This window comes from Brachyistius frenatus, unplaced genomic scaffold (assembly GCF_029030835.1).
Source record: "Brachyistius frenatus isolate BFR_SWC_R1_liver_20210118 unplaced genomic scaffold, ASM2903083v1 Contig_171, whole genome shotgun sequence".
Taxonomy (NCBI): Eukaryota; Metazoa; Chordata; class Actinopteri; family Embiotocidae; genus Brachyistius; species Brachyistius frenatus.
This window is the reverse complement of record NW_027210770.1, coordinates 70,972-215,150: the sequence shown is the minus strand read 5'-3', so window position 1 is coordinate 215,150 and position 144,179 is coordinate 70,972. Positions and strand designations below refer to the sequence as shown.

General features: G+C 41.9%; 1 protein-coding gene and 2 long non-coding RNA genes across 3 annotated transcripts; 2 read left to right on the top strand and 1 right to left on the bottom strand.

Annotated features, from left to right (window-relative positions):
* Positions 1-55,639: 55,639 nt before the first annotated feature.
* LOC138632021 (uncharacterized) lies at positions 55,640-59,958 on the bottom strand. Its single transcript, XR_011311785.1, has 4 exons — positions 59,770-59,958; positions 57,304-57,480; positions 56,538-56,711; positions 55,640-55,825 (listed from the first exon to the last, which is right to left on the bottom strand). It is a non-coding gene; the product is annotated as an uncharacterized lncRNA (long non-coding RNA).
* Positions 59,959-67,122: 7,164 nt separating this feature from the next.
* Positions 67,123-68,349, top strand: LOC138631992 (uncharacterized). Its single transcript, XR_011311774.1, has 3 exons — positions 67,123-67,212; positions 67,779-67,861; positions 68,240-68,349. It is a non-coding gene; the product is annotated as an uncharacterized lncRNA (long non-coding RNA).
* A 7,044-nt stretch (positions 68,350-75,393) lies between these two features.
* On the top strand, positions 75,394-117,158 carry cndp1 (carnosine dipeptidase 1). Its single transcript, XM_069717244.1, has 12 exons — positions 75,394-75,443; positions 76,606-76,716; positions 90,744-90,887; positions 92,511-92,673; positions 94,349-94,437; positions 95,000-95,197; positions 95,317-95,401; positions 110,507-110,667; positions 110,769-110,933; positions 111,027-111,168; positions 115,815-115,962; positions 116,940-117,158. The coding sequence occupies exons 2-12, from the start codon at positions 76,606-76,608 to the stop codon at positions 117,016-117,018; spliced, it is 1,485 nt and encodes a 494-aa protein (XP_069573345.1). The 5' UTR covers positions 75,394-75,443; the 3' UTR covers positions 117,019-117,158.
* Positions 117,159-144,179: the final 27,021 nt, after the last annotated feature.

The window sequence follows — 144,179 nt, the reverse complement described above, 5'->3', positions numbered from 1 at the left end:
ACTCAAAACGTTCCTTTTTGATAAAGCCTATAGTTAGGGCTGGCTCAGGTAGACCTGAACCAACCCTTAGTTATGCTGTTATAGGCCGAGGCTGCTGGGGGACCTCGTTACATGCTGAGCTTCTTTTCTTTCCTCCTACTCTTTAACTGACTCATACCTCACCATCCTCCCATAGCATGTTCTTATTGTCTGTTGTCTCCATTCAGTTCCCTCGCTCGCATAGTTTCTCTTCTTTCTTTTGCAGATGTCCCGCCATGGAGGTGCATGTCTCTGCCCTGCGCTTGTTGTCTCCACCAACAGTTCTTCTCTTCTATCTCTATGCTGTCCTTTTCTCTCTATGCTTGGAGGGTTCTTCCTGTTAAAAGGGAGTTTTTCTTCCCTCTGTTGGAGGTTTTTCTCCCCTTAAAGAGGAGTTTTTTTTCCCTCCGAGCTTATGTGGGAATTGTTGAATTGTTGGGTTTCTCTGTATAATATTATAAAGTCTTGCTGTAAGGACTTTAATGTGTTAAGTTCCATGAAATAACCTATGTTGTGATTTGGCGCTATATAAATAAAATTGAATTGAATATATATACTATATAAACTATATATATATACTATATAAACTATATACACTATATTTACACATATTATATAAACTATATATACATATATACTATATCAACTATATATGCATGTACACTATATATACATATGTGCTATATAAACTATATATACTACATATATACCATATATACTATATACACTATATATATATACACACATATATACTATATAAACCACATATGCATATACGCTATATACATATGTACTATATATACACTACATATACATGTATACTATATAAACTATATGTACATAGTATAGTTCCCTGGCTGCAACAGGAAGAGGATGTCAGGCTCCATCTGCAGCCCAAAGAGGTGATGTTACAGAAATCTGTCACCCAAGCTTATCAATCAACCTGAAACCTAAACTTTGTTATAACTCTTTAAAAAGCTTTACTCAAATCCCAACTGGAAAACAAAACCAAACCTATTGTATTTGCTGTAGCTCTGCCTCATTCAGAGGTTTTATCTGAAACCTTTGACTTTTTGTCTGAATTAGTTCAGAATAAGGAGAAGATGAGAAGATTCCGTCAGTTAGACACACAACCATCGACATGTCCGGCTCCTGGGAACTCAGTGATGATAGCTGCAGCATGTTGTCTACATATGCAGGGCAGAAGCTTTCTTTTGATTCTCTGATTATTTCCGTGATCTGTGGTTCGATGGTGTGAATGTGCTTGTGAGTATGTGTGTGCAGCTCTGCCTGCCAGATGATCAACATTATATTGTTACCAAACTCAGGCAATTATGTAATTTCCAAGATTTACTGCAGATAAATTACGAGTCCATTTTCCCAGAGCTGTATTTATTCATCCTTCAGGATGGAGTTCTGTCTCTTTGGTTCACAGGGAGGAGAAAAATGTTTCCCACAGTGGTTCAACGAGATTTACTGTTGTTCAAAATACACTCACAGGATGTTGTACTGTGTATAATCCTTCAAATAGATCACATTCTGCACATATTTGAACAATTGAAGGCAAAGACCTGATGGTTTGATGCAGAGAGAGTCATCAAGATTAAAGTCATTGTGATTTCACTGTTGTTGAAGACGCTTCAGTTTTATGTGAACAAGTTTTTCAGTTTGAACTCACTGGTGAGGAATCTCAGACTTTTACCCTCTTATATAAATATATATATAAACATCCAACAAAAAGTTCAGAAATTTGTGTTTGGTAAATTATTTCTCTGTTGTAACAATGCTTCTTGGTAATTACCGTTGGAAAGCCTGTTTATTTCCCTTTTAAATGGTGCCCCATTTGTAAGGAACAGGCATTTCTGGAATGAGCAGCACAGCTGAGTATGGGGGTTGCGCCCATTAAAAATTTGCCAAGAGAGTAACACCTTTTCGTGGAGGCAGTGTGATGGTGTGGGGCGGCATCTCCATCACTGGAAAAACGAGGCTTGTCTTCATTGGAGGCAATCTCAATGTAGAGAGATATCGAGATGAGATTCTGCAACCAGTGGCAATCCCATTTCTCCACAGTCTGGGACCAAGCTCCATCCTCCAAGATGACAACGCTCGCCCCCACAGAGCGGGGTTTATCAGAGACTACCTCCAGAATTTGGGAGTAGAGAGAATGGAATGGGCTGCCAACAGTCCTGACCTCAACCCAACTGAACACTTGTGGGATCAGCTTGGGTGTGCTGTTCGTGCTCGAGTGACCAACACAACTACGTTGGCTGACTTGCGACAAATCCTGCTTGAGGAGTGGAATGCCATCCCACAGCAGTGTGTGATCATATACATACATATATATATATATATATATATATATATATACATATGTGTATATATATACATATGTATATACGTATATACATATGTATATATATATATATATATAGAGAGAGAGAGAGTCAGGGTTCAGGGTTTAAGATTCAGGGTTCAAGGTTTAGGGTTCAAGCTATAGGTAGGTAGGTAGGTAGGTAGGTAGGTAGGTAGGTAGGTAGGTATGTACTTTATTAATCCCCGAGGGGAAAATTTTTAAGGGTTAGGGTTTAGGGTTCAGGGTTCAAGCTATAGGATTCAGGGTTGACGTGGGGACAAGGCCAAAGTGAGAATAGTTGTTCAGCTTCCATTGTAAGCGTCAGATAAGTGGTGCCATTGACCACCTCCGGTTTCCTGTTTTCAGGCTCCTCCCCGGTCCACTCATCCTGGCACGGCTGCGGCTCATTCCACTAATCACCTCCTCATTGTAAATGTACCCTGTTTCTTCTTCACTCCACCGGCGTCGGATCAATTGGTCAGTTCAACCCTAACCCTAACATGACTTCTCAGACCTTTACCTTGAACTTAAGTCCTAAAACTTTTGTTGACCCTGTCCTGTCTTCAGCCTGAGCCCGGTCTGCCCTCTACTGCCTGCTAACCCTCCCAGGAGATGAACCCTTCGAGCTAGCCTGTTAGCGGCTAAACCCGGAAGCCTCAACCTGAACTCAACCACTGAGTGTCACAGCTCTGCTCTGAATTCTATGGATACTCACCTGCTGCTATCTATCTGTAGCCGGCTGATCTCCGCCTCAGCGATGTGGAGTTAATCCTTGGGCACTGGTACCTCACCTACTCACCTGTCCACCTGCTGTTACCTCGCAGCTGTCCTCCTCTTTGGGAGCCACCGCTTTTTCTGCACCTGCGACGCCAGATACCCGGTCTGGCTAGAAGTAGCTAGCGCCTCGGGTTACCGCCACCTCCTGTCTCCGGTCCAAAGTCCGCTCCTTGCTCCACGTGAGCTGAACTCTGGTTAAACTCACCTGACTATGTTCTGGGCCTCAACTCCCATCCAGCTAGACTTTAGTCCCCCACCCGGACTTTGTTCAACAACCTGAACATACTGCAAGCTTGTAATAAAGACTGTTCTAACTGAATCTGTGTCCTTTGTTGGGTCGGTTATCACGATATTATAACAGTCGAAGGTCTTTGTTTGGTTCTGCCTGCCTCTGGGTCGTGTTTGGTACCTTGCTGTGTTGAACTGTGACAGATGTTGCTCTGACACAATTGTCTTCCTCCACTTTAAGGTATTTAGACTGATGTGTTCACGTTTGGTGTCATTTATGGTCTTACTGCTCTGTGAGGTGCACAGACCTCACAGAGACTGACTGTTAACTAAATTCATATAATGTGAACCGTTTCCCTATATATCATGTAAATGTGAAAAGAATAATTTGGATTTAGGTTGCAGAAATACTTGTAGGGTTATCATGTGTGTACATAGTGGAGCCAGTCTCAGCCAAAGCCTCCTCTCTTGTCATAATTAGATGAATGCTGATCAACTTTCCAATTAATCCAGGTTTCCTTGTTAATTTTAAGTGAAAACATTTATAAGAAGTTAAATATTTCCGTTAACATACAACTTTGAAACTACTGCTGGACTTTGGCTGGTTTCATGACATAAGGGAAATAACTGTCCTTAAAAGTAGGGCTTGGACTCGATTACTTGAGAACTTTGTTTTTTAGTCCATGAGTAAGTTTGTAGCGCCACCATGAGTTCACCTCAGTGAGCCTCCCCTTCATAACCCTTTCTTAAAATCGAAATAGTTCCTATTGTCTAGTTATAGCTAAACCGACCTCTCCAACAGGAACCCCTTCAAAGTCAGTGGGTGTGTTTCCTCAATAATAGGGTGGTCCAATCTGTTCCTCAGCCAAATGCATTCAAAAATCTCCACGTGCACACATTAAATTTTACAGCTCAACCGGTAAGCTTGTGGTAAGAGCTTTGACACCAAAAAGTCTATCCCTAATTTCAATGATCCAAAATTCGACTTACTTTTTAACATTTAATGTAAATACAGGTGAAATTTTAAATGAATATATAAATATCACCATTTAATTTGATCCATTCTATACTCTAAAAGCTCTAAACCTCCGTAATAAATGTTGAGACTAAACAGTAATAAAAGAAGCAATGAGCCAGCAGTGTCTCCTTTTAATGCAGCGCTGCCTGATGGCCCAAAGATCACCACCATCCAATATTGGTTTTCAGCCTTGTCCTTTGTGTACAGAGATTTCTCCAGATTCAATATTATGAACCGTAGATGATGAAACCATAATTTTTTTTATTGAGGAACATTCTTTTTTTCAATTTCAACATTTTGTTATGGTTTTATTTTTAATTAAATATGGGTTTACATGATCTCACATCACATTCTGTTTTTATTTACATTTTACACAGCGTCCCAACTTTTAGGAAACGGGGTTGTATTATTATTATCATCATTTTAGAGGTGGAGGACACCGACAGGTCAGATGTCAGATGCCCAACTGGAGCTGATTATGGCATACCTTATCTGAAAAGAAACCTATTTATAAACCAGTAAACTGTCAGTGAAGATGGAGCCAGAGTGTGTGTGGCCTCTTTTTAGAGTCAGTAGGGACATGTGTGATTTCACACCTTTCACATAGACAGGGTGTCCTTTGACCCTGCTACCCCTGGACCATGCACAGCAGCACCGCCAATAAAAGGCTAGAGTCAAAAGGTCAGGGGTCACCCACGGTCATGTAGTAAAGAAGCAGCCGGTGACATCGTAGTTCTCCGAAAGACTCTGCGTTTGATCTTGACTTTAAGATAACAAGGAAAATGAAAGAAGTGTGTGTGTGTGTGAAAATATTTTTCACACACACACACACACACACAAAAGAATAACAGCAGTGACAACTGTTAACACAGGACAGTCAATCTATGAAGACATCACTCAGTACAGACACAGCTGACCATGATTACATAAATCATGAATTAGTGCTCAATAAATCACTATGGTGACTCTAAACAGCAACAACAGAAGCAAGACTTTGCTTGGACTGCAGGGATTTCAGCTGCCTGCTAACCTGCTATATTTTCTTGAGCTCTGAATTAAACTGCAGTCAAACATCCTGAAATACAGCTTTAAAGTGTTATTTAACCAAAAGCACAAAAATCTCTCTCCCTCTTTTAGTGGTATCTCACCAAGCAGATAATATTGGTGTCATTCCTCCAGATTCTGACACATCAACTTCTGAGATTTATTTTTCCTCCTAATTGATACAAAACAATTAAATTTTGTGAAAAGGCACTAAAAAATACACTGCTCAAAAAAATAAAGGGAACACTTAAACAACACATCCTAGATCTCAATGAATGAAATATTCCAGTTGAAAATCTTTATTCATTACATAGTGGAATGTGTTGAGAACAAAATAACATAAGAATGATCAATGGAAATCAAAATCCTTATCCCATGGAGGTTTGGATTCAGAATCATACTCAAAATAAAAATGGAAAAATCAGATCACAGGCTGATCCAACTTCTGTGGAAATTCCTCAAGACAAGTCAAAATGAGTCTCAGTAGTGTGTGTGTCCTCCACGTGCCTGTATCACTCCCTACAACGCCTGGGCATGATCCTGATGAGACGACGGATGTTCTCCTGAGGGATCTCCTCCCAGACCTGGATCAAAGCATCAGTCAACTCCTGGACAGTCTGTGGTGCGACGTGGCGTCGGTGGATGGAACGAGACATGATGTCCCAGATGTGCTGGATTGGATTCAGGTCTGGGGGACGGGCAGGCCGGTCCATAGCATCAATGCCTTCATCGTGCAGGAACTGCTGACACACTCCAGCCACATGAGGCCTAGCATTGTCCTGCATCAGAAGGAACCCAGGGCCCACTGCACCAGCATATGGTCTTCAACGGGTCTGAGGATCTCATCCCGGGACCTAATGGCAGTCAGGGTACCTCTGGTTAGCACATGGAGGGCTGTGCGGCCCTCCAAAGAAATGCCTCCCCAGACCATCGCTGACACACCGCCAAATCGGTCACGCTGGAGGATGTTGCAGGCAGCAGAACGTTCTCCACGGCGTCTCCAGACTCTGTCACATGTGCTCAGTGTGAACCTGCTCTCATCCGTGAAGAGCACAGGGCGCCAATGGCGAAGCTGCCAATCTTGGTGTTCTCTGGCAAATGCCAATCGCCCTGCATGGTGTTGGGCTGTAAGCACAGGCCCCACTTGTGGATGTCGGGCCCTCATACCACCCTCATGTAGTCTGTTTCTGACAGTTTGAGCAGAAACATGCACATTAGTGGCCTGCTGGAGGTCATTTTGTAGGGCTCTGGCAGTGCTCCTCCTGTTCCTCCTTGCACAAAGGAGCAGATAGCGGTCCCGCTGCTGGGTTGTTGTCCTCCTACGGCCCCCCTCCACGTCTCCTGATGTACTGGCCTGTCTCCCGGTATCTCCTCCATGCTCTTGACACTGTGCTGACAGACACAGCAAACCTTCTTGCCACAGTGTGCATTGATGTGCCATCCTGGATGAGCTGCACTACCTGAGCAACGTCTGTGGGTTGGAGACACCTCATGCTACCTCTAGTGGTGAGGACACTGGCAAAATGCAAAAGTGACCAAAAATCAGCCAGAAAGGACGAGGACAGAGAAATGGTCTGTGGTCACCACCTGCAGAACCGTTCCTTTATAGCAGGGGTGGCCAACCCGCGGCTCCCGAGCCGCATGCGGCTCTTTGCCTGGTTTCATGCGGCTCTTTTACGTTCATATCAACATTTGTGTTTGTGTTTTTTTTTTTGTTCGCTTCGCTTGAGTTCAATATGGTATTTTCGTCAAACGCGCATGAGGTGAAATTCCGCAAAGCAGGAGGGGCAAACCCATCGGAGTAAACAATTAGTGTCAATTTCGCTCTCAAAATGGCAGGAAAAAATGCACAGCTAAACGAAAGTATGAAGATGAACACAGGACGTTTTTAACAGAGTGGGAGAGTTTCTATTTTTTTGTTGAACGTAATGGCGAGCCATTCTGCCTGATATGTCAGGCGTCATTAGTGCATTTCAAAGCTTCAAATCTTCAGCGCCACTACAGCTCACTCCATGCTAACATCGACCAGGGATTTCCAAAAGGGACTGAACTTCGCAAGCACAAGTTGGACACTTTGAAAAGTCAGGCAGAAAAGCAGGTACAGTTTTTCCAAAAAATTACGAAGCACTCAGAGACTGTCACGCTTGCATCGTATCAACTGGCTTGGAGCATTGCACGGGCTAAAAAGCCATTTAATGAAGGGGAGTTCGTTAAAAAATGCCTCAGTGACGTTGTTGAAATCTTGTCTCCTGAAAACAACAAACTAAAATGAATGGTATCAGACATCCAACTGTCCCGCCACACTGTTGGACACAGAATATCGGACATTAACACGGCTATTGAATCACAGTTGCACTCTGACCTTCAAGCATGTGAGTATTTTAGTGTCGCATTGGATGAGAGTTGTGACGTACAAGACGAGCCTCAGCTGGCAATATTTGCACGGTCTGTGTCAAAAGATTGTGTGATCAAAGAAGAACTCCTTGATGTTGTGCCATTAAAAGACAGAACCCGTGGCATAGATGTGAAAGAAACAGTGATGGCTGCATTTGCGAAAGCAAATCTGCCCACACCGAAGCTAACTGCAATAGCCACGGATGGAGCGCCAGCCATGATGGGATCTGTGAACGGACTTGTGGGGCTGTGCAAAGCTGACCAAACATTTCCCGAGTTTTGGAATTTCCACTGCATCATCCACAGGGAGCAACTCGTGTCTAAATCATTGAATTTAGACAACGTCATGAAGCCTGTGATGGAAATCGTCAACTACATCCGCACGCATGCGCTTAACCACAAGCAATTCAAGAATCTCATCGCTGAGCTGGACCAAGGACCTCCAGGTGACCTGCCGCTGCACTGCACTGTGAGGTGGCTGTCCAAAGGCAAGGTGCTCGCTCGCTTCTTTGAGCTTTTGGATGCCGTGAAACTGTTCATGGAAGAGAAGGACAAGGACTATCCCGAGCTCTCGGACGTCGAGTGGATTATGGATCTGGCCTTTTTGGTCGACATGCTGTGTCACTTGGACAGACTGAACCTGACCCTGCAGGGTAAGTTAAAAATGCTGCCTGACCTGCTGCAAAGTGTGTTTGCGTTTGTCAACAAACTGAAGCTGTTCAAGGCGCATATTCAAAAGGGAGATTTAACGCATTTTCCCACTCTGCTAAAAGCCAGCGGACAAGTCACCAGCGCCGCCCTGAATAAGCAAAGAGCCAGATATGCAACACTGGTTGAAAACCTGCACGAAAGCTTTGTCATCCGGTTCCGTGATCTACAACTGAAAAGGCCACAGATTACGTTCCTCGTCGACCCATTTAATGCGGAGACGGACTGTTTGAAAGCCCCGCTAGTCACAGATGAGGCTGCGGCCGAGTTGGAGATGATCGATCTTTGTGAGGAGGACCAACTGAAACCTGCTTTAAGGGAAGGGACCATTGAGTTCTGGAAAAGTGTGCCAATGGAAAAATACCCCAATGTCAAACGGGCTGCGCTTAAGATACTGTCAATGTTTGGGTCAACATACGTCTGCGAGTCTGTGTTTTCTACCCTGAAACACGTGAAATCAAAGCATCGATCTGTGCTGACTGACACCTGTGTGAAAGAATTGCTTCGAGTGGCAACAACAGAATACAAGCCAGATTTGAAGAGGATTGTTCAAGGCAAGGAATGCCAGAAGTCGCACTAAGCAACATGCATAGTAAGTGAAAAACGCTATTGTAAATTATTATGTTTTTGTTTGTGGACTTGGTTGAACTGAGAGTTTGTGTGTGTGAGACAGTGCACACAATGTTCATTGTTGAAAATGACTGGCCTGTGGTCTTAGTACTGTAGGAGTCCATTTCTGTCATTATCATGTTGGTGTGACATGATAATGTCACACAATAAATTTGGCTGAGCAGAGGTGTGTGTGTGTGTGTGTGTGTGTGTGTGTGTGAGGAAGGGATGGGGTGATGTTCATGTGTGCCCATGTGTATGATGTGGCTCTTTGCGGTAACACAGTAAAAAATGTGGCTCTTAGTCTCTGACTGGTTGGCCACCCCTGCTTTATAGGGTTGTCTTGATAATTGCCTCATTTCCACCTGTTGTCTGTTCCATTTGCACAACAGCAGGTGAAACTGATTCACAATCAGTGTTGCTTCCTAACTGGACAGGTTGATTTCCCAGAAGTGTGATTGACTTGGAGTTACATTGTGTTGTTTAAGTGTTCCCTTTATTTTTTTTGAGCAGTGTACTTCTACTCACATTGCGCCTCACTAATATGTGCGTAGAAACGTTCTGACTTTGCGCACAAAGTGAGTGCACACGCAAAATCACCGTGGGATTCATGACACGTGCGTACCGGTCAATTTTGTTCTCACCATCTTGCATATGTTAGTGAATCAGAATCATTCTAAATTCTGCTCTGGCATATTGACACACCCCCTTTTCTCCATATAAGGTATTCTGCCCTCAGAGTAGGCATCAGACCACACTTCGACAGATAGCGAACATACTCTTGTATAAAGAGTGAGATGAAGAAGTAAAGTTGAATGAACCTTTACTGTTTTTTCTTCTTCTCATGTACAAGAACCTTTTTTGTAAAACTGAAATAAGAGACTGTGACAGACATCTTGCTATCACCTGTGGGTTCTCTCAGCACGAATGACAACAGCCAGCTGAAGTACAGTTTCCAAGGTGTTTATTCCAACACACACACAATATATATATAAATTACTCTGCTCTCCTGCCAAGCACTCAAGCACTTGGCGCACATCAGTCCTGCAGCCAATCTGCTGCTCAGCCTCCCCAGTAGTGAGAGATGTCTACTGTCCTACTACTGGGTTTTATGGGGGAAGAGAGAGACAATCAGTGATTGACTGCAGCTGGGCTAATTAAGCCTCTTCCCGGCACCGTTCCCTGAACCACTCCCCCAATCAGTCCCTCCTGCAGCTGAGCCAAACCACGCCCCACCACCACAGAGACTAAATAAATCAATCAATCAACAAAGTATGTTGAAATAAACTTACATATCTTTCTCTGTTGTACAATACAGAATGAAACACTGTGCTAAATCACCTTCCGTTTCAACAAACAAGGCATAGCTTAATAATTAACATTTTGCGAGTCATCACAATGACACACCCTAACTTAGATGCTAAAATACTAGCTCCATAAAAACATCCCTCTTTGTTATTTTTGTTATTCTTTTTTTGGTACTCACAAGCATTGCTTTTCAAGGCACTCAACGTAGGAAAGGCAGAAGATTAGCTGCCCACATGTGATCCCTCACTTCTGGCTGGGTTGGAATCATTACTCTGGTCACATCATGTGACCCTATTTGGCCAATTAAAATGAAAAGAAGACTTCTACGACTGAAACTAACTGCAATAATACATGCAACCACCAAGGGGGATAAATTAAAAATAATCTAAACGTTGTGCTGAGGCTGATGCATCCCCTGAACTCTGCACTGTCGCAGGTTGATCCTCAGAACCCGATGAACGTAACATTGCAGCGAGTATTCATCATGGAGAGATGTAGCGGATGTCCCCGGAAACTGTGCAACTTCAGCTTTCCAAAAATGGCGGTCCCTCGAAGCGTTGTGGAGATAATCAAAGTTGAAGTTGCGTTGACAGTTACACTCTGCGCTACGTCCATCTCGCTGCTCTTAATTGAATAATTCCCAAATTCCCGATCCTTCACAACGTACTGTAGATCCAAATAAACAGCAGAGTTTCTCCTTTCTGATGATTTCTCTGTATGCCAAAGTGTTTACAGCAAGTCCAGTTTGATCGCATCTGACCTCTGTACTGAATATGTCCTAGAAATGAGGGTGAACGTGATGACATCCAGCAAAAGTAAGTTCGTATGCACGGTTTAACCATAGATTTGTGCGTATGCACTGTTAGTGAATGAGGCCCAGTGAGAGTTTTTTTTCAATGTGGTCCACTTGCATGCTCTCCTTCATTCTTTTACTCAACTATGAAATGTTGTGCAACTGTCGAGTCACCCTCTGTGTGTCAGCCTTCTACATAAAAGGTAAAAGTGAAAAAACTCATCATATCCTGTTTAAACCAAGCTCACGTGGAGATGAGTCATAGATCTGTTTCTCCAGCCAGCAGCTGCAGTGAGAATCCCTCATCTGCCAAGAACTACAAGTCCAGGAATCAGTCTCTTCTGTAGGATAATGTCCGTAATGAAATAAAACCTGTAACTGTAAATCACAGGAAGAAGCCAAAGAGGTTCGTGGGTCTCTGAACACTCTGATCCCTGCAGAGGACTGTTTCACTGTCTCACGCCACATAAGAGGATCAAAGCACATTATGACTTTAAAAGGTCCACATGTGACTTATGAAGATTTATGTAATGTTAATGAAGAATTAGCTCTCCTAGCTGTGCGCTGACTTGGCTAACAAGAAGCCTTCATTTGGGAATTAACTAAACCCAAACGGTATTTAATTGCACATTTACACATTTTAAGTTAAGAGTGTGATGGATAGAAAATAGAATTAATAATGTTCAGTGTCTGTTGAATTTTCCTTGTGGATGGTTAAAGGCTTTTTTTGAGAAACATATTACAAAGACATGTATTGACCATGTACGTGTCTTTAAAAAAGTACTAAATTCTAAAGTTTCCAGCCACCTTCCATCCTCCCCAGTCAGAGTCCCGCCTCTGTCAGACGTCATTCCCACGAGGCGGAACCAGTAACGCAGCTTACGCCCAAATGTTCTCGGCAATGCTCTGAATTCTTTTGTATTCTCACGCGCCGGTTACGGTCCTCAGCTGCGATCGTAGCGGCAGAGAACCACTGCGTTTTCAGAAGAATGTAGTCGAGCACTGACAAACAGGAAACTAGAGCGGCGTGTTTTTTGATCCGCCTGCCAGTGGAGCAGTGGATGGCTGAAGGTCTAAAAAGAAGCCGGCTACATTCACACACAATTAAACCATATGTGTTGCATGTTATCCTGTAACTGTGAAGGGTTTCTAGTGACAGCAGAATTCAGCTGTAATTCTGCTTCTGGAATAACATTAACAGCAATGAGCTGTCAGACTAGACACAGAATTCACAGAATGGAGGCCAGACAACACGTTTCTGCTCTTTAGACTCTGAGTTATAGTACATTCACTTCGAAATGAACAAGTTAGTCCTACTTGTTGTCAGCGTCGTATCATTAATGTGAGCAGGTTTCAGGTATGTGTCGTATCAGGAAGAACTGAGTGGGATTTCTTGACCTTTTTAAGACACACAAAGGGAACTTTATTGTCATTATTTTCTGTGATCAATATATGATAAAGATAAGGGGGTAGAACTGGAAAAGATGTTGAACATCTTCCTACTCCTTCTGGACATGATCTATATCCTTTTGGTTTGATTATTGAAGTATCATGTTTGTTTTTTGTTTGTTTGTTTTTATGGTCTAGACCTTTAATTTTGTTTTTCCTTTTTCATTGTGAATAAAGTGATAAAAAAAGGAAGTCAAGCAGGCGTGGTATATAACGATTGTAATAATTTCTGCTGTTACTATGACGATCTGGACACAGCCATCCTAAGGATAATGTTTACTGTGTTACAATGAAGTTTCTACCACCAATCTGCTTCAGTTGAAGGGTTAAAGTTTGCTTCAGTGTTAAAGAGGGGGGAGGTGCTCTGAGTGGCCTCCCAACACATTCAAACACCACAAATCAAAGACAGATGTTTCCTCTCACCAACGTTTTACTGCCTTATCGGTTTAGTCTGTGGTGGTTCATCACGATGACCCACCATTGTCAAATGATCATTTATGTCATCATCTGCTCTGGAATTAAACATATTACAATTGCTACGATCTATAAATCTTTAAATCTGTAAATCTGTAAATCTGTAAATCTATAAATCTGCTCAGTTTGTTCAATGGTGAAGCTGTCTTCAGTACTTTGTCCAGTTTCCTTTTCCCACACTCCCCTCCATAATACATCTGATCACAAGCACATGGAGGTAAATACATACATATGTATGTAAACATATGCTAAAAGACACACACACACACACACACACACACACACACACACACACACACACACACACACACACACACACACACACACACACACACACACACACACACAAACACACACTTGAGATGGCTTTTGACACTTCCTCAGCAGGCTCCATAAATTCCCCAGGTGTGAAAACAGTTTGGGCTCCAGCTGTCCCGAGGGATGTGGGGGGATGTTGGGGGACATGGGGCCACGCAGCACAGATGGATGCACCGAGACAAACCCTCGTCTTTCTCCTCCACCTCCTCTACCCCCCATCCACGGTGCAGATGGTTGGCCCATCACCCCGTCCCGTCAACCTGAACGACATGCAACACTGTGACTGTCGACCAAAACGCCGCTCAGAAATCCACCTCATCATGTAAATGGAAGGACAAGCTTACAACTTGATTTCATGTTGGACAGCTCGGTCACAGCTTGAGGTTGTCATCACGCAGTGAACAAAGTATTCAAAGCTACGTCTCTTTTAGATCTTTGAAAAAGTCTCACTGGGGGACATATGCAGAAGACTCGAAAAGTTTATTCAGAACTACTGACGCTCTGCTCTTGTTTACCAATGAAGATAATTCATCAGTTAGCGATGTCGACGTGTTAAGAGGTTCATATGTTCAGGCTTCATATCAGCGAAATGCAGCCACACTTTCCAGAATGTTCCACCTGACACACCCCGGCATCCTCCTTCATTTCACCGGCTGCAGTCTTACTCAAGTGAACAAATTCAAGTGCAGTTCTCCTCAAGTGAACACAGTCGGCCCAGTCCTCCTCGACTGAACACAGTCGGTCCAGTCCTCCTCAACTGAACACAGTCGGTCCAGTCCTCCTTGACTGAACACAGTCCTCCTCATGAATGTGATGGTGAGACATGAAATATTGAGCAGAACTTGAGTTGGCTTATTGGGTTTCTTTAACAGTTGAAAAGTGCTTATGGAATTTGCTCCGTACAGATTACAGTGCCGATGTGAATATTAAGTGGACATATAGAGATAACGTGATATGAAGTCAAATGAAATGTGTGAGGCATCATTAAACATATAAAGATGACTCAGATTAGGCTCAGAGTTTGCTCACATACTCCAGTCAAGTCTGTTTTTATAAATCACGACCTTTGGGCAGGAAGCAGTGAACGCATCTTTCAGGCCTCATTTTTTTGTTGCAACATAAATGAGGCCCTGATCTGTGGTATGGGGGGATTCACACTGCTGCAATCCAACCACTCACAGTTTCCTTCCACAAAGTCCTTTCACCTCGCACGAAATCTCCGTCTGACCTAAATGTTCTATATGCGTAATGACTTCAACATGAGACCCAGGTTTCCTCAGACATTCCTCACATGCAGCATCTCTGAAATGAACCTTTCATTTCATATTTTACATTAGATTTACACATGAAGTGAGCGTGTGTGTGATTGTGCGTTTATGAACTGTTGACACAACCAATTAAGTACTATTGTTCTTTTCAATATTGGCCAACCTGATAAAAAACATTAAAACAGTAACTATCCAGTTCCCCAGAGGATGAGGAGCAGAACCCTTTGAAACAAAATGAAAACTTGGTGTGAAATTTGAAAACTTCCAGTCAACTAGTTCATTATCATTAATTCCTCATGTCAAGTCTTCATTGTAGGTCTCTTTGCTGGGAGTGTAAACCCAGTTTCTTTGGACTTGTGTTTTTTAGTGTTGAGAGTTTTGTCTGTTTTCTATCTATGATTGTAGTGAGAGCCCTAATGTTGAATATTTGAGGTACTTGCTGGCATAGATGGAAAATAAAATATGTCTGTCACCAGCAGAAAGAAACAAAAAGCCCACTGTTTTGCAAGAGGAGTCTGACGAGTCTGTCTGTCTCTCTGTGTGTCTCTCTCTCTCTCTCTCTCTCTCTCTCCCCAGCTCTCTCTCCATCACTGGCTGCAGTTTGATTTCAGCCATCAGGTAGTGAACTTGAAGCAGCGAGGCCGCTGAGCGCCGGCCCAGCGCTGCTGTAACACGGATACAGGTTGATCTGAAGGTGAAGCTGTGTCTTCGACTGCTAATGTGCCTGCTCTGCTACCACACACACACACACACACACACACACACACACACACACACACACACACACACACACACACACACACACACACACACACACACACACACACACACACACACACACACACACACACACACACACACACACACACACACGCGCACGAACGAATGATTAAAAAGCAGCAAGTCTTCTGTCATATCAGAAGACACTTCGTTCCTCCTCCAAAAAGTTTTAAATGCTGCATTTCTGTCCTTTGTTTGTTTTTTTTCACTGTCTTGCTGTCAGTTTGAATCTCTGATTCCCTTTTGAAAATGATGGTTTTATGATGAGATTTCCTTTAATGTTCATAATGTGCATTGTATTATACATTTTATTTTTATACTCATGTTCCTCAAGCTTTTGATGAAGCAATACCCGCTGTTTGTAGGCGAAAAGGTTAAACTGCAGGTGTAATCCCCCACCATTGTTTTTTTACTGTGCATATACACTATGCCTACACTTCAGGGTTTTAAGTTTTCTTTTATACGTTATTTTAGAGAAGCTTTATTCTGGAGAACTTTTTCCAGCATTTTTCTTGACTGAGCCACCTAAAAATATGCCTCTTTGACAGCTTTACCAACACATTCAGACAAGATTTGATTAATGTATCAGTGAAAACAATGCGTTCTCTATTCAAAAAGATTAGTACTGATTTTAGTGAATTCACTGAGTCAGGATTTTTAAATATTTTCATTGCTTAAATCTTTGCATTGTTAAGAGTTTGGCTTTACAATGGTCATTGTATCAAGTTTAGGGTCCAAAAGTGTAAATTGTTGTTGGATTTCTGAGCTGTAACCAGTTTGTCTCTTCACTTTTAATGGTCTTGTTATCCGATCACTGATCATACACCAATATTCCAATGCCCACAAGCTTTATGTGCACAGAATATTTTTTATTATTTTATACTGTATTAGTTTTAAAGTTGCACTATGAAATTCTCTTCAGATGAATAAATGTGGTAGAGGTTGAAAGGCTGTTGGCTACCTTCTATAATGCATCTGTCTTCAAAGGAAAATGGTTTTTTTGAATGGCTTCAACACTGAGATCCATCAGTTTGGTTCTTTAAAGGGTAAGGCTGGCTTTATAATTCACTTTTCTATGTTTCAGAGCTGATGCTGCTAGTGGGCAGCGTTTGAAAGAACAATCTCCTGGCTGAGCCATTTGATCGAGATTGAAGTGAGTTGTTAACCATCATTTTGAATGAGTTTTTTTTTAACCTGACAAGTCTTAACCTCTTGGTTGTTCTTTAACTGTCTCTTTTAACTGCTTAGTGGATTTTAGTTACTTGAATTTTAATGTAGGCTATTGGGACGAAGCGGCACAGGCCATGTGTCCAAGGCCTTGATCTGAGACTCTGCTGCCACCCTCCCGTGGTTGGCCTCACTCAGCGCTGGTACCGATGGGGCTGGTCAGTCCGCTTGCTGGGGGGAAGGTACGAGGGGATGTGAACCGGAGGGGATTATGGAACGTGGTAACATTACCTGATGACTGAGGGCCTGGTGGCACTCTCAATGGTGGACCATGAGGCGACTCAGGTTCCTGGAGCAGAACTTTTACACTCATGTTGGGTTTGCCACCAAAATCGTCTTTCATCAGCTAAAGGACATCAGAAAAGTGCGACCATTTCTCTCTCCGAGTAATACGGAGAAACTGATGCAGCCTGTTCTATCAAGCAGGCTGTAATGCTCTCTGTTCTGGTTTTCCCCAAAAAGCTATATATCAGCTGCAACTTATTCAGAACTCTGCGGCCCGTGTGCTGACCAGAACCAGGATTAGAGAACATATTACACCTATCTTAAAGAGGCTTTATATTGGTTGCCTGTGAGTTTCTGTATTGATTTTAATATTCTTCTGCTTGTTTTTAAAGCAGAAGAATGGTCTGGCACCATCCTATACATTGCGCATGCTGACGGTGTGTGAACCAGTACAGGTCCTCTGGAACAACTCTTTTAGTCGTTACACCATGCAGGAATAAAACTTTTGGAGAGTCCGCTTTCAGCTGTTCTACTCAGCGTTGCTGGAACAGGCTTTCAGAGCTTCGGAGAGCTCCTGGAAATGTTATCAATAAAGTTGGTGCTAGAATAATGGCAAAACTAAGGACACTCATTGAGGAACTCATGCTGTTCCTGTCTGAGGCCTGCAACAGGAAGCAGAGTGGGAGATTCCTGAATGTCTGTATTTAGAAAGACACCGTTTGCTCACAGTGACAGTCGTGTTAGTCGACACGCACGCAGTCAGACACCTCCGATTATTCACTCTGACTTCTTACTGGTTAGAGATGCTCATTTTCCAACACACCTGCGTGCGAACACATTCATGGCTGAGCTTTGGTTTGAGAATGTTCCGTATTGCTCACGTAAAACATGTCCTCCTCCTTTAATCTTCCACTCGTATGTCAGAGCAGACTGTTTCTGTTTATATAATCTTACACAGAGATTCTGACTCCCTCTCATGTTGATTTTCCAGACCTCTCACAGATGACTCCACTCTTTACATTCTCTTTAGTTCATGTAACTAATGTAGATTTCATTGCCACTACAGGCCGGTCAAACCTTGATTGATCCACATTGTCTCACCACTCTTGCCCAACCCTTCCTTTAGATTTACTCAGCCCTCAAACCACTGACCAGCAGCCTCCTTGTGATCTAACCCCAAACAATGTGCCGTGCTGCAAAACAGCCTCAAATTAATTTCCTACTTAGCATGATGTCTCCAAATGCTCCTGGCTAACCTGATGGTGTGGCTCCTGGGCAGGATATTGTGTGTTTTCACTGGATCAGGCTTTTGAAAGTTTCATGTTTGTTGGCTTAAGTGTTACTTTTCACTAACCCAGATCTCTAAAGTGACAACAAAAATGTTCAAAGATATTTAAATGGAGCACCACTTTACTCAATAATCTCTCACTACTGTGCCTTCTTTAATCCCTGAATTTATCTAACATACAAGAGTGATATTGCCATTAAGATGACTGGCTGTAAGGAGAAGGCATTGTATCTGGAGGAGTCTTGAGTTAAAAACATTAACAGGAGAGTTGAACATAAACAAAAAGAATGACACAAAGTTCAGTTCAACTTTGGATTCATTTCCAGCCGGACTGAAAAGCAAATATTCTTCTTCTTTATCAGGAACTGTTTAGAGGGAGCCTGATTCTCTGCTCTGTGTAAGACACTATGTACATATCCTACTTTCACACAATCACTTCAGTGGGATTTGGGTTACTGAAATCCAGCATGATAGTTCCCCATATTAATCTTAAATCTCCACATACTTTGATTAGGACTTCACCATTAAAAGGCAGTGTCAGGAAGGTTAGATCTGTTTGGTTTGAGGTTCATAACAAACCTAAAATAATATCGACAAGGAATGAAGATAGAACTTAAAGTCATGTTTCTGCAATTGGTTGGCACTGTTAGTTTCGGGGTAATGTCATGACAGTATGTGTTCATAGTAACACTCTTTCCTGTTATCCCAGAAACAGCAGAAGTGGATAAATGTGTTAACTTCACTTTAAGTAATGTAGTGACCAGCTGGGATATAAAATATATATCCATCTAGTATCTTCACTGTTTGTAAGACTGAACTCTTCTGGAGAGACCTTAGATGTTGTGCCTGGAATTTGCTGGAGCCATTCTCCCAGTTTGGGGGGTTGAATTCTCACTTACTTCCAACGTCAGGTCAAACTTTAATTTTTTTCCCAAAACCTGCAAAAATAGACCACAACTAAAAAGCATTAGAGTTAGGTTGACGCGCTCCTACAAACCAGTGAGTCCAAACTCAGGTTGTTATTGTTGTGAGGAGCAAAAAGGTCCATATTTATCTTGTTGTAACTCCTGCAGCCTCCAGGTGCTGCGAGGAGAGTTTAAACTCTGGACCAACTGACATCACAACATGACAACATGACAACAAAACTGTTATAAAATGTCATGACAATAAAACGTATGTCATGATATGACAACATGACATGCAAAACTGTTATGACATTACAACGAAACTGTTATGACATTACAACAAAACTGTTATGGCATGACAATATGACAACAAAACTGTTATGACATGACAACAAAACTGTTATGAAATGTCATGACAACAAAACTGTTATTACATGACAACATGACAATAAAACCATTATGTCATGACATGTTTGTTTTCTGGATCACAAAATGTATTGATGGAAAACTACAACTGCAGCCTTCAAATACCATTTTATAAGCTGCGGCTTAGCTCTGAGGGCTCAACTGCCACTAATTATTTAAATCGGGTTTTATTGTGTTGACTTTGTGCTGCAGTTAGTCTGCCAGACGCACGGCAGTGACTAACAGGACTCAAGACATACAAAGGAACACACCCCCAGGCCTCTAAACTCAGCGAGGAAACAAGCAGTCAAACACAGGCTCACACACGTGGGTCTTTACACAAACACAGCAAACAGCACTTCATCTTTACTGGACACTGAGTCACAGGTTTTCCTCTCTTCTGCTCACGCATGCTCTATCTCAACCACACACTCTTCCATTGGGCCGTTTATTGCATGACTCCCTGAGCTGAAAGCCAGATGAGGCTACTTACTATTTTTTCAACTGGGCTTTATTACGTGCACATTTGCCAGTGATACAGTGGAAGTTTTTAAGGTCAGATGTTTCGGATGTTATATCAAGCTTAGTCAATACCCAGAATTCCCTCTCAGACGTCATCAATGTTGTCAGAGATCTGCTCCTCCCTCACTAGCAAATAATAGCTAAAACATATGTTGTGTACACACGTTTGTACTTCTGAGACAATTCCTTGTTGTTTACTGAATCCTTAACCTAAACCTAGTTCTAACCTTAATTCTTAACCCAAACTCAATTCTAATCTTAACCCTAATATCAGTGTTTGCCCTCAAACAGACCTTTAAGGTGAATAAAACAAGATTTAGTCTCTCTTAATGTACAGTGGGTACGGAAAGTATTCAGACCCCTTTACATTTTTCACTCTTTGTTTCATTGCAGCCATTTGCTAAAATCAAAAAAGTTCATTTTATTTCTCATTAATGTACACTCAGCACCCCATCTTGACAGAAAAAAACAGAAATGTAGAAATTTGTGCAAATTTATTAAAAAAGAAAACCTGAAATATCACATGGTCATAAGTATTCAGACCCTTTGCTGTGACACTCATATTTAACTCACATGCTGTCCATTTCTTCTGATCCTCCTTGAGATGGTTCTACTCCTTCATTGGAGTCCAGCTGTGTTTAATTAAACTGATTGGACTTGATTAGGAAAGGCACACACCTGTCTATATAAGACCTTACAGCTCACAGTGCATGTCAGAGCAAATGAGAATCATGAGGTCGAAGGAACTGTCCAAGGAGCTCAGAGACAGAATTGTGGCAAGGCACAGATCTGGCCAAGGTTACAAAATAATTTCTGCAGCACTCAAGGTTCCTAAGAGCACAGTGGCCTCCATAATCCTTAAATGGAAGAAGTTCGGGACGACCAGAACTCTTCCTAGACCTGGCCGTCCAGCCAAACTGAGCAATCGTGGGAGAAGAGCCTTGGTGAGAGAGGTAAAGAAGAACCCAAAGATCACTGTGGCTGAGCTCCAGAGATGCAGTAGGGAGATGGGAGAAAGTTCCACAAAGTCAACTATCACTGCAGCCCTCCACCAGTCGGGGCTTTATGGCAGAGTGGCCCGACGGAAGTCTCTCCTCAGTGCAAGACATATGAAAGCCCGCATAGAGTTTGACAAAAAACACATGAAGGACTCCCAGACTATGAGAAATAAGATTCTCTGGTCTGATGAGACCAAGATTGAACTTTTTGGCGTTAATTCTAAGCGGTATGTGTGGAGAAAACCAGGCACTGCTCATCACCTGCCCAATACAATCCCAACAGTGAAACATGGTGGTGGCAGCATCATGCTATGGGGGTGTTTTTCAGCTGCAGGGACAGGACGACCGGTTGCAATTGAAGGAAAGATGAATGCGGCCAAGTACAGAGATATCCTGGAAGAAAACCTCTTCCAGAGTGCTCTGGACCTCAGACTGGGCCGAAGGTTCACCTTCCAACAAGACAATGACCCTAAGCACACAGCTAAAATAACAAAGGAGTGGCTTCGGAACAACTCTGTGACCATTCTTGACTGGCCCAGCCAGAGCCCTGACCTAAACCCAATTGAGCATCTCTGGAGAGACCTGAAAATGTCTGTCCACCAACGTTCACCATCCAACCTGACGGAACTGGAGAGGATCTGCAAGGAAGAATGGCAGAGGATCCCCAAATCCAGGTGTGAAAAGCTTGTTGCATCATTCCCAAGAAGACTCATGGCTGTACGAGCTCAAAAGGGTGCTTCTACTCAATACTGAGCAAAGGGTCTGAATACTTATGACCATGTGATATTTCAGTTTTTCTTTAATAAATTTGCACAAATTTCTACATTTCTGTTTTTTTCTGTCAAGATGGGGTGCTGAGTGTGTTATGAGGTGGAGTTTATCTTTTTCCAGGACCCAAATGCAAGCACACAGACTCGAGGTATCAGTTCCAAAAATACTGTCTTTATTGTCCCAAAAAATAAACAAACAAAAACTACAAACCAAAAGGGTGGCACCGAGCGTGTCCACCTTACGTCCAGTCGGGAGGGCAACTCAACCGACAGCTCCTGCGGGGACACGGGAAACAGGGCAGCCGGCAGACCAGCGGAAGGGACGGCGTCAACAATCCTCCTAGCCGGGAGGGCAACTCCACCGACTAGTGATTTTGACCGGGAATATCCGCAGGAAACACAGAGGCCGGAGGAACGGGAACAGGAACAGGACTGACAGGGAGCTGACGGGGAGCAGACGGAAGACGGACGGGCAGCAGACGGAAGACGGACGGGTGGCTAACAAAAACACACAATGAACCGACAACCAGAGTTGTGCAGGGGCAGGTTACATATAGTCTGGGGAGGTGATCAGGGAGATGCAGCACACCTGCAGGTGGTGATCAGGGATGAGTGGCTGCATCTGCTGGGACTGGTGAGGGGGCGTGGCCACGGGAGGTGAGTGGCGTGGCCACAGACAAAGACAGGGGACACAGGAGGAGAGGTGATCGGGGCAAAATGGAGGACAAAACTGAACTCCTGACAGAGTGTACATTAATGAGAAATAAAATGAACTTTTTTGATTTTAGCAAATGGCTGCAATGAAACAAAGAGTGAAAAATTTAAAGGGGTCTGAATACTTTCTGTACCCACTGTATAAACCTCAAACTGGTCCTCATGAAGATCCCCCCCCTGCCCCACCCCCCTGCAGCTGACTCACATTGTGTAGGTTTTTTGCCTACCTGTTTCTCTCATTGGCATTTCATCCTTCAAGTCTGAACTTGTTCCTCAAAAGTCTCTGTCTTTTCCCTCTTTCTGTTTTTCGTCAGTCTTGCCCTCTCAGCCCTCTGTCGAAAACCGTCTGAGCCTCGGACACACTGGACGTGTGGTGCGATTTCATTTTGGCGTCCATATCAACACATTAGAGCAGCCGCACTGCCTCAGAGGTGTGTGTGTGTCTGTGCATCTCGCTCTGAACGAAGGTAAACAAAAATCACATGCTTGCTTTCAGTTAACAAACTCATCGCTCGTCAGACCTCAAACATTCAACACTGATGGCATTTATCAAAGAGAAACTCATTGAATTATTGGTTGGACATGCAGCCGCAGCACTGCAGCTGACACACAGCAGGTAACACACACACACACACACACACACACACACACACACACACACACACACACACACACACACACACACACACACACACACACACACACACACACACCAGGCGGGCAGTGTGTCCCAGGTCTTACACTGCAATGTGTTATAATAGCGAGCGTTCCTCATGTTTCCCTTTTGTTTCCTGTCTGTTTCTGTTTGTTTACATCTTGTCTGTTTCATGTGGGCCGAGCCAAACCTCTCCAGACACCTACCTCCACTTGTTCCTGATCACCAGCAATGCACCTGCAGTCAATCTTCTCATGAGCCTAAAGCTTAAACACTCCGGTGTTTCAGTTGCTTAGTGGCAGATTGTTGGATCACCCAGCGCGGTGTAACTCATCTCTCTTCTAAGTTCTTGCTCTTCGTGTTCCTGCTTTCACTCGTCTTCTTCCTGTTGTTCACATTTCCAATCTGTCCAGTCGTCAGCTCCAGTCTGCCTTCCTCCCGACTCTCTCTACTCTCCACACCGGCCTCCTCCCTCAGCCTTCTCCGGTCATTCACTCCGGCAGCTCATTTGGGCCTATCTATAATCTAACAAACATTATTACTACAACTGTAACAGAACACATACAGCTAAATATGGACTATTAAATATGAAATGTCTCTGGTCTAAAACTCTGTTTGTAAATTTGATAGCTGATCATCAGATGGATCTGTCTCACAGAAACCTGGTTTCAGCAGGAAGAGTATGAGTGTCAGCGAATCAACTCCACCCAGTCATTGATTATCACATTTCTCAAAACTATACAGAAATATCATTCAGTTTCTGAGGACAAGTCTCATTTATTTATATAGCACCAATTACGATTAATAATGTAATTATTTTACGATATATGATTACATGTATGACACATGTTAACACAGGTTGCAACATGTGATAACATGGTAAAAAATATGGAGACGTTTTCCACATGTTGTAATATGTGGTAGCACAAATACGGCAAATCTTTACCAACACATTTTCATCAGGTCGGTAGTGTGAGCACAAAGAAAAGGTTCAACAATATTGATAATTGAAATCAATTCATACATACAGACATTAAGTACACACACATCATCATTAGAGGAAATAAAGGGATTGTCAAGGAGAGAAGACAAACACAAAGACAAGCTGGTGATTGGGAAGCAGGATGGACGTTTTCAGTCACTTAATTTCATTTTTGTGGCCTTTTGGTCCTTTTTGTTGACAGTTTTGTCAAAACATTTGCATGTTTGAAAATAGACACTTGATTTGTATCACACATGTTGTACCTTTGATTTTATCTTGGTTTGATGGTTTTCACATGTAATCCCATGGATTTCACATGTTAAATATATGGGTTTCACATGGGAATATACATGATTTTTATATGGAATCCCATCGTTTTTCACATTGCTGCCTTTACATGTTTCACATGGGAATTTACATGGGTTTCACAAATTACACCATGAAAATTAAAACTGCAAGCAGTGATGTATGGGCCCTCACACTCCCGCCCGCTGCCTCCCCGAAGCCGTCTCCCCGACATGCAGCGCGCGAGGGACCACGTATCCCCGCTTAAAGTTGCTATTTTTGTCTCATTTCCTGTCTCCAGCTGGCGAGGCGTTTGGCCACGCCCACTCACAAAACACATGTCAGATGTATCGTTTCACCACGCTGGATGTATGTCACACGTTTCGTGAGGTTTCAAGCATCCCTTGACCTTAAACATCAACTTCCTGTATCACGGCGAGCGAGCCGTTTGGCCAAACCCACTCACAAAACACATCAGATGTATCGTCTCACCAAGCCGGATGTATGTGACACGTTTCGTGAGGTTTCAAGCATCCTTTGACCTTAAACATCAACTTCCTGTGTCACGGCGAGACATCCAACTTTGCCACATCATCACGGCGATGCCCATTGACAAAGTCGAACGAACGTCTCAATATATCATCAACTACATGTTTAGGTTATTGTGACCCGACTTTACATTCATGTGATCAACCAGCTCGACGTAGAATGTGAAAGTATGAAAAGTGTAATTTCCAGTGGCCAACAGGGGACGCTATGACTATGAGTGAAAATTACCATACAGGGGTCTTCAGGGCGGGGCTGTTATCATACTTGTGATGTTTAGAGAAGGTCGGTCCATGTACACAAGATTTAAAGCAACTCGTAGTTTCATGGCGAGACGCTCAAAATGGCCGCCTCTTACGGGCACACACATCGACGAAAACAAATTATTTTAAGAAGATTTAATCCCAAACATGTTATCTATCCATAGAACCTAAATTCAAGTCGGTGGGACAAAATCCCTAGGACAAGTTCGACAAATTACAACATGTCAGAATCGCCCATAATGGCGACTAAATTCAAAATGGTGGACTTCCTGTCGAGTTGACGTAATGGTGCAATGTAACTTTATTGTGCGTCTCGGTGTGATACACGTGTCCACCGGATTTCGTGAATTTAGGTAAATGTGGCTGCCGAGGCATCTCTTTAGGGGGTGCTCTCGAGCCATTTGGCCGCACCCACTTGCGACTCCACTAGAATACAAAAATTTTCACCGGGAGACATATGTGTATCCACTTTCATGAGTTTTTGAATATGATGAAGCCTCCAAAAAGGTGAATCACTTTACGTAAGGATAAGAACGTCCAAGAAGAAAATTTTTACGATGCTCGGGCCCTAATGAAACCATGTTTTCAAGAGGCAAAGTCCATATTTCACATGTGCAAGCACATTTTGCATAAATATTTTCAAAATGTTTTCACAATTGAAGTTTTACGTACAAAATCAAGTGTAGCTGATGTGGTCACGTGATCATGATTGTTTTTGCACATGTGAAATTCATGAGGTTTTTCTGTAGGAGTCTTGACGGGCCATAAATGATGCACTGGGCTCCTCTCCTCTCTCTTTCCAAGTATTTAGATTCCTCCATTTCATGCCATGAACTTTGTGTCTTCTCTCTCCTGTTGTTCGTCCTCTCTGTCTTCTCTCTGCACCTCTCTGCAGGTATCTCTGCAGCGTCGGCTTTCTAACTTTTCTGGCCCCGCCAGATGCTCATTGTTTGTGGTCTCTCACTGCTGTTCTTTTCTCTCGCTGCTCTCCTCTCACCTCACCTAACCATCCACCTTTGAGTCTGTTTCTGGTTTTCTCCGTTAAAAGGGAGTTTTTTTTTACTTCCCACTGTCACCAAGTGCTTTCCTTTGGAGGATTTTTTTGGTTCCTCTCTGGAATACTTTACAATCTCCATATCATTATGTAAATTGCCTCGAGTGTTATGAGGTGTGGTTGGAATGGAACCAAACGCAGACTCGAGTAAAAGTTCAGAAAAGTCTTTATTTTTACAGGTGGCCAGGAGCCTAATATCTCTTTTCTCCTCCTCCCAAGTTGGGAGGGAAACTCGACCAAACTCTCACCAGGGGGGGCGGGGCCAGCTGGTGATGCCACGCACTCAGCTCTAGTCTGGGCAGGATGAGGTGGGCCATAGACATGGCAGGCAGGCACCAGGAGTCCTAACGAGGACTAGGAGCAGGTTCTCTGTGTGGTTTCCCGAGGTCCGACACAAGAGGGCAGCAGACTGGATCCACTAGCATGGTTTCCCGAGGTCCAACACCAGAGGGCATCAGACTGGATACTTGTGTGGTCTCCCGAGGTCCAACACCAGAGGGGAGCAGACTGGATACTTGTGTGGTCTCCCGAGGTCTGACACAAGAGGGCAGAAGACTGGATACATGCCACAGCTAGCAGGCAGGATGAAGTGTGTGGTAGTAAGTAAGTAAGCACATGGCAAAACAATAACAAACACACCGGGGAATGACAGGACACAAGAGGAAAGGAGGTCTTGGGGAACAAAGGTCAAAACACACAGGGTCAGACAGTGATCCTGACATCGAGATGACTAATATTGTGATTATGATGCTATATAAAACTATTTAATTCAAATTAACATGTGCTCGTATTTAAAACATGTAATTATCACAACACAAGACCATGTCTGACAGCTTTGGACTGAATAACTTCATTGATCATCATTTATTATCAGTTCACATGGCAAAATGTGGTCAGAGCTCTTTGGACTGCATAAACAGGAGAATATAGAACAATCCAAACACCTACTGTAGCTGCACATGCACACAGTAAGAAACCTGCCACCAATATATATATATATACAGTGAAGGAAAGAATAATTTGATCCCTTGCCAATTTTGTAAGTTTGCCAACTGACAAAGAAATGAATGGTCTATAATTGTAATGAAGGTTTATTCTAACAGTGAGACAGAATATTTTTTTAAAAAATCCCGAAAATCCCATCATATAAAAGTTATAAATTGATTTGCATTTGATTGTGTGAAATAAGTATTTGATCCCATAGCAAAACATGACTCAGTACTTGGTGGAGAAAGCATTGTTGGTGAGCACAGAGGTCAGACGTTTCTTGTAGTTGGTCTCCAGGTTTGAACATCTCAGGAGGGATTTTGGTCCACTCCTCTTTGCAGATCCTCCAAATCCTTCAGGTTTCCAGGCTGTCGCTTGGTAACTCAAAGCTTCAGCTCCTTCCACAGATGTTGTATGGGATGAAGGTCCGGAGACTGGCTCGGCCACTCCGTGACCTTCATGTGCTTCTTCTTGAGCCACTCCTTTGTTGCCTCGGCTGTATGTTTTGGGTCATTGTCATGCTGGAAGACCTCCCTGGACTATATCAACCTGGTTCCTGCAGTCATTAGTTGTAGGTCCATACTGCCAGTCACCCACAATCTGTCGCCAGTCCGTCCGTCCGGGTTCCTGGTCCTGGTCCTGGTCCCGGTCCTGTTCCTGTTCTCGTACCAGTCAGTGCTACCCAGTCGCACCAGTACCCAGTCTGCAGCTGCTTGCTGTGGAGGACCTCTGGGATTCCCCCAGCGAAGCCTCGCTCCCAAAGCTACAGTCAGCCTGCTGCTCACTGTGGAGGACCTCGGGATTCCTCCAGTGGAGCCACGCCCCCACTGCATTCAGCCTGCCTGTCTGTCTGCCTACCTTCCTGCCAGCCGGACTGACCTGTCTACAGTTCTAAGACTTTGCCTGGACCAGAGCTGGTGCTTGTTCTCAGGGAGTTTCCCTCCCTACTCAAGGAAGAGGAAGGTGACCTGGTGGAAAAGACTTTAGGCTCCTGACCACCACTTGTACTAATAAATCCTGTTTTTGAATTTTATTTATATAGTGCCAAATCACAACATAGGTTATTTCATGGCACTTAACACATTAAAGTCCTTACAGCAAGACTTTACAATATTATAGAGAAACCCAGCAATTCATCAATTCCAACATAAGCTACGAGGGAAAAAAACCTCCTCTTTAAGGGAGGAAAACCTCCAACAGAGGGAAGGAAAAACTCCCTCTTAACAGGAAGAAACCTTCGACAGAATCAGACTCAGGGGTGGGCGGCGGCCGTCTGCCTCGACTGGTTGGGGTGAGAGGAGAGCATAGAGAGAAAAGGACAGCATAGAGACAGAAGAGAAGAACTGTTGGTGGAGACGACAAGCGCAGGGCAGAGACATGCAGCTCAATGGCAGGACATCTGCAAAAGAAAGAACAGAAACTACACTAGCGAGGGAACTGAATGGAGACAAGAGACAATAAGAAAAAGATATGGGAGAGAAAAATATGGTGAGGTATAAGTCAGTTAAACAGTAGGAGGAAAGAAAAGAAGTTCAGCATGTAACAAGGTCCCCCAGCAGTGTCGGCCTATAACAGCATAACTAAGGGTTGGTTCAGGTCTACCCAAGCCAGCCCTAACTATAGGCTTTATCAAAAAGGAACATTTTGAGTCTAATCTTAAAGCTAGAGAGGGTTTCTGCCCCTCAAACACAAACTGGGATCTGGTTCCACAGGAGAGGAGCCTGAAAACTGAAGCTCCGCCTTCCATTCTACTTCTGGAAAATCTTGGAACCACAAGCAGACCTGTGTACTGAGAGAGAAGTGCTCTGCTAGGATTATATGGTTCTATAAGATCTCTAAGATACGATGGAGCCTGGTCATGTAGGGCTTTGTAAGTCATCAAGAGAATTTTAAATTATATTCTTGATTACACAGGAATCCAGTGAAGAGAAGCTAAAACTGGAGAAATATGATCTCTCTTGCTAAATCCCATCAGTAGTCTTTCTGCAGCATTTTGGATCAACTGCAGGGTTTTAATGAGTAATTTGGACATCCTAACAACAAGGAATTACAATAATCCAGCCTACAAGTAACAAATACATGAATGAGTTTTTCTGCGTCACGCTGAGGAAGGATTTTCCTGATTTTATTAATATTACATAGATGAAAGAAGGCAGTTCTGGACATTTGCTTTATGTGGTGGCACGGTGGTGCAGTGGTTAGCACTGTCACCTCACAGCAAAAAAGGTTCCGGGTTCGAATCCGGTCCTGGGCCTTTCTGTGCTGATTTTGCATGTTCTCCCTGTGCTTGCGTGGGTTCTCTCACTCATGAAGAGGGTCATGAGTGGAGTCTATCCCAGCTCACTTTGGGCAAAGGCAGGGTCGCCAGTCCATCACAGGGCCAACACATAGAGACAGATGGAAACAAAGACAATTCACGCTCTCATTCACACCTGAAGGGCAATTTGTAGAATCACCAATTAACCTGAGACGCATGTTTTTGGATGGTGGGAGCCCCATGCAGGCACAGGGAAAACATGCAAAATCCACATAGAAAGGCCCAGGCGCAGATTCGAACCCTGAACCAATGCTAACCATTCCACCACTGTGCCGCTAGGTTTTGATCATTGGACTGTTTTTGACCTTGGTTCTGGATATTCCTTTTGGGGATTTTTGCCAGTTCTTCACCGGTCAGTTTTTTCCTGCGTGTCTTTAGTCGTGCTTTTGGGTTCAAACCTTGAGTCATAACAGCTGATTGGATGAATGTGATCAGTGGGCGGCAGGAGGAGAGAAGAGGTGCGACGAGGAAGAAAAGACAGTGAATCGTCCCGGCTCAGTGGTATCGTTGGACTCAAGTAAACTTCCAATAGTCTCAGAACTTATTAACAGAAACGCAGGGGTCTCTGATGTTTGTACAAAAGAACATAGGAGTGACCAACTATGTAGAAATTGTCACAAAAAACCCCCAAAAGAAAGTAGTAATAACAAAAAGCGAGTGGATGAACACAGTCCCATGGAAACTCAAAGACAAAGCACCAGTGAGATGACAAAAAAAAGCTTGTCGCAAGAGTCCAGAAAAACCAAAAGTTTGTTTCCACCCTCCAGTGATGGAGTGCCACTCAGTGTGGAGACACACTCACTGCCAAGGAGACCGTCTTCATGAAGGATCTGAAAACATCAACAAGCGATGGGATACCTCACCTGTCTTCAGTAGAAACAGGAGGCTGCAGGGCGAGATGCAGCAGAAGATGATGACACACCTGTCACTTAATTACTGTCATAAAAATATCGCAATTAAATAAATACAGTATATTAACTGTCTATATACTCCCCAAACATCAATATATGAAAAAAATCATACAGCATTTACACATTGCCGAGGTTTATGGTACGAGAAAAAAACCTCTCTGCCACACTTCATTGACTGTGTTTCTTTCTCTTTTTTTAAACATATTGTTTTAGCCATTATTAATGTGATTATTTCTTTGTTGTTTTTTCCACAGTTCCTGAAATTGTACAACAGTTAAATGTGGCATTTCCTCAGGCACAACGGCACAGTAATTTCACAATATCCACTAAATGGTGAACGATGTTGTAAACAAGTCGCCAACCTGAATGGATCTTGTCCACCATATAAACGAGTGGACAATCCCAGCACAGTAAGAGACTGAGGACCTCTGGTGGGTAGAAGAATTGGAACAGGGACTAAAAACCGAACTAAACTGACCAAAACAACAGATATAACATTATAAATGGAAATTCTCTAGATTTACCAGATTACTAAGAGTTTCTTTCTCTGAGCTGATCAGTCTGAGACGATTCTCAAACTCAAAAGAGCAGATTTGCTCTTCTTACATGAAGTAACTTCTCCTAGCTGCATCTATTAAACACAGTTTGATGCATCCAAAACTTTTTAATCTTGGTGCGAGCTTCCAGTCTGGTCAAGAGACAAAATTTAATAAATAAATAAATTTCATGTTGTATGCTGCACATGTTTCAATCCTGCATGTTTGCCTTGATTGATTGATCTGTTATCAACGTGGGATGATTATTACTCAATTCTTTTCTACGATAGGTTATCCAAGGAACTTCAGATAAATTGTGTCCCATCAGGATGTTATTTGGTTGTGAGTGCTCATCAATAACTTCTATTGGAGTATATTCATTTGCTCATTTGCTCATTTTCTGAAATAGGGACTTTCTCCTGTTCACATTTTGCATACTTGTGTTTATGCTGGTGATTTAATTTGACTATATGTGAATGCTCCTTCTGGGTTCGTTATATTTTAATTAATAAAAAGAGTTTAATAAAAAAAAGATAAGCGCTGAAAGAATAAAGCAAGGGAACTATGACAATCTGGTCTTCTTGAGCTGATAATGTTCAGCTTGAAGACATTTGGCAGAAACAGGGCTGAGCTGACAGCTGTGGAGCTGTGGAGCCTGACATCAGTGTAAACTTCTGCTGCTTTGAAAGAACCCTGCTGCACTTTAATGACCGAGGGGCTTTGCTTCTGCCCTTAGGCTGCAAAGGTCGAGATTAATTAAAACAAAAGTTCACCACACAACAGGAAGTAATGATATTATTTTGCCTTAAGACATAATGTTGCACAGCTGCGCAGAGCTGGAGACAAGATGGGAGGATGAAGGTGCGGTGTGGGAAAGGAACTCAGAGCATGGGAGTAGAGGAACAGAAAGAGTGAGAGAGACGACTGCTGACACAAACAGATGTTGAAGCTTTTGGCAAAAGTGTTCCTCTTTTTTTTGTCCTTTAGACAATCTTTTTTCTAAGACTGCGCTTTAAATTCAAAATAAATTAGAAATAAAAATGTTTTTTTTAAGTTCTTTACATCATAGACAAATGTGTTCTTAACCAACCAACCAAAATATAAATGAAAAAAAAAGATGTATAGAAATTAGATTTCAAAATCGTGAGAAAATAAGCCGTCCTCTCTGCTCTCAAACACTGGGGGTGTGTCAACATCATGTCCAGAGGTGGGGACGCTGTTCTCTGTCCCACAACTGTAGACTTTTTGTATAAAAAGCTAACCTGGAATTCAACAGTTTTATAGAACTTGTCACCCCTTGATAGTGACAAAAACCAGCTAAAAAACCAGGAGTTAAAAGCTCCAGACACATTTATGGTAATTCCATTCAGGCTGAATCTCTGGCAGCACACGTCTCCAAGGCCCTTCAAATGTATTTGAAAACACTGCAGAGTCCCCTGATTATTAAGCAAATATCTCTTATTCTATACATTTGTTTTCTGTTAAAGTCCAACCACATTTTATTTTCAATTTAGCAGCATTTTAAAAAATAAATCTGAGGTTCCCTGTATTATTGGTTCTATTACTGTAATCAACATTTCCTTTGGCTTCACAATATGTTGATTATAACAGTAGCAGTAATTATTTTGGTTCTGATGTGAGAATCTTAAGCTGTTGTTTTTTTGTTTTTGTTTTTTTTAAATCAATATAGCGCCTTTCTTTTTTATTTGAGTGTCTTTTCTTCATGTGAAAGAACCATTCTTTCTCCAAAACAGATTCTTGGCGACAAGCTGCATGACCTAAATAACCTTGACAAATACCAGGGCAAAAGTATTAAAGGAGTGGGAAAAGGCAGAATCCAGGAAACCAAACCTCAGGTCTGGAAAACACAATGACAAATTGGAACGGTTGGACACGGGTCGAGACAATCGGCGGTGGGGAAGACAATCACAATGGACATGTGAAGAGACCTGGAACAAAACAAGAGGTGAGTACATGAAACACAAAAGGAAATGGACAGTGAAAAACTGAAAAGATAAGAAAGTTAACAGACAGGACGAGATGTGAGAGCATGTTTGAGCCCCCAGAACCAGAACCTACTGCTTTTCTTTATTCTTTTTATTGTCTTTTCAAATTTTAAGGAACTAGTGAAATGGCCTTTATTGCAGCTTTGTTTTTACCCCTAACTCCAAAGACCCCACACTGTCAGGATCTCACCACCATTGCTATTTAATATGACAGAAATAGATTTAGTACGTCCCAATACTTAGTATGTTAAACGTAGGATGGCAAAAGTACCAGGATGTTCAACTACATCCGGTCGTATTTTTGCAGTCTGTAGGCCAGCACGCCACTCGAGCTGTTCTGACCCGCAATCCTTTGCGCAGCAGAAGAAACGTCACATCGACTGAGCCGCCGAGACGGTTGGTAGCACTGATGCTCCGCCCATAAAAGGAAAAAGAAGAAGAGGCATTGAAAGGAAGTGTACTCGTTCCTTTTTACTCCAAACAAACCACGACGGATGTGACAAAGTCAAAGTTCAAGATGCATTTCTATGATGAAGTAGTATGTCCCAATTGTACACATACTACATGCAAACAGTACATACTTTTTAAGGGAAGCTGAAGTCCGTGCTAAAAGTAAAAAGAAATAGTATGCGATTGGAAACGCAGGGACAGTTTCTGGCTCAGATCCCTTCAGGCTCCCTTCCTCTTTTTCCTCGTGTTTCCTGTCTGTCTGTCCGCTCGGCACTGAGCTCCTCCCTCTGCAGATCGCTCACCCGATCCACCTGTCATCGATCACCTGCCACACACCTGGGCTCAATCATCTCATCTACGTCCTCCTGGTTAAATACCGGACCAGCTCAGCTCAGCACCATGTAGCCAACTCTGCTGCTGTGGTAACACTGAGCGGCGCCTTAGTTTTACAAAGTGATTCTGATTCCTGACTCCTTTACCTTTGTGTTTAGTTATCCTGCCTAATGTCGGTCTCCTGTCAGTCTGCTTCGGTGCCTCCTCGAGCTCGGCAGTCCAGCCCCGCTGAACCTCCTGCTCTTCACCCTGACGGCACTGCTGTGCTCTCGCTGTTAGGATTCGTGTTTTTCTCTGTTTTACCCCCGATCATCTCTCCTCCTGTGTCCTGTCATTCCCCTGTCTGCTTGTTTTTGTCCCCTCCCATGTGTTCTGTGTCCTCCTCTCCTCACTTCCCATGGCCACAACCCTCACCGGTCCCAGCAGCTGCTTTCACTCTCCCCAGATCCCCACCTGCAGGTGGCTCGTTTACCTGATCACATCCCGGATCTATATGTACCCTGCCCCTGCACTCTTCTGGTTGTCGGTGCATACTTCTGGACACTGCAAGTTTCTGCTAAACACCACAAGGACCACCAGTCACCCGTCCATCACCCGTCCGTCACCCGTCCGTCATCCATCTGTCCTTCGTCTGTCTTTCGTCCGTTTGTTCCCGTTCCTCCTGCTCCTGCTCCTGTTCCTGCTGCATAGCTACCAGTCGGAGCCACCAGTCAGTTGAGTTGCCTTCCCGACTTGGAGGAAAATAAACGCTGTAGGTACCACCTTTTATTCCACCAGTCGGTTGAGTTGCCCTCCCGACTTGAAAGGAAATAGACACTGTAGGTGCCACCTTTTGTTTGTTTGTTTTAATAAAGACTGTATTTAAAACTGATACCCGAGTCTGTGTGCCTGCATTTGGGTCCTGTTATCCACATCCTAACAGAATGCACCGACCAACTATGGACCCAGCGGCCACAGGCTCGGGTCCGAAATACATGACTTTATTTCAATATTTTGCCAGTCAGGCCCACCCGAGCCTGTTCCCGTTGAACCCAGGACAGGGTTTGAGGAAACCACCTGGCCTTCTGGGAGGAGGCGACGCCGGGGTCACCGGTCCTCCGGTCCTGCTACACCCCTGGTCTCTGGACTTGTAGCCGTCAGTCGCCATGAGCGAGCCTGCAGCCCCGTCAGTCGCCACGACCGAGGCCGCAGCCCCGTCAATCGCCACGACCAAGGACGCAGCCCCGTCAGTCGCCATTACTGGCTCTCTCACCCCCGCAACTCTGGCAAGCGATCCAGACGCCATTCGGGCCAGGGAGTTGGCCCACTGGGTCCTGCAGTGTGGCCTACTCGGCGGTAGCGCCGCTCCTCGGTTTCCTATTGCTGGACGAGTCGTTGACGCCCCGCCTCCAGCTCCGGCCTCCAGCACTGGATGACTCACCGCCTCCCGTTCAGGTCTCCGGGTGGGTCGACGCCCTGCCTCCAGCTCCTGCCTCCGGGTGGGTCGACGCCCTGCCTCCAGCTCCAGCCTCCGGCTGGGACGATTCACCGCCTCCCGTTCAGGTCTCTGGCGCGGTCGACGCCCCGCCTCCAGCTCCTACCCCCGAGTGGGTCGACGCCCCGTCCCCAGCTCCTGCCTCCAGCTGGGATGACTCATCGCCTCCTATTCAGGTCTCCGGCTGGGTGAACGCCCCGCCTCCAGCTCTGGCCTGTGGCTGGGTCGACGCCCTGCCTCCAGCTCCTGCCTCCGGGTGGGTCGACGCCCCGTCCCCAGCTCCTGCCTCCGGGTGGGTCGACGCCCCGTCCCCAGCTCCTGCCTCCGGGTGGGTCGACGCCCTGCCTCCAGCTCCGGCCTCCGGCTGGGACGGCTCACCACCTCCCGTTCAGGTCTCCAGCACGGTTGACGCCCCGCCTCCAGCTCCTGCCTCTGGCTGGGTCGACGCCCCACCTCCAGCTCAGGCCTCCGGCTGGGTCGACGCCCTGCCTCCAGCTCAGGCCTCAGGGTGGGTCAATGCCCTGCCTCCAGCTCCGGCCTCCAGCTGGGACAACACCCTGCCTCCTCCGTCCACCTAGGTTTCCCTACTCGTGTCTTGTGTTGTCCTCCATCCCTCCTCTGGTCCCCCTCCTCCCACCCGGTCCAGTCCAGTCCAGTCTGGTTACCAAGAGGCTCCCTTTGAGGGGGGGTACTGTCAGGATTCCTGTTTTTCTCTGTCTTAACCCCGATCACCTCTCCTCCTGTGTCCTGTCATTCCCCTGTCTGCTTGTTATTGTCCTCCCATGTGTTCTGTGTCCTCCTCTCCTCACTTCCCATGGCCCCTCACCCCAGCAGCTGCTTTCACTCTCCCCAGATCACCACCTGCAGGTGGCTCGTTTACCTGATCACCTCCCCGGACTATATGTACCCTGCCCCTGCACTCTTCTGGTTGTTGGTGCATACTTCTGGACACTGCGAGTTTCTGCTAAACACCGCAAGGACTGCCAGTCACCCGTTCATCACCCGTCCGTCACCCGTCTGTCCTTCGTCCGTCTGTTCCCGTTCCTCCTTCTCCTGCTCCTGTTCCTGCTGCAGAGCTACCAGTCGGAGCCACCAGTCGGTTGAGTTGCCCTCCTAACTTGGAAGGAAATAGACACTGTAGGTACCATCTTTTGTTTGTTTGTTTTAATAAAGACTGTATTTTGAACTGATACCCGAGTATGTGTGCCTGCATTTGGGTCCTGTTATCCACATCCTAACACTCGCCACCTTGGCTGGACAAGTAATCTGAATTCAGTCTGGATTCTTTCATCTCTGCAACCTCTTCTCTGTCATCAGTCTGGAGTCTCACATTTGGGTCCAGTTCTGCCTGCTCATCGTAACATACACACAATATACATTTCTCATTAAAAGGATCAAAACAAAAGTGTGTGCTTGCTGTGTAGAGGTTCCCTGCTCTGAGTTTGTGGCAACAAGTTGCTGAGTCAGCATTGGTTTGGTTTCATTTCATGAGTCCGCCCGCAGCCTGAGGACACGAAAGAACAAAGAAGTCACCCTCTTAGCTACTGAATATTCTCACAAATAATGGCATGTTAAGAGCATGCACTTTGTTTTACTTAACAAACACCCTCTTGGAATACAAAGCTGACCATTACAAGGCAGAATTTGAGAGACAAAAAAAGAAGCACTGCAAAGGTTCTGCTAGTGTCTCTCAGAAGATGTTCGGAGACATGAAGCTACCACAAAAACAAGTGTTTCCAATCCCTTTAATTTATGCACGGGATAAATAATGTCAGGCATCGACGTCTAAAGGAAGTTCACCTCGCTTCGCACAGTCATTCTCCCGTGGCAGAAAAAACAGCCTGTTGTTACAGAGAGGAAACAAAGAGGGAAAGTCTCCAAAACAAATTGAAAAAACCTGCAGCATCTGGTCGTGATTCTCCCCGAACAGCCGGTTTCACTGGACCTGTATACTTTCCCAAGGTTAAGTTACTTAAGATTCCTGTTCCTCCCTACTCCAAAATATATAGGTTGGGATAATGATGCTGAAGGCCATCCAGACACCAGACATTTGGGCAAATAGATAAAAAATCAAAGGCAGAACATGGACCTTTAGAAGCTCTTACCCAAAAACATAATTTGTCTTTGTATCTGTGAAAAAATACTTTTACCTCCAGTTCATCTGAAGTCTTCACCTTCGGTCTAATGATAATGTTCACATCGGATGTGAGCATCCTCCTTAATCTTTCTCTGGTCATCCACTGATTCCTGGTCTATGACCTCTGACCTCTTCCCAGTAATTATCACTGTTCTTTCCTTTTGTTCTTTGTATAGCTTCTATTTTGTACTGCTGTAACGGCTGGTATCCCCACTCAGGTCCGGACAGATTACACTATAAAACTGCTGATATTCTATTTTTTTTTTTTTTGTCGAATTCCATGAAAAGTCCAAAGCAACAATTCATGTATCTTATTGAATACATCAAAACCCTATAGCTCATAAGCCTTAAAAAAAAAAAAAAAAAAAAACAACAACAAAAAAATGTAAAACACTCTAGTGAGTCACAGTCTTATTTTGCAATACAATACAAGTGGAGTTTAAACAGTAGAACAGGAGGCACAGCCTTCATCTTTCAGAATCCCCTCCTGTGGAACCAGCTCCCAGTTCTGGTTCTCCTCTGGAGCCGGCTCCTAGTTCTGGTTCTCCTGTGGAACCAGCTCCCAGTTCTGGTTCTCCTATGGAACCGGCTCCCACTTCTGGTTCAGGAGGGAGACATCCTCTCTACTTCTGACATCAAACCTTCGTGTTTGATAACGCTTATAGTTAGAACTGCTAATGTGACCCTGTTAAACCCTGTTAAAGGCTGCTGAAGGACCTCCCACGATGCACTGGTCCTCTCCTTTGTCTTTCAATTCCATGCATTTATATCCCACATTACATCTCATGAACTTCTCCAACAGTTTTGTTTATTGTTTGTTATCTCTGTACAGTTCTGCTTACTTGGGTAGTTTTGTGTTTTTTTTTTCCCAGCCTTGAGTGTCAAGTTTCTTCCGTGTTTTGAACGAATGCAGATCAACTTCAAAACTAGACATAGTCTAAGTAAAGATACAAACGTAATATTTGTTTTTTGTTTATATCACATTTAATTATGTATCGACAAGGCACATTTCTTTTCCTATTCCTTGTTTAAAATGGCACAATGCATGTGAAAAGCACACTGGACCAACAGAGATCACAATCCTTGACCAGAAAAGAGCCTTTTTTTTTTATCAGCAGCTCAAATTGAAGACAACATGAATGATCATATTCATTGTATCCCACAATAAGCTTTCATGGATGGCTGTGACGTCATCCGCCGAGGTCGATGTGTGCCAGCGACTGACGTGAGGCACCCCATCAGATTTCTGCCAACCAGAGTCCGGGCTGCGTTACCCCCTCCCCCCGTCTACCATCTCCCCACCCGCCTCCTCCTCTCCCTCTCCGGTGGCCTACGTGCAGACTGGCAGCATCTCAGCCGCGTCCTCTTTCTCCTCTCTGTTTCATTCTGCACCACAACCATGGCCTGTCACCATCACAGTGTTTCATACACACACGGGCTCAATAGCATTACAAATTCACACGCTCACACACCAATGTTGGGATTATGTCCACACACTTTCGCATTGTTAGAGCTCCAGACACATTTATGGTAATTTCATTCAGGCTGAATCCCTGGCAGCACACGTCTCCAAAGCCATTCAAATGTATTTGAAAACACTGCAGCTTCCCCTGATTATTAAGCAAAGATCTCTTATTCTATACATTTATTTTTCTGTTAAAGTCCACCGAATTCTATTTTCAATTGAGCAGCATTTACAAAAATTAATCTGAGGTTCCCTGTATTATCGGTTCTATTACTGTAATCAACATTTCCTTTGGCTTCACAATATGTTGATAATAACAATAGTAGTAATTCATTTGGTTCTGATGTGAGGATCTTAAGCTGTTGTCTTTAAAAAAATTTTTTTTTTTAAATCAATATAGCTCCTTTCTTCTTTATTTGAGTGTCTTTTCTTCACATAAAAGAACCATTCTTTCTCAAAAACAGATAGTTGGCAACAAGCTGCATGACCTAAATAATGTTCTGGTTAGGGTCAAGTGAGGGAAACATTTGAGATTTGTAATACATTTTGTGGTTCTGGTGCGCTGACCAACGGGCTCGCAGAATATTGCTTTCTCCTTGACCAATTAGAAATGTATTCTGTTTAATTCCCTGGGAGAGTCAATGTAAGACCACAGCGAGGGATGGATGGACTCCTATAAGTGCCAGAAAAAAATTATTAAGGATGCAGGCCCAAAATTCAAACATAAAATAATCCCACATGCACAATACCTTTTTGGGGATAATTTCTAAATCTAAAACCCTCTGTTGTACAATAATCACTGCACTAAAATGCCCAACTGTATTCACCTAATAAACAGAACTTTTTCTCTCTCTTGATTAACAAATGTATTGAAGATCATAAACCAGAAAGAACTTTTCTAAATAGCACAATTCTCTTGGTTCATAAACTAGAGGTACAGAGCCACCTGGATGGAAAACACTCCCCTTTCAGCAAAGTGACATTTGTGTACTGAGATCTACCTGTTTTTTTTTCGTGCCCAGCTGATCATTAAGTAAAAAGGAAAACATTTATTTTTGTGGAAAAGTGTGTTATTGAAAACTTTCAAAAACACATTCAACAACACCAAATGTCAACATAAAACTATGTTTCTGTTCTAATCCATATTCAATAATGTCTTTCTAAATTTCATGGGGATCCTGTGTGCCCAATTCACTTAAACATAAGCTGTCCATCTTCCTCTGTTGGCTCCAGGTCCAGCTGGGACAAACTTTCACTGCAGTTATTGTGAGATGTGGTGACAGGAAATATTGAATCAGTAAATTATTTGTTTGACAACTCCCAGTGCAGTAAAGTGAGCTTTAGCCTCATGTGCAGATTGTTAACAACTATAATGAGCGACAGATGCTGCAAGATATCCAATGTTGGTATCCAGGGTGAAGTCTCGTTTTGTGAGTACTAAACTTGAGGACTTTGAAGTATCCCCATTATGCATCTGAGGCCGCTGTCTCGCAAAACAAGAGAATAAGTCTTTGAAACATGTTTTTTCTTCTGTAGAGCAGAAAATATGTTTGACCTTCTAACTTTGGATGCTGATGTGTTTGTTGGAAGTTATTATTAATTTGTGTATTGTAGTTGGAAATTTCACTGACTATGTGGTTATCAGATGAATTATTAAATGCATTTTCCATCTCGTCCCACCCTGAATTTGGTTTGCCTGTCATTTAGACCTCTTGGATTGGTAGTATCTAGATTGCGAATCCTTTGAAGCCACTGTTAATCGAGGATTATTCATGGGCCATCCCGGTAATAGAAAGGACTAATGCAGTTTGTGCCTCTATTGGTCTCTAAATATGATATTATTGTTCAGTGAATCTACTCATATAGTGGTAGTTTCACCCACATATCGTAGCCAGCATAGGTTTGTTCTGCTAAAAGTCATCTCCTCGGAAAAGACTGAGGGTACCCTCTAGTGGCAAAAATGGAGAATAATGTGAATTCTTCTGAATTCTGCAGAGGACGCATGTTTGAGAGGTTTAGGTGAAATGAAAATGTGTTTTAAGTCCCAGTTTGCTTTCATTTGCACGGGCAGCAAGGAAGAGTGGACCTCCTTTTCTTCCCCACTACCCATCTTTCAATTATTGTACATGATTCTCACACTCAATGGGCCTCATTCACCAACCGTTCTCAAGAAGAAATGTCTTCTTAAACCCCATTTACGCAGATTTGACAAAGATTCTGGCATTTACCAATGTTTTCTTATTTGGAATTTTTTTCATAGATAACAATAAAATCTGCATTCAAGAGCACGCATCTGAGCGCTGAAATGTTTGTGCCAAATCATTGTTTTTTGCGTTTTCTTCAATTCTACACTTGTATAATATCATAGTATTTAATCTACAATGACATTTTTTATTTTAATAATTATTTTCATTACTTTACAAAACATCATGGTTTTGAATAAACACTACAATAACACCCTGACAACCGGACAACAGCTTCGCCTTCCAGGTTTGACAACAATTAATTGTTTGTTAATAAATTCTATTTAATTGGACTTTTACAGTGTGTTTCTTTATATATTACAATTATTCTCAAGAAGGAAACACATCACTAAAAGAACAAAGACGTTCCAGTGTATTTTTAGTTGAACAGGATCAGGGTGCAAGTGAACAGGATCTGGGTTCAGATCTGGAGGTTTTGCTGCAAGAGGGTACAGTCTGCGCGCTGCTGATTATTTTTACATAATTGGTTTTGCGCAGTTCTCCTGATACAGTGTTCACTGAACGAGCAATCCCATCACAAGTATCTTTCTTTTTGTATTTTACATTTAATATTTACACTACGCTATTAAATATGACAGCTCTTTATCTGTTCACTTCCTGCAGCAGTATCTCCGCTTCAGAACTACTGTAGTTGTTCTTCCTCTTGAAGTCTGCTGCTCCACCATCTGTCAGCATTATTTATGTTTCTGTCAACTTCTCTCTTCTCCCTTGCTGTCTGTGACTCTGTGTGCACGCGGCACTGCAGTCTCATGCCCTTTTATGGGCATTGGCAGGGCATTTACTTATGCTAATTAGGGTAATTAAGATATTTTATTGATTTTAATTAACCTGAACACTCCCGATCCCATCAGATCTCGTTTGTCAAACAGGCTCTGGCCTACTTGGATGGGAGAACACCTGAGAATACCAGGTGCTGTAAGCTTTTACCCTCCTTCTCTTTACAAACAGCAGAGGGCGGAGCTGCGTCTGTTTGTGTGGGGAGACCTGGATCTTTCTATGTAGTTTGTCTCTGACCCTTCCTGTGAGACAGCACATACAGTTTTTCGATACATATTTTGCATGTCGGTCAACAATTTGGGGTTAATTACAGGATGATTTTCAGTGCTAAAATACAGCGTGAGACAAGCACAAGTAGAAAGTAGTTGTGAAACTCGTGACATTATTTTGTGAGTGCATCTTGGTCATCCAGGAGCTTTCAGACAGACGGAGTCCTCCTAACCTGAGACTCTGCAGTAAAATACAATCATAAAGAAACAGGGGCTTAAAGGAGGTGCAATGGTTTTGGTAGTTTTAGTTTTGGGGACAAAAACATTTAAAAAGTATCAATTTTAAAAGTGTTATTTTTCTGTTTCCTGAAGCTGTGTCCATCGAATGAGCAGCCGCTCCCTCTACAGATTGCAAAAGCATTCAGCACCTGGTATTTCCAGGCAGTCTCCCATCCAAGTACTAACCAGGCCAGACCCTGTTTTGCATTGGATATCGGATGACATCGTCGATATACAGTATGTAATATCTTACCCCCCTGGCACAAACACCACTGGCCACTAAACAGCCCCACTTCAACAACAAGAAAGAAAACTGGTCCCTCCAACCAACCAGACCAATCCTAATCATAGGTGACTCCAACCTGGACAGACTACCAACAATCCAGAACTCATTGGTCCAAATAGACTGCTATCTGGGAGCCAAAATCAAAGATGCAAAATACCTTCTAAACAAAAAAAAAAACACTCAAGCCGAGAAACCACAAGAGTTCTACTTTGTTTCAGGCTCAACAACAAGGACACCCGACTCCACGTTCACCTCTAAAAACACTCCTTAACATGATCAAAACAGCAAAGGCAACCTTCCCCTATGCCAAAATCCTCATCCCACATCCAATGGACCCCGGACAGAGCCAAAGCCATGTGGCAACACTGGGAGCCGTTTTTATTCTTCTAAATCCTCCTCCGGCCGCCAAAATCCCCAACGGGATCCCAGAGAAGGACCCCACCATCACATCCTAACCTCAATCACCGGGAAACAATCAACCTGTCCACCCACTTCAAATTGTCCCCTCAACAATTAAGCCTCCTATCAAAAGGTCTGTCTCTCCAAAAGAACTTCTTCAAAGACTACCTGGCAGACGTATAACACTGCTCTGGTATTTCGGCATCACTGACTCCAAAGAAACCAAACCCTTCCAACCCAAATCCTCCTAGGAACCTGAATGGGCCTCACTACCTCAGGAAATCCAAACTCTCATCCGAGACCATTCCCAAATTCTGGAAAACTAGGCCTGGACACAAGAACAAGAAAACCTAATACCAGCAGAGGAAGTAAAAACAGAACCAACCATCATCCTAAAACCAGTGGACAAAGGAAGTGTCACAGTCATCATGGATAAAAAAGACGACATCCAGGAAGCCCGTAGACAACTAAACAACCCCACCTACTACAACCCACTGTAACAACCCATTTCCCCAGAAACCTGACAACTGGTCAGAAAAACCCAACAAGAACTTTACCAGAAAAAGTTCATCAGCCATAAACAAATCCCTTATCTCCTAGGGGATGTCCCCACGTCTTCTACCTTTTCACCCAAAATACACAAACCTAGCCTGTCCCCTCAAAAATCCCTCCAGGAAGACCAATCATATCAGACTGTGGCAGTGAGGCCTACCAACTTGCAAAGTACCTGGAATCATTCCTCAACCCCCTCTTCATCAAACACCCCAGGTACCTCAATGACACCTTTGACTTTGTCAACAAAGTCTCCAAACTACAACCCCCACCTTCAGTAATCCTTTTCACTCTGGACATGGACAATCTATACACAAACATTGAATCCTCCCTGGGACTACAAGCTGTGACGAAAAAACTCTTACAACACCCAAACCCATCAAGACCAGATGAAACCCTAACAAAACTCCTGGACATCAGTCTTTCAAGGAATGACTTTCAGTTCAACGGACACTACTTCCCACAAACCAAGGGAGTGGCCAAGGGGAAACGCTCCGCCCCCTCCTACGCAAACATTTACATGGCAGACTGGGAAGAATCCATTTTCACCAAATGCCCCAAACTCCCCTCAGCCAAACTTCACTTCCTGGATGACATCTGAGGCATTTGGCCCCACTCCTGGGAAGAATTCAACATTCATACAAACCCTCAACCAGCATCACCCGCTCATCAGAATCAAACCGAACCTGCATGAAACGGAAGTAGACTTCCTGAACACCACCACCTACAAACGACCTAACTTCCAAAGAACAGGAATCCCTAAAGGAACTACAAAATAATCCCAACATAATCATGAAACCGGCAGATTAAAGGCTCAAAAATAGTTATCATGGACAAGCAGCAGTACATTTTGGAGGCAAACAGACAACTTTCAAAATATTACAAACCCATCCCAGAATCCATCCAAATCAAAACACAAAGTAAAATTAGAGAAATAGTACATGCATTATATAATCAGAAATACATCAAAGCAAAGCAGAGGGATTTTCTGCACGGCCCCGGTGACCCACGTCCCATATATTTTTACCTGCTCTCCAACACAAAGAGCCTCACCCTGAACGGTGCCTTCGGAAGTTCCTCCTGGCTGACCAATAGTGTCAGATTGTAACAGCGAGGCTGTGGCTCAGACAGTAGAGTGGGTTGCACACTAATCGGAAGGTTGGTGGTTCCATCCCCAGCTCCTCCTGTTCACATGCCTAACAAGTGTTGTTTCAATCTTGCTCGTATGTCGTTACCATTTTCTCTGATGTACAGCATATGACAAAACTTATGGAGGATGCAATAAACTACATTTGTTGTATCCAGAGTGATGTGAGCAGAAATAGGAGTAGATTTATGACCGTGTGGGTTAGTTATAAATTTAAGAACCATAAAATGTCCCCGCTGTGCACCCTGGGCCACCACCCGATTTCTTGTAAAACAAGCCCACACCAGAAGGTCTTTCAAATTGCGATTTTTCCTGAGTGGTGATATAATTATATATTCATCGAGTTTTCAATACTGTGATTGTGTTTGCTGGAAGTTAATTTTAATACAACTCTGCAAAGGCAGATATCTGGTGGAATAATTGGTGACTAGGAGTAGCAGCCTCTTCTGCATGTGTCAGTGGGTTTGAAATAGATTTTAGACAGCTTTTTTTTGTGTGAATGGTTGACCTGTTCAAAGTATATTGTTGTCTCTAGAAAGTTGATCTAATGTTCGTCCAAAGTGTATTCAACCTTTATGGATGGATGGTGACTATTCATGATATTAATGAAAGCTTTGAACTCTTCTACACTGTACACCCAAGCTCCGACAATGTCATCTAGAAAGCGAGATAAAAGATGGGTTTCAGAGGATGCTTGGCCAAGACCTCCCGCTCCCACTCACTCATTTGTACGTTTTCATAGGTAGGAGCGTATTTCTGTCCCATGGTGGTCCCCCACATCTGTAAATAATGCCTGTCTTCAAAACCAAAGTTGTTATTGGCTAGGCATATTTCTAACAACTGGAGCAGCTGTCTGTCCGGTCTGCTGCCATCCTTGTACCTATTCCTAATGGTATCCACTAGGAATAGACCGGCCTGGCCGATTGTCGGTGCCGATACTTAGCTTTTATACGATTATCGGTATCGGTATTATTTTTTTTCAATTGCCGTTAAAATGAATGAATTAAAAATGTGCTGCTTTGACACTGATGCAGAGTCTCTCTCAGTCTGCAGTCACCACTCTGTGGTGTTGCGCTATGTCCCGCCTACAACTTTATCTGATGGTTACACGTAACCAGTAATGGCCAATCAATGCTGAGAACTGAAGCGAAGCGAGCTTCTTCTGTGGCAGAGAAGGACCACCAAGGGACGGATCCTCTCCAGGAAGTCATACGTGTCCTTCAGATAACTAGGATGCCTGGTAGAGAAAGGACCCAGATAAACATCAATGTACTGAGTGATGTTGTAACTGGCTCTGTTGCAGTCCAACACTATACGACCTATAGTGTCGGCTCCTCGTGTTGGGGAGCAGGTAAAAGTATCTGGGATGTGGGTCCGTGCAGAAAATCCCTCTGCTTTGCTTTGATGTATTTCTGATTATATAATGCATGTACTATTTCTCTAATTTTACTTTGTGTTTTGATTTGGATGAATTCTGGGATGGGTTTGTAATATTTTGAAAGTTGTCTGTTTGCCTCCAAAATGTACTGCTGCTTGTCCATGATAACTATTTTTTAGCCTTTATTTTTTTTTTTTTAATTTTATACACTTTATTAATCCCCGAGGGGAAATGTCTTCACTACAGCAGGGGGGCTCTCAGGGGGGAGCTGCTGCAACAGGCTGCCACTAGCGCGGCGCCAGGTAACCTGACGTGCATGTTTTTGGATGATGGGAGGAAGCCGGAGAACCCGGAGAGAACCCACGCAAGCACAGGGAGAACATGTAAACTCCGCACAGAAAGGCCCAGGACCGGATTCGAACCCTAACCCTTTTTTGCTGTGAGGTGACAGTGCTAACCACTGCACCACCGTGCTGCCCAATAAGTACTTTTTTTTTAATAATTTTTTTTGATTTTTTTGATTTTTTTTGATTTTATACATATCTGCCGGTTTTATGATTATGTTGGGATTATTTTGTAGTTCCTTAAGGGATTCCTGTTCTGGTATGGAGAGGTTACCTGCACGGCCCCACGTCCCGCTCCAGGCTCCCCAGATCCCGCTTGATTAAACAGTTAAGGGGGCCACCACCCTGCTCCCAGCACAGTTCCCAATTAGACTGTTCTGTAAATGGGATTGGGTCTATGCAGTCTCCCTGAAAGTAATCAATCAATTTCAGTCTCCGATGATAGGCATGGAGGTCCCTGCAGAGCTCCAGGTGGTCAAATTGGGTGGGTCTGGGAATAAAGTCCCCTCTCCAACAGACATAGTTGAGCTGTTCTGGGTGTGAATAATTCCCTCCTGTGAAGGCAGAGCTGCAAGAGAGTGTAATTGTCTTTTGATGAAAATGTTGATCCTCTGCAAGTTGTGCTGCTGCTCCTCTGGAAGGAAGGGAGAGTAGACCACTCGAGAAGACCACCACCTTTGTGTCAGGATGAACAGGAGTTTTCTCACAGATTTTGAGGAAGTGATAGATGTTGGGTACTTGGAGCACCAGGGGATTCTATTAAGGTTGGAGTCCCCCAGTAGAAACAGCGTCCTATGCCACTCAAAACACCAGTCTTGTATTTTATGAGATGGTCTGGCTGTGTTGTAACGGACCAGCAACGCCCCCACATTTTTTGTTTTGTTTATCAATGGTCGCCTGATAGTGATGTAAGGCCAAGCCGTTTTGATTTGGCAAGGATAAGTTGCGAGATGATGAGGAGAAGGAAAGGTGCTGGCAGACCACAGGTAAAGGAGGAAGTACGGAGAAAAAAAAGAGCTGGCGAAACGGTCCTCCTTATCGGCGATGGAGGTTTAAGAAGTGAAGCTGAGGTAGTTAATCCCTCGGGACTACTACAGTCAAAGGGACGATGCAACCGGACCTCGTAGCGACATTTACCAACTGAAAAAAAGTAAGCGCTTGACAGTCAGCTGACTGCCAGTATCGCTGCCGGTAGAGCTGACTCTCACACTGAATGACTGACTGACCGACTGACTGTATTGGGCGAACATTATTTCCCTTTTTGAGTGGATTACATGTTTTTTTCAATATTTAGTTTTTCCTTGGAAACATCCTGAAGTGGACTCTTTGTTGGCGTTTCTCCTTTTTATTTTTTACTTTCATTGAACTCATTTTGTTTCGTCTCTTTTCAGGAAAATAAAAGGGTCTCATTGACAAGAACTGTGCATCTCCTGTGGTGTTTTGTCATCGATAAGGACAAGGATAAGACATCTATGTTTGTTGTTGGTACTTTTCTATTGAAAGGTCTTTCAGGTTGTGTGGAAGTAACTTGTGTTATTGTTCATAACTCCTTTGTGTTGGCTTAGTTTTAATCAATTTAGATACATTATTGTCAGTGTTCTCCCTGGCTGGCACCCCAGGACCAAGAATACACGAAGTTTAACATGAAACTGTCACAGTGTGATAGGTGGGGGTTTGAGGTAAAGCCAGCTCTCCTGCCCCCTGCCACCCAGTGGTCACAGGCTCGCTCCCCTCCCCTCCCTCCTAAGCTCCATTTATTTTATAATCATGAGTGGAGGAATGTTGTCAAAGGTCACTTTAACTTGTCTTTCAGCCGAAATCGTAATTTTTCTCCACCATTTAGTTTTGGAGCCATTTTGTGGCCCTTTAGGTTTGGGGAGAGCTGCCTTGTGGTGCCACCTGTACGAGGGGAGATGGGAGAGGCGACAATGTCATCCACCATATGCACACTGATATTACTGTAGACTACGTTTTTGGACTTGCAAGGTTCAACTGGTTCAATTTTTGTTTGTAGCTCTCTGTGTAGACTTTGTCGAACCTAGACTATTTCAAAATCCTGTTGAGAGCCACCCGAGGCCATCCGGTCCCTTCTTGTGGGATTGTTAGTGGTGTGGGGAGGGATCCTGTACAGGTGTTTGATTTGGGGGTTTTGGATTGTGTGCCGTGGTTTGGTCTGGTATGATTGTTTGGTTTGGAGGTTTTTGATAGTTTTATATGAATTACGAGGTCCCTCAGGTTGGCGTTCAGGATGATCAGGGATAGTAGGGGGCGTGTTTTGGAGGGATTTGTGTTGGGTTTTGGGGCCTCCTTGGGGAAGGCTTTTTTGTAGGCCATTCTGAGTTTGTGTCTGGACCTTGTCCTGAGGGCTTTGAATAGTGTTTTGGTGGCCTGCATGACATCTTCCTTGCTTCAACTGATCCTAATGAGTGGTGGTGTTCTACTTTCATTTCATGCAGGTTCGGTTTGATTCTGATGAGCGGGTGATGCTGGTTGAGAGTTTGTATGAATATGTAAAATTCTTCCCAGGAGTGGGGCCAAATGCCCCAGATGTCATTCAGGAAATGAAGGGTGGCATTTGGTGAAGATGGATTCTTCCCAGTCTGCCATGTAAATGTTTGCATAGAAGGGGGCGGAGCGTTTCCCCATGGCCACTCCCTTGGTTTGTAGGAAGTGGTGTCCGTTGAACTGAAAGTCATTCCTTGAAAGACTGATTTCCAGAAGCTTCAGTAGGGTTTCATCTGGTCTTGATGGGTTTGGGTGTCGGAGGAGTTTTTTCCTCACAGCTTGTAGTCCCAGGGAGGATTCAATGTTTGTATATAGATTATCCACATCCAGAGTGAAAAGGATTACTGAAGGTGGGAGTTGTAGTTTGGAGACTTTGTTGACAAAGTCAAAGGTGTCATTGAGGTACCTGGGGTGTTTGATGAAGAGGGGGTTGAGGAATGATTTCAGGTACTTTGCAAGTTGGTAGGCCTCACTGCCACAGTCTGATATGATTGGTCTTCCTGGAGGGATTTTTGAGGGGACAGGCTAGGTTTGTGTATTTTGGGTGAAAAGGTAGAAGACGTGGGGACATCCCCTAGGAGATAAGGGATTTGTTTATGGCTGATGAACTTTTTCTGGTAAAGTTCTTGTTGGGTTTTTCTGACCAGTTGTCAGGTTTCTGGGGAAATGGGTTGTTACAGTGGGTTGTAGTAGGTGGGGTTGTTTAGTTGTCTACGGGCTTCCTGGATGTCGTCTTTTTTATCCATGATGACTGTGACACTTCCTTTGTCCACTGGTTTTAGGATGATGGTTTGTTCTGTTTTTACTTCCTCCAGGGCCTTTCTCTCTGCTGGAGTTGGGTTGTCTTGTTCTTGTGTCCAGGCCTAGTTTTCCAGAATTTGGGAATGGTCTCAGATGAGGGTTTGGATTTCCTGAGGTAGTGAGGCCCATTTTGGTTCCCAGGAGGATTTGGATTGGAAGGGTTGGGTTTCTTTGGAGTCAGTGATGCCAACATGCCAGAGCAGTTCTATACATCTGCCAGGTGGCCTTTGAAGAAGTTCTTTTGGAATGTGGTGTTAGTGGTTGGGGGAATGAAAGATAGACCTTTTGATAGCAGGCTTGATTTTTGAGGGGACAATTTGAAGACGGTGCACAGGTTGACTGTTGGCTCCCAGATAGCAGCTTATTTGGACCAATGAGTTCTGGATTGTTGGTGGTCTGTCCAGGTTGGAGTCACCTATGATTAGGCTGGTCTGGTTGGTTGGAGGGACCAGTTTTCTTTCTTGTTGTTGAAGTGGGGATGTTTAGTGGCCACTGGTGTTTGTGCTGGGGGTGTAAGATATTGTTTAAGGCTGCCCAGATCCATTTCTGAGTAGTCAGATTGTAGGGTCAGGTCAAAACTGTGTTTTTTCAGGTAGTTTGGCACTAGGTTGACGGGGGTCCAGTTGTTTGCGCATAGTGGTTGTGGTGTTGGTGGTATCGGTGAGGTAGGTGACATGGTTTCTGCGAGGAAGTTTAGTGCTTTTTGGGAGTATAGAGGGAGCAAGTTAAAGGGTTCTGCCAGGTGGACACAGCTGTATCCGTTCATTCAGTGGACACAGCTTCAGCAAATAGAAAAATTGCGATTATAAAGTTGATACTTTTAAAAAAAAAATTTGCCCCCAAAACTCAAACAACAAAACGATTGCACCTCCTTTAAGCCCATGTTCCTTTATGACTGCATTTTACTGCAGTCTCAGGTTGGGAGGACTCGTTCTTTCTGAAAGTTCATGGATGACCAAGAAACACTCACAAAATCATCTCACGAGTTTCATGACTATTTTCTACTTGTGCTTGTCTCACGCCGTATTTTAGCACTTACAATCACCCTGTAATTAAACCCAAATAGTTGACTGACATGCAAAATATGTATTTAAAATCTTCACCTGCTGTCTCACAGCAGACATAAAGTACATAGAAAGACACAATCCCATCCAGGTCTCCCCACACAAACAGATGCAGCTCCGCCCTCTACTGTTTGTAAAGAGAAGGAGGGCAAAATCTTTCAGCACCTGGTATTCCCAGGTGTTCTCCTATCCAAGTACTAACTAGGCTAGAGCCTGTTTGGCTTCTGAGATCTGACGGGATCGGGCTTGTTCAGGTTGGTATAGCCGTAAACTCCACCTGTGTGAACAAAAAGGCCTTCACTAAATGACATGTCCAGAGTTGCGTGCAACTTTTCCCTGAGTTCAGACTTGGCGCACCCTTCATGTTTCTGTGCACTGAAACACATTCAGGCGTCCATGATTATGTCTGACATATACAAAAGGCCTGAGATTTTCATAGGCAATAGCTTACGGCCATACCACCTTGATCAAGCCAGATCCAGTCTGATCTTGGAAACTAAGAAGGGTTAGGCTTGGTTAGTTGTTGGATGGGAGACTGCCTGCTGTGAGCTTTTGCCCTCCTTCCCTTTCCAGTTGGTGAGCTTACAACCATGTTAGTGTCTTGTATTAAACTTGATGAAGATAAGCTAAAGTTGAAATGAGCCATTAAATCCTTACAACTCTTAATTACCTGGCTAATGAAACCTCCGGTCTCGAGGGTGAGTACTGTGATGGGAGACTGCCTGGGAATACCAGGTGCTGAAAGCTTTTCCCCTCCTTCTCTTTACAAACAGCAGATGGCAGAGTTGTGTCTGTTTGTGTGGGGAGACCTGGATGGGATTGTGTATTTCTCTGTATTTTATGTCTCTGACACTTCCTGTGAAACAGCACGTGCAGATTTTCAATATATATTTTGCTTGTGGGGCAACAATTTGGGGTTAATTACAGAATGATTGTAAGTGCAAAAATACAGCGTGAGACAAGCACAAGTAGAAAGTACTCGTGAAACTCGTGAGATTATTTTGTGAGTGCATCTTGATCATCCAGGAACTTTCAGCCAGACCAAGTCCTCCTAACCTGAGACTGCAGTAAAATACAATCATAAAGTAACAGTGGCTTAAAGGAGGTCCAATTGTTTTGGTAGTTTGAGTTTTGGGGGCAAATGTTTTTAAAAAGTATCAACTTTAAAAGCGCTATTTTTCTATTTCCTGAAGCTGTGTCCTCTTAATGAGCAGCAGCTCCCTCTGCAGATTGCAAAAGTTTACAGCACCTGGTAGTCCCAGAGGTTCTCCCATCCAAGTAGTAAAGAGGCCCGACTCTGCATTGCTTCTGAGACCGGATGAGATCAGGCGTGCCCAGGGAGGTACGGAAATAAACTATTGCCCAGGCAACTGTCGGGCCTTTTATATATGTCAGACATCCACATCATGAACACCTGAGTTATTTTTAAGACCACAGAAACATGAAGGGGGCGCCAAGTCTGAACTGAGAGACAAGTTGTCAAAAAGGAAAGTTTTGAGGGTGTCTGCCCCTGGAAGCCAAACTGAGAGCTGGTTCCACAGGAGAGGATCCTGAAAACTGAAGGCTCTGCCTCTCATTCTACTTTTGGAAACTTGGGAACCAGAAGCAGGCGGAGAGAGAAGATCTCTGTCATGGTGATGTGGTTCTGTAAGATCTATCAGTTTGATGTGGTTCTATACGAACTCTGAGATAAGATAGAGCCTGGTCATGTAGAGCTTTGTAAGTCAGCAGGAGGATTTTAAATTATATTCTTGATTTAACAGGAAGCCAATGATGAGAAGCTAAAACTGGAGAAATATGATTTCTCTTGCTAAATCCCGTCAATACTCTTGCTGCAGCATTGTGGATCAACTGCAGGGTTTTTAATGAGTAATTTGGACGTCCTAACAACAAGGAATTACAACAATCTAGCCTAGAAGTAACACATGCATGAATGAGCTTTTCTGCGTCATAGTGAGGAAGGATCTTCCTGATTTTATTAATATTACGTAGATGAAAGAAGGCAGTTCTGGAGACTTGCTTTAAATGGTGGCTAAAGGACAATTCCTCATCAAAGATGACTCCAGGATTTCTCACAGTGGTGCTGGAGGCAAAGACGATGTCATCAAGAGTACCAAGTGATTAGAGAAAGAGTTTCTGAGGTGTTTTGAACCAAGTACAATAAATTCCGTTTTGTCTGAATTTAGAAGCAGGACATTTTTTGGTCATCCAGACCTTTATGTCTTTTAGACATTCTTCAAGGTTTACTAGCTGATTTGTTTCATCTGGTTTTATAGAAAGATATAGCTGAGTGTCATCTGCATAACAATGGAAGTTTAAGCAACGCTTCCTGATGATATCTCCTAATGGAAGCATGTACAAAGTGAAGTCTGGAAGACTCGTTGTTGACATGAACAAATTAAAATCTATCTGATAAGTATGATTTGAACCAGTCTAATGCCGTTCCTTTGACCCTCGTAACATCTTCCAATCTCTGTAATAAAATCGTGTGATCAATCGTATCAAAAGTTATAAAACTACACACTTTTTCAAGGATTTTAGAAATAAACATCAGGTTGGAAATTGGTCTGTAGTTTTGTAAAACAGCTGGATCAAGAGTCGGCTTTTTAAGTAAAGGTTTAATTACAGCCACTTTAAAAGCCTGTGGTACATAGCCAGTTAAAAGAGATAGGTTGATCTGATCTACTATGGAAACACTAATTAAAGGGAAGACTTCCTTGTGGAGTTTAGTTGGGATGGGATCCAAGAGACAGGTAGATGATCCAGATGAGGAAATACTTGCAGTTAGCTCAGAGGGCTTCCTGATAGTGGCAGGAAGGGACTTCCCGATTCTCAAACCATAATCTTAACCCCTAACCCTAATCCTCTAAACCCTTTAACCTAACCCTAACAGCAGACAGATCCGTGCTTGATTAGTGCTGTCTGCCCTTCTTCTTTTCTGATCAGGTGTTCACATTTTAAATGTACTGGTTATAAAAACGGAGGCACAACGAGCGATTCAACCACATTAGAAAACGTAGCAGTGAAGCCACAGAGAGAGGGAGGTGTACATTTCACTCTATTGAAGAGGAAGGCCGTTCTTCTGTCTTTCATGGTGGTGAAGTGGTTAATAACCATGTTATTAAATGGCCTTTAGGTCCTCCACAACAACAAAGTCCATGGATATTTGGACTATGTTGACAAGTCTGTTTTGTTCACACGTGTTCCTCAGAACTGTTTTTATCCAGGAGAAGGAGCTCTGCTGAGGAGCTGCTGGCTGGTATCGTGAGCATCAACTGCAGCAGTGTGTCAACCTCGGAGAGTGTGTCCTGGAGGTCATCCTCAATAAGAAGCTTCACCATCTCCTGCTGGTTTGTGAAACAACTTGTTGTTGTAGAGGGAGTACAACTCATTCCTTAACTTCTGCTCATCAAAAAATGGGGACATCTTGATCAGCTGAGTCAACTCACTGCTGGGAAATGCAGCGGGTTTACAGAAAGATGGAAATTATGTATGATCCAGTACCGAAAATAGCTGAGTTGCTCCATGTCTGCAGATCCCTGGGTCATGTGCAATACTATGCTGTCAACAATCTGGAAGTAAAGACGTCTGAAAGATACGTCTGTTTCCTCGTCTCCTTCTTGGTGCTGGTTAACCCTCCACTCCAGGTCCTCCCAGCCACAGCCACCATGTTTACGTCAGGGCGCAGGTTCTCCGACTGCCTGGACTGTTTCATCATAAATGACATTGAACATCTCATCTGTTCTCGTGGCTTTGAGAGCGCTGATAGTGCTGTTGATCCGATCCTGGTTATTTTTTATGTCCACCGTCTGACTCTGCAGAACTTGAAAAAGTGGTTCTAAGGCTTAAAATGGACTGAAAGATGAAGAGCAAGAAGATAAAGTCAAAATCCTCCACTTTTTTCTTCAAGGTTGCACTCTGTGCAATGGAGTCTTTGTCCCATCCTGACTGTCATTATTGAGTTGAAGGCGATTCGTCCTTCATGGATGGGTTGTACCGCGCAGCTTTTGAAGTTCCACCTCACAGCAGACACCCTTTCAATTCCTTCAATTCAATTCATTTTGTGTGATGTTTGACGTTCCGCTGAAAACTGTTGATGACTCCAAGTGCTCTGCAAGTGTCGTATCAAAGATCATAGATGCATCTATTGGAGCTGTCAGCGGCCTCATTGTGTCTCCTGAATGCTTGTTGTTGGCGCTCAAGGTCCAAAGCTGCAACAATGAGTCTCATCACAATCTCATGGTTCTTCATCTGTCCATTGTGCTTCAGTGTGTTGATGCTTTTTGCCGAGTCTGATGCCTCCTCAATCATGATGAGTCCAAACAGGTTTAATTTAATTTCCTTTTTGATTTACTGTGCCTCTCAATTGCACGACAGGTTGGCCAAGTCCATAAATCCTGTTGTGGCCCACGGATGGTTCAGTGAACAGAAATCCTTGTTGAACAGACATGGTGCTGAAGCTCAGCGCTACCAGCCACTCCATACGGACATCATTTTCCACGTTGAAAGTCCAACGTTGAAAGTCCTTGTTCCTCTCCGTTTATACTGCAATACCATGTTTCACCACTAATTTATCCCACAAAGCATTTAGAGAGGCGCTGTTTCACTAACTGTAAAATACTTAATGAGAAGTACTGTCATTTTATCACAATATGTTACTAAACACAAAAACCATCACAGATTTAACAACGAACATCATGAGATCATCATCATCATCATCATCCTCCCGGCCCAGTCAGAGTCTCTGTACACCTGCTGCTGCTTCAACCTCTCTGATCATCAGGACACACACCGTCCTGTTCTCCTTCACACATCATCACCTCCATCTGTAGAGAAGCAGAGAGATCAGAGGTGAGAACTGAGTGTCTGCAGAGACTCCCTCCATCAGCTGTCAGTCAGTGATGCAGCACATCAGAATAAAGAGCAGCAGGACTTCAGTCCTGTTCAGAGCAGCCGTGCAGCAGCCTGCTTCCTTACAGCTCTCATGTTAACGTGTTGGAGAGAACACGCTAAGCTCCAAGCTCACAAACAGTTTGAGGAAACAAACTGCTGAGTCTGGACAACAACTGGACTCCAGCAGGTCCGTTGAACCACCATGGTTACTAATGTAATGCTGGTTCTGTGATGTGCAGGCTGCAGTCAGACTGATCTCAGAGCTGTTCAGGGTTGAAATGAGAGAACAAACAGTCTGAGATCAGATGTGATGGACGAGGACAACCGTCTCTCTACTTCCTGTCAGCTGGAATCAGCTTTACTTCCTGCACACATGAACTCATCAACAACAGTCGTCTCCATAGCAACTCAAACTGATCTGATTGGCTGACTGTCGTCTCTCTGTCTCCTCTCACAGCTGCACTGAGAAGGTTTTCATGAAACACTGGATCTTTGATACCAGCTGGGTTTGTTACATCACTGAAAGCAGCACGGAGCGACTGCAACCCTCTACTGACCTCCCAGTCTGCAGTCATGAACATGAGACATGAACGAGCTGCTGATTAAACAGAGAAGATCTACAACAGTAACAGACAGTGAACTTACTCCAGAGTCTCCAGTCTACAGTGTGGACTCTCCAGAAAACCACACAGCTGCTTCACTCCTGAATCCTGCAGCTTGTTGTCACTCAGGTCCAGATGTTTCAGATGGGAGGGGTTGGACTTCAGAGCTGAGACCAGAGAATCACAGCTGATCTCTGACAAACTGCAGCTCCTCAATCTGAATAAAGAATAAAAGATGGAGATAAAATCATGTGATCAGTTTGAATGACTTTGTCCTTCTGTTATTGAGGATCTTCATCATGTCAGCCTTCTACTGACATCATCCAAATGTCAGCACAACATTCATCCACCTCTTCATGTCAACACAGATCAATAAGATGCTGCTCACCTCCGTCAGGTCTCTCATTACACCATCACTACTCTACTGATACTTTAAACAGCTGCAGCTGATGATGATGTGCTTTCATCTGAGTGTGTTGTGAAGGATCAATATCAGTGATCAGACTTTATCTGTGAGGTCACACTGAAAGAAATCGTTGAGTTTCAACAGATCAGAGTTCAGAGGATCTTCTGTTTCCAGCTGAGACTCTTTAACACACATTACAAACATTCATTTAACAACCATCAGAGAACATTTTCTACACTTTCTGCAACAAACACTCGTCTGTTGGGACGACTCACTGAGTTCAGGACCAGAGAACAGAAAATCATTCACAGCTTTAAGGATGGAGGTTCTGTTTGTACATGAATGAGCTGCAGCTGCTGATTAAACAGAGAAGATCTACAACAGTAACAGACAGTGAACTTACTCCAGAGTCTCCAGTCTACAGTGTGGACTCTCCAGAAAACCACACAGCTGATTCACTCCTGAATCCTGCAGCTTGTAGTTGTCACTCAGGTCCAGATGTTTCAGATGGGAGGGGTTGGACTTCAGAGCTGAGACCAGAGAATCACAGCTGATCTCTGACAAACTGCAGCTCCTCAATCTGAATAAAGAATAAAAGCTGTGAGTTTAGAATCATTCAGTGTTTCATGGTGTGTTCAGAGCTGAAGAAGGTTCACAATGTACAAGTTCAGAAAATGGAAACTCCAAACAGCTGCAGGTTGAAACAGTGAAACAGAAGCAGTGAAGAAGAGCTCTCATTAATATGAATGACAACATGCTGCTGCTTCAATAAAGACGGAGTGACTTCAGCTCTTAAACTCTGCCAGCTCTACCAGTGGCTCCATCTATACAAACTCATGTTGTCCAACAAACTGATCCCAGATTCCAAGATCCTCAAGTTTACAAAGAAAACAAACATGTCTGACTGAATGTGGAAGAAAAGTCCATCAGATGATCCAAACTACATCTACAACATTTGATCTGATGTGATGCTGTTTGAATATTTCAGTCAAATATCATTGAGGAGTGTGGACAAGCACATACTGACCATTTATTTGTTGCAGTCTGATGTTGTGGAAAAGATTTTGATTTCAATGTCAGACTTTAAAAGGTCAAAATCCAGAGTTTCACAGTCGATCATCCAGTGAAGGATTTTTCTTCTATGAAGGTTTTAAATGTGGATGTTTCTCTGCCAAAGTCAGTGGACTAAACCACTGTATTTTTCACAGTTTCTTATTTTATTCAAAGGTGAGGTGTTTATTGTGCTCCAAGGAGTTGGGGTACAATAACAACACCTCATCCATGCTGAGGCGTTACCGTGCCTTGCATGAGAATAAGGAGGAAACAGGAGCTTCACCCAACCAAGGTAAGTCATTACAATATTACAAATGCACCATCACAATTTATCCCTGTTCACTTTTGTTTATTGTGCAAATAAAGACAGGTAACAGACACTGTGTTTATTCTCTTTCAACCAGCCACCAGAAAACAAGAGCTGGATGAAGCCCTCGTCTCCATGATAGTGAAGGACACACAGCCCTTCAGTATTGTGGATGATGTTGGATTCAGGGCATTTGTGTCCAAACTGGATCCTAATTATGTTCTCCCTACAAGGCAGGTATGTATGGGTGCATGCATGAAACAAATGAGTACTTTATTGTGTCTCACAGTTCAGCACTATATATTTTTTCCTTTAGGCTCTGAAGGCCATGGTGGAGGCCAAGTATGAGTCAGCTAAGGAGAAGGAGAAGGCTAAAGTGGAAAAGGTGGCTGCTGTTAGCCTTACTTCTGACATGTGGACATCCATAAAACCAAAAACTGTTGAGAAACTGTTATTTCTGAATAAAAATGAATAAAATGTCCCCTGTCCTGTACATCATTGTCCAAGTTACACAAGCATATTCAGTCCCCTCTTCCTAGTTCCACAAGCACTTCCACTGTCCTCTGCCTGCTTAAGCCCATGACATTTTCCTAAAGTGACAGAAAAACATGATTACACAACCTACCATATCACATGATACTACCATTTTGGGAACATTTACACACACAGAATACATTCAAAAAATATTTTATTATGCACATATGTGATAATTTATGTACAGAAATTATTTGGTCATACATTTTTGTAATTCAGTCATTCCCAACAGCCATAACAGACACAAACATTCAATGCATCACATGTGGTTCAGATCCAGCTGCCTGTGATTATACACTTGGCCAGTAGGTGGTTCGTGTGCACATGAAGCTTCGAGAAATGAACCCTTTCTAGAACCAACTGGCTGAAGTGGTTCGATGCCTCATGAGGCTTCATCTCACCATCACTAGTGGCACCTATCGTGTCCACTTGCTTCCAGTCGGGAGGGCAACTCGACCGACAGATCCGGGGAGACACGGCTGGCAGGGCAGCCGGCAGACCAGCGGACAGGACCGCTGGAAGGAACAGAGTCAATAATCCTCTGAGTCGGGAGGGCAACTCCACCGACTGGTGACTCCGACAGGGAGCTCTGCAGGAGGAACAGAAGCCGGAGAAACGGGACGGACGGGTGACTGACAAATGAACCGACAACCAGAGGAGTGCAGGGGCAGAGTACATATAGTCCGGGGAGGTGATCAGGGAGATGCAGCACACCTGCAGGTGGTGATCCGGGGTGAGTGGCTGGATCTGCTGGGACTGGTGAGGGGCGTGGCCACAGACAAGCAGACAGGGGACTGAGGGGACACAGGAGGAGAGGTGACAAAACAAAGGAAAACCGGACTCCTGACAAAACCAGTGAAGAAGAAAACAGACTTTCCAATGTGTATCAGTAGAATATCAGCCTGATGTCTGCAGTTTAGTGTCACAACTTTCACATCATGTTCATCTCAGCACAATTAAAACATGGTGTCTTACTTCAGAGTCTTCAGACTACAGTGTGGACTCTCCAGAACACCACACAGCTGCTTCACTCCTGAATCCTTCAGCTTGTTGTTACTCAGGTCCAGATGTTTCAGATGGGAGGGGTTGGACTTCAGAGTTGAGACCAGAGAATCACAGCTGATCTCTGACAAACTGCAGTATATCAATCTGAATAAAGAATAAAAGATGGAGATAAAATTGTGTGATCAGTTTGAATGACTTTGTCCTTCTGTTATTGAGGAACTTCATCATGTCAGCCTTCCACTGACATCATCCAAATGTCAGAACAACATTCATCCACCTCTTCATGTCAACACAGATCAGTGTCTATTGATCTGTTTGAATAGAGGCCACTCACAGAGCACAACTGAGACCTTTTCCTGACTGAACACTAGTGATGGTGAGATGAAGCCTCATGAGGCATCGAACCACTTCAGCCAATTGGTTCGAGAAAGGGTTCATTTCCACCTACTGGCCAAGTGTATAATCACAGGCAGCTGTATCTGAACCACATGTGATGCATTTAATTTTTGTGTCTGTTATGGCTGTTGGGAATGACTATGAATTACAAAAATGTATGACCAAATAATTTCTGTACATAAATTATCACATATGTGCATAATAAAATATTTTTTGAATGTATTCTGTGTGTGTAAATTTTCCCAAAATGGTAGTATCATATGATATGGCAGGTTGTGTAATCATGTTTTTCTGTCACTTTAGGAAAATGTCATGGGCTTAAGCAGGCAGAGGACAGTGGAAGTGCTTGTGGAACTAGGAAGAGGGGACTGAATATGCTTGTGTAACTTGGACAATGATGTACAGGACAGGGGACATTTTATTCATTTTTATTCAGAAATAACAGTTTCTCAACAGTTTTTGGTTTTGTGGATGTCCACATGTCAGAAGTAAGGCTAACAGCAGCCACCTTTTCCACTTTAGCCTTCTCCTTCTCCTTAGCTGACTCATACTTGGCCTCCACCATGGCCTTCAGAGCCTCAAGGAAAAAATATATAGTGCTGAACTGTGAGACACAATAAAGTACTCATTTGTTTCATGCATGCACCCATACATACCTGCCTTGTAGGGAGGACATAATTAGGATCCAGTTTGGACACAAATGCCCTGAATTTTTTTTTTTTTTTAGATTTAGATTTTATACACTTTATTAATCCCCGAGGGGAATCATCCACAATACTGAAGGGCTGTGTGTCCTTCACTATCATGGAGATGAGGGCTTCATCCAGCTCTGGTTTTCTGGTGGCTGGTTGAAAGAGAATAAATACAGTGTTTGTTACCTGTCTTTATTTGCACAATAAACAAAAGTGAACAGGGAAAAATTGTGATGGTGCATTTGTAATATTGTAATGACTTACCTTGTCTGGGTGAAGCTCCAGTTTCCTCCTTATTCTCATGCAAGGCACGGTAACGCCTCAGCATGGATGAGGTGTTGTTATTGTACCCCAACTCCTTGGAGCACAATAAACACCTCACCTTTGAATAAAATAAGAATCTGTGAAAAATACAGTTCTTGATAAGCAAACCTAATGTGTCTGAAATAGAGTTAGATTTAGCTTACCTTATTAGGAGTTATTAAATCAAAGTGTTCCCACAGGGGAAATCCTCCTCTTCCTGGCTGGCTCCATCTTATCACCTCCTTCTCTCCTCACTCTCCTAAATCTCCAAACTATCTCTCTCTCTCTAACTTCTCCAAACTATCTCTCTCTCTCTAACTTCTCCAAACTATCCAAACTCTCAACTGACCTCAACTCTCCACCAACAACCCACATTTTGAATGGAGCCTGAGAGGTTTATATTGCTGTCAAACCTCCCGGCAACACCTGAACCACTTCCCGAAGCAGTCACGTGGTACAGCCGGCAGCGAGGCTTCGGACGTCATCATTTTTGGCTCCTCCCCTAAATGAAGCAAGCCTTGACACACGCTTCGAGGAAACGCCCCCTCCATTACTCCACACACGCTTCGAAGCGTCGGCACACCTCGTAACATCACTACTATACAATGTACTATAAAATACAGGAGCCAGGGACAGACAGTCAGTCAGACTTCGCGAACTGACACACTCTGTTGTCGTCAGGGACACATAGTCTGGGCTCCTAGCTAGAGATCTGATACTCTGTTGCTTTTATAATAAATGCTTTTGAGACCAGCCAGTTCTCTCCTATTGCCTCATTAAAGAACGTGCAGAGCTGAAGCCGTCTAACACGCACACACATATATCGGCAGCTCAACACCATCTATATATCTATCCAGCCATGACATGTTTAGCTGCGTGTCGTCACTTCACCGCTGGTTGTCGAGGTGGTGTCCCGCTAACAATGTGGGCTTCATAGAGAAATGGAATCGTTTCTGGTGAAAACCTGGTCTGATCCGGAGAGATGGCATCCATCCCACTTTGGATGGTGCAGCTCTTCTTTCCAGAAACATGGCCATGTCTCTTAACAGCCCTAAAATCTGACATCCCAAGGTTGAGGCCAGGACGCAGAGTTGCAGTCTTACACGCTCCTCGTCACCCAAAACATTCAACATCCTACAGAGGTCGTGTCTGTGCCCAGACCACCCACGTTTAACAAATACACAAAATTCAACAAAAGATGTATTAATAAAATGTTATAAAAATGTATCTTCTCAATTTAATGGATCAAACAAATATGACAATTAAATGTGAACTACTAAATATCAGATCTCTCTCATCTAAATCTCTGTTAGTAAATGATTTGATAACCGATCATTAAATTGATTTATTCTGTCTCACAAAGACCTGGCTGCAGCAGGAAGAATGTGTCAGTATTAATGAAGCAACTCCTCCCAGTCATATTAATTATCATATTCCAAGAGATTCTAGGAAATGACAGAACCACTCACCATTTGTCTGACAATGCTGTGTTCAAGTTTAAGGAAGCAGTTACATGTTTATCTTCTTCAATGCCATGTGCCAAAGCAATGGAAGACAGCTACGTTGACTTTAGTCCCACACAAGTAGATAATCTTGTAGAAAACACTGCAGCCTCTCTGCTACAACTCTAGATGATATCGCCCCTCTGAAGTAGAGAGTATTAAACCAGAGGAGGTGTCTCCTTGGTACAATTCACAATTAGGCTCTGCTAAGCAGGCAACTCGAAAGCTGGAAAGGAAGTGGTGTAAAATTTATAAAATGATAAAAACAAAAAAGTACAACTATTGAAAAAAATGGAAATGGATATTATTTTTTTGACAACATTTCCACCAACCCATTCATCTGCGGGTGTTAAGGCACACAGACTTCTTTGGATGTTTAGGATTTTGCAGACATTCTTTTTTATCTGTATTGAGAAAATAGGAAACACTGATTTGAAAACTCAGAGATAAAGGATTGAACTGTGCTCGACCATGAGTTTTATTTAGCCTCATGTGGGAGTGGACGACGCCATCATCTACCTGCTGCAACGAGCTCAGTCTCACCTGGACGGAACCGGTGACTCTGTGAGAATCACTTTCTTTGATTTCTCCAGTGCATTCAACACCATCCAACCACTGCTGCTGAGTGAGAAGCTGCGGGTGGTGGGGGTGGACACGTCCACCGTCTCCTGGATCAATGACTACCTGACAGGCAGACCACAGTTTGTCCGTCTGGGCAGTGTGCTGTCTGATACGGTGGTCAGTGGTACTGGAGCTCCTCAGGGAACTGTTCTGTCTCCCTTCCTGTTCACCTTCTACACCACTGACTTCCAGAACAACTCAGAGTCCTGCCATCTGCAGAAGTTCTCTGTTGACTCTGCAGTGGTGGGATGTATAAGGGATGGACGGGAGGATGAGTACAGGGCAGTAGTGGAGGACTTTGTGGAGTGGGCGGGAAGGAATCAGCTGCTCCTGAACGTGGCCAAGACCAGAGAGATGGTGGTCGACTTCAGGAGGAAGGCGACGGCTCCACAACCGCTGAGAGTTCTGGGAGAGGAGGTGGACATGGTTGAGGAGTACAAGTACCTGGGTGTGTCCATCGACAACAGACTGAACTGGAAGACCAACATCAACGCTGTCTACAAGAAGGGGATGAGTCGACTATTTTTCTTGAGGAAATTCTGATCCTTCAATGTGTGCAGCAAGATGTTGGAGATGTTCTACCAGTCTGTTGTGGCCAGTGCTTTGTACTTCGCTGTGGTCTGCTGGGGGAGCAGGATTGGAGCCGGAGACACCAACAGACTTAACAAGCTGGTTAAGAAGGCCGGCTCCATCATCGGCTACAAACTGGACAGCCTGGAAAAGGTGGCGGGGAGGAGGACGCTGAACAAACTATTATCCATATTGGATAATCCTGTCCACCCTCTCAACCACCTGCTGCAGGGACAGAGGAGGACTTTCTCTAAAAGATTCCTCCAGCTCCGCTGTCACAAGGACAGATACCTGATACAGGACATCATTCCTGCCAGGAGATCACTGCCATAAGACTTTACAATAACTCACCTCTGGCAAAATCCATCACACAACAATAACACTGTTGTCTGTGTTCTTGGTTGTTTGTATATAATATATATATAGATATATACTGTACTGTATGTACTGTATATACTGTGCATTTTATATTTTATATTTCATATTTTTACTGCTATTTTACTGCTAATTTATTGCTTTCTATTATTATCTATTGCTTCCTGTATGCTGCTGTAGCGAAAAAATTCCCCTCGGGGATTAACAAAGTAACTACCTAACCTAACCTACCATGGAGATTCCTGGCTCCTTCTTCCCCTACCCTCCAACCATCCGATGCTCTCTTTTCTGGCTCTGCGCCGCCGCCCCCACCCCTCCCTCCCCATTCTTCCAACCCAGCAGTCCCACGGCCACACTACCGGCACCGAGATTCCAGCCCCCCTCCACCCCTTTCCCCTGCTCCAACCACACGCCCAGCACTTCTCCTTGGCATCAGCGATTCCTCCACCCAACATAGCTGCCAAAAAAAACAAAAAAACTTCTCCTGTCTCCGCGAACTTCCGACAACAGATAATCTCAGGTACATTATGGTTCCTTGTCATATATTATATTTACATTGACACATAAAAATATAGATATATAGAACTAACGTTATTCTACACAGTATAAAATCACTTTAGGGGACCAAACATGGCAGCTATCTTAACTTATCAGTTATCTCAGTGAAAAAAGTTATCACTATAATTATAACACAAGCAAACAGAAGTTCCACTGAGGGGTGAACTGCTGGCGGCAGCGGAAGGTGCCGGTGCGACCGGAGGATGAAGGGCCGGGAGGGCAATGCTCGGTTCTGCTCCGCTCTCCAGGAGAAGCTGTGAGTCCGTGAACTCCATCTGTGTCCGGTGGATGGTGGTGAAACAACCCGTGGTGAAATGGTCACTGCAGAGGTAGCTGTTGGTGTTGATCCTAAACTCTCCATCAGCGAGGCTCTTCATGAACTCAATCCACCTCGTTTTCCTTTCTTCATCAGTTGGAAATTTAAATAACGATGTCGAGATGTTTTGCAGGTGGCGGGAGACAAACTGTAGCTTTTTATACCGTTTGACCATGTGAGGGGAGGAGCCATGCAGAGGCCTTTAAAAACTCTGTGACATCATGGGGAAAAGTTTTAGCCCCACCTAGAAAATCCTGAGCTGAAAACAGATGAGAAACAGTTTCATGGTTCGATTCCATAATTCAGGGCGACAAAGGTTTCAAACTTTGCACATGTTTTCTGCAACTCATTACATATACATATACAATATAACGTATTTAGAAGCAAATATCGGAATTTACTTTACACGGTCTTTAATTGTTAAGTTTTAGTCGACGCACCTCTTTATCTGGAGGGAGAAGCTACACGTTCAGGAGTGTTCGTCATCCCTTATTTAGGGAGGTACATATAATATACATATGTATGTGTATGTATATATATATAATAATAATAACACTAGAGAAATATTAGAGAAATAATAGAGAAATACTATAAATACTAGAGAAATATTAGAGAAATATTGGAGAAATAATAGATACTTCAGACATTTTAGAGAAATACTACAGACATATTAGAGACAAATTAGAGAGATATCAGAGAAATACTGGAGAAATACTAGATACATACGAGAAAAATAATAGAGAAATACTAGAGAAATATTGGAGAAATATTAGAGAAATACCAGAGACATTATGAGAGAAATAATAGAGAAATATTAGAGAAATATTGGGGACATATTAGAGAAATACTCAAGACATACGAGAGAAATACTGGAGAAATAATAGAGAAATACTGGAGAAATAATAGAGAAATACTAGAGAAATATTGGAGAAATATTAGAGAAATACCAGAGACATTATGAGAGAAATAATAGAGAAATATTAGAGAAATATTGGCGACATATTAGAGAAATACTCAAGACATATGAGAGAAATACTGGAGAAATAATAGAGAAATATTAGAGAAATATGACAGACATAGGAGAGAAATATTAGAGAAATGTTAGAGAAATATTAGAGAAATATTAGAGAAATGTTAGAGAAATACTAGAGAAATATTAGAGAAATACTAGAGAAATATTAGAGAAATACTAGAGACATGAGAGAAATAATAGAAAAATACTAGAGAAATACAGAGAAATATGAGAGAAATATTTGTGAAATACAAAAGAAATATTTTAGAAATATTTTAGAATTATGAGAGGTTCTTCAGGAGGTTCTGTGTGTCAGTATTTGTCCTGTTGAAGTGGTCGTTCTGACCTGACGGAGGTTGCTGTGGTTCACCGGAGTCATTTTGTCCTGAGTTTGGTACTGCAGGCTCACAAACACTGTACGCCTCCTCCTCGGGTACAGATACACCCCATGACTGCGACCTACCAATCAGGCACTGTGCTGCCAGAGGTGCGGAGCCTGAACCCCACAGTACTGAACAAGGGGAGTCATTTTCAAGTTTTACATGTTCTCATAGAAAAACAGACAAACAGCAAACTTTGGATGTCTGAACTCAGTTTTCTGTTTATTCCAAATGATTTTGGTTTAGAAACTGAACTGGTCGGTGACACGTGGATGCGTAGAGGGAAGTGATCTTTAAGCATTTCAGTGAAAATCACTCAATCTCTTCGTTAAATGTCTTTCATTAAATGTTTGAAGAAAGTCCCACATCTGTGCTCCCCCTGTGAAAATACAGAGTTGGAAGTTTTGGATATTCAACTCAACCCTCCACCTGGTGTCATGGTGAGAGCATGCAGCTCTGCAGAGAGGAAGAACCGGATCTGTGGCCCAGATGATACTCAGCAGGAGTATCACCTGACCTGTTCAGTGCAGCCAATCAAGGGGCTGCTCCAGCCAGCCCGACAGGTTGTGTAGATAAAGACAGCCTGACGTGTGAAACACACACCTGCTGCTCACAGTTCCACGTCCCCCTTGTGAAGCCATGAAGCGGACCATCCTGCTCTGCTCTGTCCTGCTGCTCTCCGTCTCTGGTGAGTTCACTCACAGCACAAAAACATCTTCTCAACAACACGTCTCACGTGTCCTCTGAAAAGGAGCGGAGAGATGTTAGGGTTCGGGGTTCTGTTGGTAAACAGGATGTTGTAGAGATAAGGCAGCGTATGTGGGTCAGAAGACAGCAGGACGGTGTGTTACTGTCTCGACAAGCAGGACACGATAGAAAGAGGAAACGTAACTCCACTGTTTATGATGAGTCTCCCTGGCACAGCACGAGTGTTGAGTGTCAGTGGTGGTTTGGTGGTGACAGCAGCTGTGATTTCAGACCTGAGGGCAGGCGGCAGCGCTGACAGTCAGAAGGAAGGATGTTGTTTCAAGTTGTGTGTTACGCTGAAGCCCGGCAGGTCTGAAACAAGTTTTTCAGACGAAAGTAACTCCGTGAGTTTCAGACAACAGGAGCAGAAGGATAGAGAGACCGAGCGGGGGGACATTCCTCCGGACAAAAGGCCACTCACACATAAAGGGCTTGTTTTGTGTGTGTGTGTGTGTGTGTGTGTGTGTGTGTGTGTGTGTGTGTGTGTGTGTGTGTGTGTGTGTGTAGTCCTGACACAGGAGGATGACACTGGGACTCCAGGCGGCACTGAGACGACAATGTTTTCAGCAACTCCACCTGATCTGATGGAGGTGAGATGATGAAAATACTCATGAAAGGAAAAAATCTCCGTCTGCACGTCCTGTTGCTTTAGATATTGTTGATGCGGATGCTGTTGGACTTTAACCTGCTGACCTCCCCGGCCTTGCTACACGCTTACATGGTCATTTACATGTTTATTTACATGACGTACGTGTTTATGTGCACATAGAGCAGGGAGGTGGTCATGCCAGCCACACACGTGTTATTATTATCACCTGTGATTGGATCACCAGGACAGGTTGTTAATGCCAGGTGGACCTTTTCCCAAACACCCGACTCAGCATCACATGACACTCTGACAACACTCCTTAAAAACCCTGACTCAGCATCACATGACTGATACACTCTGGTCCACATCACTCCAACAGAACCACTGTGAACAGTACGAAGGAGAACTCTGCAGCAGGGAGTACGACCCTGTCTGTGGTACTGATGGAACCACCTACAGCACCGAGTGTGTCCTCTGTCAGAACAACAGGCATGTAAACACACACACACACACACACACACACACACACACACACACACACACACACACACACACACACACACACACACACACATAGTACCTAACCCATGTTGTTTTTTTCCTGCAGAAAAGAGAAGAAGAATGTGAGAGTGGCGAGCAAAGGACCATGTCCTGTTTAACTGTGTTGTACAGCGACACACACACACACACACGCGCGCACACACACACACACACACACACACACACACACACATACATACACACTGTGTAATAAGCAGGTCATATATCTATACTTCTACTCTGAATAAAGTTCCCTGCTGCATCGAAAGTCCGTCTCATTCTTCACACGTCTGCCTGATGAACTCCGATCAGTTAGCGTCATTACCTCAGGATGACCTCACTCATACCTGCCGTTTGTGTTCCTCCAGTACAGACAACACATCTCAAACTCTTCCTCATTATCCTCACTTTATCTAAATCAGAGGTGCCGTGAGAAGACGACACATACAGCCTCTCCTGAACACCTCGAACATGCTGACATCGCTCAGCTCACACACACCAGATCATAACATGCAGGAAAGTCACATGGTGGGGTCACCTGGTACTCATGGACGTGGTCTCATGACAGGATAAACATGACAGAAATGACAGAGATATATGCCCCACTGTCTGTCAAAAAGTGTTTTATGATTTGATTGAATGATTTATGACCCTTAAGCCCCGCCCCCATTTTTTTACTTCCTCCAATCAGGTACCCCCTTTGATCTTGGCAGGCGTACTTTGATGAATGATTCATGATGTGTAGTAAACTATATAATTACCCTGGGAAAGGAAGGAAGGATTTTTATGATCCATAGATTTTAATGAATTAAGCAGTGTAATAAAAAATAGTTAATTACCGTGGGAAAGGAAGGAAGAAGGAAGGACCCTTTGATCTTAGCTGACCTTAGCCCCCATACACGCTCACCACCGGTTACGTGACCCTGAGGTAGACTTTTAAATGAACCAATGAGATTAAAGAGGTGGAGTTTTAGACACGCTTCCCCCCGATCACGTGGCCCAGAGGTAGAGTTTTTAAACGAACCAATGAGACGGGTGGAGTAGGTCAGCTTTATACGGAGCGAATAGATTCATGCGGTCAAAATTAAGTCGCCAATCTAAGCACCGCAATGACAACAGGTAACTAAAAACTTAAACCATCCAAGTCTCCGATTATGTAATCCATTGGCCCAGAATCAAACAATGTCCATGCAAGCACTGTTTAGCAAACATTTAGTGTATTGTGTCAGACAGTCAGCCTTCAACCACAGAGCACACAGATCTTTGTAAGTCACCAAGTTAATGACAGCAGTCAAATCACAACTAGAACATATTAAGCTAGCAACTACAGTGCTATTCAATTTTCCAGCCTTTTTCCAGTTCAGCTTCACTGTTCCCTCAAGGCTCCTGCTTTTCTTATCTTACCTTGAAACCCTTACCACAGAGATACTGCTGCAGACCGTCTTGGACTCTCCCAGACCCATGAGCTGATCCCTATAACCCTCCACCTCCTTCCCCCTATCCCCGATCCCCACAGTGCTGTCCCCACAGGGGCTCTGCCGGTGGCTCAATTCCCCACAGGGGCTCCACCGGTGGCTCATGTCCCCACAGGGGCTCCACCGGTGGCTCATGTCCCCACAGGGGCTCTGCCGGTGGCTCATGTCCCTGGCCATCTGAACCAATAAACTTGCTGGTGGTCACTTATCAAATGTTTTAGCTTAGTGTGATCACTTTTAGTACTATAGGTTTACACAGTTTAAAAAAACAACAACACACACATCTGTACTTTCCAGTGTGCGATTCATTGCCCTTTTGTAGAACAGTTTTTATTGGACAGAAAAAGATTAATAAACGTTATTAATACAACACAGCTAATGATCTATGTATCTTCTCCCAGATTATGTAGCTTTGTTTTAATAGCTTCCTGTTTTCTTTTTACAGCAAGACCGTCTGCAATTTTATTTGATTGTCAGAATTCTCGGTGTGTAATTTTGTTCAATGTATTCAAAAATTCAGCTTAACAGCCGTTGGTTTTGATGCAAAATTATGTTGATTAAGTGTACAAAATCTACTGATCGCTATTTAGTAAACCATGGTATGTACTTTATGTAGAGAGTAGTGAATGAGTCCGAAATCTGTAGAAGGCAGGCGGTCAGAGTTCGACAAAAAAAAGTCGAACTCAGTCAGTTACATTTGTGCAGATTTACTTTCCCTCGGCAAGCAAATCCCCTGTTGTAGCAGTTCCACTGGAATGATTTCAATGTGCCTGGGTCTTATGAGAATCCAGTGTTCTGCTGCAGGTACAGACCTGGACTGAGCCAGCAGGGTAAAAAAAAACAAGATACAATTATTTTACTTTTTATATTAGTGTTACTCACCTATTCATATTATATCTTCAGGATCCCTCTGCAGGTCACGCACATGGGTTAAGAGAATATTTTTTCAATAAGTGACCTTTTTGAATGACAAAAGAAAACATGAACCTCATCCATCTTTATATAATCAGATCAAACGTAGTAATGCCTGAAAAAGGCTCCTTAAATGTAAAATGAAGATGTTTCCAGTGAGCACAGAAACAGAAGTGAACCATTCAACCCTGCTTCTCGTCTTGCTCATCATGTCTCCACTTCTCAACAACGTTTGATTCTGTTCTTCTTCCAACCCTCGTTTGCTTGTTGCAGGTCACCACATTCTGTTTCCAGTTTACTGTTTTAGCTCGCTTTGGGACAGACAGGCTAAAAAACACATAGTGGGTGGTGAGGATGTCCTATTTAATTTTATTTACAATATTTCTAATCAAAATGAAAAACAAGCACCAGCCGGCCACGCAGCATGTGTTTGCTTCCCATGTTAGCAGTGACAGAGTGCTGCACCTGTTACCTGTTCTTCTGGTCTTTTCACTTTTGGATAAAGAGGTTTACTTCTTTGTGATCATTGTACATAGTGGAAGGATGAACAGCTGAGCAACAGCAATATTTAAAGAGACAGAGATACAAAACATAGTGTTTTGTGTCTGGAGTGACCACAAAGTGATAAAAGAAGGCTTGTTTAGAAAAACAAAAGGGAATTTTTTTATTAGTGACATATAGAGATTGGTGGATTTGATACTATTTACTCCAAGCTAATCAACAAGGTCATATGTTATTGTGACATTGCAAATTGTGTAGATTGTCACAAAATTTTCACATGTAAAATGATTTAAGTCTTTGTAAGTAGTTATTTGAACTATTTTAGCGCCCACACCTGAGGCAGCTTTCTCCCGTATCCAAGTGAAATTTGAACAAATATATGGCCTTTATTGTGCGAATGCTGATTCAGCATTTACACTATTGAGATCCTGTTTCTGACTTCTTCCACACGTTTTTTCTTTTTTTGTCACTAACTACTTCTGCATAGTCACTGATTTCAACCATTCAAAGTTTAAATTGTTCAACTCTTTCATGACATTTATGCTAACATTCAACTTTTTTCAAACATTAATCTTTTTCAAAATATTAAGCATTTTTTAACTTATTTCTAACATTTGAGTGAATACAGACATTTAAGTATAGACGGTAGACGTTTGATTATTGTATTTAAGAGGCCTGTATTGAAAATGTAATATATGAGCTTGTGGATTGTTGTGGAACACTTAAACCTTTTTAGAAGGACATTTAGAAAGACTCTCAAACTTTCTGTCATTGTCACAACAGCAGCCAGACATCATCTCGCTCAGATTGCCAATGTTTCCCTGTGTTGGTTTGTCTGACTCTGAGTATCTGTTTAATGTGGCCGAGCCGTCCTCTGCTGAGTCGCAGCTCCGCCTCACCTGCTCCTTATCACAAGTGACAAAACTGCACTAAGTATACTCATCAGCTTCTCCTGCTGAAATTATCTGGTCCTTCAACTACTCTGTGCCAAATCAAGTCACGTTAGGTGTTAGTTTTAGTCTTTGTGTACCTTGCATAACTTGTTTTATTGTTGTGCCCTGGATTGGAACCTGTTCAGTCATCAGCTCCTGTCTGCCTCGCCCCATATGCGTCTTTTGTTATAGTGTACAAAACTGCAACAGGTCTGTACCTGTAGCAGAACTCTGGATTCCCATATCCTGACTAATTTTCTCTCTCCTCATCATCTAAACCTTGGTGCTTAAAAATTTGAGTAGAGCTGAAAAAAGAAGTCTGATTGTGTTGTGCATGAAAATGCAATTGGATATTCACATCAAAAAAGATGGTTGGGATCAAAAGCTAGTTTTTAGCATTATTTGAGGTCATACTGCTCCATTTATATGGATGGTTTGGTAATACATAAAATCAAGTAGGAGGGAGGGTACGTACCATACAAATTCAATCTGTATTAAAGTATTAAAAGTACCAGTAGACTTGAAAAATCCGTGGCCGTGTAGTTTATCCCATGCTGCTGCTGAAATCATTTGCTATTAGTTACTTAGTTTAAGCCGTGGCGCTGTGATGCAGTTTTTCATTAGGCTGAGAAAGTGAGATTTTAAATACTATTTTCTGAGAAATTGTAGACATAAAATGACTTGAAGCCACGTTGGCCATGTAGTTTATCCCATTTGCCATAGTTCTGAGTATGAAACTTTGTTTCATACTGAGTATGAAAGTTTGTAAAGACTTAGTTTAAGCCGTGGCGCTGTGATTTAGTTTTACATTAGGCTGAAAAAGTGAGACTTGAAAAGCTGGTTTCTGTGAAATTGCAGACGCAAAGTGACTTGAAACCACTTTGGCCATGTAGTTTATCCCATTTGCCATAGTACTGATGAAGAAATTTGTTCGTAAACACTTAACTTAAGCCGTGGCATTGTAATGTAGTTTTAAGGTGTATTTGAGCTTCTCTCGCTGAGATAAGGCTGTTTTTGAAACGTTGTGTTTCCTGTGAAATTGTCCACACAAAGTGACTTGAAGCCACTTTGGCCATGTAGTTTATCCCATTTGCCATAGTTCTGAGTAGGAAACTTGTTTGTAAACACTTAGAGAAATAAACGCTTTAAAAGAGAGGTAAAAGTTGTACTACTTCTGAATTTTGAGGAAAACTGACCGTACCGTGTCTGGTATAATAGTACCATGCATAAATTATACAGGAAATAAAAATGATAATGGCCGATTCCCTGACACGTACAGCAACAATGCAGTGTCGTGTTAAAAACATATAATAAAATAGGTAAGAGTGCCAAAATAGCACTGATGAAGAAATTTGTTTGTCAACACTTAGTTTATGCCGTGGCGCTGTGATGCAGTTTTACATTAGGCTGAGAAATTGAGACTTGAAATGCTGGTTTCTGTGAAATTGCAGACACAAAGTGACTTGAAGTCACTTTATTTGTCCATGTAGTTTTTCCCATCGGTAGTTTTTATTTCCTGTATATTCTAACTAAAAAGTTTTTTGTAAACTCTTATTTTAATCAGGAGAATGCTTATTTTTTTTAAGTGTTGCTGCTTATACTAAGAGTTTATAAACAAGTTTCTTAGATAGAACTCTCAGAATTAGTATAAATTACAAGGCAAGAGAGGTTTCACGGCACTTTTTATGGGGAATTTAAAGGACACTTTTTTCAAATCTCGGTATATCGGCGAGACAGAAAACTGCATTAGAGTTGCTGCTTAAACTAAGATTTTACAAACAAGTTTCCTGGTCAGAATTATAGCAATTAGGATAACTTACATGGCAAAAGCTGTTTCAAGTCCTTTTCTGTGGATTGTTATGTTACAATCATCATCCTAATCTACTGTTTTTTTCTCATACAGGTTACGAAGAGTCTCTGAGAGCATTCAGTGGTAGGACTATTAGAAAAGAAAAGATCGCTTCAAGATGGTGGTCGTCGCGCTAGACAGAAGATCCAAGCAGTCTGTCCTTTTATTCAGCTGAATTCTGTGACTCATCAGATTCTGTTACCGACAGTATTTTCATAAGCAGGGAGGGGAAGAACATCAGGGCAATTCACAGAATCTGACTGGGGACAGATTTCAGTGAAACAACAGCAGAGTTTGTGCACTTTGATTGAATTTACATATATTTAATGTCTTAGTTATTAGTTTTTGTTTTTCTATAAGCGGTAGAAAGGTAGAATGTTTGCACTCAAACGTGGATTGACAAAAAATGGTAATGCATTCAGCCTGTGTTTTACATTTTATCCTGGTTGTTACTAATATTTAATTGTCTGGGTCCAGTATTTGATTTTGAATTGTCCTGAGGTGTTTTCTTGTTCCATTTCTCTGTTCAGCTGGTTTTCCTGGTTTGCTGGCTCTTGTAAACTTATAGGGTGTGAAAGTGTAATGCAATGCAATCACATTCAATCATGCCCTCAACTCTTCATTCACGTGATTGGCTGGATACAGAGAGACACCTACAGGTATACCCTTCTTGAAAAAAATGCATTTGTGTATTTGGTCACATCAGGGGACTCTGCACACATATGCAGGGATGTTCGGAAAATAAAACATTGTGTAAATGTAACAACATACAAAAATGTCATAGTTGTCAGCTAAGGGCTTTTTTGACGTCCCTTTGCCTTTGTTTTCATGAGGGTGTGACAAATCTCCAGGCTCTTGTCCTGTCACATGCGGGGTTGAACAATTTATCTAATGAATATGAAGAGGTGATGGGATTAAATGTTTTCAGAACAACCTTGCATGGGGTAATTCTTTAATAGGGCTGAATGTCACCTGGGAATGCTTACAAGTAACTCAACCTTAAGTTCAGCGCAATGGGACACCTACCTAATTTGGAACAAGAAAAGCCACTCAGCTTTTGTGTAACTGCCTGTGTTTGCTTGAAAATTCAATAACACAAACAAAAGGAATTTCACATGCTCCTTTGCGCCTGCTGAAACACCCACTGTGCATTGTTGGAACGAGATCAATAGATTAGAGTATAATTATTCTGGCTATTAAATATTTAATTTGTCAGCTGTCTTGGCACTGTGTCAGGAAATGTTTGACTGAATGACCCCTGGGCTCAGCAGGAGAGTGATTTGAAGGGAGGGTGTATAAATGTCCAGCCAACAACATGGGGCCACAGTCCACTAGCCTGAGGAGACTGTCACATACTACTCTTGCAGAGAAAAGGTAAGACGAAGGTACTTTAAGTACATATTCGTGGGAGATGGGAGACGTTACACAGCAAATTTCTGGAGTGAAATATCCTGGAGTTAAACAAAGAGTTTGATTTGGGGAGTTTATTTTCTAAGTCCAGCTTGTGTTCAGTGTTACTCTCTGGTGGGGTAATATTTTAGGGTTCATTCGCTGAGTGTTGAGGAGCATGATTCAACACTACTCCGGGTGTTGCTTTGTTGCTGTATTAGCATTTCCCAGCATGCCTTAGTTATTTCTTCATAACTTTTGAGAATAAAGCAACCAAATTAAATCTAAGTGATGGGCAGAAATTACATTTAGTTTTGTTAAAACATGCTGTTTATCAATATTTCAATGAAGACATAATAACAAATAAAAAGCGGGATATCATTCAAAACTATAAGTGTACGAGGTAGGAACGTAACATATCTTCCAATCACAGTCACATGACATTAGTCAGTTTGCAACTTCTTACACAGTTTTCATGCAACATTAATTGTGCAGACTACATATAATCACACTGTATAATTGTTAAGTATACATTTGTGATGATTATGTCATCCTGTAGTCAGTATTACCTGAAACCTTTATAGCGTGATGAAATTTTAACCCCATGAATGTCAAATAATTCACTCTTCTAAATGTTGACTGTAAAAAAGTTCACATTCAAGCAACTCAAGGTTAAAGTAAAATGTACTCTTCATGAGAGTTGAGTTTTAACTCCCAAAGAGTTCAGGTTCAACTCCTGAAAAGTGTTAAAATTCAACTCCAAGAAAAGAGTTACTTTCACTCTGCTTGAGAGTGTATCCGATGGTCTCATATGTACAAGCAAAAATAGTTGATTTGAACTCAAGAGAGTTTATTCCAAAGATGTGAATTTACTGTGTAAATTGATGGGGAGGTCAGGATTACAGAAAACTTACTTCCCCAGACTAAATAAGACAACATATTCACAAGTTTATATATATATATTCCATTTTATTTTTGTTTTTATTGTGTTTGGGGTACTCTGCACCCAACCACTGGACTCTTGTCATTTCATGTCATGGCCCTGGATGTGTTACTATGGGAACATTCTGAGTAGTCAGATATACTAATGACCTATTTATACAAATATCTGCAGTATCACCCATTCAGTTTCTGACTCTCTTAACAGATGAATCCTGAAGTACTGCCTTCCATCCTGCTGGTCATTTGTACTGCCCATGCTTTCAAGTACACGGAGCTGGCTCAATACGTCAACAGCCACCAAGAAGAATATGTGGAGGTACAAAACATTCTACTCCTTACTTTAACAACCCTTAGCCCTGGAACTCACTCTCCTGTGCTGCGCAGGTGCCGCTCGGTTTCTTGTGTGTCCACACCGTCTACATGTCACCAGAGGTGCTGCGGCTGTAAATCCTATCATTCAATCAATAAGTATTATCTTGATAATGGCCATCAGTATTGAATTTTTGAGGTTTGACAAGTGATGAGTTGCAACCAAAAAGGAAGCATGTGATTTCTGTTTACCCCTTGGGGATTAATAAAGTATCCATCCATCCATCCATCCATCCATCCATCCATCCAGAATGAGACAAACAGACACACATAGGCTCACACCAACACAAAAGAGAGAGAGGAGAGAGAGAGCACCAGGAAAACCCCACCCTTAATCTGGTTAAATATCAACATAATACAATCATAATGATAATATAGTGCACATGTGATCATAAATCATTTCCCTGTCTATTTTGCTGGGAACCTGCAACCCTAAAAAATTGACGTTGGGTCTATTCTCTAGATGAAAACACGTGAGGAATGACTTGCATGTGATATATGCGGTGTGGCTGGTCTTTTAACATTTACTCCAAAACACACCACACAGCAACAGGTAAGGCCTGGGACATACTAGATGAGGAACGCATTCATTAAATTGTGCAGAAAAACTCATTGATTCAATAGGAACTGCTGCCCGTGTGGACATACACATGCAAGTGAACCCCAGCTGTGCAGTCGGGGAGGGTTGATGCACATGTCATGCAGGCAGTGTGTTCCAGGTCTTGTAAAGCAACCAAAAATGCTGTGAAATGCTATCAATTAACTTTATGTTTTAGCTACTAACTCAATAGATATTATTCATAACAGTCTCCATAGTCATAGCTCTCAATTCTTGAAGATTGTTGAGCCAGGGGAAATAAGCACACTATGTCACCTTTGAATAATTTCCTTTCACTTTGCATCAACACGGAAACACAGGACTGTCAGATTGTCCGTGTTTTCAAACTTGGTCCCTTTCAGTCTTGCAAATGAACTCGGACTGATTAGTCAGTGACAGTCCAACTGAACAAAGATCCCTCAGAAGTGAACCACTTATCGGGGTGTTTTCACATTTGGTCCTCTTTAAATGAACGAAACTCAGTGCCCTTACACTGGACCAAAAAGTGGACAAACAGAAAAGGGACTCTGAGAGGACTCACCTCTCTTTCTGGTCCACTTCAGCTCTGATAGGGCTTCAGTCCTCTTTCTGTTCACTCTCTACACCAATCAGCCATCCCAGGGAGTTTTTTTGTTTCATAAATGTTCTGAAAATATTGTGCCTTAGTTATGCTATGATCAGGAAGTATGTTTTATTTTTTGTTCCAGAAATGTTCTTCTTAAAAGTAGAATCATGTTCTCTATGAACATTCCAAAAATATTGTGTGTAAACATTCCTGAAATGTTTTTCATGACATTGTCACAACATAGGTGACATTGTGCCCCAAGTCAAATTTTTTGGGGGAAATTTTTATTTCACTGCCACATTTTCAATGTACCCAAAATGTTATTATTTAATAGTAGGATAACATGCCATAAAAACGATAAACAAATGTTTTTGCTAACATTTTATTTATATGCTTAGGATGTTTTTAAAGACGTTAGAACATATTAAGGATGAGACAGCTGAAACAATTATCTGGTATGGAGCACGACCTTCATACGAGTAAAAGTGTCAATTTAGTGTCAATACTAGCTGTGTCCACACATCGAAAACAGCTAAAGATAGAGTCCCGCCTCTTCATTTACACAGACTTCTGCAGCTCTCGTCACAGGCACACACAGAGCTAGAGCTGTCAGTGTCCAAAGGGATTAACAACAACTTGCGACTCTTCTGGTTAATTTCTGGCACTGGCTCGTTTCAATTCGATTTGTATATAATACCACTTGGAGAAGTTTGCTCATAGCAGACGTATCGCAAGTTACCGCTTGTGACGTACCACTGACCGGTTATTTACCTCCATTGGCTCACTCCTACCTCGTTAAACTATCTTCACTCAGCTGAGCGCTTTCAGCAGGAATATAGTGCAAGACCGAATGCATATTTCAGCCTTGCTGGGTCATATGGACCAATATTCATATCCCAATATATTTTTTCTCTGAATTTTGATGTCAAAATAGCGAGATATATACAGTGGTGTGAAAAAGTGTTTGCCCCCTTCCTGATTTCTTATTTTTTTGCATGTTTGTCACACTTAAATGTTTCAGATAATTAAACAAATTTAAATATTAGTCAAAGACAACAAGTAAACACAAAATGCAGTTTTTAAATGAAGGTTTTTATTATTAAGGGAGAAAAAAAGTCAAACCCACATGGCCCTGTGTGAAAAAGTGTTTGCCCCCTAAACCTAATAACTGGTTGGGCCACCCTTAGCAGCAACAACTGCAATCAAGCGTTTGCGATAACTTGCAATGAGTCTTTTACAGCGCTGTGGAAGAATTTTGGCCGACTCATCTTTACAGAGTTGTTGTAATTCAGCCACATTGGAGGGTTTTCCAGCACCAACCGCCTTTTTAAGGTCATGCCACAGCATCTCAATAGGATTCAAGTCAGGACTTTGACTAGGCCACTCCAAAGTCTTCATTTAGTTTTTCTTCATCCATTCAGAGGTAGACTTGCTGGTGTGTTTTGGATCATCGTCCTGCTGCAGAACCCAAGTTGGCTTCAGCTTGAGGTCATGAACAGATGGCAGGACATTCTCCTTCAGGATGTTTTGGTAGACGGTAGAATTCATAGTTCCATTTATCACAGCAAGTCTTCCAGGTCCTGAAGCAGCAAAACAGCCCCAAACCATCACACTACCACCACCATATTTTACTGTTGGTATGATGTTCTTTTTCTGAAATGCGGTGTTGCTTTTACACCAGATGTAACGGGACACACACCTTCCAAAAAGTTCAACTTTGGTCTCGTCAGTCCACAGAGTATTTTCCCAAAAGTCTTGGGGATCATCAAGATGTTTTCTGGCAAAAATGAGACGAGCCTTAATGTTCTTTTTGCTCAGCGGTGGTTTTGGTCTTGGAACTCTGCCATGCAGCCATTTTTGCCCAGTTTCTTTCTTATGGTGGAGTCATGAACACTGACCTGAACTGAGGCAAGTGAGGCCTGCAGTTCTTTGGATGTTGTTGTGGGGTCTTTTGTGACCTCTCGGATGCGTCGTCGCTGCGCTCTTGGGGTAATTTTGATCGGCTGGCCACTCCTGGGAAGGTTCACCGCTGTTCCATGTTTTCTCCATTTGTGGATAATGGCTCTCACTGTGGTTCGCTGGAGTCCCAAAGCTTTAGAAATGGCTTTAGAACCTTTTCCAGACTGATAGATCGCAATTACTTTCTTTCTCATTTGTTCCTAAATTTCTTTGGATCTCAGCATGATGTCTATCTTTTGAGGATCTTCTGGTCTACTTCACTTTGTCAGGCAGGTCCTATTGAAGTGATTTCTTGATTGAGAACAGGTGTGGCAGTAATCAGGCCTGGGTGTGGCAAGAGAAATTGAACTCAGGTGTGATAAACCACAGTTATGTTTTAACAGGAGGGGGCAAACACTTTTTCACACAGGGCCATGTGGGTTTGGATTTTCTTTCTCCCTTAATAATAAAAACCTTCATTTAAAATCTGCATTTTGTGTTTACTTGTGTTATCTTTGACTAATATTTACATTTGTTTGATGATCTGAAACATTTAAGTGTGACAGACATGCAAAAAAATTGGAAATCAGGAAGGGGGCAAACACTTTTTCACACCACTGTATATCTCAATATTTTCGGCTGGATTGTTTGCTTATAGCGCAAAGCCCCATGTGAGACGTGTAGCACTTTGAAACAGATTTTGATCAAAATTAAATCCAAGGGCACGGTTTCCTTCCTGTTTGAAAATATACAGCTGCAAAACATGTAAATGAAAGATTATATAAATAATTACCTTATATTTTATAAAATAGAGCCATCTCTGAGATGCTCCTTCAGTTTTTTCACCATCAAAAAGACGGACGTGGTTGATATAATTTCTATGTTGATTTTAGTTTGAGGAGCTGTTGAACAGTACTGAGAGGTGTTCCTAATATTTTCTCCTGCATTAGGTTGACAAAACATTGGGAAGCAGCAACACAGATTACAGTCTCAAATTAAATCTGCAAGCAGTGATATGTGGGCCCTCGCATGTTGCATGTTGGGGAACCAGCGGGTCGGGGATGGAAGCGGCCACGGAGTTTACCACGCCTGATGCTTGTGCACAGTTTTGTGAGGTTTGGAGCATCCCTGGACCTTAAACATCAACTCCGTGTCATGGCGCAACATCAAATGTTGCCGCATCGCCCTGGTGACGCACTTTCACAAAAAAATTCCTGTTGCTAGCAGGGGGCGCTATGACTATTCAATTCAATTCAATTTTATTTATATAGCACCAAATCACAACACACGTTATTTCATGGCACTTAACACATTAAAGTCCTTACAGCAGAACTTTACAATATTAGACAGAGAAACCCAACAATTCCCACATAAGCTAGGAGGGAAAAACTCCTCTTTAACTAGCAAGGACCTCCACCTCAATTGGGTATGAACATAATTTATCGATTATGGTACGGTGGTATTCGTTGGAGCTGAGCAGGACATGCAGTTTGGGGAAGGCTCAGCTGAGAATTCACTGCGGCTCTTGGGCCTTGCAGATCCCCAAAAAGCCTTGATGAAGCAGTGAAGACCAATCCATGCACAGCTCCTGGAGCCATGATGAGTGAGGAGCAGCTTGGAAGCCAATCTGAACATGGCCCAGGATGACCCAGAATGAATTGATTGACGAGAGTTGATTCAGCCTTTCACAGGACATGGAAGAAGGAGCAAGAGCATTGGTTCCTGGGCACGCAGAAAGTAGTTTAAAGGAAGGGTGGCAATGCAGCAGTGGAATACATCGAAGGCGTGAAAAAGGTCGAGAACATGTTCGACTCGGGCATGAAAAGTGAGCAGGTAACGGCCGTGCGAGACAACGCACGGAGGATGTGAAGGCGAGGGAGGCGCCTCTTCTCTGCCATTGATGTTGACGACAGGGAGGTCACCAGAATGGATCATGGATCATGGCCCCTACTCCCATGGAATGGAAGCGATGATGGTTCTGTTGCGTCAGGGTATGATGGAGGGAGTTTTGGAAAAACTGCTTAATAAGATGGCTATTTGGTGGAGAAAATCCGCCACCATGAGGAGCCCCAAAGATTGGCAGAAGGAACGGCAGCCGTTCGGAACCGAAACTCGGCTGGGTGGTACGGTTAATCGCAGAGGTGACACCGTTACAGTTGGCAATGAGATGTAGGGATGTAGATGACACAAATGAGAGTGAGTGGCGGAAAGGAACGCCCAAAGCTAACTCCGTTTTCAAGCGATATAAGTTCCATGAAAAGATACAAAGGGCTGTGAAATTTTCGACCAGTTTGTGACTGAACTAGAGCTGCAAGTAAAAGACTGCAACTACCCTAATGGGGATGAGATGATTAGAGACCAGATGTTTTCGGTACGAGCTCTCCAAGAGTCCGGGAGAACTACTCCGTCGCGGTCCGGATTTGACGCTCGAGAAAGCGATTGACATTGCACGCTCACGAGTCATCGCAACAGCAGCTAAAGGTAATGGGTTGCCCTGCTGCTAATACAGCCAGTCAGTCTGTCAATGCAGTTAGCCGAAAGCCGTTCAGTTCCAAACAAAGATACCACGGTCGCAAGATAACTGTCGGGAACGATAGCAGCGGTGCAAGGAGTGTGGGGCATGCGGAAGAGAGCACAGTTGCACGGACGAATGCCCTGCAAAAACGGCATAGATGCAAAAAGCCCAACCACGTGTTGGACAAAAGCGCAGTATCAGCCAACAAAATACGAGCTCAAGAAAGTCCATGCTATCTCAGAAACACGGAACAGGCATCAATGGATCTGTACACTGACGCTATTATAAAAAGCTTAAAAATACAGCAAGGGAACAGCCATTCGTAGGGGTGGAAATAGGAAAAGTGAGGCACAAACTAAAGTTCAAAATTACATACAAGTGCCCAGGCTAACGTGATACCAGTGAACATGTTTCACAGAATATTAGGAAGTGTTGCATTAGGTCTGTCAGGCAGCAACATCTCGAGATATGGTGGACAGAGACTTGGTCGGTATCCTTTGTTTTGCTTGGATGATTAAATGTTGGTAGAACCATGGAATAACCCGAACCCGGCATCTCTGTGCCCAAACCTGGCATCTCGGTGCTTGGACCAAGTGCTGCAATCTGAGGAAATGGAAGGACTGACTAATTCAACCTGGCCCTCTAGAGCCCGAATGAGACCTGTAGTTGAGTGAAATGAGGGATGGCCAACTCTGGAACTGGCATTTTGGTGAACGAATGGCCTCTGTGGACTGATGGGATGGGGGAACAGGCGAAGCAGAATGGGAACGGCATCTCGGTGCCCAACAGGAACTCTGCGGTTTTGATGAAACGGGGGATGGCCGAAGCTGGACGGAGACAGGCATCTCGGTGCCCGACGCTTCTCGGTGCCCGACGGGAACTCTGTGGTTTGATGAAACGGGGACAGACAAAGCTGGACAGAACCAGGCATTTCGGTGCCCGACAGGAACTCCACGGTTTGATGCAACGGAGGATGGACGAAGCGGAATGGAAACGAACATCTCGGTGCCTGAAAGGAACTTGAACCAGGAACGGGCCTGCTGGTGCCCAAACTGAGTGCTGCAGCCCAACGAGATGGGGACAGACGAATCCGGACAGGCATCTCAGTGCCTGCATACGTGCTGCAGTTTGGTGAAGTTAGAGGACTGGCGAGTCCGAAGGTGGCCCTCTACACCCACGTGAGACCTGTAGTTGGATGGAATTGGGGATGGCCAAGTCTGGAATGAGCATCTCGGTGCCTGAATGGCCTCTGCAGCCCAATGAGATGGTGACGGACGAATCCGGACAGGCATCTCGGTGCCCGCATGGGTGCGGCAGTTTGATGATGTTAGAGGACCGATGAATCTGGGAGCCCTGTTCCCTAAATGGGCACAGCCGATCGATAAATTGGGGGGATGCACCGATCTGGAGCTGGTTACTTAAGCCCTTGAATGAGCATCAGAATTAGGGGAAAAATGTGGAGATTGCTGATTCCTTTTTTTTTAAATTATTTTTTAATATATGTTATTATATATATATATGTTTTTTTTTTCGAGTCTCCACCTGCGACGCCGCCACCAGAGGGGATGATTCTGTTGATTACACCTGTGGGAAAACGCAAACAAACGACAACGGTTTAGCATCAGTGGTTTGTGAAGTTGGGTTTTGACTGCGAGTTTTGAAGTTAGAAGAAATTCGGATAACTTATCTCGTAATCGGAGTGGTGATAACGGTCCCTCTTTCTGATGGGACTTTTGGTGACAGTTCGTTTGGAAATTATTTTTTCCAACGGGAGCAGCGCATGTACACCAGTAGCAGACAGATGTGCCGGATAGGCAGGTATTTGTAGGCACATGGCCGGAAGAGGAGTGTTTGAGGTGTGGTCCTGCTCCTTAAATTCAGATAAACTTTATCTCCAATTAAGGGCGAAAAACCTCCAACAGAGGGAAGGAAAAACTCCCTTTTAGTAGGAAGAAACCTCCGACAGAACCAGGCTCAGCAGTGGGCGTCCATCTGCCTCGACCAGTTGGGGTTGAGGGGAGAGCCGAGAGCCGAGAGAAAAGGACAGCATAGAGATACAAGACATGAACTGTTGGTGGGGCCAACAATCACAGAGCAGAGAAATTAATCTCCATGGCCGGAGACAACTGCAAAAGAAAGAACAGGAACTACTCAAGCGAGGGAACTGAATGGAGAGGCAACAGACAATAAGCAAAAACTATGGGAGAGAAACTACATGAAGTTAATGAGATGTAATGGTCAGATATGAGTTATAGAGAGTGAAAGAGTGAGAGGAAAGAAGCTCAGTGCATAACAAGGTCCCCCAGCACCGAGGACTATAAGATCATAACTAAGGAATGGTTCAGGGCCACCTGAGCCATCACTAACTATAAGCTTTATCAAAAAGAAAAGTTTTGAGTCGAACAGTTTTGGGTTTCTGCCCCTCGAACACAAACTGGGAGCTGGTTCCACAGGAGAGGAGCCTGAAAACAGAAGGCTCTGCCTTCCATTCTACTTTTGGAAACTCTGGGAACCACAAGCAGGCCAGCGTTCTGAGAGTGAAATGCTCTGTCAGGATTATATGGTTCTATAAGATCTCTGAGATGAGATGGAGCCTGGTCATGAAGAGCTTTGTAAGTCAGCAAGAGAATTTTAAATTATATTATTGATTTAACAGGAAGCCAATGAAGAGAAGCTAAAACAGGAGAAATATGATCTCTCTTGCTAAATCCCATCGATACTCTTGCTGCAGCATTTTGAATTAACTGCAGGATTTTTAATGAGTAATTTGGACATCCTAACAACAATCTAGCCTAGAAGTTACAAACGCATTAATTCATTTTTCTGCATCACGCTGAGGAAGGATTTTCCTGATTTTATTAATATTACGTAGATGAAAGAAGACAGTCCTGGAGACTTGCTTTATCTGGTGGTTAAAGGACAAATCCTCATCAAAGATGACTCCAAGGTTTCTCACAGTGGTGCTGGAGGCCAAGACAACGTCATCTAGAGTAACTAAGTGATTACAGAAAGAGTTTCTGAGGTGTTTAGGACCATGTACAATAACTTCCGTTTTGTCTGAATTTAGAAGCAGAACATTTTGGTCATCCAGGCCTTTATGTCTTTCAGACAGTCTTCAAGTTTTACTAACTAATTTGTTTCGTCTGGTTTTATAGAAAGATACAGCTCCGTGTCATAACAATGGAAGTTGATGCAGTGCTTCCTGATGATATCTCCTAATGGAAGCATGTACGGAGTGAAAAGTATTGGGCCTAGCATTGAGACTTGTGAAACTAAACTAACTCTTGATTGTCTGGAAGACTCATTGTTTCCATGAAAAAACTGAAATCTATCTGATAAGTAAGATTTGAATGGGTCTGATGCAGTTCCTTTGATCCGTGTAACATTTTCCAATCTCTGTAATAAAATCGTGTGATCAGTTGTATGAAAAGCAGCACTGAGGTCCAGAAGAACAAGTACAGAGACAAGTCCATTGTCTGAGGCTATCAGAAGATCATTTGTAACTTTCACCAGTGCTGTTTCTGTGCTATGATGTACTCTAAAGCCTGACTGAAAATCTTCAAACAGACCATTCCTCTGTAAATGATCCCAAAGTTGATTTACAACAACTTTTTCAAGGATTTTTTAAATAAATGGCAGGTTGGAAATTGGTCTGTAGTTTCCTAAAACAGCTGGATTAAGAGTAGGCTTTTTAAGTAAAGGTTTAATTACAGCCACTTTAAAAGCCTGTGGTACACAGCCGGTTAAAAGAGATAGATTGATCTGATCTAATATGGAAGTACTAATTAAATGACAGATTATTACCATACAACTGTCTTCAGGGTGGAACTATTATCAAACATGTAATGTTTGAGGAAGAGCAACTTGTAGTTTTATGGTGAGACGCTCAAAATGGCTGCCACGCCACAGCCGCCACGCCACAGGCGTTCGACGAAAACAAATTATTTTGATAACTTTTCATCTCGCAGGACATGGTGCAATGGAACTTTTTTGTACATCTAGATGTGATACACATGTCCACCAAATTGCGTGCATGTTGGTAAATGTAGCCACTGCATCAGTTTAGGGGGCGCTAGTGAGCCATTTGGCCACGCCCACATGCGTAACCACAAAAATACGTAATTTTTTGTCAGGACTTACGTGTTTACCAACTTCCATGACTTTTTGAGAATGTTAAATATGTTATGTAACTCCTTGCACTACAATAGGGCTTTCGCACCATTCAGTGCTCGGGCCCTAATGATGAACTAGAAATTATAAAGGGGTCCAGGCACCCCCACACAGAAGCCACATCAACCTCAGCCAAGCATCTTCACGTAAATCCCAACTGAAGCTATTCCCACCCAAGGGAAGCATCCCTTTGAAACTCCAACTTCAGCAAACAGTGAAAAAGGCCAAGAGGATTTTCCAGTAGGATGTTAACCAGTCAATTGATACACAGTGACATGATGTCTAGAAAGAAAGTGAACAGTCTTTCTAGCAAGCCTTTGACCTTATCTTCTTCTGACTTCAGAAGATCTTGATTAGAACTGGTGTCACCTGTGTGGCAACCCAAAGCTTATTGCAGTGGGTTAAACCTGGAGACAAAGCACTTTAGGGAAGTCCCTGGATATGTGTACTCATCAAACATTGTTTAGTAACTCTCAAACTCATCCTTGACAGGGGTTCTCAAAGCTCACATGGGTAGTTTTTCAAAGAAGAAAACTTTGAGGATCCCTGATATTTACAAACAATATTTATTCATACATATAATAAAAAATACATGGATCTTGGTGCATTAAAAAACATGGATATTTACTGCTCTGCTGAGGCACAGAAGCAGAGACACGCTCTGGCTCAGGCAGTGTCTACAGAAATTAATAACAACACTGGCAACTCTGGCAGCAACTAGTTTTAAACAGGTTTGTATAAAACATCTTTGACTGAGCCGATTTGCATCAAACTTTATATTGCAGTTCCAGACTACCTATATTATAGAACCCACTAAGGGTTGACATATGTCATGTCTTTTCAGAAGAGAATTTTCAGTTCTATGTTCCATCAAAATGTCACCTTTACACCAGCTACTGTTTCTTTGTTTAAGCAGGAAGTCATTCCTATGAGTGTCGTTTTCAAACTTTTGAAGAAAACGGGCTACCAAAGCCTTACAATTTGGCCGTTTTGCATCAAAATTTTAAATCTGCTTCTGGGTCATACATGGTATGAGCATAGCAAAAATTTTGAAATTTTATTTAGACTTTATGTATCTATTTAAAAACCGTGAGGCCACCCACCAGGTTTGTATTTACACAAAGGTTTGTCATGTGGTGGTGTTTACAAGGACCCAAATGCAAGCTCACAGACTTAGGTATCAGTTCCAAAATACAGTCTTTATTGCATTAAACAAAAACAAACAAACCAAAAGGTGGCACCTATCGTGTCCACTTGCTTCCAGTCGGGAGGGCAACTCGACCGACAGATCCGGGGAGACACGGCAGGCAGGGCAGCTGGCAGACCAGCGGAAGGAACGGCGTCAATAATCCTCCGAGTCGGGAGGGCAACTCTACCGACTGGTGACTTTGACAGGGAGCTCCGCGGGAGGAACAGGACGGACGGAGCACAGACGGAGGACGGACGGGTGGCTAACAAAAATGAACCGACAACCAGAGGAGTGCAGGGGCAGGGTACATATAGTCCGGGGAGGTGATCAGGGAGATGCAGCACACCTGCAGGTGGTGATCAGGGGTGAGTGGCTGCATCTGCTGGGACTGGTGAGGGGCGTGGCCACAGACAAGCAGACAGGGGACTGAGGGGACACAGGAGGAGAGGTGATCAAAGGGGGCAAAACAGAGGGAAAAAACCAGACTCCTGACAGTACCCCCCTCAAAGGGAGCCTCTGGACGACCAAAACTGGACCGGACTGGGTGGGAGGAGGGGGGACCGGAGGAGGGGGGACGGAGGACCACAACAACACAAGACACGAGAAGGGAAACCTAGATGGACGGAGGACGGCCACGGGGGAAGACGGACTGGGGTGACCGCTCCGGAGGACGGGTTCGGGTGACTGCTCCGGAGGACGACCACGGGGCAGGACGGGCTCGGGAGACCTCTCCGGGGGATGATGACAAGGCAGGGCTTCGACCCACCCGAAGGCAGCAGGAGCCGCAGGCGGGACGTCTAAGGAGGACGAGCTGCTGTCAGATTCCAGAATTAGCTCGGTCCAATCCCCATGACATCTTTTGAATTGAATCTGTACAATTTTTACCAACTGATTTGTTTCGTCAGATTTTATAGAAAGATATAGCTGTGTCATCTGCATAACAATAGAAGTTTATGCAGTGCTTCCTGATGACATCTCCTAATGAAAGCATGTACAGAGTGAAAAGCATTAGGCCTAACATTGAGCCTTGTGGAACTCCATAGCTACAGTAACTCTTGTTTGTCTGGAAGAGTCAGTCCTAACATGAACAAATTGAAATCTATCTGATAAGTATGATTTTAACCGGTCTAATGCAGTTGATTTGAACCTCGTAACATGATCAAATATCTGTAATAAAATCGTGTGATCAATTGTATCAAAAGCAGCACCGAGGGCCAGAAGAACAAGTCCATTGTCTGAGGCTATTAGAAGATCATTTGTAACTTTCACCAGTGCTGTTTCTGTGCTGTGATGTACTCTAAAGCCTGACTGAAAATCTTCAAACAGACTCTAAATGATCACAAAGTTGATTTGCAACAACTTTTTCATGGATTTTAGAAATGAAAGTTAGTTTGGAAATTGGTTTGTAATTTCCTAAAACAGCTGGATTAAGAGCAGGCTTTTTAATTAAAGGTTTGATTATAGACACTTTAATAGCCTGTGTACCACCATAGCCTGTTAAAAGAGACAGATTAATCTGATCTAATATGGAAGTAGTAATTAAATAGAAGACTTCTTTGAGGAGTTTAGTTGGGATGGGATCCAAGAGACAGGTAGGTAATCCAGATGAGGAAATAATTGCAGTTAGCTCGGAGAGATCTGATCTCGCGGTTGCTTCCAGGGCTGCTGTGCTTTGCAACACATCAGTGACAGTGGCAGGAAGGATCTGCCCAATTCTTTTCCCCAATGGTAACAATCGTATCAGTGAAGAAGTTGATGAAATCATTACTCCTGAGAGTTGAAGGAATAGATGGCTCAACAGGATGAAAAAAACAGAGTAGCACTTTAGTAGCACTTAAATGGCACTTATTTACAGCACTTTGTAGTTTGGCTTTCTTGAAGAAAATTGTACTTTCTTGATTCTTGTTGTCCTCATGGTTGAATGCACTCATTGTAAGTCGCTTTGGATAAAAGAATGAAATGTAATTTTCAAATGCAGGCCTTTTATTTGTAGTGGAGTATTTTCAGTGTTATTATTACTTTTTACTTCAGTAAAGGATCTGCATACTTCAACCGCCACGAAAAAACACATTTTACTTTGATATTTGTGCAGTATGTTTTTTTTATTTATTAATCAGCAAACAAAGATTGAGTATCAGCAGCCCAGACCTCTGCACTTATTTAACAAAAAATATTGTTTTGAAGCTGCAATAAAGATGTTTACAGCAGAAGTCAGTATCAACTCAAAAATATCTCACTGACATCAAAATACAGAGTGAAGTTAAGACAGGATAAAAAAAAAACAGACATCAGTCATCATTTTCAGTCATTACACAGTCTATGGTCACTCCTCTGTCCTCCTGCTATACAGCAGGTACAGGAATGAGGGGACAGTTTGGGAGGACAACAGACAGACTTTGACCAGTTTTACTAAACATTACAAACAAATCTGAACTCAGCAGGAAAATGTCTCTGTTCTAGGGTTCAAAATGCACAATGGCTTTTGGGGGAGCTCTGCTCTCTAGTGCACACGCACACTACTAAACATGTCATGTGCATGCGCACATGGAAGTGTGCGACAGAGCAGTCAATTGCAGGGTTACTGCAAAACATGTTTTCTCTCTTTCTCTTGTTGGCTGCTTCTTCACATCTCTTGTCATTTCCGCTTTGGAATTAGGGTCTAAGGTTCTGTTTACAAGCATCTAAGTGACTGTCTATTTTTCATCAATCCATTTTAGTAACATGTTAACAGCTTTGGAAACTTGGTGGAGCTGTTGCTTTCCAGTCTTTCATTTTTGTACTAAACTGTTAAAATCCCTTAAATCTTTGCACACCATGTGTGAATTCAGTGGATTATGGCTTTTAGACACAAACCATTTTTGTTTTATCAGTTTTAACAGGCTGATGGAAATACTGATTAAAACATTAACACATATTATCAAATCTGCAGGGAAGCAAGGGGATTTGATCAAGTTCAGTGAAGATGTTTTGAAATTTGTATGTTTGTATGTGTGTTTCAGGCTCTGAGAGACTGGGTTGCAATCGAAAGCGACTCCAGCAATGTGCTGAAGAGACCAGACCTACACCGTATGATGGAGACGGCAGCTCAGAAACTGAGGCTCATGGGAGGGACTGTGGAGTTAGTGGACATTGGAGAACAAGAAGTTAGTGAGATAGTTGTCTCTCAACAAATTCAGCCCCCTTTCTGCCTTTCATAAACACTGTTCAAGATATTAAAGCTTTTTAATGAATTACTAACCTATCTGTTAGTAATTATTCTGCATGTCAAAAAAGGGTAGCTTTCATGGAGGGTGACAGTGGCAAACGAGCTGTTAAACTTCAGAAAAGGAGCAAAGCGGTCAGGACTCAATCTACCTCCTCATTACTGACTGAGACATATCTATGCTGCTTCCAAACTCAGTAAACCTAAAGGGCTCTATTTTTTTGTCAAACTAGGTGCAGTGCAAAAGCAGGTGTAAATTCTGTGTCCTGAGAGTACATAGAGGTGTGGCCAACTCTTTTGGTAATTTTGTGAACACAAACACAAGCATGGCGCAGTGTTAAAGTAGAAAGAAGGTGTGTCATTTTGTGTCACTTTAATAATGACCAATCAAATCAGCCCTTGAATGCATCAACAACCAAGATACTCACCCCAGCGTAGAGAGCCTCAAAAGTCTCAGCTGTGAGCGTCAAGGGTTTTGGGGTGTCAAGATCGGCATATCAGATGATGCACTGGAAATGTGAATAATCAATCAAAACTGTATTTGCTACTTCATCATTAATTAAATGTCAAAGTGAACAAAGAACACTCATCCACTGTACGGAAATCAGATGCTGGAACAATGTTTAGGAATAAAAAGTAAGTAAATGTGCATACACAAAGCATATGCATACAAAGCTTCTGGTGCAATTCATTTATGAACAATGCTGATGAAAAGCAATATGCTCTTAACTTCACAGATGTTGGGGTATGAATAGATTAATTGCATTGTGAGCTTTGGATATGCGGTGTGTATAATGTACTTTACAATCATTAATTAAATGACCTAAGATGCAATGAATGCATGAATTTGTTAACCTTTCATGCATGAATTGCGCTAACCAATCATGCATAAATGATGCAGTGTCACATTCTGTGATCTTGCATGACACCAAAATTGCACTACACAAGCTATCTTTACTGACACACCCCTTGTGTCATTCCACCCATCTTGGCGCAGCCGTGTTAATGTTGAGCCATGAAAATAGCAATTTGATGATAACGTGGAAAAAAGCCCCTTGCACAGTATTAAATCCGGATCCACGATGAAACAACCTTTGCACTGGTATGAAAATAGGGTCCATACTGTGTTTGACGTCAAATAGAGGTTAACATCCTCAGTTTCTCACTAATAATTAGAAGCAACATACAATTAAAAGGTTTGTTGTCTTACTGAATGGTAAAAACAAAAGTTGATGATCGTTCTACTTTCTACATTAAACTGCAGTATAGTGATATGTTTATCTAACAAAAACAGAGCTGAAACATATTACTATAGATTTGCCTTCTTGTAAGATTATCCCTCATAATATTACAAACTGTATAGCATTGGCATTCCTTTGATATTTGAGGAAAATAGCTACTTAATACTGTTCTGTACCATTTCAACCCATAAAAGCAAAGCACTTGCTGCAGGGTTGCAAAGAAGTTAAGACCTTCAAATCAAAATGATTGAGGAATTGAAAAAGTAAATTATGTGACTGTGCAGCAGCTTGTGCTAATCTTAACCCTCCTTTTCTATCTGCAGCTTCCAGACGGACAAACTTTGGCGTTGCCTAAAGTGGTGACAGCTCAGTTTGGCATTGACCCCAGCAAGCACACAGTGTGTGTCTACGGTCACGTAGATGTCCAGCCAGCGAAGCTCGAAGATGGTTGGGCAACAGATCCTTATAACCTAACTGACATCAATGGTAACAGCCTTTAAACTTTTCAGTTACAAACTCATTGTGCAAAGCCAAATGCTGTTTAAAAAAAAAAATCATTTAAAATTCTTGTGGTTTACGTGGTTCTAAAAATGCCAAATCTATTAGACGGAATTTGTGAAATTCATATAAAATTATGCACAGAACATCTGGAATATTTTCAACTGATGGAATGAATCAGCAATAAACAACATTAATTGGAAATTTGTATTCAAAATCATATACAACAGCCATGAAAGGGCTTGAGTAGAAGAAAAGGGTCAGTAAGTTAATTTTATAAGCGAATAGTTTACTTATTCATCATTTAGAAAACTTGAGTTTCCTTAATAGAGAAAGTATCTACAAATACAGTATAATTAAGTATAACTGAGTGTCTTGTCTGGGAGAGGCCAGACTAACAGTGGTTCAAAACACCCAAGATGAGAAGCAGCTCACAGGATACACCCACCTTGCCAAGATGAGGGAAATGGCGGCATTCTTCTTGAGCCAGACCTGGGAGAGGAGCTCACCAGTGAGCGTCTGGTGGCTGAGCCTTTGCCAATGCGCCCCGGCCGGACAAATAACATGAAGTGCAACCCTGTGGATTCACCACCCACAGGGAGAACCATCGGTGTGGGATACAATGCCAGCCAGGCGGCAGACCAGGCCGGGGCCAAACCTGGAACATGGAACGTCACCTTTGTAGCGGAAAGATAGGGAGCAGGTGCGGGAGGTGGAGCGGTACCAGCTAGATATAGTTGAGCTCACCTCCACACAGCACTCACTCTGGAACCAAGGTCCTAGAGGGGGGCTGGACTCTGTCCTTTTCAAGATTTGCCCAGGGTGAAAGGCGCCGGGCAGGTGTGGGAATACTCACAGGGCCCCAGCTGACCACTGCTGTGTTGGAGTTTTTCCCAGATAGTGAGATGGTCACCCTCATGGTCTGCAGGTTGCTAGGAGGAAGACTCTGACTGTTTTTTGTGTGTAAGCATCAAACGGCATCTCAGAATATCCGGCCTTCTTGGATTCGGTGGGGGGAGCCCTGTAAAGGGCGCCACCAGTGGACTCCATAGTTCTTGTGGGGGACTTCATGTGACCAACGGTGGACAAACCTGGCAGGGGGGACCTCCTTCCGGGACGTCTTCAATGCCCACTTCAGGAAAAGCTGCTAAATTCAGTATAATTTTATTTTATTTTATTTAGCCAAATCACAAGTCATCCGGAATACACCCCCGTTATCTGATTTGAATGCAACTATGACGTGAATTTCCAAAAAGTTTACAAAGTGGTTTATAAAAGACATTAAATCAAGTTTATATATAGTTTATATGGCAGAGTTGTGTTATTAGATTAGATTTGATTGGTTTTCTCTGGAATTTGTCTCGCATCAAAGTTAACACTGTCGCACACTCAACAACAACAACAACAACAACAACAACAAAAGAACTGGACATCACTCAGCTTTACATTCAGTGCTTGACCTGCACAGATTCACAGGTCTTTAAATATACCTGTTGGGTGAATTACATCATATTCTATGGAAAAAATTAGCGGAGACCTATTAAGAACTCATACTCTGATTTACCTGTGTTTTTAAAAAAAAATTAAAACACTAAGGTAAATATGAATGCTACATCTGTAACAAAAAATAAAAAGAATGATTTTTGTGTCATTGTACTTTTAGGTAACCTTTATGGAAGAGGAGCATCAGACAACAAGGCCCCAGTTTTAGCATGGATTCATGCTGTAGAGGCCTATCAAGGCCTTAATATGGTGAGAGAAAGAACACTCAAAACTGGATAAGTTTACATGCCCAGATAGATAAAATCAAATGTGCGAGGAAGTTGGAGCTGCAGAGGCACCAAACCTCAGTTTAGAATAAAGGTCAGGTGAGAGCACTAAAATATTTGAAATACAAAAAGCGGCAACGGAGAGAGACACTGGCAAAACAGATTTTAAAGAAACAAGTTGTTTTAGTTGAGTTACTCTGAGATTTCACTGCAGCAGTCCATTCCTGCCATCCTTGATGCTACTGTGTCTTGGAAGAAAATACTCTGTTGGCCTCAGAGACGCCTCAGACAGATGCTGGATGCTTTGAAGGGAAAAGAACTGTGCTGGTGTGGGTGTTGTAAAACCAGCCTCAAACAAAGCTATTGGCTCCTATTTCTAGAGTCTGCAAAAATGGATGAAAAATTGTTACAATTTCAAAATGGCTCGTTCAAATATTAAGTTGTTTTTCAGTTAATATTTTCCTCCAATAGCCTATCCTCCATCTCAACCACTTGCTGTTGCTCTTAGTTACAAATCTAATGGAGTTGTTATTACTATCCACCAGGAGCTGCCGGTGAATGTGAAGTTTGTTATTGAGGGCATGGAGGAGACAGGCTCCAACGGCCTGGATGCCATGATCCTGGCCCAGAGAGAGACTTTCTTCTCAGACGTGGATTACATCATTATCTCAGACTGTGGCTGGCTCAGCAGACGGCCTGCCCTTACCTATGGTACCAGAGGCAACTGCTACTTCTTTGCTGAGGTTGTGTATAACAATAAATGCCTAGTTTATTTTTTATTGAAACCCACACTCTGCACCTGTGTGCTCCTGTACAACTTCATGATATTCCATGGCAAAAGTTTTCTCTGATGTGTTTGCAGGTTGAAGGACCTAAACAGGACTTACATTCTGGTGTTTATGGAGGTACTTTGATTGAACCAATGACTGACCTCATTGGCATTCTTGGTGAGTCTTATTTTTCAGTGTTCATCTAAAACAGTGCTGGGCAATATGGACTAAATGTCATATCCAAAAATGCTTTGTCTGAATGGAGTCTCACTATATTATACAAAATGGGTTAAATAGTCATTTGTAAGTCAAATGTCACAAACACAAGCATTATATTTTAATTTGATAAAACAAGCAGTGTTGGAACACTTTAATAAAGACAAATAATACATAAAATAGCCATTGGTTCAAAATCATAAGTGTACATGATAGGAACTTAATATATGTATAAGGAATAGGTTGAACATGGCAATAATAGTTACACTCAATAGAAATTATATAATCTTAATCCATTTCTTTGAAGGAAAAATATTGACAGAGTCAAAACCAGGTATATTGTCCAGGCCTAATTCACATTGAATATTATTATTAAGGTGGGTGCTTGCAGACAAACCTTTTTATTCTACCTTTACTTCACCCAAAATTCTCCTGAGATACGTCTGTATATCCTAAAACCCACACAGTGATATTTGGAATTGTCAGACGCTTTAACACATATTTCTTAAAGTCATTGGTACAAGGAATAAAAGTCAATATTTGAAATAATCAGCAGAAATAATCAAATAATCAGCACATTTGTGTCAGTCTTATTAAGAAGAAAAATTCACATGGAATAAAAAAAAATTATAATTGTTTTGCCTTCTTTAATGATTTTAAATCCAAAGTAATAATGTACACACATGACATACATTTTACAAAAAAGTTTAGAAAAGACAATACTGGAATTGCCTGAAAATGTCACTACATCAGCTGTCACTCCACACAATACAGCAATCAGCGGTCTCTACAAGAAGATCAAAGTCTTCTTGTACAGTTAGGACTGGTTTGATCTGACACTTCTGCTCAATACAGACTCAGGTCGGCTGATGTTGGCTGGGAACAGGGTATGGAAGCTCCTATTGGCTCAGTGAGATGCCAATCAAACCAGCAGTGTAAAGACCAAGACGCTTTCTGACTTTACTGCTAACTATGTGGAAAACTAAGAACGCCTGCTGGTATTTTTTCAAATGATGCAACAGTGGATAATGTTTATTATGGGTGACCTCTCACATGAGTATACACATCAACTTTATGCAAATTTTCTTAAAACCCAGTTTTCTTAAAACGAAAGTTGGCCAACTGAACCTCGTGACAAAAAAAATAGATCTCTGAATATGTGAATCGATAACGGATTATTCAAGCAAAGAATGATTTAATTTGGAAAATCAATTAAAAAAAAAAATCCAGTCTGAGTAAATGTGTCATAAAACATTGTATAATAGGGCGATTTACACTCATATCCATGCCCAGGGGGGAATCAGGCTGAGTTTGCTTCCCTTGGTAAAAAAATAATTGAATGATGAACCAATCAGATGAGACGACAGTCATGCCATAGGACAGGACAATGCTTAGGGAAGCCAGAAGCCCTTTGGCATCACACCAATGACATCACAGCATGTCATCAACGTTGTTGAATAACGGAAGGTAAACATTAGCCAGTTTGTATTGATAATCCATTAATGGATGGACATGGATTAATATCAATACAAACTGGCTAATGTTTACCTTAGCAACATTAGCAAGTGCAGTTATGGAGGGCAGAGATAAGGAGTTTTTATTTTAAAAAAAAAACAGTTTTACTAGGCTACCATTAGAGCAGTTTAGAATTAATTTATTAATAACTTAGAATTACATTTGGCAGTAGGCCAACATCAGAACCACCCCTGCACACAGAAAGAAATAAGGGAAGTCAATGTGGAAAATGATGTCACAGAGTGGCTAGCTGGTAGCTCTAAACTTCAGCTCCTATTTTGCTTGTCTTGTCTTCTTTTTGAGAAGGATTTATGCTCACTTAACAATCCGTGGACCACTCCAGGTTTCACTGACTTGGCCAACCTGTCACAAGCAATTAAGAAGCACATCAAATTAAAACGTCACATGAATTGTGCCGTGAAATTAAAGCTTTTTGGATGCATCAGGATCGACGGGGCTCTGGACTTGGCAAAAATCACGAATGCAAAAAGCACAATGAAAAGGTAAAAAATAACCTCGATACTTTTGCTCACTGTTTCAGCCTTGTACTTTATGCGCCAAGAACAAGATTTCAGGGGACACAATGAGGACACTGGCAGCTCAAACAGGGGCAATTTTGTGTAGCTGGTACATGCAACATGAGACTTGCAGAGCACTTGGAGTCATCAATAGTTTTCAGCAGTATGTCAAATACCCTACAGAATGACTCCCTGCAAATGACTGTTGACAGCTCATGTTGTGCAGGACGAGACTAATAAATAAATAAACATGTCTCCTCTTTTTGCTGTTGAAGTGAATGAAACAACAGACATTTCCAGCAAGTGCCATATTTTTTTATATTAGCTCTGATATTGATGCAAAAACTGGAACAGGCTTTAGTAAAATCCCTCTTTCCAATGCACCAGTCATCAACTGCTATCCTCATAGGTTATATATCTTTTAAGCACAAGGCACAAATAACATTCAAGTACCCAAATTGTTTTTTTTAACAGTATTGATCCCTTTTACAATTTTTCCTCATGTCCATGTAAGAGGTCGGCATTACTGTGTGAAGTAGATCTAGATGTGCATGTACCAGGGGGTCTGTTGTGGGGTGAAACTTCAAAAGCTGCGCGGTACATGCCATCTAGAAAGGACGCAACATTATCAGAAATAATTATTAATGTTCATTAAACTATGGCAATTTATTTAAAATAATGGGGCACCACCCTGGTAACAGGGACCAATAACCAAACTGTAAAATCAGTCTCATGAATGTGTATTCAGCATTAAGTGAACAGTGAAGTTGTGAATCCGAGCACTGACTTGTCATCGAGCTATTATTAAAATAAATATGCACAAATAATCACAAACAAGCACTTTGTACGTTAAACAGAATTTATGAAGATCAACTAAATTAACGAATGATCAATATTCTTCAAGGATAAATTACTTAAGAACAGCAATATCAATGTGGCATCAACATTACTACCACTCTTCCAATAGTATAAATAATTATCATCAATCAACATTACTTTAAATTAATAAGTCAATCCAATCTACAGGCAAACACAAATATATACAATTAATATACAAGTATATGTGTGTGTGTGTGTGTGTGTGTGTGTGTGTGTGTGTGTGTGTGTGTGTGTGTGTGTGTGTGTGTGTGTGTGTGTGTGTGTGTGTGTGTGTCTGACAAGGCCAAGAGGGACCACGTGGGTGGACACTTCTAAAATGGAGGATGTTACCACGTGAGGAGTAACACAATGGCGTCCCTTGTAATGAAGGGGTGTGGAGCAAGGCTAAAATTGTCATTGTTAATACTTAAACTCCTTTACAACTTCTTGAATTGGGACGGTCCAAAGACAGCACTTCAGAATTTTCTGGAAGAGAACGATGGCCTCAGACTTGGAGGTGCTGACTCTCATCCCAGCTGTTTCACACAACACATGCTGAAGGCAATGGTCTGATGAAACCCCAAAAAACACATCATCTGCAAATAGCAGAGAAGCAATTCTCTGGCTCCCAAACTGAAAAAAAAACCCAGGTTTGATGACAACTCCTGGCAGAGGCCACCACCAGGAAGATGTTTGACATCATACCAAGAATTCAGGCACAACTCTCGTGCCGATTTTAGAGGGACCAAATGTCTAGTAGTAACCTGAAATTTCCACAGTTCCCCCCACAAGATTGTCTGAGCACCCCAATCATAGGCCTTCACCAAGTCCACAAAGCACATGTAGACTGAAATGGTAAACTCCCATGACCCCTCAAGTAGCCTTGCAAAGGTAAAGAGTTAATCCACTGTTTCGTGGCCACAACGGAATCCTCATTGCTCCTCCTGAATCTGAGGTCTGATGATCAGTTAAAGCCTCCTATTCAGCTCCGAGAGGCTGAGCAATGTGATACTCCAATAATTTGAGCACACCCTCTGGTCCACCTTTGTAAAAATGAGAGACACCCTGGTCTGCCAGTCCACAAGCACTTTTCCAAATCTCCATGCGACACTGAAGAGGCATGTCAGCCAAGACAGCTTAAAAATGTATAGTCTTCAGCATCTCAGGCTTAATCTCATCCACTACTGATGCTTTCCCACTGAGGAGCTTATTTAACCCTAAGAGCCTGATGGACCAAACTGCGTCCAAATTACCAACGATTCTTATTGGTTAAATAGCACGGCTTAAGTTTTCCAACAATGTCAGTGTTATGTGGTGGGTGTTTTTCCAGGACCCAAATGCAAGCTCACAGACTCGAGGTATAAGTTCCAAAGTACAGTCTTTATTGTAAAAAACAAACAAAAAACAACAAACCAAAAGGTGGCACCGATCGTGTCCACTTGCGTCCAGTCGGGAGGGCAACTCGACCGACAGCTCCAGGGGGACACGGCTGGCAGGGCAGCCGGCAGACCAGCGGAAGGGACGGCGTCAACAATCCTGACCCACAGTCAGACAAACACAAGGCTCGGCACCATATCTGAGTTTTACTTGCAGCAAGGGAAGTCCGTGCAGGGTCTTAGAGTTGTAAGCTCTTCACCTGGCATCAGCCAACTCCAACACAGACTTCCCTCTTTGCTCCTTTTATTGTACAGTTGAAACTAGAAGTTTACATATACTGTGCAAAAAGACACATAACACTTTTTTTTCTCACTGTCTGAAGTTAAATCAGACTAAACCTCTCCTGTTTCAGGGCCGTTAGGATTACCAACATTATTTAACTTTTGCTAAATGTCACAATAATGAGAAAGAGAATTTCTTAGAGAACTTTATATTACTTTCTTTGAGGTCAAAAGTTTACATACACCAAAAGTACTATGTCTTTAAACAACGTGGGCAAGCCCAGATGATGATGTCATGGCTTTTGAAGCTCCTGATAGGTTAACTGACAACATGTGAGTTAATTGAAGGCACACCTTGGGATGTATTTTAAGGCCACACCTCAAACACTCTGCTTCCTTGTTTGAAATCATGGGAAAGTCAAAAGAAATCAGCCAAGAAATCAGGGAGAGAATCGTGGAGCTCCACAAGTCTGGTTCATCCTTGGGTGCAATTTCCAGATGCTTGAAGGCCACGTTCATCTGTGCAAACAATTATACACAAGTATAAACATGGGAATGTCCAGCCATCACACCGCTCAGGAAGGAGACGGGCTCTGTGTCCCAGAGATGAACGTGTTTTGGTCCGACATGTGCAAATCAACCCCAGAACAAAAGCTAAAGACCTTGTGAAGATGATGGCTGAAGCTGGTAAGAAAGTGTCATTATCCACAGTAAAATGGGCTGAAAGGCTACTCAGCAAGAAGGAAGCCATTACTCCTAAAGAAACATAAAAAAGCCAGATTACAGTTTGCAAAAAGACACCAAGATAAAGACCTTAACTTCTGGAGACATGTCCTGTGGTCTGATGAAACTAAAGTGGAGCTGTTTGGCCATAATGACCACCGTTACATTTGGAGGAAAAAGGGGGAAGCTTGTAGACCTGAAAACACCATCCCAACTGTGAAGCATGGAGGTGGCAGCATCATGTTGTGGGGCTGTTTTGCTGCAGCAGGAACTGGAGCTCTTCATAAAATAGACGGCATCATGAAGAAAGAACATTACCTGGAAATATTAAGGCAACATCTCAGGACATCAGCCAGGAAGCTCAAACTTGGGCGCAAATGGGTCTTCCAAATGGACAATGACCCGAAGCAGACTGCCAAAATAGTTAAAAAGTGGCTTGAGGACAACAAAGTCAATGTCTTGGAGTGGCCATCACAAAGCCCTGACCTGAATCCCATCGAAAATTTGTGGGCAGATCTGAAAAGGCGTGTGCGAGCGAGGCGGCCAACAAACCTGACTCAGTTCCACCAGTTCTGTCAGGAGGAACGGGCCAGAATTCCAGCAGAGTACTGTAAGAAGCTTGTGGAAGGATACCCAGAACGTTTGACCCAAGTCATGCAGTTCAAAGGCAACGCCACTAAATACTAAGGAACTGGATGTAAACTTTTGACCTCGAAGAAAGTAATGAAAAATTCTCTAAAATATTCTCTTTCTCATTATTGTGACATTTAGCAAAAGTTAAATAATTTTGGTAATCCTAACGGCCCTGAAACAGGAGAGGTTTAGTCTGATTTAACTTCAGACAGTGAGAAAAAAAGTGTTGTGTCTTTTTGCACGGTGTATGTAAACTTCTGGTTTCAACTGTATACATGGGGTTATAAAACAGCATGTGATTACATTCCTATAGATAAGGTCACATGTTGTGTAACGTGAGTGCATAGGGGTTCAATGCTCTTTGCACCCTATATGAGTATGTTTGCTTTTAATCAATGTGTGTGCTAAACTAGATAAGCCAGTTCCTGTGTTGAAAGAGAGGAACTCGTGGTTTGTGTATGTACTAGTGACCTTTCAACTACAGTTGTCTACATAGACTAACGGAAACTTTTTTACACATAACAGTAACTTAATTTACACACTGACAATGAGTTACTATTTTTCCTAACATCAAATCATGCCTAAAGTCCCAATTGCTTCCCAACGCACTGCATACCCTAATCTTTCTCATGATACCCATTATCTCTCTGTACAACTAAGCTTAGCTAAACCAGTTTTGAAATCACAGCTGACTTCTGGCATTGTCGCTAACATAGGGCTGACATATTACATCCCGCTTCGTATGAAAAAAGAAAGAAAAAATGTATTTGCAGGCCTACCACACAGCTGAGTTTTTAGAACATATCACGTGGTGCAGTGGTTAGCACTGTCACCTCACAGCAAAAAAAAAAGGTTCCGGGTTCGAATCCGGTCCTGGGCCTTTCTGTGCGGAGTTTGCATGTTCTCCCTGTGCTTGCGTGGGTTCTCTCCGGGTTCTCCGGCTTCCTCCCATCATCCAAAAACATGCACTTCAGGTCAGGTTACCTGGCGCCGCGCTAGTGGCAGCCTGCTGCAGCATCTACCCCCTGAGAGCCCCACTGCTGTAGCGAAGAAATTTCCCCTCTGGGATTAATAAAGTGTATCAAATCAAAAAATCTAAATCAAATGAGTGTAAGTTCCTTGTTGGGCTTCTGGTCACCCAGACTCATTTATGATATTTATTTTCCGTGAGCACTAAACACTTTATTTTTTCAAATTGCTACGTCATACAGTGTCCCACACATATTGCTAGATTGTACAAAATCTCATCTACACAATTATAAAAAGATATCTCCACTGACAATATTTTCTGGCGAGGTACATGTAAAAACATATCTTTGATATAAAGACCAGTATAAAAAACTCTTAAGTTTGATCAAATTAAATGATGAAAAATGTTGATAGCTTAGACTGTTCTGAAAATCAAGATATATAATTTATGGTTAGCCAATGTAATAATTAAGTTTTAAGCTTAAAAGTGAATTTAGTGACATTTCCTTGAAAAAAAAGCCAAGGATTCATAGGGTTAACAACCCACGAGACTTCCTACCAGAGATATGAGTGAGACTGCCCTAAGTATTCAAACTCTGCGTCTTACCCCTCGGTGGTTCAGGAGTTCCTCAAAGTTCTCCTTCCACCGCCCAAATATATCCCAAGTCCGCTTTCCGTCACTGAGGCACAGGCTGGATTATCAGAACTTCCCCAAGATTAACCGCAAGTCTTTCTTTGTGGGCTTAATGTGTCATTAAACTGCAGATTTGTTATATTGACAATTTCAATTGTCTTCGTAAGTTGAAAGTGCGTTCCAGTTGTTCCTAATTAGAATAACCCTGCTGATTACCATTAAAATGACATGAGATGGCAGGGCCATGTGTGCACGGAAGTGAAGGTACTGCTGCAGGAAGTGAGCAGTAAAAGAGCTGTCATGCTTAGTAGCGTCAGTTGGCTCCTAGGCAATATTCACAAACGCTCTTAGGATCCTCTCAGAGAGCTCCTAACTTAGCCTAAAACTTCTGGCAAGGAGTTTTAGCTCAGGAGTTATTTAGGAAATTTCTCAGAGCAACTCTGAGCAAGGAAGTGCTCCTAGTGAGGAGGTTGGATATGTTTTAAAAGATGTGATTGGCTGATCAAGAAAATGCACTCTGTGAGAAAAGGCCCAGAATGGACTGTGATATCCAACTGCATCTCAATGTGAAGCTGTGAAAGTGCTGTTACTGTTTGTGAACACACTGCTGATGAAGGTTGCGACAGACTCGAGTCATCGCTGCTGCACTGTCCCAGTTTTACCATTGCCAAATATCTACATGCTCCGTTTACTTTCATTTTTGGCATTATTGCGTTATGGCATTGAGTGGGAGATATGAGCGTGTCTCTAATGAAATCAACTACAAACAACATCGGTGCACGATATAATTTGTCTGCTTTTGAAGAATATTACTCCTACCTTGTTCAACTTCTGCAATTTTCTCCTCTGCTTAAGAAAACCTTAAGCCTCTTAAAAGTCCTAGTCCCTGCCCTAACGGTTTTTCACCTTTAGAGCTCTCTTAAGGGTTAAGAAGTTTTGTGAATGACTATTATCTTTACAAGCACAAAGTCTTAGAAAAATAATTTTCTTAGAATTTCATCACTTGGAGTAACTTTTAGTCCAAGCAATCTTTGTGTATATGGCCCCTGGAAATAAATACACAGTGGGTGCGGAAAGTATTCAGACCCCTTTACATTTTTCACTCTTTGTTTCATTGCAGCCATTTACTAAAATCAAAAAAGTTCATTTTATTTCTCATTAATGTACACTCAGCACCCCATCTTGACAGAAAAAAACAGAAATGTAGAAATTTGTGCAAATTTATTAAAAAAGAAAAACTGAAATATCACATGGTCATAAGTATTCAGACCCTTTGCTCAGTATTGAGTAGAAGCACCCTTTTGAGCTCGTACAGCCATGAGTCTTCTTGGGAATGATGCCACAAGCTTTTCACACCTGGATTTGGGGATCCTCTGCCATTCTTCCTTGCAGATCCTCTCCAGTTCTGTCAGGTTGGATGGTGAACGTTGGTGGACAGCCATTTTCAGGTCTCTCCAGAGATGCTCAATTGGGTTTAGGTCAGGGCTCTGGCTGAGCCAGTCAAGAATGGTCACAGAGTTGTTCCGAAGCCACTCCTTTGTTATTTTAGCTGTGTGCTTAGGGTCATTGTCTTGTTGGAAGGTGAACCTTCGGCCCAGTCTGAGGTCCAGAGCACTCTGGAAGAGGTTTTCTTCCAGGATATCTCTGTACTTGGCTGCATTCATCTTTCCTTCAATTGCAACCGGTCGTCCTGTCCCTGCAGCTGAAAAACACCCCCATAGCATGATGCTGCCACCACCATGTTTCACTGTTGGGATTGTATTGGGCAGGTGATGAGCAGTGCCTGGTTTTCTCCACACATACCGCTTAGAATTAACGCCAACAAGTTCAATCTTGGTCTCATCAGACCAGAGAATCTTATTTCTCATAGTCTGGGAGTCCTTCATGTGTTTTTTGGTTTGATTCTCATTTGCTCTGACATGCACTGTGAGCTGTAAGGTCATATATAGACAGGTGTGTGCCTTTCCTAATCAAGTCCAATCAGTTTAATTAAACACAGCTGGACTCCAATGAAGGCGTAGAACCATCTCAAGGAGGATCAGAAGAAATGGACAGCATGTGAGTTAAATATGAGTGTCACAGCAAAGGGTCTGAATACTTATGACCACGTGATATTTCAGTTTTTCTTTTTTAATAAATTTGCACAAATTTCTACATCTGTTTTTTTCTGTCAAGATGGGGTGCTTAGTGTACATTAATGAGAAATAAAATGAACTTTTTTGATTTTAGCAAATGGCTGCAATGAAACAAAGAGTGAAAAATTTAAAGGGGTCTGAATACTTTCTGTACATGGGATGCTATTGCTGGGATATGCATGGGATGCTATTGCTCTTTCAACGGACGCTTTAGCAGGAGAATGGTGCACAACTGATGATGTAGAAAGAAAGCAACTATTCCTTGAGGCAGTGTCAGAAATTGATCATCCCTACCTTTCTATAGCAGCACCGTCATACACGCACCCAAATCCTATTCAACTGCCCCACGTCTGATCTCAGATGCGATCCGGACAACCATAAGTAAATGGCCCAAATACTGACACAGGCAGCCTCAACACTGGTTACAACCTCTGAAACACTTCAAGAAATGAATACAATCTTAATATAATAGTAAAATACACTGAAACCTGTTTTTTTCATGATCTGTTTCTTTATTGAAATGAATTGTAAATTATAAATATTCTCACTGAAAGTCAAACTAATGTTAAAGCCTTTATTTACAATCAGCAATTCATCACTGTCAAACGTGGACAGCAAGTCTGTTGTCCGGTCCTCAGTGTTAGTGTAGTGTTAAATTCAAACCATATAATTCTTTGAATAGTAATGAAAATAGCCTATTTATTGAAGAATATTATGAATATAAAAAATATCATTGTAAATAAAATATATATCAAACAACTGCAGAACTCAAACTTAGGCTATAACCATTTATTTTTTACAAACGTGTTAGCATCCTTTAGTGTGCGTAGATCTGTTATTACCCAAGAACAAAATCCGAATAAGAAATATTTTCTTTGTAAAACAAGTAAGTGTTGTTGTTTTTTCAAAACAATGGTTGCTAAACATCTCTTGGGATGCATAAGATCTTCTGGGTGGTGAAATGAAGTTACTGAGGGGTAATACCTTTCATACTACACTGAAAAAAAATGATACTTTGGACCAACTTTAAAAAAAAAAAAAAATTCTAATTCTTTACAGCTAAATTTATTACTTTTTCTCGAATTGCATTTTTTATTTGATTTAAACCTAAAATATTAATTTAATATGAATAATTTTTTTTTAATTTTACCCAAGATAAAAATTTACTTTTATACAAAGTAAAAAGATAATTTTTTATCAAGACCGTACACCATTTTTAGCTTTCTTACAACTTGATTTTTTCATTTTAGAAAATCCCAGTATTTAATATTCCATCCAAGTAAAGTTTTTTACTTTAGTATAAACTAGTTAAAATGCTGTAATTTTTCACATGCAAATTTATCAGCTTTCATCAAGTTAAATTTCTTATTCAGTACAAACTAAAATTTATAATTTTGTTACAAGCAAATTTATCAGCTTTTCTCAAGTTAAATGTCTAATTCAATAGAAACTATAAAAGTTACAATTATACCTTAATTAATACATTTTCTTTAGTCACAAGCAAAGACATCACTTAATGTAGTCCAATACAATTATATGTTTTGCTTTTTACAAATAAAATTTCACAACAAACAGTATTTTCTGTGATATGAAAGTAGAATTTTCACTTAAGATAAAACTGAAAACATTTAGCCACTGTCAATGTTTGATCTTGTTTACATAATACAAATACAGACAGGAAAATTCTCTTCAAAAGACCTTCAGGTTTATTGTGATGGCTTTTAAAAAAATGCATCACCTTTGATCAAGTACTCAAAAAAAATAGTTATAAAATAAAAAATACATAAATAAAATTTTCCATTTGAAGCCTGTAAAGCTAGCAGTATGTGTTCTACACGTTAATAATTAAAACAATTAAATAAAAATAAAGTAAATTCTGGTCTTTTTATCTGCATTAAGTTTCTGCAACAACATCCACATAAATGCTAAGATGTAACAAATGTTTATCTCTCAAACATGTAACATGCAATGTAAAAGCCACAACTGCAAAATAGTGTTTCCAAAACTGTTAAAACTTTGCAATATGGTATTTAAACCTTTTGCAACTATTCTGTTATGTTAACCACATACAGTGCATCCGGAAAGTATTCACAGCGCTTCACTTTTTACACATTTTGTTATATCACAGCCTTATTCCAAAGTGGATTCAATTCATTTTTTCCCCTCAAAATTCTACACACAATACCCCATAATGACAACGTGAAATGAATTTTTGAAATTTTTGCAAATCTATTAAAAATCAGAAACGAAAATATAACACGTACACAAGTATTCACAGCCTTTGCTCAATACTTCGTTGAAGCACCTTTGGCAGAAATTACAGCCTCAAGTCTTTTTGAGGATGATGCTATAAGCTTGGCACCTATTCTTGGGCAGTTTCTCCCATTCTTCTTTGCAGGACCTCTCAAGCTCCATCAGGTTGGATGGGGAGCGTTGGTGCACAGCCATTTTCAGATCTCTCCAGAGATGTTCAATCGGGTTCAAGTCTGGGCTCTGCCTGGGCCTCTCAAAGACATTCACAGAGTTGTCCCGAAGACACTCCTTTGTTATCTTGGCAGTGTGCTTCGGGTCGTTGTCCTGTTGGAAGATGAACCTTCGCCCCAGTCTGAGGTCCAGAGCGCTCTGGAGAAGGTTTTCATCAAGGATGTCTCTGTACATTGCTGTATTCATCTTTCCCTCCATCCTGACTAGTCTCCCAGTTCCTGCTGCTGAAAAACATCTCCACAGCATGATGCTGCCACCACCATGCTTCACTGTAGGATGGTATTGGCCAGGTGATGAGCGGTGCCTTGTTTCCTCCAAACATGACGCTTGGCATTCAGGCCAAAGAGTTCAATCTTTGTTTCATCAGACCAGAGAATTTGGTTTCTCCTGGTCTGAGAGTCCTTCAGGTGCCTTTAGTCAAACTCCAGGCGGGCTGTCATGTGCCTTTTACTGAGGAGTGGCTTCAAGGTTCTCCTCTCTTCACAGAGCAACGTTGGAGCTCTGTCAGAGTGACCATCGGGTTCTTGGTCACCTCCCTGACTAAGGCCCTTCTCCCCCTATCGCTCAGTTTGGCCGGGCGGCCGACTCTAGGAAGAGTCCTGGTGGTTCCAAACTTCTTCCATTTACGGATGATGGAGGCCACTGTGCTCATTGGGACCTTCAATGCTGCAGACATTTTTCTGTACCCTTCCCCAGATCTGTGCCTCGATACAATCCTGTCTCGGAGGTCTACAGACAATTCTTTGGACTTCATGGTTTGGTTTGTGCTCTGATATGCACTGTCAACTGTGGGACCTTATATAGACAGTGTGTGTCTTTCCAAATCATGTCCAATCAACTAAATTTACCAGGTGGACTCCAATCAAGTTGTAGAAACATCTCAAGGATGATCAGTGGAAACAGGATGCACCTGAGCTCAATTTTGAGTGTAATGGCAAAGTCTGTGAATACTTATGTACATATGATTTTTTTCATTTTTGATTTTTAATAGATTTGCAAAAATTTCAAAAAAATGTATTTCACGTTGTCATTATGGGGTATTGTGTGTAGAATTTTGAGGGAAAAAAATGAATTTAATCCCCTTTGGAATAAGGCTGTAATATAACACAATGTGGAAAAAGTGAAGCGCTGTGAATACTTTCCGGATGCACTGTAACTGTTAATATGTAAAACTGGTATGTAAATCCCTATTATGAAATATGTAATATAGCCATTAAGTGTATGAATATTATTAAAACTTGGCTGTCCTTACATAAAAGTTACGACAAGAAATGTCACATTATATTGAACCATTATAAACGTGAGATCAATGGATCAAAACAAGAACTGGAAAAATACAGTTCAATTGCTGTGGGACAATCTATGAGCAAAGGTTAGTCTTTTGTGAACAATTCAGTTCAACAAGAAATAGTACCACTACTGGTACAACTGAGCTGCAGGTCATTGTCAATTAAGCATTATTCACAGTGCTAATATAATACCTAAATATTGGTACCACAGACAGATTTCTGTTCAGAAAAAAAATCTAAACATAAGCCAATTTAGAGGTGACATCTGTTTCCATCTTTCATATACATTTAACAACTGCCTGTTCCATTAACCAGTAAGATATTTGAATCCAAGTTATAAAAACAGAACAAAGAACATGCTGTATCCAAATGTCTTTTGTGGGTTATTCTAATGTTCAGAGCTTGACACTCAGACTGTACACTCTGCGTGTCATCTTTTTGGGTTCTATCTCCATAAATATTTTCTGCAGTGCATCAAAAGTGTACTTTAGCTCACTTGGATAGCTCAAGTTTAGAGCATAGGTGAGACCAAATAACATGGCACATGCATGTGCAACCGATGGCAACTGATTAAGGACTTCCACACCTTCAATAACGATGACCCCGAACAAACAAGCTTTACCATACGACCACAATTTTTTCCTTCAGTGACATTACAAATTTAACTACCAAACAAAATTCACTTTGCACTTGTGAAATTGAGGCAACTACAGCCTTGCAGTTTGCATGAGCAAGCAATGCTAATAGCGTGCTTTAGCTAGCATTTGAATGGACATGAGCAAACCACAAAGATAGTCTGCAAAGTATTTCTCCATGCTGCCACTAACCATACATGTTAACAGAAAACACACATTTATCTTTAAAAAAAAAAAAAAAAAAAAAAAAATTCGAACTGTTACCTTTTTTTAAAGGAGTTTTTTTAGTCCTGCAGAAGGTGCTCAGCTTCCTGAAGCCTGGTAATGGCAGCCGGTAAAACTTGAGAAGGATGATTTGGTGACGTCATGTGGTCACGTGACATGAAAACCTCCAGTTTAAAGTAAAAATACCCTTTAGGTAAAAGTATTGCTGTTCATTTACTCTAGGGGGCGTATGCTTTAGTTTTAGGCAAACTGAAAAACCCTGGTGTAAACCGAAAATCACAATTTTCACTTGGACTAAGGTACAAATCCACTTTAAGTCATGACATCGACGTTTGACTTTTTTCAGTGTACCTTTGCATATATTCTAATGCAAATTAATGTGCCAAACTCCTGCAAATAAGATGAAATATAGCAGGCATTTCTGGTGTCTGGTAGCCTTTGATGCTCCAACACTTGATTGCTTTGAAATGTTTCTTTATAACAAATCAAGAATTCCTGGCTGACTTAAGTTCAAATGACATTACATTTTATTAGCACAATACCATTCAGTTGGCTAAAGATATTCCAGATCAGCCTCCCATGGGATTCTGTAATAATAATTGCCTTCAAGATCAGGAGGATGCAGTTTCATTGTCATGTGTTTAAAAGCATCTTCCCTGTCGTTGAGCAAGGTACTGATTCTCTCGAAGCTCCCACAACTGTTGTGTTCTGTTATGCATTCTAACCTTTGTAAAGTGTAAAGTGAGACCAATTAAAAAATAACACCAGGTTATTCTATTCAACCCCACAGACACATTGATCAGCCCCAGTGGAAATATCCTAATTCCTGGGATCAGAGAGGCCGTGGCTCCCCTTTCTGATGAGGAATGGAAAATGTACCAGGATATCCACTTTGACATGGACAATTACAAGGATAAGATTGGTGTCAACCAGCTCATGTACAGCAACAAGGTAGCAAGATTGTAATCTTGAAGGGGAGGGGGGTGACACAAAATATTCTAGAAACAAGTGCAAACAACAGCAGAACTTGTCATTGTATCCCTGTCCCGCAGGTGGACTTGTTGGCTCACAGGTGGCGCTACCCCACTGTCTCCATCCATGGCATTGAGGGAGCCTTCTCTGACCCTGGCACTAAAACTGTCATCCCTGCTAAGGTTACTGCTAAGTTCTCAATTAGACAGGTTCCCAACATGGACCCCGCTATGGTCAAGAAACAGGTAAAATATATAATTAGCCCTTGTGTGTGTGTTCTTTTCTATTCCAGTTACTTTTTAAACATCCCCATGCTATTATCTTGTTTTATGCTTTAGGTAGCAGACTACCTCCACTCTGTATTTGCCAAGAGGAAGAGTCCCAACAAGCTGAAAGTTACTATGGTGATTGGAGCCAAGCCTTGGCTGGCTGACACTCAGCATCCTCTCTATGAGGCTGGAAAGGCTGCTGTCAAGAGAGGTACAGGACAATCCCATCACCTCACATTAAACATATCACTCCATCAAAATTCTTTATGTTAGTCATACTGCAAAGGTTAAACAAACTGTAAGAAACTATAATTGGCACGGTCATTGGCATGGAAATGACCTAGAGAAGGATTTTCAGGTCCAAAAGAGGACAAGGTCTCATTGGGGGAAGTAAGGGAACTGCAGGTTTCTTGTTGTGGTTAGCAGAAGGTGACTATAGCTAAGGGCCTTAAAATACATAGAATAGGAGAGAACCTGCTTTATCAGAAGATATGCAAGGGGGTTGCATTGACCAGTACTTCCTGAGAAGTCAATCAAGTTCGTCGACTTCTAGCGTCAGGTACAATGGCACAGTTCGGAGGATATCAGTCATACCTGTTATAGAGGATAGTGGTGCAAGCACTGAAGATGGGATGTAAATGAAGGCCAACAGTTGGCCACCTTTTCCAGACTGTCCAGTTTGCAGCCAATGATGGAGCCGGCCTTCTTAACCAGTTTGTTAAGTCTGTTGGTGTCGCCGCCTCCAATGCTGCTCCCCCAGCAGACCCCAGCGAAGTACAAAGCACTGGCCACAACAGACTGGTAGAACATCTCCAACATCTCGCTGCACACATTGAAGGATCGAAGTTTCCTCAAGAAAAAGAGTCGATTCATCCCCTTCTTGTAGACAGCGCTGATGTTGGTCTTTTGTTGATGGAGACACCCAGGAGCTTATACTCCTCCACCATGTCCACATCCTCACCCAGAACTCTCAGCGGTTGTGGAGCAATCGTCTTCCTTCTGAATTTGACTACTATCTCTCTGGTTTTGGCCACATTCAGAAGCAGCTGATTTCTACCAGCCCACTGCACAAAGTCATCCACTACTGCCCTGTACTCCTCCTCTTGTTCATCCCTTATACACCCGACCACTGCAGAGTCATCAGAGAACTTCTGCAACAATCATACAAAATTCCATGAAATCCTGGAGGGACTGCCTAGGGCTGTGCGATATGGCCTAAAATAATATTGCTATATTGCATTTGCATTTTTATCCTCTGTAGGGGACATGAATTTGAGACTTCTAAATCCAACAATATTTATGTCATCTAATTGATTCCAACTGTACTGTCTAGAGGACATCCTTTGACGCAATAGTTGTCGAGGTTTGGCAAACAGGGCACATGGACTTTCTTTTTGAAATGGCAGTTATCGCAACTTCCAAATTTTTTTGCAACAATGGAAATGGATGAACATGATGGATGAACTTCAATTTAGTAAGATTTCAGAAGTGTACAGTAATTTTAACCCTTTTAAAATAAAACTTTTATTCAATGTTCTTTTGTAGTGGACAGCCGGACTTACTAACTGTCATTTTTGAACAATTTCCATACTTCAGGAAGCAGAGGGCTAAGTGAGGTAGAGAGGATTTTACTCAGAATTGAGGACGGAGTCATTCTTCGAGCTGTCAGGAGATGAGGTGGAGGAGGGCCAAACACAGTCGTAGAGCAAGAAGGTGAAAGTCCACAAGAGGACACATCAGTTGTAGAGGAGACTCAGCAGGGATCCGGATGTACTGAGTGGCGAAAACAAGGGTCCAATATAAAATGTTATTTTTAAAATTATGTTTTAGAGTTCAGATGTGTCTCCTTCATCTAACTCTTCTTATGTTCATTAAATGAAAAGAAATTTGAACATGCACGCAAAACGGGGGAAATCACAACCCAGTTAAATTTAACAAAATAGTATTTATTCAAACCAGCAGGGCAATTGCCCTGGAGGGATATCAACAGCAATACTACTTATTGGTACCAAAAGTTATTGATATTCTTATCGAACCTACTCTACAGAATTTGGTACAAAAAAATTAAATAAAGACATAACATAAAAACGTGACAAGATTCAACTATTTTTATCAATCCTTTTTAAATTCTGCCTATTGATTCAATACTTCATGTGAATGGCATCCCATTTTGTTCTTTTGGGTTTTTTAAGAGAAAAAAACACCACATCATGTACTGTATATGCAGTACATTAACATTCTTGATTAGCAAACTGCATCAGCATTATTTTAAACAGGACTTCTTTGACAGTACTTTTACTGTGTGGTAGTTTACATGCAGCCCCCACATCACTAATGCTCTAGCCCTGCTCTGTGTGAAATGAAACTGACCTGAGTTTCTGACTGACAGCTCAGATGACACTGACCATTTCAGACTGAATTCATGAACACACCCATAACAGTCAGCTGGTTAATGGTTAGTTTAAATTGTTAACCCATGTTCTTATTTAGGTGACTGTGTGTGTGGCTGCAGGCTGCTTTCATACTGGAGCACTGACACATGAACTTCAAGCTTGTCTGCCACTCTCAGCAGGCAGGTCTCTGTGTGAGTGGCTGTTGCACACTGGTGCAGCAGCGGACCGACAGCTGTCCCCTCGCTCTGTCAGAGGATCCGACACAGACTTTGCACCGTCCTCTTGGACAGATTAAAAAAATAGTTTAAAAATGAGAAAATGAGTCACCAGATATACCTGGGCGGCCATCAATTTACCTGCACGAGCCATCCAAATTAAGTACATGTATGTGAAACACTGGTGTGTGTGAGAGGGACAGAGGCACACAACTGGATGGTAAAGTCAAGGCGTATCTCATACTGGTGGCAGCTTAATTTGTACTCGATGTTCGCCATATAGTCATTTAATACAGTCCACATAGGATAAGCCGCGATACATCCAGTATATTCGATATATTGCCCACCCCTACGACTGCCTATCAAACCACTGTATCTGATTGCTTCATAATAACAGCTTGCATTCTTAAGTTTTAGTAAATATATGTGTATCCAACTAGGATTACTGAGATGTATCATATTTCATGAATCTCCTATGATTTTTCACTATTGAACTTTACCACCATCTACTGGATTTGAAGATACTGTATATGGCATTTAGTAGGCCAAATGCCATAACTCACAATGTTAATGAAAGTGAAAAAGAACGTGATCAACAAAATATCCAGATCTTACAGCTATCGTTTATACATGCACTTGGGTTGAATCTTTTGTTTTGAGAGTATTTAATGCACCGTTGCCAAATAAAAAAATGCTAAGAAGACTTAATATTTGTAGTTAAGTATTTGAATGATGGCATTTAGTTGATCCCAAAAATACAGCATCCTGTTTAGGATATATAGATATAGAGTAGCTTTGCATAAACTAAGTCTTCCTCATTATCAGCAATTAAATGTGGTGTCCCACATGGATGAATGGCAAGGCTTTTACCATTCACATGCTGCACGGATAATTAGGGGCTGAGCATCATGCGAAAGCCCTATTGTTTTTCGTAAAAATGTTCTTCTTCTTCTTACGTAAAGTGATTTGCTTTTTTGGAGGCTTTATCATATTCAAAAACTCATGAAAGTGGATACACATATGTCTCCCAGTGAAAAATTTCGTATTCTAGTGGAGTCGTGAGTGGGCGTGGCCAATTGGCTCGAGAGCGCCCCCTAAAGAGATGCCCCGGCGGCCACATTTACCTAAATTCACGAAATCCGGTGGACACGTGTATCACACCTAGACGCACAAAAAAGTTACATTGCACCATTATGTCAACTCGACAGGAAGTCCACCATTTTGAATTTAGTCGCCATTTTGGGCGATTCTGACACGTTATACTTTGTCGAACTTGTCCTAGGGATTTTGTCGCACCGACTTGAATTTAGGTTCTGTGGATAGATAACATGTTTGGGATTAAATCTTCTTAAAATAATTCGTTTTCGTCGATATGTGTGCCTGTAAGAGGCGGCCATTTTGAGCGTCTCACCATTAAACTACGAGTTGCTTTAAATCTTATGTACATGGACCGACCTTCTCCAAACATCACAGGTATGATAACAGCCCCGCCCTGAAGACCCCTGTGTGGTAATATTCGCTCATAGTCATAGCGTCCCCTGTTGGCCACTGGAAATTACACTTATCATACTTTCACATTCTACGTCGAGCTGGTTGATCACATGAACGTAAAGTCGGGTCACAATAACCTAAACATGTAGTTTTGATACATTCGTTCAACTTTGTCAATGGGCGTCGCCGTGATGATGCGGCAAAGTTTGATGTCGCCGTGACACAGGAAGTTGACGTTTAAGGTCAACGGATGCTTGAAACCTCACGAAACGTGTCACATACATCCGGCGTGGTGAGACGATAGGCCCGTACATCACTGCTTGCAGTTTTAATTCTTATTACTATTTGTGAAGCATGTCTATTACTATCACTAGTAGTAAGGCCTCTACTGGATAATGTACAAATTAGCACGAGGTAAGAGTTTAATTTAATGGTGTTTGTACCATAACTGTTGTTTAAACATTTCAAAGTAAAGAAGGTTGTTTTCTTACAAGCAACAAAAGCAATTGATTATTTTTGAGGTTTCCCCAGAATCTGACTTTGAATTTCAAGTTTTGTATTTGTAGTTTTATTGTATTATATTTTAAAAGTTCTTTTGACTACCCTGTTTACAGTTTAGCTACATGCCTGAACTGTATGGTGCTCTGTTGCTGCTTGAAAAGTATTTTCGCACATACACACTGGCATGCTTTTGGTAATATTTCTTATGTGACATAATAGGTGCCTTTAATGTTCATTTAATGTCCGTAATTCTTCAGTTTTCGACATGGATCCTGATCTGATTCGTGAGGGTGGGACCATCCCCATTGCCAAAACCTTCGAGGATGTGACGGGCAAAAGCATCATCATGATGCCCATTGGAGGCTTTGATGATGGTCTGCACTCCCAAAACGAGAAAATGAGCAGGTTTGACTCCACTGGCTTTACAATGTATTCTTTGCACTGTCTTTGTATACTATTTCACTGAAAGTTTTAAGTAAAGTTATTATTTCTTTCTGCTGATTGTTGAGAATAACACAAGATATGAGGGAAAAGTTGGGATTTGATCAGGAAGAAGGAAGCTCATGTGTCCTATCTTCCTTTATACAACATCCACAACCTTGAACTGAAAAAAACATATAGGACTATAAGGTAATGGGGTTTAAGTTTAAACATGCAACAACATTAACAATGCCACAAAAACCCCACAGAATATTGGCTATGATTTTAGCAGAAAGAGGAGTAATATTGAAACAAAAAAACAGACAAGAGTAGACACATTTAAGAAGTTTAGGTTTAGTTTGTTTTTATATAACATAGATCCATAATATAACTTACAGCACCACAAAAAGAAATGGACAGTGTCAGGAGGAAGAACACAATAAAAGGCTGAAAACCTTAACAGCAGAAATTAAGATATTGTAAGGAGGTAAGGAATATTCGGCAAAGAGATGAGATCAACTCTATTATAGTACAGATCCTGGGTTCCACTGTGCAGCTACAGGGTTGGCTGTTTATTAGAGAAAATGCTGCTTAATTTCAACACGCAAATACACACAAACCAGAGGTAATTACATTAATGCCCAACTCATGTCACTTATGGTGCCTAATATGAACATTCGAACAAACTCTGGGCATTCTGGGAAAAACTGTTACTATCCCGACACAATGTTGATTCTAGAGAGCTTTGTAAGTATGGCAGCAGCTAAGTGAAACAGACATCAGATTTTTCAATGTTTTGGGCACTTTTAAGAATGTGTCCATATGTTATGTTTGAATAATGATGTGTTCTGATTAATTGTGTTTAAGTTGCAAAGCGGACTTACATGTTGCCCCTTACTTGGTTTTGTTTCTGTCCAGTTCAGACAACAGCTTTTCCCTCCATTCTTTTCTTCTTCTCCCAGGTACAACTATATTGAGGGAACCAAGTTATTCATTGCCTACCTGAATGAAGTGTCCCAGATTAAGAAGACTAGTGTGTGATGTTTTATGGGATGATTTCATTACCTCTTCAACAACCATTCCAGCTTCAGCAAAGTGTGATTTAATTCAGTGTGCCATTATCTGTATTTCATGAATTGCTGTTTCTTTTGGTGAACAGCTGTATCTATCTCGCTATCTCTCTATCTCTCTATCTCTCTATCTATTGTATGATTTTTCCATTGTGATTGGATCAAATAACACATGCTACGATTTCTGACTGATTAATCTGGAGTCATCTCATGATGCTGTTTTCACATTTATATGTGGCATATTTTTATACTCCATATAAGGTCAGGCAGTACTGTGTCAATCTGTGTGCGTGTCTTGTAGTAAAAGTTACACATTATAATAGTGTGCGTTGTTGTTTTTCCTTTTGATTTTGTAAGAAAGTCTCCTAATTAATGAGTTTTAATGATGACAAAAACACAGGTGTTGTTCCTATAATAAATTTATTCACCACTCAAACATGCAAACATTCAATTTATATATACACATAGCATTTATATATATATATATATATATATATATATATTTATATATATAAGTATGAGTATATATAAGGCTGGAGCACTGAGAGAAACTGCAGACCCCCAGCCGACAAACAGATTAAAACATTTCATTTCTGTTTACACTGGTTTCAATGGGGGTTTCAAACTGATTTTGAACTTTTCAAGTGATCGCATCTGCATACAACTATATAATATACTGCTCATAAATGTTAAATGCAATGGTAGTGGTGTAAAGTATTTTTTTAAGCAACATTTCTGAAGATGAAAAAAATCATATCCTGTTTGATCTCATCCCACTGACTATCATTTTTTCTTAAAAAAAAGAAAATAAACTTGTTAGCAGTAAACAATAGAAGAAAGAAAAAAACATTCCAATGCTCTTAGACAAGAACAAACTTTTGTGCATAAATATAGCACACTAAAAAATAATATTTTCAACAGCTTTGGACACACTAAAACTAATATAGAGATGCAATATTCATTTATTGAAAGCACACACATACTCTGTTATATTTTAATCTATAGCACCGTTGAGAGACAATACTGTTATGTTGCTGATGTATCACGTTTTCCAGAAGGAAGTAGTAGGAAGGAACCCTGGTGTTGTGAAGGAGCCGTATCTGAAACTTCAGCGGCCTGATTCACAACACCAGCTGATCCTCCCCACCCAACAAAACACACTCACCACAGTATTGGTGTACAGTACAGAGACAATGTGAAGGAAGTGCTTATTCTGTGACTCAGTTAGAGAAACAAGCCACTGTCAAGCCACCAGATAGTGTTGATGTTATTTTGATGTTCTCAGAAGGTGGCACACAGTAGGCCTAGCTCCACCAGACTACTGCTCACAGCTTCAGTTTTCTGCTGTGATTATAGTTGTATCGAGCGACAGCTCAGCCAATCTGAAGGGCAACCAATTAGCGGCTAGTTAACCAGTGGTTAACTGGGGTTTGTTCCGCCCCTCCTTCACTGTGACTGAACTGCTGGGTTTAAAGTGACAGTGAGGAGCCCAGCGTTTTTCCCAAAGTTAAACATTTTGTAACTCTTCGTGACTGGAAAAAATACCAAACAATCAGGTCTCAGCACCAAATTATGGCTCAGTTGCTGGCATTTGAAAAAAAAAAAAAAAAAAAAACACTTCCATAAAACACAATTTAAAAAATATGATCTGTATAGGAAAAATGCTTTGGTGGACACCAGCTCTAGGTAGTTGCAGTGGTGCCAGGGTGTAGGCCCGTTTCGGTGCATGCTGATTGGTTCAAATTAACCCGGGGTCTATGCCAAGTAGGGTGGAAGGCTAGTGAAGCCAAAGGGAAAAAAGGTGTCAACCTGTTGTCCAAAGAAGCCTGTGTGTAACAAGTTTGTCAAGTGTAACTTGTAGGACTCATAACTCGCCGGGTGGGGCCACTCGCGGAGTTTGCGCCTGCGCAGTGGCTATGTAGTACAGGTGGCATGAACTGGTTGTGAACCCGGGAGAGGAAAAAGCTGAGTCGGCAGTCTTGAGTCAGGTGACCGGGTGGAAAAATCCCAAGGCTGGTCGTAACGGATTGTATCTCTGCTGGCTCGGCAGGTGAGGAAGGGCCCCAAGGGGTCGTAATGAATCGTATGTCTGCTGGCTCAGCAGGAAAACGACCAGACATGGGCACATCACCTGCGTACGTTGAACGAAGGGGGCCGTGTTTTCGTGCCAGCGAAAATACAGATCAAGGGCAAGGGAGGTGCCCAGAAAAAATATAAAAGCCTATGTATTTCAGAGTTAGGGAATTAGTTTGTTCGTTAGTTTTTGTTTTGTCTGTCCCGGGGGCCCGTGTCGTTTTAATGATGTTTTTTGCTCAATAAAATGCTTCATATCTGACTTTGAAGACTTCGCTGCCTTGTTTCAGCCTTGTCTAAAGTTTTTCGAGGAATGTTTTGACGACGTGTTTGGCAAGCCACCCCAAGCCTTCTTCCCGACCTAAGGCAGTAAAACTTATCTACGACAATAGCCAGAGCCAAATTCCCAGTGTGAATATTTGGGTCTGGGTACGCCAGGCTACACAGTTGAGTAGTGTTGCAACAGTAGTCAGTCTTTCACCTTATGATAACCATCTCAGAAAATATCATGGTATACAGTATTTTTCAATAAATATCTTCATTTACAATGACACTTAAAGGAATGAAAAAAGAAGGGTTTATTTTAGTGAACAAACAACTTTTATGGTTTCACTTTTATTTTAAATTTAAAACTTTATAAAATTAAAGTATGTGTAAAAAGTCTTCCCTTAACTATAAATAAAATACATTCATGTAAAAGCAAGACTTTACAATTTAGGTAGGCTTTCTTTTTTTATCCAACTGAAAATAATGATTATTTTCATTATAGATTAGTGTGCTGACTCTCAATAATTACTTGATTGTTTGGTTTGTAAAAAGTAGGAAAATAGTGAGAAATGCAGCACAGCCAAACTGATCCGGTCGACACCTCACACACACAAACACAGTTACGTCAGTACAGAGTTGGGAGAGTCTGTGTGTTTGCTTCCTATGGGATGAGATTAGGATCCATGTGTGTCTGTTTGTAAATCAGAATTTTCCGAACAAACAAAGGATGTAGATGTAGCAACGAGCAGGGATGCAAAAGATTATTTTGATAGCCCATTTTATGATTGATGTTTAAACACTCACGTGTTTTAGTTATGAATTACTGTTATAAACAAGATACATACTTGTATGCATGGATGCAGATGCATGGAGGGATGAGTTCGCAAAGGTGGGAGAACCTATTTGATGTGTCTGTTGGCAGAAACTTTGCATCCACATTTCTTGTAAACTGGACAAACGGTTATTTTTGGGATCACCAAAGTAATCCCACATCTGTGATGGACTGGCGACCTGTCCAGGGTGTACCCTGCCTTGCACAAAGTGCGCTGGGGTAGGCTCCAGACCCCCCGTGACCCTGTTCAGGATAAAGCGGGTATAGATAATGGATCAATGGATCCCACATTGCTGATTGGATTACATTTTCAGGGGATGGAAATTTGATATAATCAGTCTCACTTCTGTGCTATTTTGTCTGCTGCAAGTTCATGTGGTGTCAGTTACAAAGTCTGTCAGAAAGTGGAGAAGGGGATGTGCAACAAACATGTGAGATTCTCAGTCTGGTTGCATTTTTCTTCTTTTTTTTTTGCAGTATTGATAATGAGCGATTTTACATGTATGATATGACCATTCATTTTCATACTTTAGTCGTAAAGTATATTGGTATATTGGAGCAAGCCATAGACCCAACTAATATAAAACCTATATTTAAACAATTTAGACAGGGACCACAGATCTGCCTTAATGGCATTAAAAGTAATGGACTGAGAACTTTTCCTCTGCAGTATAGCATTAGTACTGGAGGCGGCTAACAGTAAGAAGCACTCTGACACCACAACAGTATCCATTTGTTCAATGTTTCCTATATTGCCTGTGCATGTAGGTTAAAAGCTTTCTCATGAGCCTTTCACAATAATGAGTATTATGGGCAGCACCCAGTTAGTCTCAAGATAACTGAAGAAACTTTGTTTGTGTTACAAGTCTGCAAGATGTAGTTTATTATTGGTCTAGTATGTGATAGACTGATGCAATCCTAAGGAAAGTAAATGGCAATGTGCTCTTCCTGCTTTATATTATTACAAATTTACCAAATAATTTTTTTATATATATCTTTCAAACATTTTCAAAGGTAATAGTTTAGTGGATTGTGACGGTTGTAAACACAGAGAAACAGACGAGTTCAGGTTCATCCAGCTGATCAGCTAGTTACCCCATTTTAGCTAGCTTCCAGTCTCACACAGGTCGGTACAGAGAAACATGATGAACATGTCCTAAATGTTTGGTCCAACCCTCTCTCTTTTACATTTTTGTAGAGCATAACTTGGAATTATGCACAATCTAGTATTATGCATAGTTCTAAAGTTTGTTTGACTGATTCACATCCATCACAGTTGTTAAATTATGTACTGTAACATCCAACCATTTCTACTGCAAAGATAAGAGTATGTTATCACACTAACATCTTAACACATTTCAGATCAAGGGATTGCAAAGATTGTTGCTGTGTATCTTGTGGTTTTTCATGATAAGCAATGTTTCACCTGGCATGAATTGTATGTGATGAATGAATAAATGTGTGAGAGAGAATCACAGGAGTGTTTTGTCAGGCCACATTTGTCGTAAAAGAAATTAACACAATAAAACCAGTTCCAGTAATCAGAATGTGATTTAATCATAAAAGATAGGCATAAAAAAAACAGCCGTAGCAACAAGAACAAAAGATAGTAATGAAAAAGGGGTGGTTTGGCCCAAGCTGACAAAAAATAGCCCCAATATCGAGGGAAGGGATCTTCAGAGTAAAAGCCCTGCAAGATTCCTCACTGTCCACTCCCTGTACCGGAAGCTGAATAGGTACCCCATCATTTTTTTTTGTGCTCCTTATGAAAATGCTTTCCTGTTCACCTAAAGTCATGTGTCTTTGGAGAAACAACATTTTAACTGAGCTGATCTTTCCCTTAGTTAATCACCTTTTTCAGTGCTACCAAATGCAAGATACTCCAAGGAGTATTATTTTTTCTTTTCACATTAGAGGTGGAATGAGAGAAAGACAGAGGGAGAGAAAAGAGAACTTCACACATATCAAGACCTAATTGTTGTGCCCACGGATTGAAAGACAGAGGGAAAGACACTTGAATTTATTGTTAAGCCAGCTGAAACAGCCCTCCTCTTGAAATGATTGCGGGATCACTATATTTCTGCAAGTTTTGTACATAATGTCTTTAGGCAGCTGTATATATAAAATATGATTCAATATGATGTTCTTCAAGGCTTAATATTACCGTAGGTCTGCAGTGTCACCAAAACTAAAGTGAATTATAAATACATACCTGCAAAATACCAGTGACCACCTTCTCCTGAGATTTCAGCTCTGTATGATTCTTCTGGACCTAAGAGGAGTGAGATGCCTGACAAACTAAAACACACAAAACTGAGTACATATAGTGATTTCATGATCATGATTCTGTAAGTACAACTTGTTTATGTCTGTAAAATTTTGCCAAAAGTCAGTTTTTTAAAGATTACTTTAAAATAGTGATAGTTGTAACTTTTTACACATCCTGGGTGGCATTTATAAATTTTGTACCATACAAATAGAGATAAATTTGAATTAAGAACTTGTCATAGTTTGTTTTTCTTGTGACAGCGTTCACGTTGACAATCTATAAATTACTTAATAAATAAAAAGCTTACCATAAATAAGAAATAAAGAAATCAAATTCTAAATGAGCACATATTTTTGAGAAATCAATACAATTTCTCCGTTTCAACATTTGATATGTTGTCTTTGATATTAATTCAATTAAATATGGCTTTACATGATTTGCAAGTCATTGCATTCTATTTTTATTTACATTTTACAGAGCATCCCAACTCTTTTGGAAGCAGGGTTGTATAACAGTCATTAAATCCTAAACCGAAGGTCAACCTTTTGTTATGCAAACCCCAGCCTACAATTTTCAAGTACAGTAAACTACCATTTACTTTTAACATATACAGTGCATCCTGAAAGTATTCACAGCGCTTCACTTTTTACACATTTTGTTATGTTACAGCCTTATTCCAAAATGGATTAAATTCATTTTTTTCCTCAAAATTCTACACACAATATCCCATAATGACAAAGTGAAAATAGTTTGTTTAAAATTTTTGCAAATCTATTAAAAATAAAGAATGAAAATATAACACGTACATAAGTATTCACAGCCTTTGCTCAATACTTTGTTGAAGCACCTTTGGCAGAAATTACAGCCTCAAGTCTTTTTGAGTATGATGCTATAAGCTTGGCACCTATTCTTGGGCAGTTTCTCCCATTCTTCTTTGCAGGACCTCTCAAGCTCCATCAGGTTGGATGGGGAGCGTCGGTGCTCAGACATCTTCAGATCTCTCCAGAGATGTTCAATCGGGTTCAAGTCTGGGCTCTGCCTGGGCCTCTCAAAGACATTCACAGAGTTGTCCCGAAGACACTCCTTTGTTATCTTGGCTGTGTGTTTCGGGTCGTTGTCCTGTTGGAAGATGAACCTTCACCCCAGTCTGAGGTCCAGAGCACTCTGGAGAAGGTTTTCATCAAGGATGTCTCTGTACATTGCTGCATTCATCTTTCCCTCCATCCTGACTAGTCTCCCAGATCCTGCCGCTGAAAAACATCCCCACAGCATGATGCTGCCACCACCATGCTTCACCGTAGAGATGGTATTGGCCAGGTGATGAGCGCTGCCTGGTTTCCTCCAGACATGACGCTTGGCATTCAGGCCAAAGAGTTCAATCTTTGTTTCATCAGACCAGAGAATTTAGTTTCTCATGGTCTAACAGTCCTTCAGGTGCCTTTTGTCAAACTCCAGGTGGGCTGTCATGTGTCTTTTACTGAGGAGTGTCTTCCGTCTGGCCACTTTACCATACAGGCCTGCTTGGTGGAGTGCTGCAGAGATGGTTGTCCTTCTGGAAGGTTCTCCTCTCTTCACAGAGCAATGTTGGTGCTCTGTCAGAGTGACCATCGGGTTCTTGGTCACCTCCCTGACTAAGGTCCTTCTCCCCCGATCGCTCAGTTTGGCCGGGCGGCCGACTCTAGGAAGAGTCCTGGTGGTTCCAAACTTCTTCCATTTACAGATGATGGAGGCCACTGTGCTCATTGGGACCTTCACTGCTGCAGACATTTTTCTGTACCCTTCCCCAGATCTGTGCCTCGATATAATCCTGTCTCGGAGGTCTACAGACAATTCTTTGGACTTCATGGCTTGGCTTGTGCTCTGATATGCACTGTCAACTGTGGGACCTTATATAGACGGTGTGTGTCTTTCCAAATCATGTCCAATCAACTGAATTTACCAGGTGGACTCCAATCAAGTTGTAGAAACATCTCAAGGATGATCAGTGGAAACAGGATGCACCTGAGCTAAATTTTGAGTGTAATGGCAAAGGCTGTGAATACTTATGTACATGTGGTTTTTTTTCATTTTTGATTTTTAATAGATTTGCAAAAATTTCAAAAAAATGTATTTCACGTCATTATGGGGTATTGTGTGTAGAATTTTGAGGGAAAAAAATGAATTTAATCCACTTTGGAATAAGGCTGTGATATAACAAAATGTGGAAAAAGTGAAGCGCTGTGAATACTTTCCGGATGCACTGTAATTAAATGGCACAACATCCCTAGTACAGCTATGCTGGCAAATGTTAGTTTGCGTGTCAGGAAACTAACATGAACAAAAAAATACCTGACTTTTACTGCATCAAACCAGGCACATTTCAACATACACGGATAATATAAATAACATAACAACTTTGGTATGCGTTCAATATGCATTACCTTTGCATGAAAATAGTTTCAAAATAAGATGTTATCATCAGAAAGATTCAGTGAACTCCTCAAAACAGTCTTACCTCACCGCTATCCACTATAACAACCTTTGTTCCACTGAAACACCTTTAAGTGGTTCTTCAGTGTAATTTGGTAAAGCACCAAATATGTCTCATCATGTTATGCCCCCATCTTGCAGTCTGCAGACAGACTCTTCTCCTCTGACTGGATGGCAGGCAGCAGAAAACATACAGTACAAACTGTCTCCATTGGAGAGCAGCTTGCACACTCCATCTTTCATCTTTGCACCCACATTTTGAGATTACACCATTTTTGAACCTGCAGAAAATAAAACACAAATAGAAAAATCAATTTAAAGTGGGAACAATGACTTTCAAAGTAAATGTGGTGTTTGTAAATTAAAAGTTTAAAAATGACAAGATTTGACCCAAAGGGAATCTTAAAAATTATAATAAACTCTATATTATAAACACAGGAAGTGATTATCTTTAGCAAATCACTAACCAATATCAGTGACTGCACATTGAAATACATGGCAAGGTCCTCAGTTGTAACAGTGCTGTTTTTGGATGTCCATTTAGAAGTGCTTAGGGAATTTAAGACACAGTAATATACAGTATGTATATGGCCAAGATCTCAGATACCACTGTGCTGATTCCAGCAGGGTTGAGGTAACGCGCCATAGGGATGAATTCAGTCAATGTATATGTGTTATCAATTGAATGAATGAGACAAGAGGAGCCCAGTGTAGGCTGGAGTGATAAAACAAAATAATGATGGAGGAGCATGAAGAGAAGCGAAATGAGTAAAGGTACTCAGATGAATCTTTTATCCTACATTAGAAAAGACATGTGGGTAGATTCCATTAAAAAGTAATGTTCATTGCTTCACATATAAATATATTAGGCAAAAGATAACATGTTTCAAGACAGAAATTAAGACTAACATCAGAAAATAAAAATTAAATGAAGAAATAAAGAAAAAACAAATGAAGAAATAAAATTTAAGAAATAGTTAAAAAAAAATAAGAAAATAAAGTTACAGAGCTGTGTAAGGAGTGACCATTTATCTGATTTTTAAAAAAGGCAAAGGAAACCTTTAGTCTTGGTCAGATTGTTGTAGCAGATCTCTGTGCGTTTGCAGCATAATATAACTTCCCCATGTTAAGATGTGCCTCTGGAGACAGAAAGCAGACCTGTCCCGTGGATGGTTCATCACTTAAAAGTTGGTCAGAAAACCATTCAGTGTTTTATTAACTACTATAAAGCATTATAATGAGATTAGTTGTTTGATAGGTAGGGTACTTACAAAATCATATCTGAAATTTTTGTTCAAAAGGGAATGTTACAAGTTATTACAATTTCTGAAAAGAAGAGAAAGGGGGAGAAGGAAAGAGAAGACTTTATTAGTCCCATATCAGAAATTGTTGTCTTTGTAGCAGGTTATGGAAGAAAAGTGCAGGTAGAAAAGATAGATATAAGAAATGTAGAGTGTGCAGGTACAGTGGAAATAGTCGAATGATAAAGAGGGAACAGATAAAGGATGGATGGATTAATGAAATATGTAATGTAGGGAATGTGAAGAGGGAGGACATAGTGTGTGGTTTGATGTCTATAACAGTTTCTAAAGTAGCCTATACTATTCAATATTGTATATGCAATGTGTAATAGGCATATCTTTATGAGATAATTGACTTTAGTTAATGCAAATTTTATGGGGCGGTTGTAGCTCACATAGCAGAGCGGATTGCCCACTGATTAAAAAAGGTTGATGGGTCAATGCCTATGTCTTCTTGTCCACATGTCCAGGTGTCTTGGGAAAGACACTGAACCCCAAACTGCTCCTGATGGCAGGAGAGCACCTTGTATGGCAGCTACACGCCATTGGAGTTTGAATGTGTGTGTGAACATGAAACAGTGAAGAGCTTTAAGCTCTCCCACCAGGTGCTACTGCATTCTGACAGTTGTGATTTAACCGCTTTCATCACACACAAAGGCTGTTCCGGTTTTGCAGAGCCCCCTACGGCCTTGCCTCAGCTCCTGCAGCATTCCAAAAGATGATGATGACAATGCTGAGACTATCTCCCTGCAAGCCACTGTTAAGGTTTACCGCTCTGACTACAATGCCTTCCTGCTCACTCCGTCCCTCCTCAGCTGCTGCTCCTCTGCCTGGCAGTGGTCATGGCTCTATACTCTCCTACTTTAAGTGTCTGTTGCTGCACGGTGTAGGGTACTGCAGCTGAAGTTGAAGCTCATGCAACCCTGGCAGCAAACATATCGGTTATTTTGACAAATTTGGTGACATCCACATCAAGAGTTTAAACTTTTTTGGCCAATGGCGTCTCCGCAGCCTCTTTGTGCTTTGGTCCATATGACATCTGCCATGGGAAACAGGACACAAGGGGAGGGCTTGGGTCTACTAGATGTGATTGGGCCAGCCCTGTGTCCAATGGGCCACTGTCGCCACTTTATTTGTTATATAGCCTATATAGCAATTAAAAATGTAATTTTCCCATTTTTTTATTTGCCCAAAAGTGCTTGGGCCTACTAGGACAATTCCCAGTATGACCAATGGTCAGTCCAGTCCTGAACAATACCTTGAATATATGACTAATTAAATTTTTCTTTTCTTATACTTGGGGAGTAAGGTAGGGCGCACCAGTTCAGAATTCCATGCTACTGTTCTAAAAATATAATATAGATTATGAGCCATTGCTCATAATCTATATTATATAGATGGAGCTGATTGCAATATTTTTATTTCAATTGGAAACCTTACATAAACTTCCGTGCATTTTTCCACATATCAATTTAAATGTTGCTATAAAGTCAGACGAATGCAGTAAGAGGGTTTAGTCATGGAAGGCAGTAGTGACCCCACATTCTACCTACAAACAGCAGAACAAACAATATCCTATGCATCACTACAATCCCTCCTCTCCATGCAGGCCTTCAATAATATTCAATTAATGCTAAAAAAGAAAACTTGTCATTTTGTCCAATGATCTGAGAGCAGCTAACAGGCAGTTGAAAATTATATTTGGGTGTCCTGAATACTGCCACAATCACATTAAGTAGATCGTCAGATGCACATTTAATGTTAATGACTTGGAACTTTGATTTTTCTATGTGCAGAGGCACTTCATTTTAGCGTTTATTAGAGTGCCAATGAAACAGCACATAATATTGCTTATTCCTCTTTTATTCTTCCGTTTCCACCAAATTTTTGGTAGATAACTTGGTCTGCAACTTTGAGAAAACATACAAAGAACATCAAATGTGTGTTTTGATTGTGAAAAGCGTGCTAAGACTTGGTAGTTATGTGACATACAGTGTTTTGTAAGAATTTGTAAAGGCCTGATTTTCCATTTGAAAGTTCTGGGAAAGCCAACTTTGGACTCCTACAGCTCCATTAAAGTTTCTAGGACAAACATCATACAAATTTGAAACAAAGTCACAATGCTTTGGACTTTTACTGACTACAGTATGTTTTGATATCTGTTATGGTTTTGACGAAATCAGTTTGTTCCAGCCTATTATCTTTTTGGACCATGGAATGTCCAGAGCTGGAGTGGATGATGTCAAGCACGATGCCATGCACTATTGCTTTTGATCAGCAAAAATATTCCGAAAAAGTGTTATTTACTTGGATCATGCCCACAATTTCCCACCACATCAAACTGTCGGGATTTTTCATTTGCTTTCACATAGGGCGTGTCTCATTACAATGGGATAGTTCTTGCGGAAATCCCCAAAGAGCTCTGTGCTCCCGCTAAGTCTCAAATGGACTCCCATTCAATTTCTCTCATGAAATACAAAGTCAAGATTTTTTCCACAAGTTCTTATGGTGTTGTTAGCTAAATTCCCAGGCTCATATTAATTTTGGTGGTCCACTTGAAAATAATCCCATCATTAATTATATATTAGGCCTAGAAAGGGATGTGTTTTTTGGGCGTGTCTGTTTGATTGACAGGCCTGTGGTATAGTCAGGTTTACGCTGTTGGTGGGTGGGACGTAATGTTGCAGGGTTTCAATCAAATCAAATGTTGCAGGGTTTCAATCAAATCAACTCGGATCCACCACTTGCCCCAGCTCATCCAAATATGGTCCCTTCTGGCTCTAAACCGCTCCAAACGAGTAAGATGGCAAAGGCCAAAATCAGAACTTGAGGCTTCATAAAGGCGGTTCACAAATCAATGGGTGGTTGTCACTGGGTCGCAAATTACTCCTCTACTGGAGGAGTGGGACTCGCCATAACAACTCATCTTCAGCAGAAAGACAGAAACACCTGCACACATCATACAAAGCACATGCAGGCTTATCTGGTCAAACCACAGACAAGACAGGGCTCCCCATCCCAATAATGCACAACATCAAAAAGGCTTTATCTGGTCAAGTTCCAGACAGGATAAAGCTCCCCAATCACTCACATTTGACATGATGGCTACATTAACAAGGCCGGGTTCATGGAGAACCGGGTTCTCTTCATTATATCGGGTTCTCAGATCAAAGATGAGGTAAGATCCTACTGCCCAGTTTTTAGTTCATGCTTGAAAATCAACATTTAGATATATTCTGTAATGATTTTGAATGATCATGACAGTTTCGCAATTGGTAGTTCCTACACTGAACCTAGACATTTTTTTCCTCAAACAAATGAGGTTTTGCTCTCAGAATTCAGTTAAGGGAGATAGGCATAACTTGATTTTTACTTTTCCCCCACCAAACAGGAAACAATAGGTTTACCAGGTCATGCAGCTAAGATGGTGAACCTCACTCTGTATGAGAGCCATGACAATTATCTGGTCATCCAATCATCCTAAGTGTGAATGACTTCATCACCTCATGTACAGAAGTACAGTGAAAGGTAATGTTTGACTTGCAAGTCACAGGGGTACGTGGAAGATTTTGGTTTATATACTCACCAATATCTTTATACTCGAGATTTAATTGAATATTAATTTGAATGATTAGTCAGTATTGAGTGTTGTTTTTGTGTAATTTACAGTACCAAGTGTCAGTCATGTGTCTGACATTATTCAGTAAGTGGTCAATGCACGAGGTCTCTCAGACTAATAAGACCTATTGCGTCAGCACAAAGTCAGCAGCAGCTGATGGGTGACACCATGTATTTTAATTACAGTAAATCGGACTCATGAGTAGCATGTGCCTTCCTGAGGAAAGCCCAACGAGAACTTCTGACCTAAACACAGGAAGTGCTTCCACTTCAGTTGCTCTCATCAGAACACTCAGTTTATTGATTTTCAATAAATCCACATTGCATCAGACTCTGAGGACTGTGTTTGATTAGGAAAACTGCGACCAGGCCAGTAAGGCCCCGCTGAAGAATTTCCACCACAAACCTTCATAATGTGCTTTGCATTGACATTTTATGGTTGAATGTGGGCCTGCACGATGCGGGATATGAGGCTAATCTACATGCACATATTTCCAAGTGGATTGTGATTTTTAAAGGAAATATGTGTGCATGCACATCGTTTTATAAATCTGAATATTCTTTTGCAATGTCATTTTTGGCTTTTGTGCACACATACACTTTTAGTATGGATCCTACGCAATGTTTTATACATGAGGCCCCTGGCAATGACAATCTGGTAAGATTTATTGTCTGAATTCATTATATGACACAAGCACGAGCTGAATAAAGTCATTTTAAATGTTAAAATTAAATTTGAATTTCAACTACCAGCAACCATAAAATCAGTCAACCTCTTCCATCATCAATCCAATAATAACATTAAGACTGTAATGTTGGAGGTTATTTTTTTTGCCTCTATAGAGGCAGTGAGGTAGCCCTGAAGCAAATCACCAGATTCAGCGAAACATCAATGGGGCAACGAGAGCATTAAAACATCACTGACATTTGTAGTTTGTGTAAAGGAAGGCAAAAGTCCTGGCACACTTCCTACTCAGTGTTTACCCACATCAACATTGTTGGCTGAACTCTGGACTTTCCTCGTGGGTGACTTCATATAATAAAGTTACACCAACTGTTTCAAATCACCATTCTGGACTGTTGGTGACAGAGGCAGTTTACAGTACCACGTTATTGCTGAGAAGGACCTGTGTTACCAATATTCCCACAGCCCTTGTTATGAAATTGGGTTTTAAGCATAGCCTTTGACCACGTTAATTATTGGTTTGCCTGTCTGCCTGACCAATCTAGAACATGTCAGGCCTTTAGTAAATCTATCAAAAGCTGCCGTGTCACACTCGACACCAACCAATACATTTTTCCTAATGCCTTTTTATCAGGCTCACCGGTCTTTCTGGTCGATTTTAGTGCGAAAAAAATTCACATAAGGGCTTTTGTGCCAAAAGAAAGTTCTTTCCGGGTTTAAATGAAATGGCTAGACGAGCCCAGCGGAAGCCCACGGACGAAACACCAGTGTCCTTCAGACAAAGAATGTCCCTACGCACAATGAAACCCTTCAGTGAGGAAGAAGAAAAATAGGTGGAAATTCTGGGTGGAGAGACAACGCACCCAACCACACGCCTCACAGTTTAGCTCATTTCAGAACCAAAGGGTTTTGATTTTTTTCTTTTGTAGGGGGAAGGAGCACAAATATTTAAGAAACAATCAAAAGTAGTTTGAGGGAGGTATTATGAGCTAGAGAAGGCAGTGTGTGTGTGTGTGTGTGTGTGTGTGTGTGTGTGTGTGTGTGTGTGTGTGTGTGTGTGTGTGTGTGTGTGTGTGTGTGTGTGTGTGTGTGTGTGTGTGTGTGTGTGTGTGTGTGTGTGTGTGTTGTGGGAATGGAGTGAGAGGCTTAGTTACAATGTTATTCGAAGAAGTGCATCACAGTTTCAGAAGAGGATTTGAGTTTAAAGCGTTTGCCAATGGTTTATTTGAAGGCTTTCATTGATTTCCATTATGTTTGATGTTCTAACAAGTCTTCTTTCACATTATAACACACTAACTCCATCCCTCTCATTTAGGTTCCTGCCCAACCTTTCTCACTGTTCCTCTGTCTTAACAACCACGTAGCTATCGGGGTTGTATTCAGAAAGTTTCCTATTACTAGTTACTCCTAAAAGTCTTGGAATGATGACGTTTTCAAAGAATTTTTCCTTAAAGTAAAGACTATATCCCGGATAAGATAAAAGTTTTTTATTTTTTTTAATTTTTATTCACTGAGCATGTTAGTACTTAAGAGAGGTCCTATGGTGAAAAACTATTAGGAGCAGGTCAAAAGACCTCTAAGAAACAAAAGAAATGTCTTGTCTTGGTCAGAGTTGCTCTGAGAATTTTTTTAAAATCACTGTTAAACTACGACTCCTTGGTAAAGATTTATAGCCTAAATCAAGAGCTTTCAGAATGTTTATGAATCCGGCCCTGGAGTAATTTATGTGCGATTGGTTGATAGAAAAAAGGAACCTTACTTTATGTAAATGAACACAGAATGGGCATTCACATCCAGTGGAAATATAATGGGCTGCGTCCAAATATGAGTCCCTGAAAGCACTATTATTGTTTGTCATCACTCTGTTGATGGACGTTTGTGACAGATCAGAGTCATTGTTGCTGCACAGTTGCATTTTTCCAGTTGGCAAGTTATGTGAACCACTCTTATTTCTGGCAATATTGTGTTATTGTGTTGAGTAGGAAATGTAAATGTGTCTCTGATGAAATCAAAGTATTTATTTGGCAAAATGGCCACATCCAGAGTGCTCTATATATTTAAAATATGCAGCGAGTATTATTGGAATATTATTATGAATGAATTGACATGTACATGCAGTCAGTATTATGTTTACAATTTATACAATTGGTTTCATTTGTTTGTCTAATCACGGTCGCTAACACGGTTTGCTCCAGATTGTCAGTCTGAACCCAGACTCCCTGACTGACTGCTGTATCAAACCCTGATGTCTGTTTGTCTTTAAAGGCTCCTCATTGAATTCAGTTCAGGAGAAAACCCACTTGACACTCTTCTCCGCCAGCACCCCTATTGGATTAATTTGCTTGTCCTTCATCTTAATCTTTTGTTTTGCAGACTCCTCTAGCATGATGCTCACACAGAGGACGAAGAAAAATGTATTCTGACAGTGAGGATTATGTATATTCATAGAATAAGAAAGAAAGAAATAGATCATGCACGTCTTTTACAGTGAAAACTACAGCATGTATCTGTCAATGCTTTTTACAGTGCTAAATGTCTAAATCCCAATCATTATTTGAGTGTATTTTTTTACAAGGTTTTAATCCTAGCATTCTTTTTGTCTGAATGCTAAAGACGGTTACGTACAGATTTAAATTGCAGAGCTTTGTTTGTATTCATTGTTTATATTTGTTTTTTTTTTTAATTTACAGCAATGAACTGGCAACAGTGTCTGTAGTAGTGAATCTGCACCTGCACCTGCACCTCTTTCAGCCTAACATGGCATGTACAGTACTGTTTCAGGCCTTGCTATTCAGATGTCAGCAGAACACTTTGGCACACTTTGTATCCTGAACTATCTTTTTAGAAGCAATATTTCTTTAAATGTTGGCATATTTGCTTAATGTGCAGTGACTTCTGTGTTTGGTTTATCATCATCTGTCACATCCTCATTAAACAAATGACTTTACAGAAATGGCTCTCAAAGTGGCCAAAAAAGTCTAAAACAAAATGCTTCTATGATTATAACTTTACTACAGCTTCAGCAAACTTAACCTGCTGAAACCAAAACAGTCCTGACCAAAGGCAGGTTGACATTACTGAGGATTTGTTTCTGTTGGTCAAGACTGACACACAGTTGAACATCATTTTTGACACTTTAAGTTGTTAAGAACCCGCCATGAGTCACAGTAGCTAATCTCAAGCATAAAATATAAAAGGCACTTGGATGAATGACAGAATTGCAATTCATTTACACATAAAGGGGTAACAATTCAAAAGCCTTTTCATTTACTTATCTGGTAAATGTAGCCAGCTAAGCCAGCTGTGCTAGGCCATGGAGTGTGACACTGCATTTTTTTTTTTAAGCATTTAAGGTTAGGGCAATTTACAGGCTGGGCAAGATGGCGGCCAGTGCACACGCTCTGCTCTTTGCTCTAGAAAAGTTTTGAGTAGTAGTTGCTCTCGTCAAAATAAAAGCTGCGAGATGTTGATCCTAGATGACTTGGCACGACAACACACGACAAGATACTACTCTAATATACACAAGCTAACTTGATTACCGCCCGTCAAACATGCCAAAATGAGATAAGGACAGGATGGGAATCCTTCTCATGGATTTTGAAGAAGAAAATGTGATTTCTTCATGTTCACCCTTACCAGAAACCCTTGTGTCAAGTTCTCATAAAAAAAATCTGTTCAAGCAGCCATGAGCAGAAAGTGTCCAGTGCGGACATACTCAAAGCCAATCAGGAATTATCCAACAGATTTACTGCTCCTAAATAAAAAATAAATAAAAACGCAGAGGACATTGTGGATATTAAAGTTAATGTATAAATGTATAAAATGAATAGATCACCAGATGATGATAACTACTGAAAAGATGCTTTGGAAAGAAGATTGACAAAGAAAGTAAACAACAACATCAGTACAAATGCTTAAGAAATCAGAACACGTCTTTTTACAGAGACTTGTATGAATAAAGTTTGAACCACAATACTGCAAAAACTTTTTAACTGATACGATTTTGGTGAAAAAGGTCACGGTCACATTGACCCATGCTCATGAATGCCTTGAGGGACCTTCTTGAAATTTGGCACATTTGGGTCACTTAAACTCAAAGGATGAAGTGATTAGATTTTGGCAGTTAAAGGTCTGGGGTCAAGGTGAATATGACCTCACATCTGTCCTATCTGTCAATCCCAGTCTTGTGAATGCAATATCTCAGGAACACAGTTCACAGTTCACAGTTTCTTCAGCACTGATATTCACTTTGACTTAATGATTAGATTTTGGTGATCAAAGTGACCTCACAAAACACGTTTGTGGCCATAACTAAATAATTCCTTGGTTAATTATGATATTTCACACGCATATATATATATATATATATATAATGAGATACAAGAATTTGTAATCTTTTTCAATTTATTTCCATTATTCAACACCATAACTGAACAGCATGACCATATTTCACATTGATTACTATTGGTGACATTACACCAAAATCATGTACATCTAGAAATTGTGGTGATTGTATAGATCATCTGTGCTGTCAGGGTGAAAGCTGTGTGAACCGTGCACGTTTTAAAATGTAGAGGTTTTTTTTTACAGCAACATCTATGATATTGGGCAGATATGCATGTAAATTACAATTTAAGTGATTAGCAGAGGCATACAACTGCTAGGCGGTAATTGTAGTTTGCAAGTATAGTCTTGTTACTGACACAAAAGGAAATAATATATTTGTTGGGAACTATTTTCAGCTGCAAATTACTCCACATAAAAAATGCAAGTCATTTTAAAGGCAGTTTTCTGATGGATGAGTCCAAATAAACTGCAGGAACATGTCAACCAGTGCAACAGCAGGCTCACTGATATGTTTTTATTACTTTTTAAGGAACAGCTAAACTCTGGCAGAGCAGAATATTAGGCTCTGATACACATACACTATTTGTTTGTAGGATCAAGTTATTTTTAGTTTTTGCTTTTTTTCCCTTTGGATTCGTTGATATTGAGAAAAATATCAAATCTTCTTAAGAGCCGGGTTTTGTGTGTGAACATGTACCTATATTACTAACGTTCCTAGAGCTTCCCAAGCTTCAGAGAAATATTAAAGTACCCTTGTTTGAATGATAGTTTGTGCTGGAAAGTTTTTTGTAATGGTTATCTTACAATTACTTTTACAATGCTTGTAAGATTCATTCTTGACCATGAATGGTTCCAAACTAGCTGTGATGTCACATACCAGCAGAATTACCCACTCATATATGTTTAACTTTAAGGTGAATACAACTTTAACTGTACAGCTCCTTTCAAATGTCTGTCAGTGGAGCTTGCCTTCATTTACGCTCTCGCTGTGGGAATCTCGAGAGACGTTAGATTAGCAGGCTGGGTTGTTGTCAGCATCATATCTGTCTGTCACCTGTCCTGCCTGGCAGCCAGGTGCTCTTCCAGTGATAAAACTGGAGTTTATTCAAGAGATGAAAGAAAAGGACTCAATCTGGCCGCCAGACTCTCTGTCTCACAAACAGTCATATTTTTTGCTGACAGTAAGTCAGTTAGGGCCTAGGTGCTAGAGCTTGTTTGTAAATCTGGTTTGTTGTGTTTTAATTTAGACAATTTTTCTCTGTAGCTTCAGTTTTAGTTTTACAAGAGATTGTTTCTAATGCCAGATTTAAATCTGTGTGATCGAATTGATTCACACAAAACAACCGAAACAACAACAATACCAAAAATAACAAAGAACTTAAAAGAGTAAAACAATTGCTCAAGCAATGAAAAGAACTCAAAAAGTGTGGTAAACTTAAATCAAAAGCCTTTGATTATACAGAGCATACATTTTATATTATGTATACATTTTTTTTTTTTTTAAAGCAGAATTTTTAATTTTAATTTGATGCCAGCATCAGATTTAAAAAAATTTGGGACAGTGGCATGCTGGGGGACTTCGTGATGCACCTTCCTCTCACTCTTTCACTCTCTATACACTCATATCTCACCATTACATCTCATTAACTTTATGCTGTTTCTCCCATATAGTTTTTGCTTTTGTCATTTGCCTCTCCATGCAGTTCCCTCGCTTGCGTAGTTTCTGTCCTTTCTTTTGCAGATGTCCCTGACCATGGAGTTGCATGCTCTGTGATTGTTGGCCCCACCAACAGTTCATGTCTTTTATCTCTATGCTGTCCTTTTCTCTCTCTGCTCTCCCCTCAACCCCAACCGATCGAGGCAGATGGCCGCCCACCTCTGAGCCTGGTTCTGTCGGAGGTTTCTTCCTGTTAAGAGGGAGTTTTTCCTTCCCTCTGTTGGAGGTCTTTTTAAGTTTTAGACCCCATAATGAGAATTGATTACCTTTTAGTTTGCATCACAACACAAGGCTTGTGTAAATCTCAATAAATATGTTGTAAAAAGTAATAATAGTTAATATGCATCCAACAGAAATATTAAAGTATGAGATTGACTGCTGTAGCTCTATTAGCTCTTACCTATCTATGGACAAATTGCCACTGCATTCAAATGCAATCCCAAAACACAAAATTAAAATAAAATACTCTAACAAATTAAACAATCACATTACATTACATTACATTTAGCTGACGCTTTTATCCAAAGCGACTTACAATAAGTGCATTTCAACCATGAGGGTACAAAACCCAGAACAACAAGAATCAAGAAAATACAATTTCTTCAAGAAAGCCAAACTACAAAGTGCTATCAGTAAGTGCCATTTTAGGCGCTACTAAAGTTCTACTGTTCAAGGTAAAGTTGGAAAAGGTGTGTTTTTAGTTTGCGGCGGAAGATGTACAGAGTTTCTGCTGTCCTGATGTCGGTGGGGAGCTCATTCCACCATTTAGGAGCCAGGACAGCAAACAGTCATGATTTTGTAGAATGTTTAGCTCGCAGTGAGGAGCAACAAGCCGATTGGTAGATGCAGAGCGGAGGGAGCGGGCTGGGATGTAGGGTTGGACCATGTCCTGGATGTACACTGGACCCGATCTGTTTGTAGCACGGTATGCAAGTACCAATGTTTTGAAATGGATGCGGGCAGCCACTGGTAACCAGTGAAGGGAGCAGAGGAGGAGCAGGAGGAAGAGGAGGAGGAGGAGGAGCGGAGTAGTGTGAGTGAATTTCGGGAGGTAAAAGACCAGTCGAGCTGCAGCATTCTGGATGAGCTGCAGAGGTCGGATGGCGCTAACAGGTAGACCTGCCAGGAGGGAGTTACAGTAGTCCAGACGTGAGATGACCAGAGCCTGGACCAGAACCTGGACCAGAACCTGCGCCTCCTTCTGAGTGAGAAGAGGACGTATTCTCCTGATGTTGTGCAGCATGTATCTACAGGAACGCGTCGTTGCAGCGATGTTGGCGGTAAGAGAGAGTTGACTGTCGAGTGTCACACCGAGGTTCCTAGCAGTCAGGGTCGGGGATAACACAGAGTTGTCCAAGGTAGTAGTCAGGTCGAGGGCGGGAGAGTCTTTCCCCGGAAGGAAGAGCAGTTCGGTCTTGTTGAGATTGATTTTCAGGTGGTGTGCGGACATCCACTGAGAGATAACAGTCAGACAGGGAGAGATTCGTGCGGCACAGCACAGACTTGATGCCTGCCAACCTGCCAACCATGTCCATAAATCTATATTGGTATTACACTGAATAATGCCAAGGGGCCATGGTCAAACCTGACTTCAGACCCCTAATGTAAACCAACATCCAAATGACCAAATTACTGTTGCGTTTGTGTTTCTGCTAAGCTCCTGAGGGTGTGTGTGTGTGTGTGTGTGTGTGTGTGTGTGTGTGTGTGTGTGTGTGTGTGTGTGTGTGTGTGTGTGTGTGTGTGTGTGTGTGTGTGTGTGTGTGTGAAGGGTTTGCCTGTTTCTCCATGTATATTTCATGTGTGTTTCAGTGGGTCTGAATGTATGTTTGTGTTCGTTATTGTTTAATTATTGTTGTTATTGTCAGGAGTCTGGTTTTCCTCTGTTTTGCCCTGATCTCCTCTCCTCCTGTGTCCCCTCAGTCCCCTGTCTGCTTGTTCCGTGTCCTCCTCTCCTCACCTCCCGTGGCCACGCCCCTCACCAGTCCCAGCAGATGCAGCCACTCACCCCTGATCACCACCTGCAGGTGTGCTGCATCTCCCTGATCACCTCCCCGGACTATATGTACCCTGCCCCTGCACAACTCTGGTTGTCGGTTCATTAGTTAGTCACCCGTCCGTCCTCCGTCCATCGTGTTCCGTCCCGTTCCCGTTCCTCCGGTTTCTGTTCCTCCTGCGGAGCTCCCTGTCGGAGTCACCAGTCGGTGGAGTTGCCCTCCCGACTCGGAGGATTATTGACTCCGTTCCTTCCAGCGGTCCTGTCCGCTGATCTGCTGGCTGCCCTGCCAGCCGTGTCTCCCTGGATCTGTTGATCGAGTTGCCCTCCCGACTGGAAGCAAGTGGACACTATAGGTGCCTTTGGTTTGTTTGTTTGTTTTTGTTTATTGCAATAAAGACTGTATTTTGGAACCGATACCTAAGTCTGTGAGCCTGCATTTGGGTCCTGGTAAACACCACCTCATGACAGAATGAACCGACCAAGGAAGGACCCAGCGGCCACAGACTCGGGTCCGAGGTACATGACTTTGTTTCAATATTTTGCCAGTCAGGCCAAAATCCTGTTTCCGCTGAACCCAGAACTGGGTTTGAGGGAACCCGCCTGGCCTTCTGGGACCCCCCCAGAAGGAAGCGGCGACGCCGGGGTCACCGGCCATCCGGTCCTGCTACGCCCTTGGTCTCTGGACGTGTAGCCGTCAGTTGCCACGAGCGAGCCTACAGCCCAGTCGGTCGCCACGAGCGAGCCGACAGCCCCGTCAGTCGCCACGAGTGAGCCTACAGCCCCGTCAGTCGCCACTACGGACTCTCTACCCCTGCAGCGCCGGCGAGCGATCCAGACGCCATTTGGGACAAGGAGTTGGTCCACAGGATCATGCAGGCCCTGCCTCCAGCTACGGCCAATGATCCAGACACCATCCGGGCCCGGGGGTTGGCCCGCAAGGGCCTGCAGCGTGGCCTACCTGGCAGTAGCGCTGCTCCTCCATTTCCTGTCGCTGGACGGGTTGTTGATGTCCCGCCTCCAGCTCCGGTCTCCGGCACGGTCGACGTCCTGTCTCCAGCTCCTCCGTCCTCCGTCACGGTCGACGCCCCACCTCCGTCTCCGGCGCGGCCGACGTCCCGCCTCTGGCTCCATCCTCCGGCGCGGTCAACGCTCCGGCTCCGTCCTCCGGCGCGGTCGACACACCTCCTCCAGGTCCTGCTGCCTCTGGGTGGGTCGATGATCCGGCTTCCGGCACGGTTGTCGCCCCTCCTCCAGCTCCTGCTGCCTCCGGGTGGGTTGAAGCCCTGCCTCGTCATCATCCCCTGGAGAGATCCCCTGAACCTGTCCTGCCCCGTGGCCGTCCTCCGGAGCGGTCACCCCAGTCCGTCCTGCCCCGTGGCCGTCCTCCGGAGCGGTCACCGCAGGCCATCCTGCCCCGTGGCCATCCTCCGTCCACCTAGGTTTCCCTTCTCGTGTCTTGTGTTGTTGTGGTCCTCCGGTCCCCCCTCCTCCCGTCCGGTCCAGTTTTGGTCGCCGAGAGGCTCCCTTTGAGGGGGGGGTACTGTCAGGAGTCCGGTTTTCCTCTGTTTTGCCCCCGATCACCTCTCCTCCTGTGTCCCCTCAGTCCCCTGTCTGCTTGTTCTGTGTCCTCCTCTTCTCACCTCCTGTGGCCACGCCCCTCACTAGTCCCAGCAGATGCAGCCACTCACCCCTGATCACCACCTGCAGGTGTGCTGCATCTCCCTGATCACCTCCCTGGACTATATGTACCCTGCCCCTGCATTCCTCTGGTGGGTCGGTTCATTAGTTAGTCACCCGTCCATCCTGCGTCTGTTCTCCGTCCGTCCTGTTCCCGTTCCCGTTCCTCCGGTTTCTGTTCCTCCTGCAGGAGCTCCCTGTCGGAGTCACCAGTCGGTGGAGTTGCCCTCCCGACTCGGAGGATTATTGACTCCGTTCCTTCCAGCGGTCCTGTCCGCTGGTCTGCCGGCTGCCCTGCCAGCCGTGTCTCCCTGGATCTGTCGGTCGAGTTGCCCTCCCGACTGGAAGCAAGTGGACACCTTTTGGTTGGTTTGTTTATTTGTTTTTGTTTATTGCAACAAAGACTGTATTTTGGGACCGATACCTAAGTCTGTGAGCCTGCATTTGGGTCCTCATGACAGTTATTGTTTCATTTACATTTACAGACTTATTATCAGCAGAGACTGTTTCTTAAGAAAATTATATAATGCATCATACAGAATACCTTGCTTTGCCCACTGGTGCACTCACTTTCCTAACTGTGGGAATGAGAATAAATGACCCTAACTTCTGGATCATGTTTCTTTTGACAATAAAAAGTTACAGTATCCATTTCCTCTTTGTATTAGAAAATAATAATGTAAAAACATTGATCAATTTTAGTACACAAGTAAAAACACAATAGGTTGTTAAACACTCAAATATACTTCTTTACATACTCATGCATATGCATATATTTTAAATATATAATTTGGATCTAAATATATGAAAAATATACATTTATAATTCTAATCACTGACACTGTGTTTTATTAAAAATAATTTAAAGGAGTTGTGTAATGGTTAAAAAAAAAGTGGTTTGTGCCTGAAGGCAACATCTTGACACTGAGGGCTCAGTACAATTTTGAGGATTTTGTGCTTTGAAAGTCCTCGACTATATTACTGAAGATTTTTAAATGAACTAAGCTGTCATATAAGATTTATATTGTCAGTCGGAGCCGTGAGCATTGGGCAGCAAGCCATAGACAGGGTGACGAAGTCAGACAGTATGGAGACACAATGTTGGTGCAGGTCTTTTAAGTAGCAGTAACAAAACTGACAGCAATTATGTGATTTGGTATTACTGTCATTCACATCTCCATGCCTACCATTTTTTTTTCCTTTTCTGCATCATTGTTTCACTGCTCAAAACATTGAATGATTGCAGCACCTGTGCCTGCAAGTTAGACGCACAATATAACAAAGAGGTGTGTCATTTAATAGCAAGGTAATGCTATGGAATCACTGGTCATTTTCATTATGGGGAAGTCATTGTATTGCAGCTTCCGAGAAGGGGGAATGAGAGTGTAACTCTACACTGGATGTTTGGCAGGCATGGCAAACTGTAGCAGCTGGCAACTACGGATAGACAGATGGAAATACAGAGAGACAGGAATTCATGTAGTAAGACAGTTTTGAGTCAGATGAAAAGGCAGAGAAAGAATGAGGCAAGGTTAGGAAAAGAAGAGAAGACAATTCTTCTTTGTGCACACACCCACAGAAAGCCCTAGAAATGTAATAGCTCACTGTTGAGGGCACCATCATCCCTTCCTTTTCCTCATATCTCTTTGTGTGCACCAGCACCAAATGGAGTTGTGATCAGTAGAGCCTTTGGTGCAGAATTACACCTATTACATTTTTGCTTTTCGTCATTGGCTTGAATGTGAACTCAGAGGCTTGGTGTCCCAAAATCTGTGTCACTTGTATAATCCTTTCCAGAGTTATTTAAATTGGAGGTAATTACCTTCAGGCTGTGCCATGGCTGGAGTCATTTCCAAGCCACATTAAATGATAACGCTGTAATAAGACTCAAATATAGGTAGGTAGGTCGGTAGGTATTTACTTTATTAATCCCCGAGGGGAATTTTTTTTTTTGTTACTGAAGTTGTTAGAGCCAAGTGAAGGAGAGAAGTCTTGTTATATTAATTAATGTGAAAATTATGGAAGCAAAATTAAGTCAGATGATGATTAAACGATTAATTTCACGAGGAGCTGGATGTTTGGATTGTGTAACAAAAATTATATTGATGGTTTTATGCATTTATATAATTTCTTAAATAGCCTACCTAAAAGAGTGCAAATGCTAATTGAATACAATGACTCAGCATTGGTGTACCAGGTTGAATTCAACAAAAAAGTTTGTTGCATATTTAGTGGAGATTTTGGCAATAAAGTAACAACTTTTAATGATAAGAGTGAAAAGCACAGGATTATTTGCAGGAAAATGTTGTTTCATTGGCATCCCTTAAGATGCTTCAAATGTGGCTGACAATTTACTTTACCCCTCTAGTCAACTGAGTAGGATGTCTGCCAAAGCTAGCTACACTGTGTGTGTGTGTGTGTGTGTGTGTGTGTGTGTGTGTGTGTGTGTGTGTGTGTGTGTGTGTGTGTGTGTGTGTGTGTGTGTGTGTGAGTGAAAGAAAAGAGAGAGGGAGGACAGTGACAGTTGGGCAAGATTTGCTGAATGGTAAGAGTGACAGAGGCAGAATTCATGTGTCTGTCACAGGGCCACACCAGAGGACGGCCTCACACTCTGGGGGTCTGATCTGAACTGCTTGGGAAATTACATTTTTATATTTTTTTTCAAGAAGGACTGTAGATCAAAAATATTTAAAGAAACAGATCTTCGGAACATAATAACAATATATGTTTGCATCCTGTATATGAGCGGTGTGGTCATCAACATCAGTTGATAACACAAAAAGTCAAAATTCTCCTAGAAATGACATTTATATACAACTAGCAACAGCAAAAAACATTTGAAGGAAATGTAATGCTGACTAAATTACATTTTGTATTGATAAGAAAATTACATTGTTAACATATTTAACAATCAGTAAAATATCAACTGACATTGCATCAACTTTTTTTTATGGTACTGCTCTGGATTATAACACATAAACATGACATTCTTACTCACATTTAACAAAACTATCATCTTTCCCCAACCTTAAAAAGTGCTTTGCTGTCTCAATCCAACCACAGACAGGAGTCAGATTATACGCTTTGGACGTTGTACATTCACTAACCACCACAACCACTTCCTACTAACGCTAATGCAGCTCATAAATTTAGCGTGAAATTCATTTAAACAAACATTCTCTTTAAATTTAATCCATCAATACAAAGTAATTTGGAAATAATGTAGTAATATAAGAGTGTAATTTCTTAGCAGACAGGGTTGGAAGTTAACAATCAACACATGCCAATGACAAAATCCAAACCTTTTTGTGAAAAGGTGAATTATTTGAAATAGAAAAGTGTCGATATCGGTTTATTTTTAGTTTACAATTTTTTTTTGGAAGCTTTCAGTAATTGGCTCGTATGTAACTAATGACATTTCTCCTTGATTACTTCAGATAATGCACTCGTCTCTATACTTATACTACTGGATGTCTGTGCTGCATTTGACACCATTGGTTAAAACCATACCTAATTAGTATTACTATTTAATAGTGGTTAAAACCATACCTAATTAGTATTACTATTTAATAGTGGTTAAAACCATACCTAATTAGTATTACTATTTAATAGTGGTTAAAACCATACCTAATTAGGTAGATCTCAATTTGTTTATGTCAGTGATGACTCTGCTTTGCTCACAAAGTAAGTGCAGTTCCAGAAAGTTCAGTGTTATTTCCGATACATGCTTCCCTTCGGCAATATTATAAGGAAAGATTGCATTAATCTCCATTGTTATAAGTATAACATCCAGTTATATCTATAAAACCGGATGAAACCAATCATATAGTCAAACTTCAAGCCTGTCTGAAAGACGTAACAGCTGAGATGACCTGTAATTTT

What these genes read in the sequence shown, in the direction of transcription:
- cndp1 (XM_069717244.1), top strand. Translation starts at nt 76,606, where the DNA reads ATGAATCCTGAAGTACTGCCTTCCATCCTGCTGGTCATTTGTACTGCC. An exon ending in TGACCTCATTGGCATTCTTG is followed by an intron (nt 95,402 to 110,506) that starts GTGAGTCTTATT and finishes TCAACCCCACAG; the next exon opens with ACACATTGATCAGCCCCAGT. An exon ending in CCGCTATGGTCAAGAAACAG is followed by an intron (nt 110,934 to 111,026) that starts GTAAAATATATA and finishes TTTATGCTTTAG; the next exon opens with GTAGCAGACTACCTCCACTC.